The sequence below is a fragment of the Pongo pygmaeus genome, chromosome 14 (assembly GCF_028885625.2).
Source record: "Pongo pygmaeus isolate AG05252 chromosome 14, NHGRI_mPonPyg2-v2.0_pri, whole genome shotgun sequence".
Classification (NCBI taxonomy): domain Eukaryota; kingdom Metazoa; phylum Chordata; class Mammalia; order Primates; family Hominidae; genus Pongo; species Pongo pygmaeus.
In genome coordinates, this window is record NC_072387.2 from 87,277,365 (window position 1) to 87,410,428 (window position 133,064).

General features: G+C 37.8%; 1 protein-coding gene across 3 annotated transcripts; it reads right to left on the reverse strand.

Annotated features, from left to right (window-relative positions):
- Positions 1–15,038: 15,038 nt before the first annotated feature.
- On the reverse strand, positions 15,039–99,151 carry EDNRB (endothelin receptor type B). 3 transcript variants are annotated; one of them, XM_063651006.1, is made up of 8 exons: positions 98,971–99,151; positions 37,724–38,257; positions 23,012–23,124; positions 22,672–22,876; positions 20,600–20,749; positions 20,063–20,196; positions 19,405–19,513; positions 15,039–17,881 (listed from the first exon to the last, which is right to left on the reverse strand). In XM_063651006.1, exons 2-8 carry the CDS (start codon positions 38,204–38,206, stop codon positions 17,747–17,749), a joined length of 1,329 nt encoding a protein of 442 aa, XP_063507076.1. In that variant the 5' UTR covers positions 38,207–38,257; positions 98,971–99,151; the 3' UTR covers positions 15,039–17,746. The 3 variants fall into 3 exon arrangements, with proteins under 3 accessions (XP_063507076.1, XP_054302825.1, XP_054302826.1); XM_054446850.2 differs by lacking the exon at positions 98,971–99,151 and adding an exon at positions 39,031–39,214; XM_054446851.2 differs by lacking the exon at positions 98,971–99,151 and having other exon boundaries at positions 15,985–16,100; positions 19,404–19,513; positions 37,724–38,466.
- Positions 99,152–133,064: the final 33,913 nt, after the last annotated feature.

The window sequence follows — 133,064 nt, forward strand, 5'->3', positions numbered from 1 at the left end:
GTCATATGATAGAGGGAAAGTGGGTGCTTTTTTCAAGCTTCATCTTTGGTAAATGATTCCATGGTGATAACTAACTGAGAGTTGGTCATGTTTGCCCTGCTGCCCTTGGTTGTCAGTATATAGCCAAAATACTTTGGAAAGGTCGATGGTACACCTAGCCCATGTTGTTTGTGTTTCAAATGAATTTGTTTTTAATGGGAAAGCAGGTTGTTGTCATGAAATGAATTTGGGGTTGGAAGTCGGAATGCTTGGGTTATTGTGCATATTCAATCACTAATTGCAAGATCTTGACCAGGTCTGGGACTTAGTTGCCTTATCCATAGAATAAAATGGGAATGGTAAAATAATCAAATAATTTCATACTTTGTTTAGTAGAAGAAATATTTTACCTAGAACCCCAATAAAATGATCAGAAATAAGAGGATTTGCTCTGATTGAAATGGGATGGAAGCCAAGCTCCTAAGGTTTTGTTTTCTCCTGATGGTGATTTCCCTCTTTTGTGGTTAATACAGTTACACATTCCTCAGAATCTGTATTAAGGAAATCACTGACTGTATCACCTCCAAAATCCCCATTCAGCAACAGAGAATCTATCAGTAAATAGTTTTGTTCAAACTAGGAAGGTTTTCTTCTTTTTCATTGCATGGATTTTGCCATTGTTATTAAACAGTTGGCATTAGGAAAACTCAAAACAAATGAATAGTATTTTAAATAAAATTTATAAAGAACCTAAGTGCTACTAATGATCCAAGGATTTTTGTAAGCCAGAGATTATACCATAAAGAATTGAGAGTTTTTTTGTTTGTTTGTTTATTTCTTTGAGGCGGAGTCTCGCTCTGTCGCCCAGGCTGGAGTGCAATGGCCTGATCTCGAGCAAGCTCTGCCTCCTGGGTTCATGCCATTATCCTGCCTCAGCCTCCGGAGTAGCTGGGATTATAGGCACCCGCCACCACGCCCGGCTAATTTTTTGTATTTTTAGTAGAGATGGGTTTTCACCGTGTTAGCCAGGATGGTCTCGATCTCCTGACCTCGTGATCCGCCCGCCTTGGTCTTCCAAAGTGCTGGGATTACAGGCGTGAGCCACTGCGCCTGGCCAGAATTGAGTTTTTTTTTTTTTTTTTTTTTAACTCAAGATAAAAATGCCTACAGGTTTTATAATAAAATCTTTCAGGAGGAGCCATTCTTATCATATTCTCATTAGGAGTGGACTTCTTTAATATATTCACCAACCTTTGCGACATATAGTATATACGTATCACTGAACCAGATACTGTGGAGTCTGTCAAATACATATAATTTTTTTTATATATAGGGATAATTGTCTTAGAATACTCTAGTGAGATTAGTCGGGAAAAACTCAACAGATGTCAAGGTGGGATTTTTCAGAACTCTGATGATTCTCCTTTAGTTTTTGTGATGAAATGAGCTCTGTCTGTTGACAGTCAGTTACCCTGGGACATACTTTGAAGAATCTAGAGCATCTGATAATATCATGGGTAAAATAAGAATGTAAAGGTATCCATGCTTTCCCATAGGGAAATTGGTATAAATAAACAAAAAGCTGTTAGGGTTAGGATAAAAGGTGAACAAGCAGAATATGATCAAAGGATTTTATAAGTGTTGAGAAATTAGCCCAGAAATTACTTGAAGTAACTTTTGTAGTCTCAAAAGTTGAAATTTAACCTTCCTGCCTATTAGTACACTTTGATTATCTGTAGAACACCAGTTAAACTCTAAAGAATGGTAGAACGGCATTTTTACCCTAAACATACATTTCTATTTTCTTTTAAAGAAAAATGGAGAGAAGTAAATTCTAGAGAAGAGATATAATACTTTTTAACTCTTTCTTATATTTTTACTCTTATATTCCTACGATTTTGGCAGGTACCTAAAAGAAGTAGAGAATTCAAACTGCATTCAAAATGTACATTGTGTCCAATGATACATAAAAAAAGTGTGTGTCTCTGTTTCTGTCTTATGAATTTGTAATAATAAATTTTTTATACCTCACATACCTTATGAAGATGCCATTAATTCTTTGAATTACAGAAAAGATTGATTGAAGTAGAGCTTAATATTATATTAATTGTTTTTAAATGATGTTGTTTATTACTGAAACAACTTACTTCTTAGATCTGAAGTTATTCAGAGGCCCAAAATAGCAATAAAAGGATAGAGAGTTTATCCTTGAACAACTCTGGGTTAGAGGCACAGACCTCTCGCTCAGATGAAAATCCACATGTAACTTATGACTTCTCCAAAACTTAACCAATAATAGCCCACTGTTTACCAGAAGCCTTCCTGATAAACAGTTGTTGAACACATGTTTTGTATGTTGTATGTATTATATACTGTATTCTTACAATAAAGTAAGCTAGAAAAAAGAAAATGTTATTAAGAAAATCATAAGAAAGAGAAAATATATTTACTATTCAATAAGTGGAAGTGGATCATCATAAAGATCTTCATTCTCATCATCTTCATATAGAATAGGCTTAGGAGAGGAGGAAGAGGGGGCTTGGTCTTACTGTTTCTAGGATGACAGAGGACAAAAAATAATCTGCATACCAGTAGACCTATGCAGTTCAAACCCATGTTGTTCAGGGATCAATGGTTTTTGTTTTTGTTTTTGTTTTTTCAGTTGGCAGTTTTAAGTTGTTATTATGCAATGTTCAGGAAGCAGATATACTCATGTTTACTTGTTCAGTTGAAAAACATTACCAGGAAAAAATAAAATAACTTTTCCTGTTTCTGAGTCTTTGCTGTCTCATACCTTTCAAAGGGACCAGGTCGCTTATCCATATTCCAATGTCAAAATGCAAAGAAACAGGAAAATTTAGTTTCATCATTTTACATTTCTTTGATGCACTTGAAAATGCAGATTTTTTTTTCACTATGTAGTCTATTGTCTTCTTGCTTTTTGATTTAAAGAATGTAGAAGAATATGACATGCCACATGGGTATCATGTTGCAACTTTTCAGTTAAATACATTGTGAAAAAATCTGTTTATTCATCTAGGGAATTACCAGAAATAGTAGTTCCCAAGCAAGAGACAGTAGAACATACTGGAGAGAACATAGGAGAGGCATTGGAGAGACCTGTGCACTCATTCTGGCTCTGTGGCCAATCGCTCATGTAATCTTGGGTAACAACACTCAACAACTCTTGGCCTGGAACACAATAAGTACATAATAAACACTTGGTGAATGAATGGATTAACTCAGTCAATATTTATTGTGTATCTACTTTGTTCCAGGCACTGTTCTAGGTTCTAGGGTTAGAGCAGTGAACCAAAGATGCGTAGTCCCTGCCTTCATAAAGCTGAGATTCTAGCTGAAGAAGATAGACAACAAAATAAGCAAATCAATTATGTGGCAGATCTGATAAACATTGTTACAGAGAAAAATAAAACCAGGAAAGGCAGGTAGAAAATACCAAGCAGGGAGTGGTTGCTATTTCATATAGGGTAGTCTGGAAGAGTTGACTTATAAGTAGATGGTCACACTGGGAGAACTGTCTCATTTGTCATGCGAAACAGTGCTGTGTGCCCTGGTATCCACAGACAATTGTAAGACTTAGGTGATTTGAGGACACTCGGGCACTCAGCACTGTTTGGCATGCCAAATGAGACAACTCTTCCAGTGTGGCCAATAAGAACAAAAATTTTAAATCATACACCTTCAGGTTATTGTGATATTGTTTATGGGATTTGGATGCACATATGTTCTTATGCAAGTATGATTCTAAAATTTCATAGATTATCTCAAAAGGAAAGGCTTCCATTTGAATGAATGGAAAGAAGGGAAAATTTGCTACTTGCATCTTAGGGGTTTTACAGGATTTTCAGGGAGGTATTTTTATTTGAGAAAACCAGATTGAAAATCATGCTGCAACTTGTTAGATAAAGGAGGCCGCTGCTCAGAGAAAGAAAGGGGCTTTATTTTCTAATCTAGTGTTGGGCTTTAAAAACACTTCATGAAGTTTGAGGTGGGGAGTCTGTTTATAGTTGAATGCATGTGCATGTGTTGAGGTAGAGGAGGGGTGGGTTGGTAGTTAGAAGAATTTCTCTTATTGCTAAACTTATAAATACCACAATTTAAAAGGCATGATTATGTGTAGACTCTGGTTGTAAGTAGTAGTTCATAGCAACATGAGGTCAGCTTATTAATATTTGCACGTGGGACAAAAGTGACAGATTTCTTCACTTCACTTTTTCTCATCTACATTTTCACACCACATAATTATTAGAAATCTCTACATAGGCAAAAAAAACACACAATATCTGGATTTTGTTTTCTCCTGTTGATTTTATGCTACATGTGGTCTTATTGCCTTCTCCCACTTTTGGTACAGTCAATGTCTTAGGAAACACAATATTTGGAAAATGACACACTAGAAATCATTTTGACCAATTCCTCCTTTTCCTCAGTAACAGAGCTAAAGGTTGTATCTAGATAATTTTGTGGAAGTATTTTTTAAGAGATGCTACATTTTTGGGGTGAACATTAGAGATAAGAAAAGCAGGCTATTCCCCTTGCTACCCCTAAGTGGTCATTCGTATTAGAGGGAGCTTATCGTGAACACACAGTGGCTGGGTTCTCTGGACTGACACTGCCCTGATTTATTTCTTCCCATTTGCTGTTGTGTGCTGAATGGCCTATAATTTGTTATTGATATGTTGGAGTTTATCTCAATTTATTATTCTATTTGTTGCACCTTGACCTATGGACATTGGTTTATCTCTGACTGAAAACTTAAAGTTGACATTCAAAAAATAATTTCTCAAGCAATAGTCCTGGAAACAAATTATCTAATTCTATTATCTAAGATGTTTTCCTGGTTCCTACTTTTCTTGGTAATGGTAAACTTAAAACGTTTTGTTAGACAGAGTGTTTGTTATATGAGGTATCTTGTGGGTGTGTATGTATGAATTTAGGCAAGCAATTGTTTTACAGAAGACAGTTGAAAAATAAATCTCATTTTACTATAATATCCATCATCATTCTTTTCCATAAAAGAAAGGCTATTTGCTCTTGCAGGTGATTTGAATTAGTGTCATTATATTTATGGCAGGTAAAATGTGGTATTTTCCTAGAATATTCCGTACTGTGTCTAGAATAGGCTCTAGGCTTGAGGAAAGGTGAAAAAGCACAGTACTGGATTATCTCTGCTCACTGCTCTCTCATTGACTAGAGTAAATGAATAAAATAAATCAGTTCAAGCAAGTCAAGGAAGGAATACAAAGCCAAGCAATTTAGAGGGAAAAAATTTTTTTGGAAGTTTTTAAGTAGCTGAATTGTCTATACAGAACAAGAGAAGGTTTAAGGCTGAATAAACAATTGTCTTACAATTATTTCAGAGAGTAATTTTTATATGGAGTGTTTTATTCAGTCAATAATTTTTTTCGAGCACTTGTACCAAGTATGTAATGGTCAACAAGGTAGCCATGGTCCCTGCCTTTAAAATGTTTTGCCCGGGAGAACATGACCTCCATCCTCCAAATTGAGTAAGCAAACAAAGAATAAAGAAGTCACAAATTGTGGTAAGAGTTGATGAAGGAAACCTGCTAAAGGCTCAGACAGAAAAAAAAAATCTTTCAGTAGGAGGGTTTTTTCTTTGACTCTTAGCTTAAATGTCCCCTTTAGAGGAGGAGTCACCTTTAGAGGAGATGGCATTTAACCTGAGACATGAAAGTAAAAATAAACAACAGAATCTAGCCATGTGGGCAGTGGAAAGAGAGAGTGTCCTAAACATTCTGTATGTGCAAAAGCCCTGAGGCAGGAAAGTGGTTGGCTTTGAGGATCCACAAGAAGACCACTGTGCCTATATAATGGGAAGAAAAAAGGAGAGTGACTCAAGATGTTGAAGATATAGAAAAAGTCCACATCTGCAGACTTTATAGGTCATATTAAAGAATTGGGATTTTATTCCAATTACAATAAGGTTTATTAAGGGGTTTAACTGAGGATAGTGACATGATCCGAAACACATTTTAAGATGTTGCTATTTTATAAATGTGGAAATGGAGAGATCAATCAGTAGACAGTCACAATATCAAAATGATGATGGCTTTATCCACATAGGCAGGGGAGAGAAGGCAAGAAGTATATGGATTTGAGAGACATATTGGTGTAGAATTGAAAAGTAGAACTTCCTATTGCTTTGTAAGAAAAAAATGACGAAAAAGGAAGGAATCGAAGACAATATTCTAGTTTTCTATTTTGAATCCCTGAGTGGCTGGTAGGACCCCAGTGATTCAACATAGAAAACTAGAATATGCATCCTTTGCTGAATAGGGATATACTGAGAATGGTGAGGTGGAAAACAAGTTTAGTGAGAAAATCAGAGTTATATTTTAGATAGGTAGGTATAATATATCCATGAGACACCCAAGTGGAGATGCCAAATAGGCTGTTGTGAAGATGAATCTGGAGCTCCAGGAGAGGGTTGGTTTAGTGATATAATTGTGGAGGAGGTCAGCAGATAATTCAATGCTGTGGATTCAACGGAATTCAATGGAATGGATGTGACCAGCTATGAAGAGAGTGTAGGGAGAGGAAAGAACCCGCCCAGGACCAAGCCTCCATGAGGATGATAGAGGCTGTGAAAGGAAACAGAGGAGTCTACAGAGGGTTGGGCAATGAAGCAAGAGGAAAACCAGACACATGTTATGGAATCGTGATAAGAGCGTTTTAAGCAGGAGATTGTGATAAACTGTGTTGATTGCTTTTTAGAGGTCTCAAGGACAGAGTAACACCTAGTGACTTTGACAACACTGAGCTTTGGGAGATCTTGACACAGTTGTTTTAGTGAAACAGTAGGGCTGAAAGACTATTTGTATTAGGTTGAAGAATTACATGTGAAGGAAGGACATGAAGGAGAAGCTTCAGTCCTGTACTCTCAAGGCTAGACCACATATCTAATACTGACAATCTAGGAATAATTTTATGACAGCCAAAATCAATTTCCTTTTTAAATGAAAGGTAGTCTCGCTCTCTGAAAACCTTTTAAAGCTACATAGCTCCTGATGTAACTGGAATGCTGAATGGATTGCTTAGCTATCAATATTTATTATGCTATCTGGCCTAGAATTTAATATTTGTCATCAGTCACTAATTTTTAAATTTTCTTGCTTACTCAAGCCATAATAAAAAAAATCTGCATTTAAATGACCATATGCTGGAGGTCGACAACAGCTGTGCAAAATATCATGGTAAGATACCACTGAGAGTTACAAAAGAGGTAGAAGCATAATCTCAAACTTCCAGTGAATTTACAATCTAAACTCAAGCTGCCAACCAATGTGTATAGAAAGCAATTAAGTAACTTTCTTTTGTAATAATCTCAGTATAGTCCTTGTTTTTCATAATATAACTTATTATGTGTAAGAAAGCCATTCTATAAAATTAATAACTCAAATATTATTTATTTCAGTACTTCAAAATGTATTTTGGAAATATATGATTACTTGTATCAATAAATTTTTAGAAGCTGCAAGCTAGAAAATGGAGTCTAAAACCAAGATTAATCTAGGCAGTTGTTTATGTGAGGATAGAGTTATCTCTGTCTCCCCTCCTATTTAAACCCAATCTCTCCTTCTATGACTACACTCCCACTTCCTCAAATTTTGTCAGGGCTTCCTTCTCTGAAATATCTCTCAAATGTCTCCTTTCTTTTGCATGTTCAACCTCTCTTTCTGGTAGTTTATCTCCATCAGTAGGTAAACTCTCTCAAGATTCATATGTATTAAAAAAAGACAAATGTTTTGCAAGTCCCAGAAGTGTAAGATGTGCCAAGTGAAATACATGTTTTTCCCTCATCCCTGACGCACATACCTTTCACAGTAATTACAGGTTGGCTTTTCCTTGTGATTTTCCCCCTCAGTGAATAGCATCACCCATGCTAGAAATCTCGAATACATCATTGACTCTTTCCTTTGTTTTACCCCCACTTTTAATTTATCACTAGGTCCTATTGATTTACCTTCTAACATCTTATCCAGTTACATCTTTCCATGACTAGGATATTACCCTAATCTATTGCACAGTGTCTCTCACCTAAATCGCCTATGGCCTTTTAATGAATTTCTAGAACTCCTTGGAATTTGTTCTCCTCCATTGTCTCCAGTGCATGTATGGTGATCTTTCTAAATGCACATCCCTAGATTAAAAGACTTTAGTATCTCCCCATCACTACCTGGATCAAATCTGAACCTCTTACCTCAGTATATAAGACACTTTCTGACTTTGCTTATGTTGAACACACACACACACACACACACACATACACACACACACACACACACACCCCTTTCAGAAGTCATGTTCTTTCTCATCTCTGGGTTATGTGCATGCTGTCCCCTCTCCTGGGAAATATTTCTCTGTTCTTGTCCTCCCCACTGGCCAACTTACTCACTCTAGACTCCAGTTGAAATGTCACTTACCCTAAGAAGCCTTTCTTAAGTGCCACAGATTCCAGGCGACTCTGTGCTTTTCCTACCATGGTTCACCAAACTCCATGTTGTGTGAGTGATTATTTTTGATCTGCTGAAAAGAAAAAAATGAAGTGCTACTTAATCCCAGATTTGTAACTTGGTTTTCTCCACCATCTTTTAATATATACTTATATAATGAGTTTCCAAACATGACCAAAATGTCAGGTTAAGCAACTGGAATAATTAAAAATATCCTGGCCTGAAAGTGTACTAGGATGATGATGCCTAATTATTATTGATTACACTTATGTTTCACCCTTTTTGAAAAAGTAATTTTTCTAGTACCACCTGCTATGTGATGAAATGAAACTCACTTTCAATTACCCATCAGTGTTTTCTTTTTCTCTGTTTCTTTTGATTTTGCCAAAAGTTTAAACTTTCAATAATTAATTTAGTGAGACATTTAAATTTGCCTGTTTATTATATTGAAAGTAATATAGTTTTAAAATCCTTTTTGAGATTTGTTTGCACAATACGTCTTTAGTAAACACCACAACATCCTTCTATATTGGTCATTTAGTAAAATAACCTATTGATACTTTTGCCAACCCAAAAGAATCCAGACATGCAGAATATAATCAACACCATTGTGATTGATAAGCACATAAACTATCTAGCTTAAATAGCCACAGAGCTCATGATCCATGAAATGTGTCCACATACCCCACTCAACTACTATTCCATTTAAAAAAATAATTTATTTCATTTATTAAACTAATATATGTACTTTATGGACTGCAACAATGCTCATATGGAATAATAACAGCTCACTGTACCTCCCCTTTAGCTCTTGTGAATTCTAAACTCCTAAAACAATACTTTCTTCTTCTTCTTCTCCCCTAGCTTTTGCAGGCATATCTCATCACATTTCTAAATAACATGTTTTTACTGCTACTTTTTGTTTTTCAATTAGATCTTACTTATATACTTATTTTTTTATTTTCAAAATTTTGAAACATAACACATACAGAAGAGGACATAAGACATTTATACTTAAAAATAATTATAAAATTTTATTTATAAAACACGTATTATAACTGTATTACACATTAACATTACACATATAACTATATTACACATTACACAGATAACATTACACATATTATACATATATTATTACACATTACACATATTATAATTGAATTACACATTACACATATAATTGTATTACACATTAACATGTACATTTACATGAAGAATAAACTTATAAATTAATAACATCATCATCATCATAATCACTGCTCCAAGGCCAAAAGATCCCCATACATCTCTTCCAAATCACAACTGTCCTCTGTCTCTCAAGAATAGCAATTGTCCTTATTTGTATAATAAATTTCCTTGCCTTCCTTTGCTTATTTTTTAAATCAACTATGTATGCATCTCTGTAAAATAGAGCTTGGTTTTGCCAGATTTTGAACTTTATATTAATGGGCTCATACAGTAGTGCTGTAGTTCTCAATGGGAGCAGCTCTCCCCTAGGAGACATTTGACAATGTCTGGAAACATTGTGGTTGTCACACCTGGGGAGGGGGGAACAATACTGGTGTCTACTTGTTGGGGCTAGGGATGTTACTAGCATCCTACCAAATATAGGATAACCCCCATAACAAGCAGTTTTCTGGGCCAAAATGTCAATAGTGCTGAGGTCGAGAAACCTGTTGAAGAGGGTCCCATTGTATGGATATACCACAAAATTTAGTTATTTAAACTGTAGCTGATGGAGCTTGAATTGTTTTCATTTTTGGATGAAACAATGCTTCTATGAATATTTTGGTGTCTTTATCCTGGTCATACAAGTGGTTTCTCTATAAGTGGAATGTTTTTAATCATAGGATTAGCAACTTCAACTTTCCTGGATGCTCCTCAATTGTTTCCCAAAGTGAATGTTGGATTTTTACTATTGAAAATTAAGATGTGACTTTCTTAAGCCGTAACTATCAAGCACACTTTCCTTCTACTTTTTCTTTCAATTTATTCATGTCACAGTTTTGTTTAAAACAATTTTAGTGTCTATTTAGACAAGGTGAATTTGCTCATATCCAAGCTACATAGCTATGATTATATATATTTTTTCTATATAATCAAGAATTTTGGGGGAGATTAACAATTGTCTAATTTCTTCTTGTTTGCTTGCTTTTCTATGTAGCTGTCATTCATTTATCCTCGGATGTTTTCGTGGGACCACAAACTCCCATATGTTGTATGTTTCCTTGGAGATACCCTTCCTCTGCTCTTCTGCTTTTAACAAGATGGATTGACTGATTGCTTCATAGACAGGCTAGGTTTTTTTTTCCCCTCTATCATCTTGGGAATAGCTTTTGAGTATTTCCTGTGTTGGAGTCACCTGTTTCCTGGATTCCTTCATTTTCTTCCTTAGTTTTGTGGAAACACACTTTGGCAGAGTAACTTCATATTCTACTTTTCTCAACTTTGACTGTTGAAACTCTTACTGTGTTTTATTTCTCCTAGCATATTTTCAGTTTCCAAGAGCACTTTCTCGATCTCTGAATGTTCCTTTTGTTCATATATCACACTGGCTTTGCTTCTTGTTTCTTATTGCTCTGTGTTTCCTAAAAGGTCTACTGGCTTTTGCCTACTCATTCATGTTTCAAAATGTGGCACAAAGAGGCCACTGGGAAATTCTATGTACATGGGCAGAAAGGAGCAAGAACATAGCCCATTTCAGTGAGAACCCTTCTCACTCTGATGTTGATATTTGCGGGTATTTTTTTCCCTGGGGCAGGTTATTTTCTCAGAACAGAATCTCCGTTCTCTTGCCTGTGTATATAAGGCTGCTAGTCACTGCTAAAAGGGATGTGGGCTAAAGATCTCACTGTTTATGAGGCAAGTCTTTGCTAAATCTTTTTTATTGCAGACAGGGGCCACATTTCCACCTTCAGCTGTTCTTGCTGCGATGAAGTCCAAAATCCAGAGAAAATCTGGCACAACCTCTTCAGAAAATAAGCCATCTGTCTTTCAGCAATACCGATTATATAGGGAAGTTATGGACGCCAGGATCCGTTAGACTTAGAATCAATTCTTTCACTTTTGGCCTTACTTCAGTCTCTTGTCTTCCCTTCCAAGGAAGCTGCTGCCTCCCTTCCTGAGGCAGGTTTGGGTTATGAACCATGTCAGACTCCTTGCTTATTGGGTAGACATTTAGTAGAGAAAGCAAAAATCTGAATAAGTTGTCCATCTACCTGGTTTCCATCTTACACAATTTTGTTAACATTTCTAGTTGGCTGGTGTCATCTCTTTCATCTCTGTCCTTGTGGGTTTATGTATTTAATTTTTTTTTGTCATTTTAGTGGAATTTTAGAAGAAGGATGAGGAAAAACACATATATGTTTAATCCACTATCTTTAACCATTAATCTTTCTCTACTACTAAAGTTACATAATATATTATATATATGTAAAATATATATATATGTGTGTATGTGTATATATATATGAACAGGAAATAAGAAAACAGAGATATATTGTCCTCTTTCTCTCTCTCTCTCTCTCACATGCAAACACACACGCACACACACAACATGCATACACACAAACTCCTTTAGATGAGGTCTCTGATGTTTTTCAGATTGTCAGTTACAAAGATCCCTTTTCTGTTCATTTTGCTCAGATTCTCAGCCTACTCCTTTGACTTGGCATCCCCTTCCTCTAGACTTTCATGACACCAGTTTTCTTTGTTCTTTGCAGTCTTTTCTGAATTTCTCTTCTCTGCCCAGTCTTCTTGCATTTGGGACCTCTGCCAGTTTACTCTCCATCTCTTGTTTCCTTTTTTTCTACTCTTTGACTTCTCCTCTAGTATTGCTATTCACCCCCTTACTTAATTAGCATCTCGAAACCATAATAAACAAATTTGTGTCTTCAACCCAGAGATGCCTCCTAATTTTCTCTGTGAATGCTCCATGATATCTTAAGTCATTATTTTCCAAATGGAATTCATTACTTCTCCAGAACTCTTTTCTCTTTCAACTCAATTGCTGCCTCTCTTTTTCTTTAATATTGCTTATTTAAATCAGGAGTCAGAAATATTTTTCTGGAAAGGCCAGATAGTAAATATTTTAGGCCATTTGTATGTTTCTGTTAACTATTCAACTATGCTGTTATGGTGGAAGGCAAACTTAATCAATACATAAGCAAATGGGTCTGACTGCATTCCAATAGGATTTTATTTACAAAAACAGACCAGCAGGCTGGATTTGGCCCTCTGGCCATAGTTTGTTGACCCCTGGTCTAGGTTAATGGCCATTCTAACCAGAAACCTCTTAACTGAGCTTCCTCTCTCACGTCTGGCCAGTATGCCCTGCTGACTCTGCCCTTCCAGATCTGCCCTGTTTCTACAGCCTGGCCTGCACACTTTCCTCTCTCAGAGCTGCATCTTTTCACCTGTTAATTGTGGTAGCTGTTTATCTAGTCTGTCCGCTTTCTGTCTTGTAGTCCTTTAGCCCATGTTCCACGCTGTTTTCAAAGCAGTCTTAGACAAGTAGAACTTAATCCTGTGACTGTTTGTTGAAAATACTCAATGTTTTGCAAATATCTATATGGCAGCACTTCTCCAATTTTAGGTGCATAAGGGCTACTTGAAGTATTCATTAAAGTAAATATTTCTGGGTCCCATCCTGGGAGTTCTGATTATATAGTTCAGAGTTGGGAGCCAGGAATTCGCATTTTTAATAAATCATCCAAAATGACTCTGTGATATATGGTCTTCAGATACTTGAGAAACACTGGTCCATGGTAAAGAGCAAACAGCTATATGATTATAATTTATCCACCAATGTGTAAGCATAAAAAAATGTAAAAGGCATAGCTCTTGCCATCTGGGAACTCACAATCTAATAGAGAAGATAGACACATAAACAAATAAAGGGAGTTAATGTATTTTGGATATTCAAATATAGATATGTAGATGGTAAGAATCCTGGAGTTTAGGAGAACTCATCCAAGAATGTGAGTTCTTCCTGACCTGCCTGCCTCTCTCTCCAGCCCCGCCTCTCACAACCCCTCTCCAGCATGCTACGGGTCAACCCTTCACCTGAACAGGCCATGTTCCTTTACCCCTTTCACATTTCTTGGATGATAGTAATTTTTCCAGTAATGCTATTAAACCCTTGTTAGCTTAGCAAACTTCTTTTAAGGCTCAACTTGAGTACCATCTTCTTGGATGAGTTCTCCTAAACTCTGGGATTCTTACTATGCACATATCTATATTTGGGTACTTAAAATGTATTAACTGCCTTTATTTGTTTACGTGTCTGTGTTCTCTATTAGATTGTGAGTTTCCAGAGGGCAGTAGCTATGCCTTTTGCATTTTTGTATACTTACACATTGGTGGGTATATTATGTAGTACATATACTAACATGTATTGATTGGATGTAAGAATTAGTAAATATATTAATATTTATATTTTATAGATAATTAAACTGAAGCTCTGATATGATAACTGACTTGTTTGAGGTCAACTAAATTGCAGGCATAATCAAGGATATCACATTTTTTGGACTTTTGGTGTTTTTCTGGTCATACATACTTCCTTTCTAACATGATAGGGTTATTCCCTCTGCTCAAGTGAGTCTTGAATCCTGGAAGTGTTCAACAGGACTTCCAAATTTGATTATACTTATTCAATCTTTTGATTTTTAAATGTGTGTCATTTCAAAGGCTGACTAATAATGTTTGCTCGTCAGTCAGTCATGCCAGAGTCACTGCTTTCTATATAAGTTTGGCCTCTACAATTTTTGAATTTCTGGACCTCTACATCTTAGAGCTGCACATCTCTTGGTTTTCTTTGACTTATGTAAGTTACATTTTTTCTGCGTACTTTTACTATGATAAATTGTGATGGCATTATTATTATTATTGCTTAACAACTAACTGTTCAAGAAAACAAAGGCTGTTTTTGGCAACTGCTTTACGAGAGTATTTCCTATGTTATCCTTTTCTGTACTTCTCATATGGCCCTTGGGATTCAGAACACTTGTATTTTGAAGTGCCAGCTAAAATTAGGCAGCTGAAATCCAGGAAAAGTCAGGGGTAAATGATAGCAACCTCTGGAATACTAGGCTGGGTTTGACCTTACTGTCTGGGAAAAAAGCAATTGCTAATTCTGGATTATTTTTGTTGGGTGAAGAAAGAGATTACATGCTAAGAGACACAGACAGGTGAACTTCTGCAGCAATGAGTATGCAGTTATTTAGTGCTCATTTCATTTTGCCTCATATTAGAGTTTATCATCACTGTCTCTTATCAAGTAGGGACCTTGCATTTTGTGAATTTCATCCCATCTTTCACATAGAAACACTCAAAAGAAGCTTGTGAAATGCAATCAGCAATCCCTAAACCTCATTTCAACCTTTCACCTTTGCTAAGGTACAATAATGATGAAACAATGAAGTGCTCCAAAGGGAGGGAACCAAAGAAAGGAAGACCAAAGAGGCCATTGGAAACTATTACCCAGAAAATCAACCTTGGGAAGTTGAATGTCTGTATATCTGTTTCTTCACAACAATGAAACACACAGTCCAGCCCAGAGACCAGAAATGCGGCATTTTAATTGAATAACTTCATACTTGCTTGATAATTGTATATTTAACATAAATAAAGTCCACTTGTCACATTTATATTTCTTTTAAACAACCAATTAGTATTTAATGAATTAGTGCCTGTACAGTGAAAAATAAGCTAGTTGTTAAAAAAAAACAACTTAAATTTTTATTGGTTTTGCTTACATAATAAAAAATCAGTAACTATAGCCACTCTAGGCAACCAAAAAATCCTCCCAGATATATAATATTTTACATTGTTATATTACAGTTTTATAAAGTTAGCTACAGCATACCCATGTTTTGCTATAAACTGTATTCCTTTGGCCATATGTAAGCTATCAATACTAAAAGGTGTTTGAACATACATCCACATTAGCAGTGGATAATAAGGGAGAAAATAGGTTAAAACCTTTTATGAATCTTTTGAGCTGTAACATCCATGTTAACAATAATTTTGTCTGTTGCTATATTAAAGTCCTTAATACTAGGAAACATGTTTTGAAGTTGAACAATAGCACCTTTTTCTATCTTGGTTTTGAGTATGTAAAGAAATTATAATTGTTTCTTACAAAATTTTGAATCAAACATTTTTTTAAAAAGCCACTGAATGCAATTTTATTATAAATAATGCAAGTATGCTTTTTGTGTGCAGTTTCAAAATTTGGCAAGATAATTAGAGAACATGATACTGACATGGAGAAGGAAAGGGTATCAGGATGTAAAAATTCAGTACATGGTAATAAAAATAATCTAAAATTTAAATAGAAATAAAAATATATTAATAAACTGAAAATATTAATGATTCAAAGTTAATTTAAAATTGAGAGTCTAAAATGTCTTCTATGATAACAGGCCTCTGAAAAAGTGATTGGGATGAAATTAAAAAACAAGTTTGTGGGTGATTTATAAATAGAATCCATATGGTGTGTGAATTAATTATTATTGCTCTTTCTTTCTGGCCACATTGTTGGGTTTTGGTTTACTGTACCATCCCATTCAATATTGGCAGAAAACAACATTACTAGCTTATTTCCAACATGTGGCCCAGTTTATTAAAAGAAAAACAAAGTAAAAATTTGGGCATATTTTAACACCGAGTTAAAGCTCTTGGGCCCAATTTATTTCAAAAGTCACTCTGAGAACATTGCACTGTGTTTTGCTGGAACAAAATCAGGACCTTTTGCATTGATGTGACGAGGCAATGACGAACGTTAGGCTAAGAATGGGAATCTGTCCCCATGGGTTTCCTCCAACCCCACCTCATTTCCTCTCTCTTCCGTTTTCTCTTGTATGTACTTTCACACACATCTCATCCCAAGCTATCCTAAGGCACTTTGCTTAGAAGATTTAAAAATTAGGCAGGAACACACAAAGCTAAGAGGTTCTTACAGTCTCAAAAAGCAGTTTTGCCTCTAGATGAAAGAAAAGCACCACGTCAAGCAAACTTTTCTATTGGCTATTTACAAAAATAATATAAAAATTAGTAATAAGCTTTACAGGTAGCTGTTAAATGTACTAATCTGTATGATTTTGAAAAATAGTATTTTAACTATAGCATTATACATATGCTAGAAACCATTTTAACCACAGCATGGGTGGGAGAGGGTGCTACCTGCCCCTTTGTCGTGTGGACACTGCACCAGGCAGTTCACAGTCTTTATTATGAGGTCACTGGCATCTCTCCATCGTAAAGCTATGAGCACAGGGCCTGCCCTCATTTAATCATCTACATGCAGTGTATGTAGGTAAGTATTTACAGATGACAAAACCAAACAGAGTTTAAGTTACGATAGTGAAAGAAGAAGATTTTAATAATCCTGAAAAAATTGTAGATAGTATTGTCTTCACAGGGTATGTGAATGACAGATTCAAAGAAGTCTTTTGGGATAGCCTTTCAAACATTCTATTTCTCTTTGTGAGGTTTGATCTTATCTGAATGTAAAGGATGTAATAATTTTCTTTTTAAAAGTATTATATTTTAGATTCAGCTGGCACATGTGCCAGTCTGTTACATGCTGCTTGTTTGTGACTTGTTGGTTACATATTGCAGAATGCTGAGGTTTGGGCTTCTAGTGAAAGGAGTGTCATGATTTTCAAAAACAGCCTTGCTCTTTCTGTTACTCCCTCCTGATCATTTAAATGTTTCTAGTGTCCAAAAAATGCAACAACTAAACTGCTCTCTCATTTGCATCTAATTACAGTCTGATCAATAGTGTGATAATATTAATTCAAAAGTTGTTTTAAAGGATTTTAAAATTTTAAATTGAGTAATTTAAGCTTCATTTAAAAGTTCTGTTTTACAGTGACTTATTCTTCCTTTGTATCAGCGTCCCATTGATTTAAAAATAAATCTCTTTTTAGAAAGAATAGAAATTCTGAGTGAGCTCATTTTTAAGCTTAAGTGTTGTGTGAATATCCTGGAAGTTGTTAAGAGCTATGTTGAAGTGCTAACCGTAAAAAGTTAAGTGCTTTCACGATGAGGCTTTCTTAATTCCCACTGATTTTCTTTCCATGCAGTAAACAGCTCATAAAATGTCATATGTAGCTATGAGTGTTAAAATAATTACACTTAATATTTTAATAGTGTGCTGTGCAAATACATAGTTTTTTGTTTTGTTTTGGCAAACGTTTCATTTTGTTTTAATGACTTCGTTCCAATATAAAGAAAATGAAATACAGTGAATAGTTCTTCTTTCAAGATGAGCTGTATTTATTACTGGAACGGAAGTTGTCATATCCGTGATCATTAGCTTTGAACTTTAAGCACGACTGCTTTTCCTCCAAGGACTGTTTTTCTTCAAATGACTGGCACCAGCAGCATAAGCATGACTGTACAAAACAAAGTAACTCATTATATGTTAACATCAGTCACCTTTCCCAACTCTTCCTCCTCTCCAGGGTTCTGACTTTCTTTGTATGATTAGGAGTTCTTGGGTCCTTTCTTTCGGTGCTCTTTTATTTTCCCTCTTAAAAGAATATAATCACAGTAGTAGCATATGATAATTTTTAACTAAAAAATGCAGAGAAGAAAAAACCTACATAGTTAAAATTTCTCATCAAGAGAAAGCCACTTTTAATTGATATTTACTCTTGGTTATTTGATAAATAATCTTAATATTTGATAAACATATAATTCAAGACTTTTCCCCATGAAAACAGAAATATTTGCACATACATGAAATAAATAAATTATACACATGTATGTGCATGTGCTTGATAATGTGAGTATAATTATTTTAGTGAGACTGTACTGTATGTATACTCCATAACCTTGTAGATACTTTCACAAACATCTCATCCCAAGTTATTCTAAGTCACTTTGCTGAGGAGATTTAACCTGCTTTTTCTCACTTGACTGTGACATAAATATCTTTTCATGTCAATGAATTTAATACTGCTTTCCTATTTTTTCAGCCATGTATTCTCATATCTCTTTTCAATATTGTTAAACAATAAGGTTATATAGTACAAAAGCATCTCAGTTTTCTTCAATTTTTTTCTTGAAGTTTTTTTAAGTATAAAATTTTGTTCCTTCTGCTTGTCTTCTGTTCATTCTATATGTAAAAGAAAATGGGAAGTCCACTATTTTATGTTCTATAAAATGAGGGTGTTGATCCTGATGGAAGTTCTCTTCCAGCTCTAAAATTTGAGTTATGAGTGGGCGAAGAATGTTATAGGCTGCCTTAGTGTTTACACGGGAGCTACGTTCTTAGCTTTCCAGTAGTGAAATACCATGGACAAATGGATGATTTTCATATTAGGGGAGGGGATATTTTATTTCATGTTAGATTGTTGAAGGAGTGAATGAATAGGATGATAAAATGCAAGCAGCTGAAGAAGGAATTATATGTATTTCACATTGAACAGCACATCACTCTTATACAAAAAAGGAAGAAAGAGGTAAAACCTGAACTATTTTTTTGTTTACCTTGCTATTCTCATAGTCCATGTGAAAAAGGAACTAATTTAGTTATAATAATAATTGCAGCTGCGAAGTTCAGAATCTACCAAAAACAGGGAACAGGGTCTTTAATTCATGTTTAGCCCTTATTTTATTATGTGATGCCTATCAGACATCAATGCATGTGATTTTTATTACTTTTTGGTCAACAATTCCATGAGTGTAACTGATTGGCTGAGGCAGTAGGGAGTGGCTGACTAGGATTTATAGGCAAAAACAATTATAGTGATTTATAAGCAAAAGTCGTATTTAAAAAAATCATCCATGATGTAATAAAAGGGAAACTATAAAATAATTTACTAAATCTGTCTGGATAGATATATTAGCAGTTTTGAAAGCTTATATTTGAGCCATATTACAAAGAGCTTTTTATTTTGGGATAGTCTCTTACCTTAAAGCAGTTTTTGAATCTTTTGCTCACCAAATACAGAGCAATTGGGTTAATGCAGGAATTCAGTGAGGCCATGTTGATGCCAATATAGTCCAATACCAACAGAAAGCTGCAACAAAATAACGCAAAATGTGTCTGAAAAATATGCTATTCTGAACATGTATTCATTGTAGGCTTCTGTGCTTTTGTAAGGAAAAAAAATACCAATATACAATGGTTCTAAGTTTATCACTCGTCTTTGCTAATAATGATTCTCTGCCTGTCTCTGTCTCTGTCTCCCTCTAACTCTAGCATTTCTACTGACTTTCCTCCATTTCCCCTTCCCAGGCCCAATTCTTCTCTTTTAAAATAAAATCTCATTTGGAAGTACTGAAGCTGGCTGAAAAGAAGTAATTTAGAAAACGCATTGGAGAATCGGACCTGACATTTTCCACCTTGGCACTCACTCATCATCTTGACAACTCTGTCTGTCCCCAGTGTTCCTCATACCCCCCCTTCCCCGTCCCTCTCAACAGGACCTCAGATAAAAATTGGGGTCTCCATGACTTGCTAAGGGTTAGAAAAATGGTAGTCTGTCTTTCTGCCTATAAAAAAGATCGATGGAAACACTTCTGAGTGGCATTTGTTTACAAAATCATTTCTAGTTTGCCTTTCTTACCTCAAAAGTTCACATCTATTGGGATCATTCTGATTATAAAGAGTGAGCTTCAGAATCCTGCTGAGGTGAAGGGGAAGCCAGCAGAGGGCAAAGACAAGGACCAGGCAAAAGACGGTTTTGGCCACTTCCCGTCTCTGAAATAAATCCATAGTTTGACCCTTAAAAGATGGCTCATTTTATTCATAGCATTCTCTCTTCTAAAACGACATTTAATATTGTCTACAAAAAGTCAGTGGCATATGTAAAAACTCAGGGCACTGAGCTTTATATGGAATAGTTAATATGCAGTGGAACCGAAGTGACTAGAGATTCATCTTTAAAAAGTTCTGACTCTCCCTAGATCCTTTTAGATTATATAGAATATCTCCAAATAAATAATATAAAAATGTTCTTTATCTATTTAAAACTACCAGAAGCAAGAAAAAGGAAATATGCTCTGGTATATAATAATGTTAGTTTATCATCATCATCATCATAATTTTCATATTCATAATTATAAATTCAACCATGAGTTATCAAATATTTGTATTTTCTTACCTGCTTTAGGTGATCATTTAAAGCAATCTGCATGCCACTTTTCTTTCTCAACATTTCACAGGTCATCAGTGTATAAAAAAATGCAGTGATGGCCAATGGCAAGCAGAAATAGAAACTGAATAGCCACCAATCTTTTGCTGTCTTGTAAAACTATGGGGATGAGAGAATTTTTATGATTAATACTCCTCTGTAAGAAAATCTTATATAACAAATGTTAAACTTAAAAAAATTCATCAAGGAATGATTATCTTCTAAATTAGATCCAGTTTATATATACCATACAGAATCTTTCAGGCCACACTTACTGAACAAATAAATAGTCATGTTAAATAAAACAAATTTTCCCAAAAATATTTCAGTTCTCTAAGACAATGTGTTATAAGCATGCACAAAAACTTAAGTAGTTAGGCAAAATTTGAAATATTTGGTAATTCAATGCTTTGTCTTCACATAAGAAACTTATCCTTAGAGTATTCTTTGTGTGAAATATAACACCTAAATATGTAAAGATAACTTAGTGTTTAGATGAAGTTCTCACTTTTTAGCAAGTTTGTTTAATGGGAACAACACATACGAAAAGGTCTAGGTTAACCATTTAGCTCAGTAACATATAAATCTAACCTCGTAAAAAGATAAAATCTGCTTTTGACTTATGTCATATCTCTTATTCTTTTTCTTCTATATTATCTTTTTCATATTGCTTTAGATATATCTGTGTTGGAGAGGAAATTATGTAACCTCGGCAGCACTTTTTTTTTTTCCTTTTTACTAATAGGAAACAAGGAAATAGCAATTTCATTTTCAATTTCACATTATGTCCTTGATTCTTTTACTTAGCATGAGATATACAGTTCATAAAGTTTTATTTAGTCTCCTTATATATACAATAGAAAATAATCATTGGGAATAGTTAGGCCAGCCCCCTTTGCATTAATGTCTCTTAACTCATTCTGTTGGGAAGAGCCTTTTACACTTAGGATCTATCTTCTGGAAACGAGCATCATCATTCTTTTTCTATTCCCTAATCAAATGTTCTTTAATAAATGACCAGGAAGAAAGTTTCTTGCAATGGCAGCTTTCTCTTTGGCATCAAAGACAGAGAGAGGGGAGTCTTGCCATTCAGACTCCATCCATATCAGGGTGACTTCTATCTGAATATTTGCTGGACCATCCATTCCTCTGACAACTACTGGGCTATCTTGTGCAGATTACGTAGTAGTTGTCAGTCCTTATGGGGCTGTAAGATACAGTAAATTCCTCTTCAAAGAACCAATATGTCAGTGTGTTCAGCTTCCCTGTTCTTTGTTCTCCATTTTAAAGTTTAACTCCCTCATTCTTTATATCTCCTTGCCCCTAGTTTCAGTAAACAACCCCCTCCTAGCCTCTATCACCTCCTCTTTCCTTAGTTATCCTTAGTCACCTGCTCTGTCCTTAGTCATCGTTAGCCACCTGCTCTGTCCTTAGTCATCCTTAGTTACCTGCTCTGTAACTGTCCTTCCCGCTGAAACTACTCACCCCACCACTCCAGCTCGTACCCCTGCTCTCTTTAAAATAGCCAATTGGAATTAACTTAGACTGTGCGGTCCAACCCTACCCAATAGGGGAAAGATGCAGCAGTGGGAACTAGCTGCATCAGGGATAATACCCCCTTCCCCTCCCTTGTCTGGTATGCTCTCGCCATTGCTCCATTGTGAGACACAACCTTCTATAGAAGTAAATTGCCTTGCTGAGAAAACTTTTGCCTGAGTGCTATTTTCACTTTGTGGCACCAAGCATTTTACTTCTACCATGGCTTTGGGTAGAAAAGCTACAAATTCACATCAATTCTTTCATGTGGACTTGGTTTATCTGTGCCACTGAGATCAAGGGGATTCTTAGAGAAGTAGTGATCTAGCTTCTTGCAGCTTGAGTCATTGATCACCATTAACTCCACAGTCCTTGGGTCTATACTCTTAATTTATGCCAACGACAGTCATAAATCAACAGTTTCCCAAGGAGTGGGGAACAGGGGAAAAATAGCTAAGTATGTATAAGGCAAGAGCAGAAAGGAAAATAAAAAAAGTAAAATTTACCTGCATGAAAGCGGTCTTCTGAACGGGATGAAGCAAGCAGATTCGCAGATAACTTCCTTTGTAGTCCATCATAATTATATCAAAACCTATGGCTTCAGGGACAGCCAGAACCACAGAGACCACCCAAATCAAAACAATTTCTACTGCTGTCCATTTTGGAACCCCAATTCCTTTAATTCTACTCCAAGAAGCAACAGCTCGATATCTGAAGATAAAAATAGTATTGTATTTTAAGCTGGCATACCTTAGTTTTATTGAATTGCACAGTTTATTTTCTAAGTAACATGGAAAACAATAGTATATCATTCAGAATATACTTGGATTAAATAGAAGCTTCTACCTGTCAATACTCAGAGCACATAGACTCAGCACAGTGATTCCCACGGAGGCTTTCTGTATGAAAGGTACCAGCTTACACATCTCAGCTCCAAATGGCCAGTCCTCTGCCAGCAGCTGCATTGAGAAGACACGAAGCTCTGTTAGGGGGTTTCATAAGATGCCCTCTGAATTGTATCACTTAATGAAGAGTAATTAACATGCAGAGTAGGATAAATTCTGGTTGTCATTCTTTTTCTCATGGACTCCTTCTTTGAAAAGAACCATTGTTCAATATATGTATGGGACAGGAAAGTGTGTTGGGATTGATGAAAATGCAGCCAGCTTATAAGAAGTCATCATGCATATACAGTAGCTTAGAGTTCAGCTCACCTCATCAGAGCAAACTTGGGCCAGTCACTTAAGTTCCTCCTGAAAATTGAACCTGTATACTGTCATAGAGTCTGAAATGCCCAGGTCATGGCCAAAGCAAAATATAGGTTAGTTAAAATTGAATAACAAATAGTCCTTAGCTAAGGAGACCAGACTTCCCTACTGAAGTAGTACTCCATGCAGAACAGCATGTTCATTCAGGCACTTGTTCTTCATTGCAGTCAGTTTACCTAACTGAACAATCATTCAGTAGGAGTAGCTATATAGTTCTCGAACACACCAGGCACATTCCTACTTAGGGCTTTCGCTGTAGGTCCTTCCTTATCCTAGAAGGCTCTTTCCTCACAGATTCACCTGGTTAACTCTCTTATCTCCTTCAGGTCTTGCTCAAATTTCATCTTTTCAACATGACTTACCTTGATCACACTATTAGATACCATAACAGGTCAGACATCCGTATCTCCCTACTCTGTTTTCCTTTTTATCCATAGTCTATCAATTCTTGTGGCATATCACATTAACTTATTTGTTTGCTTAGTTTTTTTTCTGTCTGGATCCCTGGAGTGTAAGACAGACTATGAGCTCCACAACTGCCTAGAACAGTGCCTGACACATAGCAGATGTTTAATATTAACAGTGCTTGATTCATAGACTCTAAAATATAACAGCAACTGGCTATATAAGGAGCAATAAGACATAGTTATTGCTATTATATATATATATATACACACACACATAGTATGTAATATATATAGAGTGTGTATATATGTACATGTATATATTTCTCTTTATCTGACTGCAGACTATGCAACCATCTATTAGTAAATGTGGTTATTTTCTTTCTTAGGACAATGTGGTGTGTCCCACACTGGTAAATGAATCACTTTAGGTAAACATCTGGATCAAATGTTCATGAGGTTTTGAAAATAAAGAAAAGTATTTCAAATCCATGGGTCTTAAAAATATTTTGAAAAACAACCTTCCAAAAGTGAAAATTATTTTGAGACACCATGGAGTCTTTCCATCCTTTCACTAGCAGTGAAGACTCTACCAAGTTTGTCAAGCTGAGTTGATTGTTCTATAACTAGAATGACGTCAAAGGCTAAAATGTTTGTCTCATAATGAATTTGACTTGGAGATTCAACATACGACCAATTTCATTTCTGAGTTAGATATCAAAACTTATACAGACATGTGGGACAAAAGTTGGCAGACTTATCGTATATATGCTTAATGTAGGATCCTGAAGACCTACAGGGCCAGGCAGGTAACACAGAGAAGTGGAGGGTGCCAGGTCTCAGAAAGTCACTGGTGTCAGGAAGATGATAGGGAGTGGGGTGGGGTCTGGGGTAAACTTTGTCTGAAAGGAGCAGCTGCTGGTAGACGTCAGATACTTTTTGCTAAGGGACCCCAAATACAAAAATCTCTTGATTTTTCAAAAGAACCCAGATTGGAATTTTTATATGAATCTCACAATTTATTAAAGTCCAATTCATATATATTTTTAAAAAACTCTCATATAACATTGTATTATCAAAATACACCTGTGAGCCATCAGATCCTCTATCTTGTGACTTCTGGGTTAATCAACCGATTCATTAATTCTGCTTGTTCATTCATTCATTCAATGAATATTTATTGAGCATTCACTATGTGCCAGACAGCATTCTGAGCACTCCTGCTCTCATGGAGTTTACACTATAGTGAGGGAGGCAGACAAAAAACACATACATACTTAAAATGGTGTTAAACAGTGGCTGTGATCATATTGAGCGAGGGTGGGATTTGAGGTGTTTTCTTGATAAGCTTCTCAGTGAGGTCACCCTGAAGAGACAACATTTGAGGAGAGACTTGACTGAAATAAGACAGTAAGCCATGCGAAGAGCATTCTAGGCAGAGGCAAGAGCGTGTGCAAATGCCCTGAGGTCAAAACGAGCCTGGTGAACTGGAGGTACACCAATGAGGCTACTAGCTACTAAAGCTGGAGAAGACTGACCCAGCCCAAATGCATGGAAAATGAAGTTGTAGAGGGAAGAATTTGAATGCTTTTTTTGAGGGAATTCATTGCAAGGTTTGAAGAAGGGAAATGGCATGATCTAACATATTTTTCAAGAGATCACTGTTGCTGCCCAGTGTAGAATAGAATGTAGGGCCAAAAAAGGAAGCACTGATGAGAACTAGTGGTGAGCTGGACCCTGTGTGCCCTGAGGCTGTGGAGAGCGGGTTATAGGCTCTATATATTTTAAGGGTAGAGGTAGCTAGCAGGACTTGCTGATGGGTTGGACACATGATGTGGGAAGTCAGGACACTCACAGAGGTTTACCATGTGCATGGTGAAGCCATTTACTGAAATGGGGGAGACTCGGTGCACCACAGGTCTGAACCAGCTTTGAACCCATGTAGCTTTAAAAGAACTGCCAATTACCCTTAGAAATAAGAATAAAAATTATCCAACTGGTTTCAAGGATTGTGCTAGACCCAGCCTGGTACAACTTATTCAGACAATATTCTGCTATTGATTACTCCTCCCTTCAAAACATGAAGCCTAATTTCATTGCCTTTGAATGTGGATTGGACTTAGTGATTTGTTTTCAATGAATACAATGTGACAAAAGTGATGATGTGTGATGTCTGAGACTAGTTCCTAAAGAACTGGCTTCCTCTCTCTTGGATCACTTATTCTGGGGGAGGCCAGCTGCCATGTCATGAGGAGACTCAAGCATCTCTGTGGAGAAGCCAAATGGCAAAGAACTGAGGCCTCTTGAAAACATCAAGCACTAATTTGCCAGGTCTGTGAATAAGAGGATCCTCCAGCTTTAGACAAACCTTTGGACGACTGCATCCCCAGCCAGTATTTTAAATGTACCTTCTTGAGAGACCCTGAGCCAGGGCCAGCCAGCTAAGCCACTCCTTAATTGCCAAACCAAAGACACAGTGTGATTTAAAAAATATTTACTGTTTTAAGCCACTAAATGGTAGGGTAATTTGTTACTCTTCATTAGGAAACCAATATGCTTGCATTTGTTTGCTCACTTAAGTGAGTAATAGATCCACATTTGAACCCAGATGGTCTAGAGTCTGTGCTTACAACCACTATAATACCTGCCCGACAGTGGTTTGAAGGAGGTGATTGTACAAAAAAAAAGTTTAGAATTAAATCAAATATTTTTTTAAACCTATAGCTATGTGTCAAATAATGGTAAAATATCTAGATGCAGAGCAAAATCTTCTGCTCACCTAGTGGGATGGTTAACTTTATGTGTTAACTTGACCAGCCACTGGTTGCTCAATTAAACATTCTTTATTTCTGGGTGTGTCTGTGAGGACGTGTCTGGAAGAAATTAGTATATGAATTTGTGGATTCAGAACAGCAGTTGTCTTACCCTAGGTGGGTGGGCATTATCCAATCTCTTGAGGGCCTGAATAGAACAAAAGGCAGAGGCAGAAGGAATTTGCTCCTTTTTCTTCCTGCCTATCTGGAATGTCTCATTTCATCTCCCCTGGCCCTCAGACTAGTTTCTCAGGCCTTTGGACTTGGACTGAATTACACCACTGGCTTCCCTATATTTGCAGCTTGCAGATGGCCAATTATGGGACTTCTTAGCCTCTATAATCTCATAAACCAATTCCTCATTATCTGTTTATCTGTCTGTCTGTCTACTTACCTACCTATCTACCTATCCATCCATCTATCTATCCCACTGGTTCTGTTTCTCTGGAGAACCCTGACTAATCCCCCTAGTTATTTTATTCAAATAATGTACAAACATCTGGATATTTTAAAATATTTTATTCTGTCTTAAATTATTTCCAAATATGTTAATATTGTTATCCTGTAGGTACCGCTATCAGAAGAATCAAGATGAATGAGCGTCCAGACCTTGAAGGGAAAGAAGTCTGGCTGATGAAAATGAGCTCTGCACTGAATCCAGGCCATGTTTTGAGGTTTCCATTGTTTTTGGCTCAGCCTAGAAATTGGATTATTGCTCTTCATACCACTGCAGGCCTGCAGCCCAACCTCTGACCCAAGCTATCACAGAAAACAGGGAAACACAAACTGAAAATTGTAACAATGCTCTTCAAGCTCAACAGAGAGATAGAAACGTAATCACCACGGAGAGATTACAGTTTTCTAGTCTACACTTTTGAAGGGAAAGAGACTGCAAAAAAAAAAAAAAAAAAAAAAAGAGAGAGAGAGCGCATTAAACTTTATCAGCTTTCAGCATTTCATGCTTTCAATTTAGAACTGGATGCTATTGGCTCTGGAAGGCCACAGAAGATGTGGGAAGAGCATGCACTGTTGCTTCCATTATTTTGTAGTGAGAAGGATGGCTTTGGCAAGACTCTAAACGCTCTTCCTTTAAAAATCTTAACCTCTGTCTCACTGATCAGAAGGCTTTGTGGAGACCCAGCAAAGCCTGATTCTCTGTGACAGAAACCATGCCCACTATTGATGCTCATCTCTGTCATCTTAATGGACTCTAGCAAGAAAGTCTTTAGGCAAGCTAGTGCTTGAAACTTACCTAAAATATAAACGTATCCCTGGTGGGGAAAAACTATGGAGTTTTGCCAAAAAAAAAAAAAAAATTCACTCTCAACCAAGATGCCATCTTTAAAATTTGGTGAGAGATTGTTCTTATAGATGGGTATGATTCTTAGACATTCATTTCTTCATCATTCTTTGGGAAAAATAACAACATCTAACATCTATCATTTGAAGTCTAAGGATACAGCTTTCCCCACTGAAGAGGAAATGGATTCACTTTATTGCAAGAGGAAGCAACTCTAACTTTAAACCCAGCAATAACACATTCCTTATACCCTATTTTTAGTTTTTTCTTTGGACTTTACCCCATTAAATTAGATAACTTAAGGGCAAGGTCTGAACAGTGAAGACAATTCAAACATGTAGTCAAAAGGCAGTCTCTCTGATCGCAAAAAGGGTGTTTAGAGTTCAATATTGACACTATGTCTCTTCCACATAAATTAAAATTTTAAATCCTGTTTAAAATTAAGTTGAATATATGTTACCTAACATTGATCAAATATGAGCCAGTTGGCAATACTCACATAACTGGCACTGGTTTTCATATCATGCTGTCTCATCTAACTGAATAGCTATTGTTAGTGTTAAGTCTTGCTGGCAATATGGTATCCATTTGACAAAATGATAGCCTATGTTTGTGCTGACCCATTTTACCCTAAGGCTTATACTGCTTCTCTAGAACATTTCTTTTGGATGATAAACACAAATAAATAAACACTAGATTGAAAAAATGTGTGGCCATACTGGCTAAAAGATTTCTACTCAAGAAAGACCATGATTTTATAACTTTACCTTGGAACAGCTGCTTGAGAAAGAAACAAGGCAAGAGAATCCAAATAAATTATTCTATTACATCATAAAGTCATTTTTATATTATAGTTTAAAATTTTCTAAAAGGATAAATAGCATGAATAAGAAACAAATATTCTTTATTTATCTGAGGGTTTTGTGAAGTGAATCCTACAAAATCTCTCTAACTGGGGGATTTACATTTTTCATTTCTCTTTTTAATTAAAAATCACATACTTGAGATAATAAATGAAGAAAAAAAATCCTGTTAACACACATCCCTCGTTTCCAGAAGATAGATCCTGAGTGTAAAAGGCTCTTCCCAACAGAATGAGTTAAGAGACATTAATGCAAAGGGGGCTGGCCTAACTATTCCCAATGATTATTTTCTATTGCATATTAATATGTTAATGCCAAAAGGAGTCAAGCCCCATAAAGTCAGGAAATGCCAAAGTTAACCGTCTTATACAAGCAAATGTTCACTCACCTCATTAAACATACATAGCATTTTCTTTTTCTACTTTATTAAATTACAAATATAATTTATACTGAGCTTTAACTGTTTATTTGTTTCAGAATATTCTACAACATTTATAATGCCTAGTACAGTGATTGGCACACAGTGGTCACTCATTCAATGTTTGTTAAGGAATGATGAACGGAGAGTGGATGAATGAATTTGATCATATGGCAGAAATCATCTATGACAAAACATTTGTCATGAGCTTTTCAGTTCTCATATTCTACATATATTCTTTAGATAATTGACATGACTGTATATTTACTATTTATATTTTCTAGTGCTGATGATCAGGTCTTCTTGGCACATAGAGTCAGAAACTCTAGAATTGAGGCTTGAGAGTGGGCTGGACTCTTGTTGGAGTTCCACTCTTCCATGCAGGCTGGAAAAGGTAACGACAAAAATTCCTCTCCCGCTGTCTCTCTCCTACTCAAACTTGTCAAGGCAATGACTGATATAAAACAGAACCTACTGTTTCTCACTATGTAATGGGATTCTATGAAGAGCTTCAGCTGTGGAGAGGATTGTTAAGTTTCGTGGAAGTAGATGCAGTAAACATAGGGGCATTGTAAGAGATGATTGTTTTAGAGGATGAGTGAGTGGTGTAATTAAGAGGACAACTAAGATTACTTTGCCAGACTGCAGTCTATTCCATCCTGTGATAAGTTGTGAACGTTTCTTTAAACGACTGGCATTATATAAATATTTTCACAGTAAGAGTCAAAAAAGGAAAATAATGGAATGGCGGCACTTCCCAACTTTAGGAAAGGGTGTATTCTGTTTTTGTCTCTGTTTCCTGTAGTAGTTAAGAGTTTTTCTGTGTTTGAACTAGAGTTTTAATGAGATAGGGCACCTTCACTCAAGGACTTCCATGCCAGAACTCTTTCTGTATTCATACACAGAGAAATAGTTCAAATTAAGCTTTGAATTTGGAGTCAATATGCTGATCAAGTGCATGGAAATATTTTCTTCTTGACATACAGTGCACTGTGCCCTGAAGGACAAATATAAATTACAAGTTCTACCCTGCATCCATCAAAATGCACTTAATCAGTTAAAAGATTAGGCTATGTGAGTTAGAAATATGTGGGTCAGAAATAATGTTAGCTTATCCCCCAGGGATGCCATCTCAATGGCTTACAATATGTACAGTGCCCCCTAGAGTTGTGCAAGGCAGCGGTTCTGTCCATGGGACTCTATTTCACACACATTCACAAAACAGAGGCCTTTTCACAGCTCTGGAAAGATTCCTATAACTTGCTGAAACAGAACAATGGCTTATGAAAATGAATTAAAATTCTTGAAACAAAATCTCTAAGAGAAACATAGAGATAGAAAACAATTTTAAAAAATATTTATTAAGAGAAATTGAAGTTTACCTCAAATATATTTTCCTACCAGAAATTTATTTCTAAGTCTGTAACAGGCCAGGAAAGAAATTGATTGTACTCTTTTATTATCTGAATTTAAAAATATATCCATAGTTTGAGCTTTAAAACTATCACTGACATATCACATATTTTGAAAAGATCCAACTAAGGGAAATAACAAACCCCATTCACAAACCTGGCCTATAATTAGTTCACTTATCTGAGCTGGATCTTCTAAGATCACTGGTGATATCTGAAGACACTGAAGAATGAGAACCTGAGGGCCTCCTGGCTCAGAACGAGACTTGCAAACTACATGAATCCAACAAATCTTATTAAGTAACTTCATGGCATACCTAACCTAATTCTATCTGTGGAATATCTTATGGGAGACTAATAAGCTGTGATCAGAAAATGTCTGATTACTATGGAATCTGAAAGCTCATTAAAATAGTCTGAAAACACTGAGTGAGTGGGAAGAAGACAGCATACAGTGTAAATATTCTGAGGATAGTTTTCCTCCTTTCTGGAAACTACAATGAAACTGAAGAAGAGAGAAGTAGGGAAAAGACACAGGTCAGCAGGCATGAGTGCAGTTTTGAGCCTCAAAAGGGGAGACTTGCTTGAGAAATGCTTCAATCAATTTTGCTAATAAACTTCTGATTCAAGAATGATCCTCTTCTATCTTCTCCCTTCACGCCTTCTCCTCTCTCTCTCCCTCTCTCCCATCCACCACCACATTTTGGCCATTTTCTTCCTTTACATTTTCACCAGAGGCCCTATAGGGAAGGATAAATAACTCTCTAAAAAAGCACTGGAAATAATAAAAAGTCTAAAATTAGAGAAGTTGTTGGCTAAGGTATACCCACACACCACATTCAGCTATCTCCCAAACATAACCAACCTCTTTTTAACTGTGCAGAGTCCCGAAAGAGAATGTTTCACATCATAAATTACATCTTGAATCTTATTTCAGCACAGGCTTTATCTGTCAACACCCTTTAAAGAACTTAATCATTTATTAGCATTTGGCATGTTTCTCTAAAAATAATCAACTATAGCATATTAGCTACACAGAGATACCCTTATATGGTTTTCTTGGTGAATTGAAGAACATGGCTCCCTGGCCTGGAGACAACAGGGTCTTGGCTGCATTATCCTTTTGTACAACTATGGAAATATCTTCAATCTTGAAAGACTCATTTTAAATGAGCAAACTGAGAAATGTAAAGCTTTTGATAGATAAGCCTTACCATATTGAAAGAAAATCTTACCTTGACATTTGTAGAGGCTTGGATTTACAGAGTGACCAAGTGGCAGATGAAAGGCAAACACGAGAAATACCATCAAATTGAACCTAGGGAACCTTTCATTGCCCAAGGCCAAGTGCTTACTGACCATTTTGTCACAGAAATCTATGACCAACATGTGAAACAGTGAATTCGGAATATGAAGTCAGAGTTTCTGGTTTATTTGAATTCTGCTATCAACCTGTTATCTGATTATGACCAATACTTTAATACAGAAGGAATCAAGCTTTCTTTTTCTTTTTCATTTGGACATTGGTAAAAATATAAGTGGAAAAAGCCCACTACTCTTATGTATAACATCATTTGTCTGCAAGCATTTGTGTAGTATTGACAGTTGCAGCCACTATGCTAGATGGGTGTCGGGGTATTTGCTGTTTTGTTAACTGATTCCAGGTCATTCAAGCTAAAAGCCTGGCTCTTTATTAACACGTTTTAAAAGTTAATAGTTTAAATGCGCTTAGCTGGTGCTCCTTAAAAATTATTTTGCTTTTAAATAATACAGGTTCCACTTTTGGTTCAGAATGCTTATGCTGGTAAAATATCTTTAAATATTACTAAAATATTTCAGTTACTTGACTGGAAATGAGAACATTGTTATTAAATTGGGATAAATTAGACTCCTCTCCCAATGATACCCTCACTTCTTGTGTTGCTATATATGCATATACTTCAGCTTACTGACTGGAATATATGAATATACTTCAGTTTACTGATTGGAAAATTATAACTTCAAAAGTTGGTGGTGTTCCATCAACTTTTACTTTTAACTACAAAACTAGTTAATTATACATAAACTTGTTAAGTACCAGAAGTAGTCTAAGATAGGATAGTGCAAAAGGTAAATTTGTTCAGAAAGATAATCCTGATTGTGTCACAAGCAGAAAATGTCTGATTACCTGCCAAGGTCACTTCACTCGAAACTCATTTGTGGGTTCAGTGAAGCAATTCCGCATTTTGACATACCAGCATTTTAATGTTATATGTACCCACCCTTAACTAGTTAAACGTTAAAGATCAGCAGTTTTGCCTTTCAGAACTATGAATGCAGCCTGTTTGCCTCTAATAGTAGCCTACAGTTCTTAACTGTAAAACCATCTAGAAGCACTCCAGTGGGTCACCAGCCTAATTTTTAGCTCTCCATCACCACTGGACACCTGATTACCTTTGGATCCTTACCGAACTAGTTAATGTGGATATTGGTATTTGTCTTATCAGTTTGCAAGCAGATTTGTTTTTAAATGCAATTTCTTTACACATAAAGGAAGCTATATTTGAGAGCTAACTTCTTTAACTCAGTTATCCATGTAAATATAACACAAAGAGAGTTAATAAAATTCAGAAGTAATTTAAGAACTCATTATTTGCTCAAGAATTTTTAACTTCTCCCAACCTACAACCAAGTTTTGTTAAATATCATTGCCAAAGCAAACCAAGCCAAATCAACTAACCAAACAAACAACAATATAAACACATTGATAGCATCCACAAGTACACCCGGCTGTCTTGCTTTTTATCCAGCTTTGATATCCATGTTTCTACAACTTAGTAGTGGGACACCAGGTTCTCATATGAACAAATATCTAGATTACCCCATTTATTTTGGGATATATAGGAAGGGCACAATAAGTAGCTTGTGAATAAGGAGAAATTCATCCTAACATCAGGTGGTCAAGCACTGGCTTTTTGTTCTGATATATATGTAGACTATGTAAATATTAAGCATGGTGGCCCATATACATATTACAGATAAACATTAATATGCATTTATATCCATATTGAGATATTATATAAAATAGTGATTAAAGCCAAGAGTACAAGAATAACTTTCTAGCACAATATGGCAATATCTTTCAAAATTACAATGCACACACATTTTGATTTAATAATTTCAGTTATAAAAATTTACCCTTTAGATGTAGTCACACATGTGTGCAAAGCTGTATGTACAAACATGTCGTTTGTAGTCATGTTTGTCATGACAAAAGCTGGAAAACAAAGAATACTCAAAACGCACATATACACACATACACACATTTTAATAACATTTATCATTTCTTGCTATGTGCCACGCCCTGTGCCAAATGATAGTCATCTTTTTACTTATATATTCTTATAAAACTTAACATTTTAATGTATGTACATGTACACATGCATATATATTTAAATAAATATCTCCTTTGGATGCCTGAAGTTTTCATTGTTCTTCTGGGTGGTGTTGTGTAATGTAGGCATAGCCCTAGTGTGTGCCTATGAGAAGTGTAAGCAAGGCTTATTATTTTCTGCATGTTTACATGAGTTTGAAGTGCTTCAGCCACCTCAACTTGCTAAGTGTCCTCAGACACTTCCCTAGCCTTCAACACAGGATTTCACCCACAACACAGGAGACCTGTGAGAGTGGTATGATTCTACCTAAAAGTTTCCAGGGACCCAGCTCCTTGAGGAAGTCCAGGCAGATCAGACATGTTTCCCAATGCTTTTCAGCTTCCCACTGCAGCAACTCCAGAAAAAGTCCCACCGATTCCACAGCCTGAAGACTGTAGCTTCCAATAAGAGCTATGACATTTTGTGATTTGTCAACTTTACTGAACTCTATATTTATTAAACTCTAGATTAGTGGAATAGATTCACACTGACATTTCTGGGCCTCTGGGCCCTTAGTGTGCCAACAGATGAGTAGGAGAATTTCACAAATGCCCAGAAATTGTGTATATTGAATTCTCAAAGAGAATTATAAAACCCCACCAAAAAAATTAGAAATCACTGGTTTAGATTTAAGCCTCTCATATTAGGATATATTAAATATAGCCTTCATAACTCATTTGAATTACTTTTTTCTGAATGATCATACCTGACTACTCTGAAATTCTAAATGCATTAAAAAAAACTATGTTGCCATAATTATTTAAGAGAATAAATGGCTTTTAACTAGTCCTGGATTTGATATTTTGGTAAATTAAGCCATTAGAACAACTTCCACTGATATTTCACACTACAGACCAGTGGAAGGAGGTTTCAAGAGACAGAAATCCTGACTCAAATTAATTTCTGAAAATGTTTACCAAGTATTCTACTGTGGGATAGCATATTATTTGCCATAATTCCACCAAATGCTCCCAAATGAGATCCTAAAACGATACTCAAGGTTGGAGACGACCATACAGTGCCTGAGCATGCTTCGTGCAGTGGGATGGGGTGGACCACAGGGTCTTGGGCTGGATGATGTGGGTTTAAGCCCCAGTTTCATTACTTTGTAGTGGTATGACATTAGGCAAGTTACTTCTTCACCTCTCTGACAAGTAGTTTGCCTAGATCTAAAGCAGGAATGATAACGATACCTCCTCTACAGGGTTGTTATAGTGATTTAATGAAATAAACCAAGTGCCTAGTGCATCATTAACTGGTAGCCATTATTATGATATTGTGTCTCAAGCTAAACCTAAGGCCACAAGGTACGATTCAATAATGATGACCTTAGTGATGGGACGTAATGTGATGAATGTGTTTGTGACCAATATAGATTACTGGATGGACAGATTTGTAATGACTCATTGGCTTATTTCAGAAGTAGAAACACAGTCATGTTAAGACTGGATGGCTTCAGGGAAAAGGCTGTAACTTCCTAGGGAAATCATAAGGGAGTCTGAAATGAAAGGGAAACTGTGTGACCTCTTGGGGAGTCAGAAATTCTCTAGTTTATCACAAATACTCGTTTAACCAGACAGAGGAAATAAGATGGTTCTGGAAGAGCTGATTTATATCTGTCCTGGAGGCAACACACCAGAACTAAAAAAATGTTCTCAATCCCACCTTCTGCACAGCACTTCAGCTACTGTCTGATTTAGAAAGGTTTCTAACTGGGCTGGACATGTGGGGTTTCCTGACCCCCCTAAACAGAACTTTCATAAAATCCTGTGCCAACCTAGCAAAACTAGATTGTAATCTCCCTTTGGGAAGAGATCTTGTTAGATTTATTTTAAATTTATCACAACACCTTGTACTGAAAAGTTCTCAATTCGGTTTTGATGAATTGAATTGAAATTCCTTTGCCAAATTAGAATGGGAAGACTTAGTTTGTGGGACGTCTTAAGAAGTAAAAGGGTCACTTCTGGCCCTCATGGAGTTGTAACTGCATTTAGAGATTCAATTTCAGCTCATACCAAGTAAATCCTCACAGTTCATCAGAATCAATTGCCACACAGGATTTTAGGATTTCTTCAATCGATTCCCCCATTTCTGGGGGTGATTCCCTTTAGAGAAAAATATATCCTAATCCACTCTCACCGCTAAACCTCAGAAATGTTTGGAATTCCCCTTAAAATATAGCTATTGGGTTAGGATTTTTAGAGATTTATGAAGGGAAATTTACAGGCATGCCTTATGGTAACTACTCCTGCCAATAGGTCAAAGCGTTCCCTACACATTTCCCAACTTTACATTCCATTTTTTTCCCCTTGTACTGAAGTACTGAAGTCAGAGCTAGCTATAGGCAAATCTGCAAAGCACAATTCCATTTCCTTACACGGTGATTGTGTTTTTATGTGCAACTTTCTATTGCTGCTGCTGCTGCTGGGAAAGTTTTAAATATTTTCATATGTCTTTGAAATTTTCCAACTGTTTTATTTAGACTGCCTTTTTTTTTTTAACACCATAAAGCCTCAGTAAGTGGGCACTAGCAGCCTTATTGTGGAATTGAGGAAACTGAGGCCCAGAGGTGCTGGGATGTGTCTGGAGTTCCAAAGCAACCTGGAGCAACCTGGCTCTTTGTGTGTTTCTACTGATGCCCATGGTAATCACACAATAACGTTAACTACTGAAACCCTTACAGATTTTGAGTGCTCCTTGGTCTTGTCCATGAAATAATTGATGGGATGCCATCATATAGCTTGCACTTTGGAACCTGACAGATTTGGGTCTGAGCCCCAGCTCCACCTCTAATTCATTTACTTTGAGCATCCTACCAGTCATCTGTAAACTAATAGTAATATCTACTTGTGGGCTGCTGGAAGGAATAACGGAAGTAACACATCTCACCCAGTCCTTGGCCCACTGTAGATGTTTAATACGAAGTAGCTATAGTCCGTCACAGCAGGTGAACTGTGTTTTTCCTACTCACCAGTCTAGATCTCTTTTTTCCAGGCCATTTATTTCCTAAAAACCTACTTTGTACCTGCTACTTTCAAAGTCTTCCAAGACAGTGCTTCCCAAAGTTAGTGGGCATATCAATCACGTGAAGATCTTAAGATGCAGATTCTAACTTAGTAAGTCTGGGGTAGCCTTGCATTCCTAACAAACTCTCAGGTAATATTGATGCTGACTGTCCATGGACCACACACTTTTGACTAGAGGATGTACCCCATTAGGTGCACTTAGGGACTAGATCCTTCAGGACTAGTGGTTCTCAAACTTTACAGTTCATCATAATCACATAAAAGGCTTGTTAAAATACAAATTACTGTGCTCCACTCCAGAGTTTCTGATTCAGTAGGTCTGGGGTGAGGCCAGAAAAATCTTCATGTGCACCGAGTTCCCAAAGTGATACTAACGTTGCTAGACTGAGGACTACACTTGTCCTAAGCTTAGCAGAGGTCTACTGAAGACCTGAATGGAATTTTATTCCGATGGTTACTGACTTTTATGAGTGGACAGAACCAAATGGAATTTGGTTCCAAAGATTACCAACTTTTAGGAGGCGCAGAACCTAAAGAGGGAGGAGCTAAAGGGAAGCTCCCTCTACAAGCTTTCTCATCTCCCCGTCTCCAACCAAGCCCCCTTCCTCAAGCCCACCATGATTTCAGCAGGCGCCCTTTACCTTGTAGACATTGATAGGGATGTCAATAACGATGTGCAGCAGGTCTCCCAGAGCCAAGCTGGCGATCAAGATATTGGGACCGTTTCGCATGCACTTGTTCTTGTAGATAATTCTCAGAAGTGTGGAGTTCCCGATGATCCCCAGCACGAACACAAGGCAGGACACAACCGTGTTGATGTATTTGAAAGTCTCCTTGATCTCGATGGGTCCTTGGCACGGGGGAGGGGAGATGGTGCGTGGCGGAGATCCTGCCGTTCTGTCTCCTTTAGGCACCTCCGCAGGTGCCAATGACCGCGCCAGACTGGTGTTGGAACCCTTGGGCCGTAAGGTTTTAGTGGGTGGCGTCATTATCTCTGCGGTTTGCAAAAGCGGAGTGGCCCTGGCAGGCGGGAAGCCTCTTTCCTCTCCCCAGATCCGCGACAGGCCGCAGGCAAGAACCAGCGCAACCAGGGCGCGTCCGCACAGACTTGGCGGCGGCTGCATGCTGCTGCCTGCTCCAGAAGGCGTCCGGTGGCCGCTCCGCAGTTTCAGAGCCTAGAGACAAGCAGGGGAAGGAAGACAAGACACTTGGGTCAGCTGCCCGAGCCAAGTCTCTGCAAACGCTAATACCGCCCGCAGCCTCTTCGCCAGTATCCACGCTCAAAAGTAACTCAAGTTTGCGCGCCAGTGGGGAACTTGGCGCTCGTGACTCGCCAGCGCGGGTCGAAACACCTTCCTGATGCCCTCTCCGCTGTTTTTCTTCCCCCGCGTGGCCAGGAGGGGGTAAATAATATGCAGTGGGGCGGGGCGTTCTGGAAGGGGTGTGCCAGGGAGGGAATGATGGGGGTCCCAGGCAAAGCTCCGAACTCTTTCATGTAACGGGAGGAATACAGACACGTCTTAGTTAAGCCTGCGTGGGAACCGCGGAATTAAGGCACCTAGAGGCCAAGGGCTTGTGTCAAGCTCTGCATTTTGCCCCGCAGGGGAACCTCTATACTCCGCGATTGAACTCGGAAGACTCCTCCCGGCGGATGAAAGCCGCTACTCCCTGGCTGGCTGAGCTACAGCTACCCCAGCGCGCCCAGGAGTGCGCCGGAGATTCGGAAACCCGCAGAGGCTTCTCAAGTCAGCAGGAACTTGGAAACCGCTGTTCCCTCCAAATGGCTTCAAACACTCGCACTCCTCCCTTTACCCAACCTAATTTTAATTTGCCCTCTCTATAGGCTTTATTTTTATTTTTTTTAAATCCCAAACTAGTAAGCCAAACCGAAGCCCCAGGATAAGGTTCAATCAATGATTTTAATTAAACACCAAGCCCGAATGTTTACCTCTCAGATCTGACAAACCAGATGCAGAGAGACGAATGGAGACCACCTTCCGGGGACGCGGAACCCAGCTGGGTTCCAGCCTGCTCTGGGAGAGGAGCACGCCTCCCTTGAGCTGCAGGCGGGTCTGGCTCTGACGAAACGCTGCGAGAATGCCAGACAGTGTAGCCTCCACCGCTTGCTCGGGGTCTCTGCTGCCATCAGACAAGTACTTTTATTCATTCATCCCTTCCCCATCAATCACCGCCAGACTCCTCCCGCGCCTTCCGACCCCGCTGCAACCTTTCCCCTTGGGTGATGCCTGGACAGCATCAGTAGTAGTTGCCCGAGGGAGGGGGGCAGTCCTCGTCCAGGGACAGGTTCCAAAAGGCTATTTATTTGTGAGAGTTCTACGCTCTTCAAATGAACCCAAATCAAGGGCAAGTTATCATGCACCATGTGACACCCGGCAGCTCCAGACTAGAACAAGGCTCTGCACTGAACGTGATAATTGAACTTTTAATGCCAAGTGTGACTTTTCTTTCAGGTAAATGTCCCGCCGCTGTGATATTTAAGGTTGGTTTGTGGACGCTGCTCTCTGCTCTGCTTCATTTTGCCCTGAAGTTTCATTTCAAGCCAACATTAACCCCAACACGGAACAGCTCGATCTTTTCTTCCCAGGCCCTCTCACTGCCCTGAGAGAGGATTACAAGTACTACTCATTTTCCCTAGTACAGCTCTTCTCCTCTCTTCCTGCCACAGTATCAGTGTTAGGCAATCTCAGGGATTTTTATACTGTACCTATGACAGACTTGATGCTTATCGGAGACATGAAAATAATCAGAAAGCTGCCATGCAAATTCAACATGATATTTATTTACCAGGTAGAGCAATACAATAAGGTCTTTCTATCCATTCTTGAGCTCCATGTTTACCGCAGAGAGGAAAATAACAGCGACTGGTAGTTTTGCCCAGAGATTGTATAAAAGAGGTCAGGAAGTCAGGCTTGGAGATGCACTGGAGAGTACTGTGCCGTCCTCCAATCAGCAAAATCCCTACTGGATCTGTGAAACTTCAAACCCAGAAGCACCCATTCCATGTAGCAGTTTTGCCCAGAGATAGGAGGCTCATTTTTTGCTTCATGCTACTTAATGGCATAGATGGGACAAGAACATTGGATTTTTGGCTCTTAGGCAGTGCTTTCTGGGACAGTGGAAGTAGAAAATCAATTTCTATTTGAAAAGGTGAACTTTAAGTGTGAAATATGGTTAGGAACATGGTTATGGAGTAAGGCTAAAGGAATGAGAAATATGGTCTAGGGTTGTGAGTGCTAATTCCAAATCTGGCTATTTTGAATTGCAGTCCTTATCCTCCCTGTCTCGTAAGAACGAGGTCAACATTCAATTGCTGAGCCAAGTAACAATATACAATGTTGTCTGAATAAGGAATTATATGGAAGCTTTGGAATACGAATATTTTGCTTAGTTGACTCCACCCAGTGTTGGATCTGCCCTTCCTATACAAGCTTTCTTGGGTTCATGCCTACGGCTGTTGTGGGGTGACTTTTCTCCCTCCCCACTAGCCTTCTCATAATCTCCATCTCCATTCATATTTCCTCCACTGAGTCCTGGAAGTCTTCTCTAATCCTCACTGAAGTCTATCTCTTTACTTTTCTTGTAGCACTTTTGGACTGTTAACCACAACTTAGCAAGCACTTGATCACATAAGAGACATCTATGGGTCACTATTGATTTCATGCGACTTAATTTCTTTTACAGGACAGGGACTTGAATGAGTTATATGTTCTTTCTGCACCATCTTACTACCTGCCACAAAATGAGCTTAAGAAATATTTTTTATAAATTGATAATGATATTTTAAAGTATTTAATTATACTTTATTAACTGGTCATTGGACTCAAGAATAAGGCCAAACAATTTTAAGGTAAATATACACATTCCTCATTTGGAATTTAAAACACAGTATCAGCTGGTCCTTACAGGGTCTACCACCTGCATTAGGCACCTTTTCACAGTACCTCATTGATTCCCTGATGTCTGTCTTCCAGCTTGGTATTATTTTCTATGATGTTATAGGTAGTGACACTGAGTCTCAGTAATTCACTTAAGGTCATGTGGATAGTTAGTTGTGGGACCAGGATTTGGAGCTAGGATTTGAATGCATGTCTATCTGGTTACACAGACTAAGCTTTTTATTATTGTAATTGCAGAAAGCCTAGGCAAATTTTTTTCTTATTTTGGGGAAACAGTGTTCTAGACATCAGTAATATGCAATTGAAGTTTAACCTTAAATATTTCACCTTAAAATGTAAAGACAACCATGTGAAATGTAAAGAATTGTTCATTGATCTTCATGAATTACTGGGTGTCAGTTTCCCCTTTTGTAAAGTGGAAGAAAAGGATTAAAGTTACTTCTTGCTCCAATAAATCAGTCCGACGGACAAACTGCCTCTGTAGGAGTGTCTTAAAATGCAGAAAAGTGGAAACAGATTCTAGGCCAATATTTTTTTTTAATGTTACTTTCATTACTCATGCCTTGAGCAGTACTGCTATGGATATAGTTTTTTTTTTTAATCTTATTACTTAAAATCTGTTATTGATAAATTTTATTTATGAATTCACTAGTAGCTAACTACTATGTAAATTTCATTTCTATATATGAGCAAAAAGTTGTATCAAATTTTAAGAATTCCTACCTGCAAACTTGTGAACTAATTTTGCATTTATGAGAGGTTTTTTTTTTTTTTTTTGGCTAGGTAAATGTGGAGTCTTTTACAAAGTTGCTTTTTTTAAACGTTTATGAAGTATCTAGGAAATCTATCAAAATTCCAGACTGGCTAAGATCACTTCTCAAAGTTAGAAAGTTGATGATAGGCAATGTCCCAGTATCTCCTTTAAATGCTTTATCTAGAAGTTCCTGAAGACAGGGTTTAATGCAATTCGGAATTCATTTCTCAAAGAGGTTTGCCATGGGGAGCATTCCCAAAATAAACCTTTTCCCCTGGTGATAGAACAAAGAAAAGCCCTTTTAGCCACACAAAAAAGTTAGTACTTTCATGTAATCCTCTTGATATGAATGTGCCCTCAAAACCTACCTTGAACTCTCTAAATCATGAATGCTGAGAGACAAGATGTGTGAAAAACACAGAAAGAGTTGGTTCAATTGGTTCTCCACATATTCCTCTGGGACCAGATTCAATGATCAAATAGTGGTTGAAGTAAGAAAATAAAACAGTTTTAACGTGACTGCAAAAATCAATAGCAAACAGCATGAGAATTTCTATTTCTTGAATTTGCTTTTCTATTAAGTGACTGTAGCTATCTGAATCCATGATAAAGAATTTTTTTTTAATTAAGCATAATGTATGTACAGTTAAATGGACAGGGCTTAACTGCAGCTTGAAGAGTTTTGCCAAATGTTTGCAATCCTGTGACCCATACCTAAGGGGCTCTTTGAAAATTCATTTATTCTTTAAAAGTGGTAAAATTTGAATATTTTAGATTTGGACACTATTCCTGTTAAAACTCTCATTAAGACACTGTTTCTGCTTTATCAACTTATCTGATACATCTTATATCAGCTTCTATAACTAAAATGTCACTCATAAATTAGAGGTGTGATTAAATGAGAGAATCTGAAATTTGAAACGTTATCAATGATTGCTTGATGGTGCCAAATTACACTTCATTCCCTGATGTAATTAAAATTTGATAGGTTTAATGTAACTAGAAATGAGACTTCATTAATTCTTTTCTGTGTATAGAAAATATGAGAAACAGACAGGATACACTCTTTTTTCTGAGAAAAACAACATAGTTCAGCTATTTTAGGCTATGGTCTACTTTAATTAAAATTAGACAATAATTTGCTCTCCTGCTTATAAATTAAGTAATTTTTATATTCCTTTCTTTGACACATTTTTTTCCACCAATCTCAGTAAAACAAAAAATGAGTGTAACCTGGTCTACAAGCTTCTTAAAACTGTTCACAGAACTTTTGTAACAACTTTGAAAATATATTAGAAATTCCAGTCTAAGAAGGCAGTCTGACCTGTGCCGTCTTGGTTTGTCAATGCACACTGTATTTATTAAATTATTCTTAGGCCACTCAGTAATGGAGAAAACACTATCATTACTGTATGTCAGCACAGTCTTATCATGTGTAATGCACTCTTTGGGGAGTTGTTATTTCATATGGAATATGATTTATAATGAGTTTATGTATTTTCTGTGACTCTAATTGTTTTCTTTAATTTTTGCCTTTGCTTGTTTCCATTCTTTTGATAACTGAATGAAGTGTCCAAAGAGATGTGAAATAGTCAAAATAGGTTAGAAAGCAAAAAGAAAGAGAAACTTGGATCTTTACCTATTTACTGGTAAATAAAAGAGAGGTACTTTTTTTTTTTTTAAAGAAAGAAAAAGTTATTTGTAGTACAGAATAGAATGTCCTAGGAGAGGCCAAAAAGGAGAATTCCCACAGAAGGCTTTTTTTTTTTTTCTTCTTTTGCTTTTAACAACTGTACTTAATCAATGAGATATTTTAAATTTCATTTCTGCTAATTATTAAGCTCTGGTAATGGAAATACCTTTTAATCAAAATCTGCCAAAATCTGTAAAAAGTTTCCAATTATGCTTTGAGATTTAATTGTAGGGGAATAGAACTATTTGTATGAAAATTTAAAGGGAAACTGATTTTACTGAGTGTTTCTTTACTATACATTAGATGAACAATTTAACTTTCAGGCCAAGAGTCATGGCATACTTTTGTCAAAGTGAGGGATCACCTGGGGTTTGCAAAGCCATGCCAATTTCATAAGGCGATTTTTGCTTATCTCTCCTAGTGATGCATGTATAGGAAATTGCTTCTTCTCTTTTGGGTCCTGCTAGAGAGAACAATTATTGCTATCCATGGAGAAAGTGATTCTGAAATGGCTTTACCAGCTGTGAATTATCCAAATAAAATTACTCACAGAATCTCAAGGGAAATGCACAGGAGACTTACTTCTTATGAGGGCAGCAGATAATGCAAAGCTGGCATTTGAGGGGGACACGGCCAAGGTAACAGGTGCCAAGTACCCTGCAGAGAGGTAGGCAGAATATAGAAATGGGAAATCCAAGAAGTGGTTAATTCCTTGAGTATCTTTTAATGTGGTAAAAAACATATAATATAAAATGTAACATATTAACCATTTTTTAAGTGTACAGTTCAATAGTGTTAAATACATCTATATTGTTGTGTAACAGATCTCTGTAACTTTTTCATCTTGCAAATTTGAAATTTTCTATTAAAGAATGATATGGTTTGGTTCTGTGTCCCCACTCAAATCTCATCTCCCATAATTCCCATGTATTGTGGGAGGGACCCAGTAAGAGATGATTGAATTGTGGGGGCAGGTCTTTCATGTGCTGTTCTCGTGATAGTGAATGGGTCTCACGAGATCTGATGGTTTTAAAAACGGGAGTTGTCCTGCACAAGCTTCCTTTCACCTGCTGCCACCCACCTAAGATGTGACTTGCTCCTTCTTGCCTTCCACCATGATTGTGAGGTCTCCCCAGCTATGTGGAGCGTAAGTCCAATAAACTTCTTTCTTTTGTAAATTACCCTATCTCAGATATATGTTTATCAGCAGCCTGAAAGCAGACTAATACAAAGAACAACTCCCCATTTCTTCCTCCACCCAATCCCTAGCAACCACCATTTTAATTTGTTTCTATGAATTTGACTACTTTAGAAATCTCATACAAATGAAGTCATACTGTACTTGACTTTTTGGGACTGGCTTATTTTATTAAGCTTAATGTCCTCAAGGTTCATCAATGGTGTAGCATATGACAGGCTAAATTATATTACTTTTAAGGCTAAATAATATCCCACTGTTTGTATATGCCACATTTATCATGAGTCTGCAAATACCTCTTTTAATTCTTTTTCTCTATAGATCCAGAAGTGGGATTGCTGAATCATATGGCAGTTCTATTTTTTAATAGAGCTATTTGCAGACTCATGATCATGGCAGCACCATTCACAACAACCAATAGGTGGAAACAGCCCAAACTTTATGCATGGATGAATGCACAAATAAATGGCTGAAAGGGGCCAACATGCAGCTCAGGCTGTGGCTTCAGAGGGTGGAAGCCCTAAGCCTTGGCACCTTCCATGTGGTATTGAGCCTGCAGGTGCACAGAAGTCAAGAATTGAGGCTTGGGAATCTCTGCCTAGATTTCAGAAGATGTGTGGAAACGCCTGGATGCCCAGGCAAAAGTTTGCTGCAGGGGAAAGGCCCTCATGCAGAACCTTGGCTAGGGCAGTGTAGAAGGAAAATGTAGGGTTGGAGCCCCCATACAGAGTCCCTACTGGGGCACCGCCTAGTGGAGCTGTCAGAAGAGGGCCACCGTCCTCCAGACCCCAGAGTGGTAGATCTACTGACATCTTGCACCATGCGCTTGGAAAAGATGCAGACACTCAGTGCCGGCCCATGAAAGCAGCCAGAGGGGAGGCTGTACCCTGCAAAGCCACAGCGGCAGAGCTGCCTACAACCATGGGAACCTACCTCTTGTCTCAGCATGACCCAGAGGCGAGATATGGCATCAAAAGAGATCATTTTGGAGCTTTAAGATTTGACTGCCCTTTTGGATTTCAGACTTGCATGGGGCCAGAAGCCCCTTTGTTTTGGTCAATTTCTCCCATTTGGAATGGCTGTATTTACCCAATGCCTTTACCCACATTGTATCTGGGAAATAACTAGCTTGCTGCACACAGCATGGGGACCCTGGGACATTTTCCCCATGGTCTTCGGGATTAACATTAGGATCTTGCTACTCATGTCAATTTCTGTAGCCGGCTTGAATGTATCCTCAAAAAATGGAGGAGAAAGAAAACGGGTTTTTCTTTTCTACTGCATCGTCAGGCTGCAAATTTTCTAAACTTTTTATGCTCTGTTTCACTTTTAAAATGGAATGCTTTTAACAGCACCCAAGTCACCTTTTGAATGCTTTGCTGCTTAGAAATTTCTTCCACCAGATACCCCAAATCACCTCTCTCAAGTTCAAATTCCACATATCTCTAGGGCAGGGCAAAATGCTGCCAGTCTCTTTGCTAAAATATAACGAGAGTCACCTTTGCTCCAGTTCCCAACAAGTTCATCATCTCCATCTGAGACCACCTCAGCCTGGACCTTATTATTCATATCACTATCAGCATTTTTGTCAAAGCCATTCAACAAGTCGCTAGGAAGTTCCAAACTTTCCCACATTTTCCTGTCTTCTTCTGAGCCCTCTAAACTCTTCCACCTCTGCCTGTTATCCAGTTCCAAATTTACTTCACATTTTTGGGTATGTTTTTCAGCAATGCCCCACTCTACTGTTACCAACTTACTGTTTTAGTCTGTTTTCATGCTGCTGATAAAGACATACTGAGACTGGGAAGGAAAAGAGGTTTAATTGGACTTAAAGTTCTACATGGCTGGGGAAGCCTCAGAATCAGGGCAGGAGGTGAAAGACACTTCTTACATGGTGGCAGCAAGTGAAAATGAGGAATATGCAAAAGCAGAAACCTGTGATAAAACCGTCAGATCTTGTGAGACTTACTCAGTACCATGAGAACAGTATGGGGGAAACTGCCCCCATGATTCAAATTATTTCCTGCCAGGTATCTCCAACAGCATGTGAGAATTGTGGCAGTACAATTCAAGATGAGATTTGGGTGGGGACACAGAGGCAAACCATATCAGTATATAAGATAAATATATCTCTATCTATTTATCTTCTCTGGAGAGGTTGTTGTTAATTACCTAGTTATCTGCTTCTCATAGTAGACGCCTGAGATGCAAGCATCACTATGGGATCATTGAGCCCTCAGGTCCTAGATCTGGATGCTTGAGTAAGTTCAGAGAATCCAAAGTTGAGGTAGGTTGAGGGCTGGACTATTGAACTTTATCCTGTCTTGTTCTAGACTAACATAGTGACTGGGCTTGCCTGAAATTACATAAGAAGAGTACAAGGTGACCCATCTGGAGGTATGAGGTTGAGGAAGTCTGTGTCTAGGAACTAGAAAAAAGTTGGGTACTCATGATAAATTTAAGATCAATTTCCACTTTTTGACAATTTGGCAAGAAAGTAGACCTGATATTTAGGTGAATTTGACAATCAGGAACCTGATATAGGTGTATTCATATTTTTCCAATTCCAAATTAGTTGGAAAAGTGAGTGAATGATTATCATTACTGGGATGCTTTGCATGAAATTTGTCCAGAGCAAGAGCTGTAACATATTTAGACTGTCACAATTTCTGTTCTTCCAGTATCTTTATCCATTCATTAATCTAGATATTCACAAGGAATAATCCATAGCTTATGATAGAGTCAAATATTTGTAAGAAAAGTGTTCTTATTACTCAGGTATTGATAAGGTCTGGCTGTGTCCCCAACCAAATCTCACCATGAATTATAATAATTCCCATGTGCATGGGAGGGACCTGGTGTGAGGTAATTGAATCATGGGGGTGAGTTTTTCCCATGCTGTTCTCATGATAATGAATAAGTCTCATGAGATCTGATGGTTTTATAAATGGGAGTTCCCCTACACAAGCTCTCTTGCCTGCTGCCATGTAAGAAGTGACTTTGCTCCTCCTTTGCCTTCTGCCATGATTGTGAGGCTTCCCCAGCCATGTAGATCTGTGAATCAATTAAACCTCTTTACTTTATAAATTACCCAGTCTTGCATATGTCTTTATTAGCAGTGTGAGAACAGACTAATACAGGTATATTTGATCATTTGTATGCAAGCAAATTAGACAAGGAATTAATCTTTTATAAAAATTTGGAGGGATAAGTAAGACATCACTTTTATTATATATATGAGTGGGGGGCTTACTTCATATTTTATTATATTATCATCATATTTTAAGGCTGTACTGTTAACCACTGTCTTATATCAAGAAAAAAGTAAGCTGATATTTGGTGATTTTGACTTTCCACTAAGAGGTACACTTAGGAAATATTTCATTCTCTTGATTTATCACAGGGTGGTTTCAGTATTGTTACCAAATATTTTGTACATATTTTTTCATGATACTATTTTTTTGGTGTAAAATTAGCTAAAGAATATGATATTTTAAGGAGCCTCATTTTCAAGAGGAATGTCTTTCCTGAAAATGTTTACCACTGGAGGGATCAACAATGTGTTCAGCTTAAAATTAGCCCTAACAACACATTTAAGTTATTTAATCTAAAATATATAAATGCCAATGAATTTGCCAGAAAAATACAACTGGCCTTTTTCCTTTGGAATTCCAGACATAACACAGCTTCTCTGAAGTCAAGAGAAGATCAAGTCTGAGAACAATGCTATTCTTACCTTTACTCTAGGGAAAAGCTGAATTTGCTCTAGGGATAAGAAGCAAAGACAAAATGCTATTGTCTTAGTGACGTTTTCACCAAATCATTTAAGAAGAACTTCCCAAGTATTTCCCAAAATATGTCTAATGCTTAATTTAAAAATAACAAAAAACATCTTCCAACCTCCCACTTTTAAATTATTTTTTATAGTGATTAAATTTACTTAAGTTCTAGGCCATTAACAAAAGAAGAAATGGTGTCCAAAGTAGGCATTTTCAGTTGAGAAACTCAGTCCTGTTTAAACGTGCATCAGCTATAAGCTTTAGGTACAGACGCTGACGAAGGTCAAAAGGTTAGTGATTCATTTCCTGTACTTGTCACTCTGCTGCTTGTTATGACACATTTCTGGAAGTGACTGACAACAGAAATAATCATGCAAAGGTCTCAATTGTGTGACATGAGCAAATATATTTTAGGCTCCAAACCATGAATTGTTTTGATTATTAGAAATCATCATAGCATACAAATAAGAGGACCAAAATATACAGGGCCTTATCCTCCCAAACAGTCACCTATAGGACATAGGGAGAAGAAGGAAAGATAAATGTATAAGGTCTAGTCGTGGTAGATGCACCTTTCCATCTATACATATGTGAGAACATTCTTTGATATTTCCAATATTATGTTGGCATCAGCTTGATCTCATAATGTAACTTATGTCCTCTTTAGGTGGCCTTTATTTTCCTAAAAGAACGTTATCATAGATTTCCCCTTCTGTAACTAATAGTTGCCATTAAGATTTGGGGACTAAGATCTGTCTATGTTAGAGCAATGAAATACCAGCTCTCTTAGTTCTTCTGAAGGTTAGATGCTGGTTCATGCCCTGAAGACCCATTTGTACAAGGCGGGTGACTATTCCAACACTTCCATGCTAACAGCCTTCCACTTAAACCTCCGGCCAAGAAACAGGAAAGAATCATGCCCTTTTGCAAAGAAAGGAGTCTGGGAAAGAGGAGAGCATGGACTTCAGGAACGCTGACTCCTGGCCATTTACCTACCTGAGAAGCCTTATGCAAATCATTTTACCTCAATATATCCTCTGGGTAAAAGAAAGGATAAGAATAGTGCCTCCCTTGTGAGATTTAAATTCTATTATGTTTGCAAATCATTCAGTATAGTGCGTGTAATACAGTGACTGTCTAGGAAATGTCAGAGATCAATTTTATTAATATATGTTCTGGTTCTGGAAGGTAAATAATAAGATGAGAACACCATCAGACCTCAAGATAAACTTTCTTAGCAAAGGTGCAGGCTTCGAATGGAATTCTCGTAGTTATGGATTGATTGAAAGCTAAGTTTATGCAATTATTGGCATTGGTGGTTATGTTGGATTGCCTTTTTTTGATGATCAACTATATGAGGACCAGGAAATGGGCAGGACTGACTGCCTCAGTTGTTGATTTACTGGTCTGCAAAAACATGGTTCAGGTCTTTATGACAATTCAACAATAAGCACTTGAAAATAAACCAAGAAAACTGAAAGCAGTAAAAAATAGTTTAGTAGACAGCAGATTCTGCATCACATACAGAGCTACATAGATTCAGAAGACTTGTTTATTTCAACAAGTTCTTAAAATGTACTTACATGCATGAAGTATGTTCCCAATAAGCTACTTTCAGAGAGGGTTATATAGATAAGTGGTCTGTGATGGTATCAGTTTTAATTATTACTTCAGAACACCTCTTCTTAATTTATATTTAATATTAATAAACATTTATGATATGGAACCAAAAAATTAGCATGTCTGATTTCTTAATTCTTTGGATGTTTGTTCTCAAGAAGACAATAGTGTTGTGATGGAGAGATGGTTTCAGGTAGGAACTTCCACAACAGTAGACATAAACCATGAACATTAGAGCAGAGCTGAAACTGAAATCATGTCAGAAATGTTGAGTTTGTAACTTATTAACTTTTGAAAAGTACATACAACAAGCTATTTGTAAAACTCAGCATTTATTGATATATCTGCAATATGCCAAAATAGAACTTCTGAAAACTCTGAAATGTTCTCAGAAATAATGAGTTTTGGCTAAATGCATGCAGTGCCTGAAGTTTGATCTTTGAGGAGTTTAACACGCACAGTTGGGTCTTGTTAATGGTGCCAGTGGAATTTGTAGCACTATCTATTTTATGACACTTCCACACCTACTTTTACCTTATAAGGTAAAGACCCAAACTCTAAATGTGTATTATCCATAGGCCTATATTTAACAGCAAAATAATGATTTTTGCAAGCCAAAGAGAAACAGGAATTAAGTCTCCAGATGCTGTTTTTGAAAAGTAGCATCTAAATAGTTGCTGCCCAATGTCATGATCATGTTGTTTACTAAGATAATTTCAGCCTGTTTTACTAAAGCCATCGTGTAAGGCCAGATTTCTATTTTTTAATAATACATCTGAAATAGTTACATGTGTAGTTGAGACTAAAATAAAAATAAAGACGTTAATGGAAAGGCTCAGTTTTATTAGAGTTTTTATTTAAAGTCACATCCCCAAATCTGCCTTTCCTTGCATTGTTGAAAAATTTCACAAGTTTTCTATAAGAGGTCATGTATTTTTTAAAAAAGTTTGAATAAACCTGCTTATAAATGACACTCTTGGAAAAACTTTGGAAATAGTCTCCCAAAGACTATTTTTGTATGATATGATCCAGCCTTACTGGCTGCAGCTGATCGGTGGGGGAATTACCTGATCCAAGCTTTCCTCTCAAGGCCCTTCTCTGAGGTGGTTTTGTTGTTGTTTGTTTGTTTTCAAAGTAGATCAGAGAAACATTTTTTTATAGGAGATATCAGTGGCCTCTAACAAATGCCAGGGCTTGTCAGTGCACAATCAGAATAATGTGATCAACTAACCAACAGAGGGAGAGAAGCACTCTTGCTGACTTTGAGTTCCTTCTTCCAGGCTTTTTTGAGGCTCAGCTACAGCCCTATTTTTCCTTAGCATTGAAATAGTGTAGTAGCAAAAAAAAAACAAAAAACAAAAAACAAACAAACAAAAAACTCCTCTTTTTATCAAATTATTTTCAGTAGGGCCTTTTTCAATAGGCATAGCAATGAAAACAGTTATGATTTGTACAAAAATCATGAATAAGAACTGCACAAATTAGCTACAGCTTTCTTTAGCAAGAGATAGTAGCTCACAAGTGAGTTTTTATACAACTGTTTCCTGTAAGATTTAATTCTATTTTGTGTAATACAAAGAAAAGACATAACAATATTTGAATCTGGTTTTACAACATAGACTTAATTATGTTGGTGAATTATTAAAAAAAGAAAAAAAGTGAAGAAAGAGCCAGTTGAGACTAGGTTAGGAATAGACCCAAAAGTGGAGAAGAGAGAAGTCTTGTCTTTTAGACACTGGCTGCCTCGGAAGAGGAAGATGAAAGAGGGCACACATATGAGGGGGTGAAACCAGGAGTGGGGACCGAAGATGCTGAAAGTCTCTGGAGTAAAGTGGACATCAAAGACAGCTTTATGTCTTTTTCAATCTTTTCAGTGTCTCTCCCTGGATCAAATTTATCAGAACATATCTATGCAGGGACATGTTGAAAAGATATGAGAAATACCCATCTTTATGGCTTATTTAACACAATTTATTATTTAAAACAATAATGGTAGAAATGGCTTCCATCTATTGAGATCTCAATGATGTGTCACTCCCTTTATTTATTTATGTCTACTTTATTAAAGTTGTACAAAATCCCTGTGAAATAGGTATTATTTCTACAGTGTTAAACATGGTAATAATACTGAGGCTCAGAGAAGCCTGTGCCTATGGCTACAGCATGAGTAAAACAGACAGATCTGGGACCTTAGACCAAGTCCATTTAACTCCAGTCTCATGCTTGTAACCATATATTTTGGACATTGAAATTGCATGTGTATGTCCACTCATAGCTTCTTTGCCTGCTTTTCCTTGACATACTTTTTGAAAAGGACTATAAATAGTCAAGAACAAAAATACTAAGTGAATCTGTTCAATAGTTGGTGTTTGCCAAAGCCATTTTTCTTTCAATCCCATTTTAAACAGAGCTCAACTTTAATGTTTTAATTACACGCATTTCTAGTTCAATTCAAATCCCTCTAAGATTAAAACAAATGAATAAATCAGGAAGCATAATGACTTTTGTAGAATGTCCATTTATAATAAATCTGTTATGACCAACTAAAGAACACATAACATTAAAAAAGCAAACTTTGCTATTTTGCCAAGCATTGAAACATGCAAATTTCCCTCGTGCTGTGTTATATATGTTTAAGATATGTTGATGACATGGGCTATTTTGAAATCTCTGCAAATATCCTTTTTAGGAAATATTTGTTTCTGTAGCAGTTCTAAGATACTAGCAACTCATATGCCCATTTCAAAACATCTGTGAATATCACCTATAGGTTACACTTCAAAATTTAACTTGCGGAACTTTTATTCTGGTGAGCACAGTTTCATGCGCTCACCAGAAACTCTGGTTTGGTGGTGTGAAGAGACCACCAAACAGGCTTTGTGTGAGCAATAAAGCTTTTAATCACCTGGGTGCAGGTGGGCTGAGTCCGAAAAGAGAGTCAGCAAAGGGAGATAGGGGTGGGGCTGTTTTATAAGATTTGGGCAGGTAAAGGGAAATTACAGTCGAAGGGGGGTTGTTCTCTGGCATGCAGGAGTGGGGGTCACAAGGTGCTCAGTAGGGGAGCTTTTGAGCCAGGATGAGCCAGGAGAAGGAATTTAACAAGATAATGTCATCCGTTAAGGCAGGAACAGGCCATTTTCATTTATTTTGTGGTGGAATGTCATCAGTTAAGGCAGGAACTGGCCATCTGGATGTGTACATGCAGGTCACAGGGGATATGATGGCTTAGCTTGGGCTCAGAGGCCTGACATTCCTGTCTTCTTATATTAATAAGAAAAATATGAAATAATGGTAAAGTGTTGGGACGGCGAAAATTTTGGGGGATGGTATGGAGAGATAATGGGCGATGTTTCTCAGGGCTGCTTTGAGAGGGATTAGGGGTGGCGTGGGAACCTAGAGTGGGACAGATTAAGCTGAAGGAAGATTTTGTGGTAAGGGGTGATATTGTGGGACTGTTAGAAGAAACATTTGTCATTTAGAATTATTGGTGATGGCCTGAATATGGTTTTGTGTGAATTGAAAAACCAAACAGAATAAGAGAAGGAGAAAAACAGGTATTAAAGGTCTAAGAATTGGGAGGACCCAGGACATCTGATTAGAGAGTGCCTAAGGAGGTTCAGCATAGCCTTGCCAGCAAAGATTATTTATTTACTTCAAGAGTTAAGAGTGGCGGTTGGGGGTTAGCACCAGGAGATATCAGCTGTGATGGCTTGGAGAAACAGTGTAAACCGTCAGTGTAATCAAGAGCAGGGCACGTATGCGTAGTTGAGAACGGTGAATAGGAGTATGACTAGAGAGAAAAAGGAGCGTCCATACGGGAGCTTAAATGGGCTGTACCTTGTGGCATTCCGAGGACAGGCCTGAATTCTGAGAAGGGAAAGTGGTAAAAGTATTGTCTAGTCCTTTTTAAGTTGGCGGCTGAACCTGGTGAGGTGTGTTTTTAAAAGACCTTTAGTCCGTTCTACTTTTCCTGAAGACTGAGGACCTTAAGGGATATAAAGATTTCACTGGATACTAAGAGCCTGAAAAACTGCTTGGCTGATTTGACTAATAAAGGCCGGTCTGCTATCGAACTGTATAGAGGTGGGAAGGCCAAACCGAGGAATTATGTCTGACAGAATGGAAGAAATGACCACGGTGAACTTCTCAGACCCTGTGGGAAAGGCCTCTACCCATCCAGTGAAAGTGTCTACTCAGACTAAGAGGTATTTTAGTTTTCTGACTTGGGGTATGTTAGTAAAGTCAATTTGCCAGTCCTGGGCAGGGGCAAATCCCCGAGCTTGATGTGTAGGAAAGGGAGGGGGCCTAAATAATCCCTGAGGAGTAGCAGAATAGTAGATGGAACACTGAGAAGTTATTTCCTTGAGGATAGATTTCCACGATGGAAAGGAAATCAGAGGTTCTAAGAGGCGGGCTAGTGGCTTGTACTATAGCATAACCTGCCTTTGCTGATGTGTGGCGATTAGGCCTGGTGGAACTGCCATCAATAAATCAAGCGTGATCAGGGTGAGGAACAGGAAAGAAGGAAATATGGGGAAATGGGGTGAATGTCAGGTGGATCAGAGAGATACAGTCATGGGGGTCAGGTGTGGTATCAGGAATAATGTGGGAGGCCGGATTGAAGTCTGGGCCTGGAACAATGGTAATTGTGGGACTCAACAAAAAGTGAGTACAGCTGAAGGAGCCGGGGAGCAGAAAGTATATGTGTCAGGTGTGAGGAAGAAAACAGATTTTGGAAGTTATGAGAACTGTAGAGAGTGAGTTGAGCATAGTTTGTGATTTTAGGGACTCTAAAATTATTAGGGCAGTGGCAGCCACCACATGCAGACTTGAGGGCTAGGCAAAACAGTAAGGTCAAGTTGTTTGGATAAAAAGGCTACAGGGCGCGGTCCCAGTTCTTGTGTAAGAATTCTGATTGCACAGCCCTGCACTTTGGCTGTGGGTAACGAAAAGGGTTGGGATGAGTCAGGGAGAGCTAGGGTGGGGGCAGTCTCTAAAGCTGTCTTCAAGAAATGGAAAAGGAGTGGGGAAAGGATTTAAGATCCATAGGGTCAGCTAGGTTTGTTTTTGTGAGTTTATATAACGGTTTTTTTAGGATGGCAAAACCAGGTATCTAAAGTCAAAAGTATCTAACCATGCCTAGGAAGGAAAGGAGTTGTTTTGTAGAAGGTGTTGGGGTTTGAGAGATCACTCAGACACAATCAGCAGGGAGAGCACGTGTGTTTTTATGAGAATTACGCCAAAACAGGTAACAGATGAGGAACAAATTTGGGCTTGACTGAAGTAATGGGGGCTGTCTGTGAAGCCTTGCGGCAGTATAGCCCAGGTAATTTGCTGAGCCTGATGGGTATCAGGGTCAGTCCAGGTGAAAGCAAAGAGAGGCTGGGATGAAGGATGCAAAGGAATATTAAAGAAAGCATGTTTGAGATCCAGAACAGAATAATGGGTTGTGGAGGGAGGTATCGAGGATAGGAGAGTATATGGGTTTGGCACCATGGGGTGGATAGGCAAAACAATTTGATTGATAAGGCACAGATCCTGAACTAACTGGTAAGGCTTGTCTGGTTCTAGGACAGGTAAAATGAGGGAATTGTAAGGAGAGTTTATAGGCTTTAAAAGGCCATGCTGCAACAGGTGAGTGATAACAGGCTTTAATCCTTTTAAAGTGTGCTGTGGGATGGGATATCAGCATTGAGGGGGGTAAGAGTGATTATGTTTTAATGGGTTGGTAAGGGGTGCATGATCGGTCGCTAAGGAGGGAGTAGAGGTGTCTTATACTTGTGGGTTAAGGTGGGGAGATACAAGGGGAGGATGTGAAGGAGGCTTTGAACTGGGGGAAAAGGTGGCAATGAGGTGTGGCTGTAGCCCAGGAATAGTCAGGGAAGCAGATAATTTAGTTAAAGTGTCTTGGCCTAATAAGGGAACTAGGCAGGTGGGGATAACTAAAGAGTGCTTAAAAGAGTATTGTCTAAGTTGGCACCAGAGTTGGGGAATTTTAAGAGGTTTAGAATCCTGGCCATCAATACCCACAACAGTTATGGAGGCAAGGGAAACAGGCCCTTGAAAAGAAGGTCATGTGGAGTGGGTAGCCTCCATATTGATTAAGAAGGGGATGGACTTATCTTCCACTGTGAGAGTTACTTAGAGCATCTGTGATGGTCTTGTAGGCTTCCGAGGCAATCGGGCAGTGTCAGTCTTCAGCTGCTAAGCCGAGAAGATCTGGGAAGGAGTCAGAAAGCCTTGGGCCAGAGTTCCAGGGGCTGTGGAAGTGGCTTCCAGGTGAGTTGAACAGTCTGATTTTCAGTGGGGTCCTGCACAGGTGGGACATGGCTTAGGAGGAATCCCGGGCCGTGGGCATTCCTTGGCCCAGTGACCATATTTCTGGCACTTGAAGCAAGATCCTGATGGAGGAAGTCTTGCAGGAATGCTTGACTGCTGCAGCTTAGGCGTGTGTGGCTTAGGCATTTTGAAGTTCTTGTATGCTGGAGGTATGACTGGGTTTTGTCTCACAGCAGAGGCAAGTAATTGTAACTCAGAAATGCGTTGCCGTCTGGCTGCTTCCTCTCTATTATTGCACACCTTGAAGGTGAGGTTGATTAATTCCTGTTGTGGGGTTTGAGGGCCAGATTCTAAGTTTTGAAGTTTTTTCCTAATGTCAGGAGTGGATTGGGTGACAAAATGCATATTAAGAATAAAGCGGCCTTCTGGCCTTTCTGGGTCTAGGGCGGTATAGTGTCTAAGGGTTGCTGCTAAGTGGGCCATGAACTGGGCTTGGTTTTCATCTTAACTTGGGTAGTTTCTTCAAGCTTGTCATAATTAACAGCTTTGTAAGCTGCCTTTTTAAGCCCTCCAACTAGGCAGAAAATCATGTAATCTTGCCTAGCTATACCTGGGGAATTTGCCTGATAGTTCCATTGGGGATCCTCTCAGGGAACTGCTCTAATGCCTTCCTGGAGGTCTGGCTCATGAAGCCAGCAGTTATCAGCATGAGATTGGGCTACAGAAAAAAACTCTTCCCCATTCATCTGGGGAGAGGGTAGAAGTCAGGGTGACATTTAAGTCACTCCAGGTTAAATTGTAGGACAGAGTTAGATACTGGAATTTCTGTATATATTTAGTGGGGTCTGATGAGAAAGCCTAAACACTGACTGATCTGAGAGAGGTCTGATAGAGAAAAAGGTACCTGTACCTTGACTATGCGCTCCAGCCACCTCTCTAAGAGGAAATTGTTGGGCAGGTGGGGAAGAGCTAGCCACGGGACTAAACTGTAAGCCGGACTGAGGGTGAAGAGGGGAGGTGATAAAAGGATTATAGGGTGGAGGAGCAGAGGCTGAGGAAGAATTGGGACCTAGCTTAGCCTGGCGAGGAGGGGAGAGGTCAGATGGGTCTGTAGAAAAGGAAGATTAGAAAGACTCAGCGATGCTTGGGGTTGGGACTGAGGGGACAGGTGGGAGAAAAAGAAGGAAGATTTGGGACAAGCTGCATTGGGAACAGAGACTAGGGAGGGACTGATGTGTAAAAGAATGCCTGGACGTCAGGCACTTCAGACCATTTGCCCATTTTATGACAAGAATTATTTAGATCTTGTAGGATGGAAAAATTGAAAGTGCCATTTTCTGGCTATTTGGGACCACTGTCGAGTTTGTATTGGGGTCAAGCGGCATTGCAGAAGAAAATAAGGCATTTAGGTTTTAGGTCAGGTGTGAGTTGAAGAGGTTTTAAGTTCCTGAGAACACAGGCTAAAGGAGAAGAAGGAGGAATGGAGGGTGGAAAGTTGTCCATAGTGAAGGAGGCAAGCCCAGAGAAAAGAGAGAGTAGAGACATGGAGGGAAGGGGTCCAGGGGTTCTTACCCTCCAGAAAAGTGGGAAAGGGGTTGGGGTGCAGCGATTAGAGGTCAGGGCACAGAAATAAGGGATCGGGGCACAGAGATAAGAGTTCAGGGCATGGAAATAAGGGATTGGGGTGCAGAGATAAGAGGTCGGGGCGCAGAAATAAGGGATCAGGGCACAGAGATAAGAGGTCGGGATGTGGAAATAAGGGATCGGGGCACAGAAATAAGAGGTCGGGGCATGGAAATAAGGGATCAGGGTGCAGAGATAAGAGGTCCAGGGGCAGAAATAAGGGATTGGGGGGTTCTTGCCCCCAGAAATGCAGAGAAGGGGTAGAGAGAGAGAAGGGGTTGGGGGGTTCTTGCCCCCTAGAAAAGTGTTACTTGCCGCTAAGGGTGAAGGAGAAGGGGTTGGGGGGTTCTTACCCCCCAGAAAAGCAGTACTTGCCTCTAAGGGTGAAGGACCAAGGCAGGTGTTCCTGCATGGTCAGACACCTCTGAAACATGGGTGAATAATCAGAGAGGTGTCCCTGCAATGATTAAACACCAAGGGAAGGCTGCCTTCCTGAGTCGTGACCAGAGCCGGAGTTTTGGATCCACTGATAAAACGTGTCTCCTTTGTCTCTATCAGAAAATGAAAGGAATTGAAATTAAGAGAAGGGAGAGATTGAAGTGTGGCACCAAGACTGAAAGGAGAAAGTGGTTGAGGGATAGTGAGAGAGGTTGGAGAAGACAGTAAGAAGAGGCTGCTTACCTGATTTAAAATTGGTAAGATGTTCCCTGGGCTGGTGGGTCTGAGGACACAAGGTCATAGGTGGATCTTTTTCACAGAGCAAAGAGCAGGAGGGCAGGGGATTGATCTCCCAATGGAGGTCCCCCGATCCGAGTCACGGCACCAAATTTCATGCGTGTCCATGTGAAGAGACCACCAAACAGGCTTTGTGTGAGCAATAAAGCTTTTAATCACCTGGGTGCAGGCGGGCTGAGTCCGAAAAGAGAGTCAGTGAAGGGAGATAGGGGTGAGGCTGTTTTATAAGATTTGGGTAGGTAAAGGGAAATTACAGTCAAAGAGGGGTTGTTCTCTGGCGGGCAGGAGTAGGGGTCACAAGGTGCTCAATAGGGGAGCTTTTGAGCCAGGATGAGCCAGGAGAAGGAATTTCACAAAATAATGTCATCCGTTAAGGCAGGAACAGGCCATTTTCATTTATTTTGTGGTGGAGTGTCATCAGTTAAGGCAGGAACTGGCCATCTGGATGTGTACGTGTAGGTCACAGGGGATATAATGGCTTAGCTTGGGCTCAGAGGCCTGACGCAGAGAAATAAGTTGGAATCCTAAATTTGGCACTTTAAACTTGTTTGATCTTTAGAAAATTATCTAATTTAAGTTTTAGTGTTGTCATTTGTATGTTTGCCAAAATAATACCTTCTTCATAAATTCGTTGGGAGGATTAAATGAAGTCATGAATGAAAACTGCTTTGCATGTTGTAGGTGTTCCATGATGCCTATCTTAAAAATTGCTTGCAAATTAAATGAGATAATGATGCTAAAGGATTTGTACATTGTAAGCACTCAACAAAAATATCTTATTCTCTTTCCTAGACATTTTTTATATTATGATAGCATGCTGGACTTAAAATTCTTATGTACAGGCCAGGCGCAGTGGCTCATGCCTGTAATCCCAGCACTTTGGGAGGCTGAGGTGGGTGGATCACCAGGTGAAGAGATTGAGACCATCTTGGGCAACATGGTGAAACTCCAACTCCACTAAAAATACAAAAATTAGCTGGATGTGGTGGCGCGTGCCTGTAGTCCCAGCTACTCAGGAGACTGAGGCAGGAGAATCACTTGAACCTGGGAGGTGGAGGTTGCGGTGAGCCGAGATGGCATCATTGCACTCCAGCCTGGCAACAGAGTGAGACTCTGTCTCAAAATAAATAAAGAAATAAATGAAATAAAAATAAAAATTCTTATGTACAGACCCATGTTCTTATAAAATTCCTGCCATGTTGGTATTCGCCATTAATACAGTTATTCATTTGTTAACTTATTCATATATTTGTGCAAGCAAATAATATTAATTAACCACTGGATTCCAGGTGCTATGCTAGGCACTAGGGGTTGAATGAACAAAGAGGAATCAGATATGAGCTTCACTATAAGAGAGATTCATTGGAGGTGTGTGGTAAAGGTATGAAAAGGACAGAGGGAAGACATAAAAGAGGAAATGGTTAAATTTAACCTAGAGAAGTGTTTAAATTTTTTTTTCATAGAGAAGCTGATAATGGGGCTCAGCTGTAAAATATGAGTAGATGTTCTCCAGGTAAAAATGGAGATAGGGGATTTCAGAAAAATGGAATACCTTAATAAAATTTTGAAATACATAAAACGTTCTCATCTTCCTGGGAAATTTAATCTCAGAATGGCTGGAATGGCAACTAGAAGATAGAGTTTTAGTACAATAAGTCTGGCAAAGTAGACGGGAGAAACAGGAAGCTCTAATACACTAACTTAAGATGACTGTGGTTTACCTCTTAGGCATGAGAAGCATGTGAACTCCCACTGTGTGTTATGAACAGATTAGTTTGTCAGAAAATCTCATTCAAAGCCAAGGAAAAGATGAATTGGATGCGTGTGTGTGTGTGTGTGTGTGTGTGTGTAGGTCATGATGCACAAAGAGCAGTTGGATTAAAATTGCCACAGTCTATGAGCAAGATAAAGAGACTTTGGCTTGGAATATTTGAAGGGGAGATGGAAAGAGGTTAAGCGTATAATTTATGATTCAGAATTTGCAAGATGTGGTCTCTGTGTGCAAGTTGAAAGGGATGGGAACAGGATCCTAGATGCCATTCTGGCATGGGTCCGTGTTTTTATACTATTGATTAAGACAGGAATCCCAGAAATTTTTGGAAAACTACGATGATTTCTGTTTTGGTCTAGTTTGATTTATGATGCCTGGGAGATACGTAGGTGTGATATCTGGTTGAAAACTGGAAATGTGAGCCTGAAGCTCATAATATAGTTCTTAGACACAAATGCATATTTGGGAGTTATCCATAATTAATTTGTACAAGAAGTGAGTACAGAAACTCTCCCATAAAAAGACTGAGAAGGAAGAATCAAATAAAAAAGAGAAGAATCAGAGAAGCCAGGGAAGGGAAGAGATTCAAGAAGTAGTCCAGAGGTTCAGTATGATGAGAATTAAGAAAGTCATTGGATAATTTTTTTTAACTACCAATAGACACTCACAATTATTTCTAAAAGTCTTACTAGAAGGGAAGGGATGGTATGGTTGTCTATTCTGTGTTCCGAGGAAAATAAATGTAAATGACCAGAGTTCACAAGGAGCCACAGTTGTTTGTATTGCACTATCATCTACTCTTTAACTTACATAATGACCAGATTCTTCTAGTGATTTATCAAATAACTAACACTTTCATAAGTTCACAAGGTTCTTCTCTATTTGCTAGCTCGTTTTCCTCACAGCAGCTTCATATCTATTTTATAGATGAGGCAGTTTCTCTTAATAGGTTAAATGAGGGGGCACAGGCCATTGGAAAGGTGGAACAGAACCATGGTTTAACATTTTTTCAAAAGGATGAGGAGTGGTGTTGATTGGAAGTTTTCTAAGTTGGACAGTAGGACAGGGACAGTTGTTTTACATTTTGGAATCCATTTGGCACATAATAAATATTCAATCAACATTTGTTGAACTAATGCTTAAATAAAGCAAAAGCCTTGTCGAGAATACCGAGTTATATACAGTACTATTTTGAGTAAAGAGTTACAGGAGAAGTTTAGTATTTTTTTACCATTCATAAACATCAGTGAAGAGAGATGGAAGAATAGAAGGCTTTGTCAGTATTATGAAGCAGTCTGATAAAATTTAAACATCATTAACCACGGCAACCAGCTATGCTGACCTGCACATGTTCTGCCTGTCATGTGCTTACCTCTGATGTCAATTCTTGTGCTTTGCCTAAACAAAAATAAAATCCCAACCACCTTTTTCAGGGAACCAACTATTGAATCCTTGTGCCTTCCCTCTGCTGTCTCCCTTGCACTTGAGCACAATCCCTGAAATAAAAGCCTTGTCTGGGGAAAAAGAATTTAAACATCATTTCATAAAGTGCTTCCTTACTGTTTGGTATTATATTATGAAGAGGAAAAGGCTTGAAAAATAATATCTTACATTTATAAAGTGTTTACAAACAAGCCTTGTTTCTGGTGTTCTGTATTATCTCATTTAATCTTCACAACAACGCTGAAAGATGGTTAGTTCCAGGTGAAACATTTTAGAGGGAAAGAGGTTAAATATGTTGCCTAAGCCTGCACAGAAATGAAGCTGTGCAGAGATGAAGCCAAGAAGCCTAAATCCAGAGCCCACACATTAGCCACTAGATTATACATACTTCTCAGATATGCCAAACATACTTTTCATAATGTTTCGTCTTTTCTTAGATTGCATCACGTTGCACCCAATTAATAAGGGAGACGATTTGAATCATTTATAGCAATATTTACACCAAATAAAGGCCAATTGGCAATATGCAAACAATAATTTATTCAACCTTAGAAATAACTGTATTTACCCATATCTAACACCTAGATAAAACTACATAATTTATAATTTTTCTATTAATTAAAAATATCTATATGATTCATAAGCTGCTGATTTCAAATCAATGAAAAAAATGAAATAGAGAAAAGAAGCATTTTCAAGAACACTGTTCTTAAGCAATTATTATTTGTTTTCTAGATTATATAGGCTTTTTCTTAACAGATTCAATTATTCTTAAAGTACTTCCCTCTACTTATAGTAATGGATAATATTAGTTCAGGGAATATTATGTATTTGCAAAGATCTGCCTAATACATTATAAATTGTTTTTACTAGAATAAAAGTTCTCTTTTTGACAGAAACGTTTAGCCTGCCATTTAAGGGAACATGAGTCTAAAATAGAAATCAATTCCTGACTTAAGTAATTCTCCATATTATAGTCATTACATTCCGGTCAGAGTCTATTGTTGCCTTCTATAAAAGCTATTCTTTGATTTAACTTGTCTGAAAATGTACAAAACCCTTTCCTGTAGAGCAATATGTGCTGTGTGGATATAGTAATTGACTTACCTAAATTATCTCTGGTACACAGACAGACTTGAATCTATTAGAATTTATGTATCTCATCCCATTAAATGCTCATGTAGAGTCTCAACTCTTGTTGAAACCCATGACATTAAAGAAGTCTAAATGTTAGGGATAATCTCTATTAATGATGGTGGTTTCTCATATACTTATGCATTTCTTCTCTCTCTTTATAATCCTTAGAACTTAGCTATTGCTTTACTGAAACTGCTTTAGCCTATTAAATGTCATGTAGCCTTACAAACTGAAGTCACTTTGCCAGTTTAAGCATCCCATAAGTACTACTGCTTCTGATTTCAACTAAACTTCAAAAGATATTCCCTAGTTTTATAGTTTTAAAATCTGATCATTCAGCTAGGTATGCTCTACTCAATAACTTAATGGTTTTGTATGTTTTTTTCTCATCCTCCTTTCAGCCTTTAGCATTCTTGACTTATGAAATCTAATTGTTTTTGGTCTTTCCTCATGGAAACTTCAACTTCCTCTTCATTATCTTAATTTCTCTTCTACTGACTTTTTCACCTTCATTTTTTATTTACTGACTTCAACAATCAGAAATATATCCACACTTCAGAGTTCAGGTGCCATATTCTTTTTTTAAAATATGTAAATAGATTTTTCTAAAAAATGTTAACCTACAAAGCCAGATACCAGCACTTTGCTAAATTTCTATAGTATAGTCCTTTTCTTTCATATTGAAATAGATTTGGGAAAGATAAAGGAAATTTCCGAAAACCCAGGAAATAAAGCCTCAACACTTGAGGTAGTTATAGTCAAGCGAAATGACCACTTAACAGAATCTACACAGAGAAGTTCATGGGGGTGCTAAGTCTTGTTTCACCTTTAAACAGTCTGCAGGACAAATTGCAAAGTAAAATCATTAAAATCTCAAACTCCATGTTTTTTTCTGGATGATAAAATACAGATTTCATGGAAGCTTTACCAGGTTGTATGACCAGACATAAAGATGGCCAATAAGGCCCAGCGTAAGCAATAATGCTCTATGGGGAATATTGCTCAAAGTGCGTTAGAAGATTCTTGGTCTTGAATATTGAACCAATCTAATGTAAGGGACTGGTTATAAGTAACATTTATACCCTGAATGCATCTATCTAATATGTTGTCTTGAATGTGTGTGATTCCTATAAACTCTGAGTTTATATAATTGAATGAACTTTAGTAACTCACTGCTCCCAAAACAAACTTGATCTCCTCCCTTCATGCATTATATTTACAAGTTTTTTTTTTTTTAACCATGTATAGGTATCACGTATAAGCTACAGCCTAAAAGAAATTAGAAGTCATTTACTAGAGGAGATAAATAGGTGCACATAAATTCCAGCGGAAGGCAGAATATAGTAAATGCGTAATAGAGGCATACATAAAGAGCGGTATAGTTCAAAGATAGAAACTCTCACATAGAGTTAGGTATATTTGTGAAGTTCTTATCATTAATTGAAAAAAATGAACAGGATTTCTAAAGGCAGAATGGAGGGAGTAGTGTTTCCAGGCAGTGGAAGCTGCGTGAATAAAGCTTCCAAGGCATATTTCAGTGAACAGCAAGTTGTCCAGTTTACCTGCATGTTAGAGGATTAGTGCTTGCATGTTGAGTAGGAGCCAATCCCAGAAGCTAAGATGAATTTCACCTAACAAATAGACATGGGAGAAAAGTTTTAAAGTTAGTAGTAAAACACTTTTGTTATGGATGCCTGGGGTAAAGAAATGGAAGAGTTGGTAGGTAATTGTGTTTTGTTAGGGAAATTTCCAAGTGTGAAATCTTGGAGGGGGTGTAGCTGTTGAATGACTGTGTAACTACCTTAGAGTTACTGTGAACTCAATGCCCTTTATGTTAGAAAGGTGTTGGATTATGACAGGGGGCTGCAGTACTAGTGTCCTATGTTGACAATTTCAGTCTCAAGGATGCATGGCTTCACTGAGGTGTACATGTGTACATTTTATGTTTTGGTCCAGCTGATTTTATTTTTAGTTGTGAAAATATACAGAACTTTCTTGTTATTGCTAAAAAAAAAATCCAAGACAATAACTAAACTAAAACTCTAGGAAGATTTTGGGCAATCACTTAAGATTCTTTTTGACTGAACAAATAAGTGAACCTGTTCACTAATTCCCAAGACAGTGATGTGGACTTCTGGTGTGTGCACCAATATTTTGTAAACAGCTTGGAAGTCATCATTCCTCTTCTTACAACAAGAAAGTGTGAGACAAACTGAAAATTAAGAGCTTTTCTTGGACCCATCAGAGAACTGAGATTACAGGGAAAAATGGTCACAACAAAATCTGGAGCGAAAGGCAAATCCAGGGTCCTAGCCAATATCTGCTTACCTGGAGCAGAAGCCACATAAACTGTATTCCAGTTTCACACTGACTTATAGCTGAGAGGGCTGCAGGACTGAGAGTCGCTCTGAGGAATTGTACTTACGGAAGGCTTAAATCAACAAAGGACATAAAAATAAGGACACTAGAAAAATTGGAAGCCTCTGGCACCTACAGCTGTAGCAAATATTGAGCCCAGCTAAATTCCTAAACAGATTAATATAATATCTCACACTAAAGGTCTATTTCCTTTAGTTCCTATTATCTGATACATTATGTCCAGCTTTCGAGAAAATACTCTAAGCCATGCGAAAAACCAAAAAGAAACACAATCTGAAGAGACGAAGCAGTTATCTGAATCAGACTCAGATATGACACAGATGTGGGGATTATCACACAAAGATAGTCAGGCTTTGCCACCGTTTGGCATTGTTCAGTATTCCTTGAATAATTTACCATGCCGTGAATCCTGTCTCATGTCTGAGGCATGAATAATTACAAAATAAGATTCCCTTAAAAGTCACAAGTATCCGAACTGTGATATACGTGCAGAAACACCACAGAAAGTAAATTCAGAAGTGCAGATAAATTGCACACCTGTTTCTCTATAGAACAGTTATCTAAAGAAAAAGCCAAAAATCTCCTAGGATAAGCCACACCTATATTCTATAGTATAGAGTCCCATTGTGGGGTTTGCTGTCTTCAGCTTTTCTCTTGAATGTTAAGGGATTAGAGGAAAGGGGGGAAAAGGGTACAGAGGAGATACGGAAGAAATGGATGCATTTGGCATGGTGTAAAGCTAGCTATGTCATTACTTTCAATGGTTTAGAAGCTTGAAACAAATACAGTTATACAAGAGGGTTTATATTTAATATAGTTTCCTTTGGAAATCTCTAGTTTTGCAGCTAAGAGATGCCTTACTACCCAGTTGTTTTTCGTTCACTCTGATTTTTGGCTGAGCTCATGAATCATTTGCCTTTTCTATTATAAGAGAAGAAAAAATCGCATTTCCAGTGATTTCAACTCTATGTCGGTGGCTCCATGTGACAGGCTAGATGATAACCTCAGCCACAGGCTGCAAGTCTGAGACTAGAGAGACTGAGGCACAAAGCACAATGACAGGAATTCAAGTGAGCATGTAACAGTGTTTTTATTTCCCCAGAGATAGTTGTGGAAGACAAGGGAAATACACTGACGTTATTGGTGATGTATTTATAACAGTTTATACTCCCACCCTCACTTCCATTGTTGAACTGCCATTGTTATTTCCATAAAAATCACCCTAGACAGTTTCAAGTTTATACAAGTGATTTATTTCCATACTTGCAAGGGGCAAGGGTGAGAAATGGTTCTTTAAAGCAAGCATTTACTTGAGAAACATTTCAAACAAGTCCTATGGGTGTATAGGATTAAGAATGCAATCTATGACTGTTCTTTAAAAGCCTTAGCCTAATTAAATAAGCTTTTCTAAACAGCAAGTTACTGTTAAAGTTGACATTGCTCATAACTCGAAGTGTAACAGATTGAAGAATGTATATTTAAACTGGGGACTTATTTGAGCCTTTTATTATAATGACCACATATAAAGTAATAATGATCACTAATCATTATCACTAAAATACTAATGATCATTTTATTGACACTGTTTTTGCAATCATCTAAACAAAAAGAGGTTGGTTTTTATTAGATTTCCTATTGGATGACCACCTCAACATCTTTTTTTTTTTTTTTTTTTTTCCTATTTTTAGTAGAGACATGGTTTTGCCATGTTGGGCAGGCTGGTCTTGAACTCCTGACCCCAGGTGATCCACCTGCCTCGGCCTCCCAAAGTGCTGGGATTACAGGTGTGAGCCACCGTGCCCCAGCCTCAACATCTTAAAAGATAAATCAAATTCATTTTAGCTCTCTGAAACTTTATCTTTATTTATTTATTTATTTATTTTTAGAGATGAGTGCAGTAGCTATTTACAGGCACAATCCCAGTACCGATAAGGACGGGAGTTTTGACCTGCTCCGTTTCCAACCTGGGCTGGTTCACCTCTCCTTAGGCAATCTGGTGGTCTCCGTCTCCTGGGGGCTCACCATATTGATGCCAAACTTAGTGTAGACACCCAATGACCATAGTATGTTACAGCGCAGAGTTCCTGGGCTCAAGCAATCCTCCTGCCTCAGCCTTCTGAGCAACTGGGACTATATGTGTGTACCACCACACCCAGCTAATTAATTTTTTTTTTTTTTTGGTAGAGACAGGGTGTCAATATGTTGCTAAGGCTGGTCTCGGCCTCCTGGCCTCAAGCAATCCTCCTGCCTCAGCCTCCCAAGTAGCTGGGACTACAGGCGCCAACCACCATGCCCTGTGCTCTATGAAACTTTCTAAATAGATCTCAATCAAATATATCTGGTGAACTTTTAACTCTCTCAATAGTAATTAGAAGAGAGTGGGTAATTATTGTGAGAGAATAGTTACCTGCTTTTATTCTTAAAATATCTAAGCCTTAATTAGATTACTTAATGGTGCCTTACAAGTCATATTCAAACAATTTTGCCTTCAGAGTGACCTCTGAAGTATATTCCGTCCTATTCTCCCAAAAGTCTCCGATGTGCTAGACAAAAATCTTCTAGAAAGGTGGAAGAGAGATTTACTTTTGATTGAACTAGAATTCCTTGGGGATCAAATAGGAATTTTAAAGCTAGAGTTAATGATGTTATGGGTTAACATGCTTGAGTTCGATAGTAAAATAAAGTCAGCTTCAAATCTTTGCTCTAAAAATAGAATCTGGCTTTGGATTAACATATAATCTCCCTGAGATCCACGTCTTTATTTGAGTTGGGGAGAATTGTACAGTGCAGTGCTTGGTACTACACTTGATACCATACTGGCACGTGGTAAGGTGCTTAATATCTGATACATCTACAATTCTCCATGTTTTCATATACTAGTCATCTTTAAGATGCTTTGCAAATGGATGGTGGACATTGAGGAGATCTGAAATTCACACCTGATAGATGGCTTTAGTTTCTCAGTAAAATGGGAGCTTATCAAGGCTGTCGAATGGGATGAAGAATGAGATGCAGGTTTAGAATACCTGTTGTACTCACATGCACATGAGTTTGATATCCTTATTATAAGAATATTGATATTCTGTTTCTTTTGTTCCAACTCAAGACTTGTAGCAGTCCTTTCTCTACCATTTACTGCAAGAAATTCCACAGCTATTAGTTGGTCAGATGAAATTAATACAAAGGGAAGTCATAGTAGAAAATATACTTTCTTAATGGTTTATGGTGTTCTCACAAAGCTAAAGAAAATACCTTGGAAAGTAAAACATAAAAGATTGCTGCACTGCTTTTTCTTGTATTAACTTATTCACACATTTATTTGGAAAACACTTACTGAACATGTATCTGCAAATATGAAGATATGTAAGATAATGTCTACACATCTCAAAAATTAACAAATACTTTTAAATTTATCACTGATTTTTAAAATTTAGTTTATTTTTAAGGCACTTCAGGATGAAGAAAGATAAGTAAACAATGAGTGACAATATTATACAGTCTATGATATTACAGAATATGCAGCCACACAGGTATGTCACTTAGATTTCTCAAGAGAAAATCTACAACAAGGAGGGAATTTAGGTGACAGATTCCAGTTGCAGCAACTTCAGGATCTCTTGTAGCATTTGTGCTGATGCTACACTCTTTCTGGACAGCCCCTGTTAATGACTGAACATAGCAGAATGGATAGAGCTTGGTACTGCCCAATGCTAAGTTCTTCTATGGCAGTCTGAGATGAGGGTCCCCTGTTGTCTGGCCAAGACTTCGCACTGCAGTTTGAGACTTGTCCACCTTTACTCTAACCTCTTATAGGTTTTAGACATGCATCACAGTCTGTAGCCTCTACTTGCTTTCTCCTGCACTTTTTGCCCTTTGTCTTCCAGAAAATTTTCCCCTAGTAAATCTCTTCCACTTCAACTCAGCCTTGGACCTTAATTGACACACTGAGTTCTATGGGAACATGGAAACCAAAGTATCTATGTCCACTTGGGGTTGAAAGAAAAAAAGCTACGGAAATAATGCTTGAAGTCTTGAAGGCCAAATATGAATCTACCTGGCAGATAGGCAGGAGATGGTGTTCCAGACAATTGGACCAGCATGTTAAAGGGGCAGATACAGAGCACGGGATCTGTGAGTAATCTCACAAAGCACAGGATCTTGCAGGTGACTTAGGGTATCAGGAATTAAGAGAACCTGTGGCCTAGCAGCAGCACGTGACCCCCAAAGGAAGCAGAAGCTGGAGACAAAGAACTTTGTTAGCCATGCCTGAGAAGTTAGAATCTAATCTAGCATGTGGTGGAAGACTCAAAAAACTTCATTCTTATCTATTATTAGGCATTGGTTGTTTCCAATTTCACACAAATTTTAAATCCTGCTGTATAGAAGAATTTTATGGATAATTTACATTGTTTTTAAAAATGAAAATATGATTTAATATGAGTATAATTTGTGACAAATTTGTAAAATATGGAAAAGAATAAAGTAAAAAATGAAAATCACTCCTACCTTAGTCACTCAGCAGTAACCACTGTTAAATTTTTGGTCTATTTATCTTCATTTAAAAAATAAAGATATTTACATTCATCCATGCCATTTGAATTATTTTTTATCCAGGGGTAATAGTGCTTTTTTTATTAATTTACAAGCTTTATGTATATATTGTGAATAGCAAGAGAGGGTCTGTTTTATATATACCCGTAATTTGTCATTTACCTTTTAATTTTGTTTTTGTTTCAACTACTGAAGTCTGAACTATTACTGAATTACATCTTTCAGTAGTTTCTTTATAAAATTTAAACATTAACTCTACACTTAAGCAACTCATCCAAAAATGTAACCATTCACTAAGAAACTATAATAGTCTCATTTTCTCTTATTTTAAATTTTTAATACATTTTTCCATTGCATCTGTGGTTGATTTTAGTGATGCTAAAGAAAAGAAAATGCAACTTAATTTTCAGCCCTAACAATAATCTACCTCCACTCCCACTGAAAACCATTTGATGAATAATCTATTCCTGTTGGACCAAATTTTGAAGGAGGAAGTTAGGAGTTAGAAGAAAAATGTTAAAAAAAAAAAAGACTAGAAATGGAAAAATTATGTTCCCAGGGCAAGAACAGAGCATGGAAATTACAGTCAGTGACTACAGAGAGGGCAGAAGTAAAAGAAAGAAATAGAGAGTGGGGTTCAGAGCACAAAATGTGCTGATCTTGGAAATTTAAATAGTATATAGAAACTAAAATAACTATTCTCAGTATGTACACAGATTTGGATCCAATTTAATTTCATAATATTCACCCTCCCAGTAATGATAAAGGTAAGTTAAGGGAGATAAGTATCAAACAAGAACAAATCATATGAATCTATTAAAATAAGCTCAGGGCTTTTATATCCCAGGCAATATTTGAAAAAAGAGAACTAACAGAGGAATGGAAGCCTATGAAAGACAGAAGGGAGGAATTGCCAGATATGAGATATCAGGACCAAACGGTATCACATAAACTAGGGAGAAAGTGTCTACAATGGTAAATGAGAGTTACTGTAGGCTAGGGAAAGAAACATTTTCCATTGTACCTGGTAATATAGAGGTAATATACTTGCCAAAAACATTTTGTTTGAGTGGTAGAAAGGAGGCCACATTTCAGTGCAGGTTCCTCAGTGGATTCCTATGATATTGTCTGGCATTTCCTTCTCTCTTGTCCTTAGAATTGTCACCATTTACCATTCCTATGGCTACTGGTAACCATTTTACCCTCTTGCAAAATTGACCCTTGTCATTGTATAATGACCTTCTTTGTCTCTTCTTATGGTTTTTGTTTTGGAATCCATGTTGACTTATATAAGTATAGCTACTCTTCCTCTTTTTTGGTTTCCATTTGTATGGAATATCTTTTTCCATCTTTTTACTTTCAGTCTGTGTGCAGGTGAAGTGTGTTTCTTGTAGGCAACATATCATTGGGTCTTTTTAAAATTCATTTAGGCACTCCATCTTTCAAAGAGGTAAAAGAGAAACTTTTCATAGGTTAAAAAAAAAAAACTTTAGCTAAATTAAATTTAAAAGAGTTTAATTGAGTAATAAACAATTTGTGAATCAGGCAGCCTCCAGAGCCAGAGTATCCTCAGAGACTCCAGCACAGTGACATGGTGGAAGAACATTTATGGACAGAAAAAGGAAAGCAAAGTACAGAAACAGCTAGATTGGTTACAATTTGCTATTTGCCTTATTTGAGTATCGTTCAAACAGTTGGCTACATTTGATTAGCCAAAACTTGCTGAATTGGCACCAGCGTAGGCTACAGTCTCTTTACACTTCCACTTGTTATAGTTCACAATGTACAGAGAAACCATCAGGCAGAACTTAAAATATGTAAGGAGGCAGCTTGAGGTTAAACTTGATTTAACACTACTGTACAGCTGCCACAATAATATAGAGCCTCTTGCAGCTGAATCAACAAGTCTCTTCCCAACAAGGAGGTGGGGCATTCAGGAGACAATCAAAGTCCCTGAAGAGTAGCTTGGAGGATAGGTAAAACGGTATCTATGGGCTTGTCCATCTATCCCTTTGATCATACAGTTTCGGGGTGACAGAGACCCATTTTAATGGGTCAAAACATAGTAAGCAACCCAGAAGGAGGTTAATATTCTTACTTGCCACATCAAGGGTTACTCAAGGCTCCTCCAGAGACATGATTAGTTGTCCAATGGGAGCTGTGGTGGAAAGTCTCCGGCCCCATCACTCTTGGGCTTGTCTGGCTATTTTGGCCATCATTGGTTCAGGTGCCAATGGCTCCCTTCAGAACACTAGGTGATCACTCTTCCAATGGTCAATTTTCTTACAGAGTGCACAGTGATTTATGCCCAAGGCAGGCTGACTCAGATGCCCAGCTTTGGGCTTTCTACCTTTCAGCTTCCTTTGTTCAGGCCAAGAGCCAGGAGGGCAACCCTACGTGGGAGGTGAGCTTAAGGCTGCAGCCAAGAACTGCACCTTGTGGGAGGTCCTTCTTGCTCTTTCTGCTTCTCCTGCTTTGTCCCTGTTATTAAAAACTAAAGATGCCTTATCCAAAAGCTGTTCCATAGGAGTTTGGGGACTCATAGCTTCTTTTTGTAGTTTCTGTGGATATTGGGGCAGACTGAGTTATAAAATGTACTCCCAAAAGGGTTTGCTCTTCCCTTGAGGCAGGATCAGTGTTAGTATATTTCCTGATTGCCTCAACTAAATGCCCTTGAAACAAAATTAGATTTTCATCTTTGCCCTGAGAAACTTCCTTAACCTTCCCATAGTTAACAGGCTTTTTCAAACATTTCTCATCCCTTCCAACCAAACAGTGACCATATAATCTCTCCTCCCCAAGTCCTCACTGTCCCTTTGATAGTTCTACTCTGGATCTTGATCTGGAACTGCTATACCTCCTGCCTGATATATATCATGGTTTGGGTTGCGAGCCAATACCTCATGTGCATGGGTTCTAGTTGCCCCCAAAATGTGTTGTTTCTCTTCCACTTTACAACACAGAGACAACAAAACATGCAGATCCTGCCAAGTTAAACTATAGGTCAGAGTTAATTTCTCAAACTTACCTGTGAATTTTCCTGGGTCTTCAGAGAAATGACCAAACTCCTCTTTATATACAGCCAAATCAGACATAGAAAAGGGAACATGTACTCTCATAGTGACTTCTTCCCCATTTGTCACCTCTCTAAGTGGACAAAGATTTCCCTTTGGAGGTTGATAGGATGCTCCACTACAAGTAGTACTTGCTGGGCTGAATTCCTCAGGGAGTGGTGGGTATAATGTGGGACTAGATGGGTAAGGAGGAGGGGACAAAGGGTTTCCAATAGAACGTTCAGGTGGGCTGGAGGGAGAAAGGACCAACACATCTGGACCCTCAGAGCTGACAGAAGGAGGCTCTGCTCCACCCAAAAGTGCCCCCTAAACTGGGGCAGTGGGGGGTTGCATTAAAGAATCACCTAGTATGTCTAGCTCTTTTTCTTCTTTTCCTCTCATCAAACATGCACACACCTGCTGCAGGGTTTTATCCTGACTGAGCAGCAAAAATGCTTGAACATATGGTATTTCATCCCAGTTTCCCTCCAGCTTACAAAACAAATCAAGTTGAAGTACAGTATTAAAGACTGTAGTTCCAGTAGGAGGCTCTTACTCTTGTTTTTACAAATAATAATGAGACCAAAGAGTATTGCATAGAAACACCAGTTTTCTCATCTTAAGCCCATTCAGTTTAATCTGGTCCCTGTGTTCAAGAATACATCCTAGTGGTGAGTTCTTTGGAATTGATGCCACGGTTCCCATGAAGGAGGCAGGTGATTTTGAAAGAAAAGTTCCAAACCTGCGAGATTGTATTGCCACTGGTGAAGTTCCACTAAAAAGGATAAGAGAGGTTTTTAAGGCCAGCTACATTAATGAGGGGATCCCTGTCGAAAATCGAATTCTCTAATTCACATGACCCAAATAATATAGGTGAGCTGAGCCATGAATCTTGGATAAACCACAACATGGACTTAATGCTTAATAAGGCAAGGAAAATGAAAAGGATTTAGATGGGAATGACCAGAGCAAGCAGGTTCTGGGCAATAGCAGTAGGGTGGATTGGATAAGCAAAGCCAGTTTGCCTGAATCTAAGAAGGAAAGAAGTGTTTTTTTTGTTGTTGTTTTCTTTTGTTTTTTCAGTTTGCAAAATGAAACAAAACAGCAAGGAGAAAAGTCCCCTGATTACCACTAGTGCTTCTCAATCACACCTAGTCAGCATAGTGACAACAAAACATAACCACATCTATCTAATCTTATTGCCTGTAGTTGTTAAATATCAAATCTCAACCAGCAATTTTAGAGATGGAGCCTTCAATGCTTTTTGTTCCCAATGTTTCACAAACTAATGGACAGAAATTGGGAGAGGCACAGGAGAAGAATAAGTTCAAATACAGTTAAATAAAGTCTCCTGAAAATGACAGTGAAACAGAGACAGCAACCAAGAAATTGATTTGTGCAGCAAAGAGAACAAGGCTGATGGATACAAACAGCATAGCCTGTGGTGTCAAACCCATTCTCAGTCAAAAGGGACTTTAGTTGGTGGGGCTTCTAATCCCCTAAATTTTAGAAGTGATTCTAACTCTCTCAAGTTGGGCCTCTAACCCAAGGTCTGTCAAGTGTCCATGCCTTTTATTGAGAGGATCCTTTAACCCTCTTAGTCTTTAGGAGAGACTCTAACTCCCCTAAATTGGGCCTGTAACCCAATCCCATTCTTTACTCAAGTATGCACCCCACTTACCCAGACTCATCCAATCAGGGCTGCAGTCTATTTCCTTTGGGTTGGGGGTCTCTTCAGTATCATCCATTCGGTGGTTTGCCAGAAATATGTTACCGGACAACCCCACTTACCAAAAGTTAGCCTTTGGGTCGGGGATTTCCCCTCTACAATCCCTTCATGGTCGCCAGAAATGTTGCAGGGAAGAGATCCCGATCCAGACCCCAAGAGAGGGTTCTTGAATCTCATGCAAGAAAGAGTTCAGGGAGTGCAAAGTAAAAGCAAGTTTATTAAGAAAGTAAAGTGGTGAAAGAACAGCTACTCTACAGACAAGAGTAGGACGTTCCTGAAAGTAAGAGAAGGAATGCATCCACCCTGGCTACAGTGCTTGTATATGTGGGGGAGATGTGCTCTGCTGCAAGGGTTTGTGATAAAGGATTAAGTTTCTTCATTACTGTATTTTGCAAAAAATCAGTGTTATTATCTTTAAAGCAAATTTAGGAATGTTTCTGTTCTCCAGATATTGGGATATGTGGACACTCCCAAGTCTGAGTCTGTTTAATAAACATTATTAGTTTGTTCCCTTAACTGCAAACATCTGGAGGCCAGGAATGCCTAACTTTCTAAGAATGCAGCTCAGCAAGTCCCAGCCTCATTTTCCTAGCCCTTATTCAAAATAGAGTCGCTCTGGTTTGAACGCCTCTGACATATATTAAAAAAAGCTAATTTAACCCAAGAAAAATTAAAGTACTACAACATTTAGGGTTTTTAAAGTAAAAATACTGTGGGTGAAGAAAAAATTTAATGGGAACAGAGACCCTCTATTAGATAATGTGAATATGTTTTTAAGTAGAAATCAATTTTACCCTGAATCTCATGATGCCCTGGACCTAAGATGTTGTTTATCCTATCAAGGGGCCCTTGTATTGCTCTGTAGATTGATATTGTATACCCCCATCACATTGCTGATTTTCATGGATGTGCTGTGGAGGCCTTGACCCCAGGCAAACTGCATTCCTTTGAGGTTAACACAAGCGGGGCTTTATGGAAAGCATTGTACAAGGGACAATGACTGCAGAGTAAATGCTGAGGGAGCCAGCCAGCTCACCACTTTCTAGGCAGCTTTAGTCTGCAGTAAGCAAATGCATCTCAAGACACTGGATTCCAAACTGTGAGAGAAGAAAGAAGAACAACCATCTTATATTTTCCAATGTCTTTATCTTTTAGTTGTATATCCTTAGAAATGCTTTGAAACAACCAAAAATCAAACCACTACCCCAAACAACACCTCAGAAAAGTAGCATTTACCAAACTTGGTTTAGATTTAATGCCAAAAACTAGTTTTGAGACGACAAAGAGCTGTCCTTTCATTATGAATATTCAAATGACAAGTTCCTGAGTAACTGGCATTATTAAGTAGGTCCAATTAAATAAATACCATAGAGTTACTAAGGTGGAAGATATATATTACATATGTATACTGTATTTGTATTTTTAAAGATTAAAATATAAATATATATATATATACTTTATTTTCCATTTATTTTAAATTGAAAAATAAAACAATCATTCAGGGAAATGAATCAGTCTTAAAAGACTGGTAGAATTGGAATGCATGAAGAGAGAAGGATTAGCCGCCTACAACCAGAATGAACATGGCATTTTTTAGACGAATAAAGAGATTGGGCTTTCTGCTATCTGTTGGGTTAGAGGGGAGTGAAATAAATAGTCTGGACTAAAGGATGGAAAACCTTAAACGTAGAGCCAATCAATTTGCATACAGAATACCCTTGAATAGCATATGTGTGTTTGAATGGAATAATAAAAGCTAGAGTGACTGTGGTAGAGAGATGGATTAGGGGAGATGTTGAATGAAGTAAAGGGCATTAGGTAGGAGTTGATTGTAGGAACCCAGGGACCATATAATGAATATCTGAACTCGGATGGCTGTGACAGGGAAAATAAAATGGAGAGGACAGATAGAAGTATCAATTCATAGGGAAAAATTAGTTGTTTCCAACTGTCCTTTAAATTTGGCATCAAGTAAAAAATATATGGCCAATCTTTCCAACCTGTAGTATTTTTTAAAACTTCACTTTTTGGAGAATTTTATATGTACACAAAAGCAGATACAATATTATAAGGAACCCCAATCACTCAACTCCAACCTGCAGGCAATGCTGCCCTATCTATATCCTTATCTACCTCCCTCTTCTTTTGATTTATAATTTGCAATTCCAATATTGTATCCCTTTTTTCTTTTGTTTCTTGTGTTGACATTTAACATGAGCTCTACTCTCTTAAAAAAATGTTTAAGTACATAAGACCTTTTGTTAGTCATAGGTACTGTGTTTTACAGAAAATCTCTGAAACGCATTTATTTCCTATATCTGTAAATTTATACAAGATTTATAAAAACTCCTTATATGCCCCTTCTCCCATTCTCTGGTAACACCATTCTATTGTCTACTTCTATACCATTGGCTATTTTAGAAGTATCTTATGTGTAAGAAAAATCATGTGGTATTTGTCCTTGTGTGATTGACCTATCTCACTTGGGATAATGTCTTCCAGATTCATCCAAGTTGTCACAAAAGGCAGGATTTTCTTTTTTAAAAATGTATTTATTAATTAATTTATTTATTTTTGAGATGGAGTCTCACTCTGTCACCCAGGCTGGAGTGTAGTGGCACGATCTCGGCTCACTGCAATCTTCACCTCCCGGGATCAAGCGATTCTCCTGCCTCAATCTGTAGCTGGGACTACATGCGTGTGCCAAGATGCATGGCTAATTTTTGTATTTTTAGTAGAGATGGGTTTTCGCCATGTTGGCCAGGCTGGGCTCGAACTCCTGACCTCAGGTAGTCCACCTGCCTTGGCCTCCCAAAGTGCTGGGATTACAGGTGTGAGCCAACACGCCCAGCCAGGATTTTCTTGTTTTTAAGGTTCTATTTTAGGTATATAGCAAATTTCTGTATCCTTCATTTGTAATGGACATTTGTGTCGTTTCCATATCTTGGCTATTGTAAACAATGCTGCAACGAACATAAAAATGTAGCTATCTCCCTAAAATCTTGATTCCAATTCTTTTAGATACATACTCAGAAGTGAAATTGCTGAATCATATGGCAGTTCTATTTTTAATTTTTTGAGACACCTCCATACTGTTTTCTACAGGAACTGCACCATTTTACATTCCCACCTACGATGTACAGAGATTCCAATTTCTCCATCTCCTTTCTAACACTCGTTATCTTTTATTTGTTGTTTGATAATAGCCATTTTAACAGATATATGATGATATCTCATTGTGGTTTTGATTTGCATTTCCCTAATGATTAGTGAGTTTGAGAATCTTTTCATATACCTGTTGACATTTGTATGTCTTTGGAGAAATGTCTATTCAGTTCCTTGCCTTTTTAAAAATTAAAATGTTCGTGTTCTTGCTATTGAGTCTTGGGAGTTTCTTATATACTTTGGATAGTAATCCCTTATCAGATATATGATTTGCAAATATTTTCTTCCATTCTGTTGGTTCCCATTTTATTTTTTAATTGTTTCCTTTGCCATGCAAAATTATTTAGTTTGATGTAATCCCACTTGTCTATTTTTGCTTTTGTTGCTTATGCTTTTGGTGTCATATTCAAGAAATCATTGCCAAGTCAATTGTCCATCATCAAGAATATTTTTCCCTATGTTTTCTTATAAGAGTTTTATGGCTTCAGGTTTTACATTTAAGTCTTAAACCTGATTTGAATTTTGTGTACCGTGTAAGATAACGGTTCAATTTCATTCTTTTGCTTGTAAATAACCAGTTTTTCCAATACTGTTTATTAAAGAGACTACCCTTTCCCTATTGTACATTCTTGACATCCTTGTTAAATATTAGTTAAGTTTAGGTGTGTGGAATTACTTTTGGGCTCTCTATTCTGTTCCACTGGGGTGTGTGTATGTGTGTGTGCATCTATCTATCTATCTATCTGTCTATCTATCTATCTATCTATCTATTTTTATGCCAGTACCATACTGTTTTAATCACAGTAGTTTTTAATGTATTTTAAAATCAAGAGTGTGTTATCTCCAGCTTTGTTCTTCTTGTTCAGATTGTTTTGTCTATTTGGGGTCTTTTGTGGCTCAAAATGAATTTCAAGATTCTTTCTATTTCTGTAAAGAATACCATTGGGATTTTGACAGAGATTGGATCAAATCTGAAGATTGCTTTGCATAGTATGGACATTTTAACAATATTAATTCTTCTCATCCATAAACCTGAGATGTCTTTCCATTTATTTGTGTGTGCTTTAACTTCTTTTATCAGTGTCTTACACTTTTCAGTGAATATGTTCACCTCCTTGGTTAGATTTATTCCTAACTTTTTTTTCTGATGTTACTGTAAATGGGATTGTTTTCTGAGTTTCATTTTCAGATGTGTCATTGTTAGTGTACAAAAACTGAACTGATTTTTTATGTTAATGTAGTATCTTGTAAATGTACTGAAATTTATGCATCCTGTCACTTTTTTTGTAGATTCTTTGGAGCTTTGTACATACAAGATCATGTCATCCCCAAACACAGATAATTATACTTCTCCCTTTCCAATTTGGATGTTTTTTCTTGCCTAATTTGGAGTTCCAATACTTTACTGAACATAAGTGGTAAAAGTGGGCATCCTTGCCTTGTATTAGCTTTTTATTACTGCTGTAACAAATCACCATTAATTTTGTGGCTAAAAATAGCACAAATTTATTATTGTACAGTAGGTCAGAACTCTGACGCAGGTCTTGTTGGGCTAAAATCAAGGCTGTGTTCCTTTCTGGAGGCTATAAGAGAAAATTAGTTGCTTGCCTTTAGCAGCTTCTAGAGGCCACTCACATTCCTTGGCTCATGGCCTCTTTCTCTGTCTTCAAAATCTACAGAAGTGGGTTGAAGCCTTTCCAAGCCACATCACTATGACATTGTCTTCTGCCTATCTTCTTCTACTCTTAAGGACTTAAGTAATTAGATGGGGCCTATCCAGATAATTCAGTATAATCTGCCTTCTAAAAGTCCTTATAAAGTCCCTTTAGCCATGTAAGAAAACATATTCATTGGGACTGGAGACTAGGACATGGGCATTTTGGGGGAGCCCATTATTCTACCTGCCACAGTATCTTTGTGATTTGTGTGAATAATCTTTTTCTGGTCCATATGGATTCAGTTGTAATAATATAATATTGACAAATCATTGAACAATAAATTCTGTCACTGCAGAATAAATTTGTGTGTATTTGTTTAAACATGAATCTACTCTTCTGTAGAAATTGAGTCACTGTCTGTTTTCTTAGAACTCCATTTTAAGTATTATCCACCAGTTGCACTAACAGAACCAAAAAAGTTAATATATTTTGGGAGGCAAAGTTCACACCATGGGGTTTTAGGCTTGGAAGGCAATGCATTTATGTGATAGCGTTAACAGACTTTCATTTAATATATTCATTAGAATGCAAGCAGGCAAATCTTGGTATTTACAGGCATAAAGGTCATAATTTTGACTACTTTTATGTTATCGTGAAAGTCACTATGATATAGTAATTTGTAATTTTACTTAGGCATCACAGTTCTATGAAGCTGATAAGCAAAAGCATCACTTAAGCTTCCTAATTTTTATTTTCCCAGTCTGTCATTTGGGAATAACAATAATACCTATCCTAGAAGGCAGTCATGAGAATTAAATTTTATAATGCTTACAAGGTTGTCACAAAACTTTAAACATATAATAATTGTTGAATAAATATCAGCTTTTATTTTTGTTTCCTAGTGAGTAATCCTGGATGAACTGGCTGCACGTACACTTTCATGTGGTTTTGTTCTTGTCCACTCATATCCTATTATATATTTTGTGAAGGAAACCATATATATTAAACAGTATTCACGACTTTGGGTAATTTTGAAAACTTCAGACCAGGGCATAGTGATTACGAATATCTATTTGCAGAGAGTAAAATGTTGGCCACTCAAAAGAAATCACATAAAAGGATTATAAATTGATTTACTCCAAGGCCACATTTTTGTTTTTGGTATAGGTTAGGGTCTGTGACAAATTCTTTTTAAAATGTTGAGTGATTAATTTTTGCAAAAAACTAAACACCATGTGGAAGTTATTCCATTGACTAGAGCTGGGCTTCCTATTTTGGACCAATGAGGAAGTGTGAATGTGGAGTAATGAGACTCAACCCATTACTCTATATTAGAATCACTTGCAAAGTATTGGAAACTACAATTGTATAGGGAGTTCATATGTCAGAGATTCATATTCAGCTATCTGGAGATAGAGAACAGGCATGTAGATCATTAAAAACACCCACAGGTGATTCTGATGGATAGCCCGGAATAAGAACCATGGCTTTAGTACAATTAAAGCAGAATCTTCAGGCTGTAATATTGGCATCAGTAATTTCAAATTTTCCCAGGTTATTTTGTTTATTTATTTATTTATTTAGAGACAGAGTCTTGCTGTCTCCCAGGCTGGAGGGCAGTGGTGCAATATCGGCTCACTGCAAGCTCCACCTCCTGGGTTCACGCCATTCTCCTGCCACAGCCTCCAGAGTAGCTGGGACTACGGGCACCCACCACCATGCCTGGCCAATTTTTTGTATTTTTTTAGTAGAGACAGGGTTTCACCGTGTTAGCCAGGATGGTCTCGATCTCCTGACCTTGGAACCCACCTGCCTCGGCCTCCCAAAGTGCTGGGATACAGGCGTGAGCCACTGCCCCCGGCCCCCAGGTTATTTTAATGTGCAGCCAGCATTGAGAAACTTTGCTTCATATTAATGAGACTAAACAAGATCTAAAGATGTTCTGCTAACATTTTGAGGAATGACTCAGCCTCAGGCGGCTGCTGTTAAGGAAGAAATTCATGTAAATGTGAAGGCTTATGTTCAAGTGTGTTTACTAAGATACCACTGTCTTCTTACTTCATTCTATCTGATCTGAGCACCTTGAGTGGAACGTGGTATAGAATATGTATTTACAAGATGGTTGTCTGTTGCCTGCAATGGAAGCACAATATCCACAATGGCATGGTGGTGTTGTTGGGAGAGAAGGGATTGTGGAGATGACAAGGAGTGAATGATCTTTCATAAGGGTACTTGAATTATTGAGAGATTATAGGCGATTAAAATAGAACATTAATATTACAGTTTCTCCTATACTCAAATATCTTTTCTGCAATCCTTCATCATTACTTGAACCTCTGCAGACTTAAATGTCCCTGTCTGACAGCTTTGAAGAGAGTAGTGGTTCTCCCAGCACGGAGTTTGAGGTCTGAGAATGGACAGACTGCCTCCTCAAGCAGGTCCCTGATCCCCGAATAACATAATGGGGAGGCATCCCTCAGTAGGGGCAGACTGACACCTCATGTGGCCGGGTTCCCCTCTGAGACAAAGCTTCTAGAGGAACAATCAGGCAGCAACATTTGCTGTTCAGCAATATTCGCGGTTCTGCAGCCTCCACTGCTGATACCCAGGCAAACAGGGTCGGGAGTGGACCTCCAGCAAACTCTAACAGACCTGCAGCTGAGGGTCCTGACTGTTAGAAGGAAAACTAACAAACAGAAAGGACATCCACACCAAAACCCCATCTGTACATCACCATCATCAAAGACCAAAGGTAGATAAAACCACAAAGATGGGGGAAAAACAGAGCAGAAAAGCTGAAAATTCTAAAAATCAGAATGCCTCTCACCCTCTAAAGAAATGCAGCTCCTTGCCAGCAATAGAACAAAGCTGGATGGAGAAGAATAACTTTGACGAGTTGAGAGAAGAAGGCTTCAGATGATCAAACTTCTCCGAGCTAAAGGAGGAAGTTCAAATCCATCGCAAGGAAGCTAAAAACCTTGAAAAAAGATTAGACAAATGGCTAACTAGAATAACCAGTGTAGAGAAGTCCTTAAATGACCTGTTGGAGCTAAAAACCATCGCACAAGAACTACGTGATGAGTGCACAAGCTTCAGTAGCTGATTGCATCAACTGGAAGATAGGGTATCAGTGATTGAAGATCAAATGAATGAAATGAAGTGAGAAGAGAAGTTTAGAGAAAAAAGAGTAAAAAGAAATGAACAAAGTCTCCAAGAAATATAGGACTGTGTGAAAAGACCAAATTTACTTCTGATTGGTGTATCTGAAAGTGACGGGGAGAAAGGAACCAAGTTGGAAAACACTCTGCAGAATATTATCCAGGAGAACTTCCCCAACCTAGCAAGGCAGGCCAACATTCAAATTCAGGAAATACGAGAATGCCACAAAGATACTCCTTGAGAAGAGCAATCCCAAGACACATAATTGTCAGATTCACCAAAGTTGAAATGAAGGAAAAAATGTTAAGGGCAGCCAGAGAGAAAGGTCAGGTTACCCAGAAAGGAAAGCCCATCAGACTAACAGCAGACGTCTCAGCAGAAACTCTAAGCCAGAAGAGAGTGGGGGCCAATATTCAACATTATTAAAGAAAATAATTTTCAACCCCAGAATTTCATATCCAGCCAAACTAAGCTTCATAAGTGAAGGAGAAATAAAATCCTTTACAGACAAGCAAATTCTGAGAGATTTTGTCACACCAGGCCTGCCCTACAAGAGTTCCTCAAGGAAGCACTAAACATAGAAGGGAACAGCCAGCACCAGCCACTGCAAAAACATGCCAAATTGTAAAGACCATCGATGCTAGGAAGAAACTGCATCAACTAATGAGCAAAATAACCAGCTAACATCATAATGGCAGGATCAAATTCACACATAACAATATTAACCTTCAATGTAAATGGGCTAAATTCTCCAGTTAAAAGACACAGACTGGCAAATTCGATAAAGAGTCAAGACCCATCAGTGTGCTGTATTCAGGAAACCCATTTCATGTGCAGAGACACACACAGGCTCAAAATAAAGGGATGGAGGAAGATCTACCAAGCAAATGGAAAAAAAAAAAAAAGGCAGGGGTTGCAATCCTAGTCTCTGATAAAACAGACTTTAAACCAACAAAGATCAAAAGAGACAAGGCCATTACATAATGGTAAAGAGATAAATTCAACAAGAAGAGTTAACCATCCTAAATATATATGCACACAGTACAGGAGCACCCAGATACATAAAGCAAGTCCTTAGAGACCTACAAAGAGACTTAGATTCCCACACAATAATAATGGGAGGTTTTAACACCCCACTGTCAACATGAGACAGATCAATGAGACAGAAAGTTAACAAAGATACCCAGGAATTGAACTCAGCTCTGCACCAAGCAGACCTAATAGACCTCTATAGAACTCTCCACCCCAAATCAACAGAATATACTTTCTTCTCAGTACCACGTTGCACTTATTCAAAAATTGACCACATAGTTGGAAGTAAAGCACTCCTCGGCAAATGTAAAAGAACAGAAATTATAACAAACTGTCTCTCAGACCACAGTGCAATCAAACTAGAACTCAGGATTAAGAAACTCACTCAAAACCGCTCAACTACATGAAACTGAACAACCCGCTCCTGAATGACTACTGGGTACGTAACAAAATGAAGGCAGAAATAAAGATGTTCTTTGAAACCAATGAGAACAAAGACACAACATACCAGAATCTCTGGGAAACATTTAAAGCAGTGTGTAGAGGGAAATTTATAGCACTAAATGCCCACAAGAGAAAGCAGGAAAGATCTAAAATTGATACCCTAACATCACAGTTAAAAGAACTGGAGAAGCAAGAGCAAACACATTCAAAAGCTAGCAGAAGGCAAGAAATAACTAAGATCAGTGCAAAACTGAAGGAGACAGAGACATGAAAAACCCTTCAAAAAATCAATGAATCCAGGAGCTGGTTTTTTCAAAAGGTCAACAAAATTGAAAGACTGCTAGCAAGACTAATAAAGAAGAAAAGAGAGAAGAATCAAATGGATGCACTAAAAAATGATAAAGGGGATATCACCACCAATCCCACAGAAATACAAACTACCATCAGAGAATACTATAAACACCTCTATGCAAATAAACTAGAAAATCTAGAAGAAATGGATAAATTCATGAACACATAAACCCTCTTAAGACTAAACCAGGAAGAAGTTGAATCCCTGAATAGACCAATAACAGGCTCTGAAGTTGAGGCAATAATTAATAGCCTACCAACCAAAAAAAGTCCAGGACCAAATGGATTAACAGCCGAATTCTACCAGAGATACAAGGAGGAGCTGGTACCATTCCTTCTGAAACTATTCCAATCAATAGAAAAAGAAGGAATCCCCGTAACTCATTTTATGAGGTCAGCATCATCCTGATACCAAAGGCTGGCAGAGACACAACAAAAAAAAGAGTATTGTAGACCAATATCCCTGATGAACATTGATGCAAAAATCCTCAATAAAATACTGGCAAACAGAATCCAGCAGCACATCAAAAAGCTTATCCACCATGATCAAGTGGGCTTCATCCTGCTGGTTCAACACACACACACATCAATAAATGTAATCCAGCATATAAACAGAACTAAAGACAAAAACCACATGATTATCTCAATAGATGCAGAAAAGGCCTTTGACAAAATTCAACAGCCCTTCATGCTAAAAACTCTCAGTAAATTAGGTATTGGTGGGATGTATCTCAAAATAATAAGAGCTATTTATGACAAACCCACAGCCAGTATCATACTGAATGGGCAAAAACTGGAAGCATTCCCTTTGAAAACTGGCACAAGACAGGGATGCCCTCTCTCACCACTCCTATTCAACATAGTGTTGGAAGTTCTGGCCAGGGCAATCAGGCAGCAGAAAGAAATAAAGAGTATTCAATTAGGAAAAGAGGAAGTCAAATTGTCCCGGTTTGCTGATGACATGATTGTATATTTAGAAAACCCCATTGTCTCAACCCAAAAGCTCCTTAAGCTGATAAACAACTTCAGCAAAGTCTCAGGATACAAAATCAATGTGCAAAAATCACAAGCATTCCTCTACACCAATAACAGACAAACAGAGAGCCAAATCATGAGTGAACTCCCATTCACAATTGCTTCAAAGAGAATAAAATACCTAGGAATCCAACTTACAAGGGATGTGAAGGACCTCTTCAAGGAGAACTACAAACCACTGCTCAATGAAATAAAAGAGGACACAAACAAATGGAAGAACATTCCATGCTCATGGATAGGAAGAATCAATATCATGAAAATGGCCATACTGCCCAAGGTAATTTATAGATTCAATGCCATCCCCATCAACTTAGCAATGATTTTCTTCACAGAATTGGAAAAAACTACTTTAAAGTTCATATGGAACCAAAAAAGAGCTCACATTGCCAAGTCAGTCCTAAGCCAAAAGAACAAAGCTGGAGGCATTATGCTACCTGACTTCAAACTATACTACAAGGCTACAGTAACCAAAACAGCATGGTACTGGTACCAAAACAGAGATATAGACCAGTGGAACAGAACAGAGCCCTCAGAAATAATACCACATATCTACAACCATCTGATCTTTGACAAACCTGACAAAAACAAGAAATGGGGAAAGGATTCCCTATTTAGTAAATGGTGCTGGGAAAACTGGCTAACCATATGTAGAAAGCTGAAACTGGCTAGCCATATACAGAAAGCTGAAACTGGATCCCTTCCTTACACCTTATACGAAAATTAATTCAAGATGGATTAAAGACTTAAATGTTAGACCTAAAACCATAAAAACTCTAGAAGAAAACCTAGGCAATACCATTCAGGACATAGGGATGGGCAAGGATTTCATGTCTAAAACACCAAAAGCAATGGCAACAAAGGCCAAAACTGACAAATGGGATCTAATTAAACTAAACAGCTTCTGCACAGCAAAAGAAACTACCATCAGAGTGAACAGGCAACCTACAGAATGGGAGAAAATTTTTGCAATCTACCCATCTGACAAAGGGCTGATATCCAGAATCTACAAAGAACTCAAATTTACAAGAAAAAAACAACCCCATCAAAAAGTGGGTGAAGGATATGAACAGACACTTCTCAAAAGAAGACATTTATGCAGCCAACAGACACATGAAAAAATGCTCATCATCACTGGCCATCAGAGAAATGCAAATCAAAACCACAATGAGATACCATCTCACGCCAGTTAGAATGGCGATCATTAAAAAGTCAGGAAACAACAGATGCTGGAGAGGATGTGGAGAAATAGGAACACTTTTACACTGTTGGTGGGACTGTAAATTAGTTCAACCATTGTGGAAGACAGTGTGGTGATTCCTCAAGGATATAGCACTAGAAATACCATTTGACCCAGCCATCCCATTACTGGGTATATACCCAAAGGATTATAAATCATGCTGCTATAAAGACACATGCTATAAAGACACATATGTTTATTGTGGCACTATTCACAATAGCAAACACTTGGAACCAACCCAGATGTCCATCAATGATAGACTGGATTAAGAAAATGTGGCACATATACACCATGGAATATTATGCAGCCATAAAAAAGGATGAGTTCATGTCCTTTGTAGAGACATGGATGAAGCTGGAAACCATCATTCTCAGCAAACTATTGCAAGGACAAAAAACCAAACACCACATGTTCTCACTCATAGGTGGGAATTGAATAATGAGAACACTGGGACACAGGAAGGGGAACATCATACACCGGGGCCTGTCATGGGGTGGGGAGAAGGGGGAGGGATAGCATTAGGAGATATACCTAATGTAAATGATGAGTTAATGGGTGCAGTACACCAACATGGCACATGTATACATATGTAACAAACTTGCACGTTGTGCATATGTACCCTAGAACTTAAAGTATAATAAAAGAAAAAAAAGAATAAAGTAGAAAACTATAAAAAAAAAAAGAAAGTCAACAGATTTGCTAATCCTCTCTGCCTGGGGATTTCCTAAATTTTTGGCTCCTGCATTTGCTCTCATGAATAGTAGAAGAGAAAGGACTAAAATTTGTGAGGAAAAATAAGCATTGAGAGAAAAAGGAGCACTTGATGAGAGATGGATCCAAATCATTACCATATACATAAGTAAGTACCATTAGTTATGTAAGCATCATTTATACTGGTCAAATATTCTTATCATTTCTTTCCTCCTGTCTTAGCCCTCTTCTGATAATCTGGTAAAAGCTATGAACCTGTGCTAGAAATGCACATGTTCACATTTGCAGAAAGGTTTGCATATATATATTTTTAAAGTCCTCATTGAATTATCAATAAACAACTCAGTATTACACAAACCCAAATCATTGCCTACTTCTCATTCTTACTCTACTATTAGCTGTAGCTGTGCAATGTATCAAGAGTCAAGAAAATTTTGATGTTACATTTTGTGAGAGCTAAGTATTAGGGATAAGTGTGAACATTAGATTAAAAAAACTCTTTTCATGCTTCATTTGAATCAATTATTACTTGAGAAGTTTAAGAAAGGCCCAAGAATTCTGCCATTTCAGTATAGGCAGAGTGATCAAATCTTAGAACAAGAAGAGAAAACAGTAAAGTGTGGAGAGCAGAAAGATATGGGAATTATTGAAGAATGGAATGGAGGATTAGTAAATGTAATTCTGTTATTGTTCAAAACTCTGAGATTCTCTGATAATTTTAATTGGTCTTGGAGGTTCCAGAAACTTAAGTAACAATCAGAAGAGCAAAGAGGAATTAAAATTTTCCTTCCCAAACATCTTACGTTTCTTCAGATCCTTTTGTAAAATGCAAGAGCAATAAGGAGTGGTCAGATTATTTATTCCATGTGTTGAAAATACTGTGCCTGAAATCAGTACACAAGTAAAGAAAATGCTAGAGGGGGGAAATAGGAAGCTCTGGATATTGAAAAGGGGTTCTTAAAATGTAAGTAAGGCAGCCTATAGTAGAGAAAGCAATGGGTTTCTTAATTATAATTTTTATTTTATTTACTTATTTATATATTTTATTGTTTTTTAGAGACAGAGTCTGGCTCTGTCACCCAGGCTGGAGTGCAGTGTTGTGATCACGGCTCACTGCAACATCAACCTTTTGGTCTCAAGCAATCCTTCCTCCTCAGCCCCCAGGTAGCTAAGACTGCAGGGATGTGTTACCATGCCCAGCTAATTTTTATTTTGATTTTTTTATTTTTTGAAGAGATAGAGTCTTGCTATGTTCCCCAGGCTGGTCTTGAATTCATGGGCTCAAGTGCTCGTCATACCTTGGCCTCCCAAAGTGCTGGGATTACAGGGGTGAGCCACAGCACCCAGCCCCAGTTAGAATTATCTTTCTAAGAATCAGTAATAATCCACCCTTCGGGAAGCAAGGGTCATACATTTTTCCACAGGAATTCCTTGGCTTACTCCTTTGGGTGGTGTTGAAGTGGTACTGCTCACCTGTGCCCCCACAAAAGCATTCTATTTCTTCTTATATGTGGCACAAACTATACTGTCCTAACAACAAATGCATGTCTTCCTCCCCCACTACTTCTTTGTATTCCCTCCTACTCTCTGTCTACAATAGTTTTTAACATACAGTAAATCCTAAATAAATGTGTCTGTTGAATAAATTTGAATTGATCAGAATTAGACTTTAATGACAAAACATGATTAATTCTTACAGGCATTTCTCAAAATGATGTTCAGAATGCACAAAATAGTTAAACTCTTAAGCAATGAAATACCAATTTTAAATAAAAATGTGGGAGAAATATCCCATGGATGTCTTTTTGGATGCTTTTTCACAGTCTCCTAAAAATAAAATTTGGAACTTCTTTTGCACAGTTACTCTTTCAACATAGATAAGCACAGATCTGGCTGGGGTTTTGCAGAAGTAAAATTTTTTTTATCTCTTATATTTATGATTTCTTCTGAGACTATCTATGTGAAATGATGACATTTGTGCAGTTTATTAACAGTCAGCTACAAATGTATTGGAGTAGTGTTATGTAACACTAAATAGTTTGAATCCCTAAAGGGACAGCAAATATTTTTTTCGGCTGACATGTCTTCTTAGTCAAAACCCTTAGGAAATCCTCTAAATAACCCATTCACTAAAAAAAGTGGCTTAAAAATCCTAGTTTAGTTGTTTCCAAAGAAGTACTGAAAGTTTTAACATATAAAATACAAAGTAACCTAAGTGGAAATCAATCATCATGACATTTGCTAAAGTCCCTATTAATTAAGAGAAGACTGAATAACAATATTTCTTTTTCAGGATCTGTTAGTACAATTTTGGAGTTTAACACACAAGCAAAAATACATGCACTAAGAGAAAAAAGAAATGTGGAAGATACTGTAGGTTGATTTGTTCAACCCTACATCCCCAACCTATTTTTGTCTTCTTTAATCTCTTCTATAGAGGCTAAATAAACATCTTTTGCAGCCAGGAGTGCCACATGACTCAATGTTGGCCAATGAGATGTGAGCCAAACCCTACAGTGAACTTTCTCTAGCACGATCATCCTTCTTTCTTTAAACCCTGAATTTCCCGAAGAAGTATTTGTCTTATAATAGTGAATAAAAGGCCAAGAGAATCACACAGATAGCAGCCTGGTTATTTTGAGCAACTACATTATTGTCTACAGTCAATTACCACTAGACTTCTTGTCTCAATAGTATTTCCTTATTGCAAAGCCGCTGCAAATTGTGTTCTCTGTTTCTTGAAGGGTAACTCACTCTTAACTGATGTATCTATTTCAATAGTGCAACCTACATTGGTAGAGAATTATGGTTACAATATAATGGATAATGTTCTTTTTTTTAAATGTGTATTTTAAATTATCTTCTAAAAGCCTAGTTTTTTAGTATTATCAGTTGACACACTTTGTTTTGCTGTCCTCACTCAGGTTTCCATTATGCCTTGATATTTACTCCTCCTAAGAGCTATGTAGATGTTTATTTGATACTGCAGTTTGAACCACGTCTTCCTTTAAGTGAGCTGCTATGCCTTAAGGCATCCTGCATCTCTGCCTTGCCTCTAATGCTTCTTCTCAGCCTTGCTTGGGTCTTCTCCTTGAGATTCTCCAACAACAAAGGCATCCAAATGCATTGTTCATATAAATGTGAACTGGAAAGACTGTGTGCCATGAACAGTTCAAGTTTATTCCCTAAGTTCATGAAGAATTATGACTGAACTCAGACAAAAGATTTCCTTATCAGTAATATTACACCATATGAAATCAATTTTTTATCAATGAAAATCATGAAATATAAATAGAATTTTCTCCCATATATTTACATACTATAATGAATTTTTTTTTTTTAATGTGAAGGTTAGTTCATAGGTTAGAAACCTGTGTTTGACAACTCTGTTATCTTAAGCAACATTGAGAATATTTGTTCCTTGGTTGTAGAGGAAGAGATGCTGTTTTCTCTGGAATTAGAATCCTTTTATATTAAGTAAATAATAACAGTTCACTTTAACTGTATGTTTACTTCATAAAATAAGCATATGATCTCATTCAATATTTAAAAATATTGTGAAGTAGATTCTCTTTTCTAGGCCCTAGTGCTTACATAAAATATAAATTTAGCAAATGTCTGTTGAATGAATAAATGAATGCATGAATCTTTGAGCTCATTTTTTTCAACTGTGAATTGGAAGAAATACTAAGTTGAAGAAGACAGACACGTTTTCTGCCTTCATATATATTTGAGTTGATGAGTGAGTAAATAAACATGAAAATAAAAATAATTATAAGTTTTATTAAGGGCTATGAAGGAAACAAAGAGAACGTGTGCTAGGGATGAGGGGTAGGTAACAACATGTTCTTAAATAAGGCAATTAGCTGAGGACTTTAGTCACAGAGTCAGCTGATCATTGGTGAATCAAATCATACTCACGTCTTCTGCCTCCTGAGCTGGTTCTGTGTCAACTACTTTATTCTGATACACAGGCAGAATTGTGTACTGCTCCTTAAAAATACGTTAGGCCGTTTGAGAAATAACATCAATTTTTTTCAGGTCCCAGATTGTTCTTGAAGTTGGACAAATGCTCAGGAGTAATGAGAGACTAACTTTTGTCACCCTTCCACAATTTAGGAGATACTTAGAGTTACTTCAGCATTTGGTATTGTAAAATGACATCCATTGGTCTTAAAGTAGGAGAGTTTTAAAACAGTTTTCTAAGAAGCACTGAAAAATGGCTTCTTAAAAAGCACTGAGTTTCGTTTAAGCCTGTGGCACCAGAGTTCCTATTAGTTGTACAGCAACAACATAATTGGATATTTTGTGTCATTGCCTCTATTTTTTAAACATTAAATTTTATTAAGCATTTTTCATAAACAGTAATATTTTCAGGTGAGAATACAAAACAAATTGTTCATTTTAAAAGTTAATTTTGTAACCAGGTCTATGGTTGAACTGTAAAATTAGAAATTAATTTACACACTCAGGATTGCTGTTTGCAAAGACCATTTGTTTTTTTCCAATAGAGTAAGGAAAGCAGCTGAGCAAAATGGAATTCCAGTTTTTCTAAAGGGTTGTTATAATGACAGGAGTTTGGTACAATTATGTCTATTTACTTGTCCTGACACTTGGTTATCTCCCTCATGACCCTGCAGAGCCTGAGGTAATGCATTCTGCATGGTAGTTTGGGTCTGAGAAGGTTCTAAGAACTTAATGACAGTTATGCATTGTGCTTCATTATTTATCACACTGGGGTAACGTGAATCTCTCTGATGTCCACTGCAGGCTGATCTGAGGCCCCTGTTCACAAGGAAAGTCATGAGGAACTCTTATCCTACTTTCAAAACATTCCCCGCCTCCACCATTTTCATTTTATTCAGTAGGGATAATGTGCTTATGACTGGGAACAGACATTCTGTATTCTAGCTTGACTCTGCTTTAAACTAGTAGTTGTGCTGTACATGACGTACCTTGTGTTACTAGAAATTAGGATATTTGCTCTGGAAAATTTTAACAACTTCAAAGTGTAAATGAGCAGCCAGAAATGTTTCTACAAGGTCAGCTGCATTCCACCAACACTGGAAGCCTGCACGTATCTGATTTTGTAAATAAACAAGAGACATGATGTTTGAAAAAACTTGGTTTTCCTTGACCTGTGCAAAATTGGTTGGAATGTTTCTTTAACATTCCCACTTGTCTTTCAAGCTGCAGATTAATGTAAAATTCCAAGATTTTTTAGGAACCAACGTCTCCATTTTCTACTTGATGAAGAAGCCTTGGAAAGAACAATTGCTTCATTTAATACTTTTCTAAAATCAATACTGAACAAAATTGTATTTATACCCATACTTATTCAGCTTGGGTATTTTCAACTTAGAGAGCTTAAATTCTAGACCCAGTATAAAATAAGGAATGTCAAATGTAAGAAACAAAGATTCTAGAATATTCCAATCCCCTGGTGGTATTTTCTGAGTCAAAGGGAAGCTATAGAATGTGTAGCAGGATGAGCCACAGACAAAACTCCTCAGACACCGAGTTAAAGAAGGAAGAGGTTTATTCAGCTGGGAGCATCAGCAAGACTCCTGTCTCAAGAGCCAAGCTCTCTGAGTGAGCAATTCCTGTCCCTTTTAAGGGCTCACAGCTCTGAGGTGGTCTGCATGAGAGGGTTGTGCTCAATTGAGCAAGCAGGGGGTATGTGACTGGGGGCTGCGTGCACTGGTAATCAGATCGGAACAGAACAGGACAGGAATTTTCACAGTGCTTTTCCATACAATGCCTGGAATCTATAGATAACATAACCGGTTAGGTCAGGGGTCGATCTTTAACCAGGCCCAGGGCGTGGCACCGGGCTGCCTGTGGATTTCATTTCTGCCTTTTAGTTTTTACTTCTTCTTTCTTTGGAGGCAGAAACTGGGCATAAGACAATATGAGAGGTGGTCTCCTCCCTTATTCCCCCCACTTTGAGACTCTCACTCATTTTATTAGTGGGAGTTCTCACTTTCATCTTCACTATCTATGTCTTCTTGCATGACAGATCAATAGTGATTTATGTAGTACACTTGTGCTGAAGCATTCTGGTGAACTAGAGTAGCGATGAAACATTTTACCATTTCAGTGAGTACAGGTAGTAAATAAGGCATCAGTAAGCAGCTTCCTATTACTATTATAATTTTTATTATAAGAGTTTTAAATCTTTCTAGTACTGGGAACCATTTTTAAACATGGCATCAGGGTCAAATCCGTGCCATACTTGTACAGGCACATGTGCCAGTTTCGTCATGTCTTTAACTATATCTTCAACTACTTGCCCCTGATCATCTATGTACAGGCAACAATTGGTAAGATTAAATTTTCTACAGACTTCTCTTTTAGCTGCTAGCAAGTAGTTGAGAGTCAATCTATTTCAATAGATAGCATTTCTCATCTGAGTTTCTTGCCAGGCCAGAATAGTCAAGGCTCTGCCAGTCTTATTAGTGATTATTTCTAAGATAGTTTGTAACTGTGTGATTTGGTTGAGCATGTAAATGGGGGTCTGGTATCCTTATGAGCCATCTTGTGCCTAAGTAGCAGGCCTATAATATTGTATAAGTCTCTCAGGGGACTATTTATTATCTTTTTTATTATTATTAATTTTGGCTAACACTTTACTTGTATTGTTTATGAGCCCTCACCAGTCTTCAGTTCTTAATTTTGTTTTAAAAACTGTGGTCATGGGAGGCTCAGATGGGTCATAACATACATCAGGTTGGTCATTTCCTGGGCTACATACCTTATATAGAATAACATTATACAAACAATTTTTTTGTTTGTATACTTCCAGTATACAAACTTATAAGTGTTCCAGTACACTTATAATAACTATAAAATAATAAGACCGTGGCAACTTTTTGTCCTACCTCAGTGACTTGATGTATACACTGGGAACAGCCCTCAGTCTGAGGAAGGTCAGTTGAAGTCCTTACTGTACAAGTCCAAATTTTAAGGAAAATGAGTCTTGTGATGGGTTTCTTCATGCTTTGGCTGTGTGTGGGCCAGTCAGCTTCCAAGTGTGACTGGAGCAGGGTTTGTTGTCTTCTTCAGAGTCACTTTGCAAAGCTGCTCCCATCCACGTACAGCTCTCAGTCTACTGATGTTTAAGGATGGTCTCAGAGGTTGGGCCCACTAGAATAAACTGAGTCCAATACCTCTACACAGTTATGTTTAACTGGGCTCTCTGATACCAGGAGCAAGGTGGTGGGGTTTAGAGTGTTGTAAAATTCAATGGTTATGCGGGGATTTTCACAGAGCAAGCTTTGGTTATCTGGTTAGTCTAGCATTCGTTAACTAATGACGTCCTTCGGTATTTATTAAAGTCACCACAGCATGGGAGGACTTTATGTTTAGGTTTTGCCCAAGAGTTAGCTTATCTGCTTCTTGTGCTAACAGGGCCGTTGCTGCCAGGGCCCTTAGACATGGGGGCCAGCCTTTGGAAACTCCATCTAGTTGTTTTGAGAGATAGGCCACTGGCCTTGGCCAGGGCCCTAAAGACTGGGTTAAAACTCCAACTGCCATTTTTTTTTTTCTTTCTGACACATAGGGTGTAAAGGGTTTTGTCAGGTCAGGTAGCCCCAGGGCTGGGGCCAACATGAGTTTTTTTTTGTTTGTTTTTTTTTGTTTTTTTTTTAACTCATGAAAAGCTTGTTACTGTTGATTGTAATAGGTGTAGTTTATCTAATCTACATTTTTATTAACTGTCACCCACTAAAATATTGACTTAAATCCTATAGCTATTTGATTTCAAGCTTTAAATTGATCTGGTATTCCTTGCGGGGCTCCAATTGCATCTAAATAGATGTGAGAGTTGAAAGACCCATAAGGGACTTCTCTCGCTTTACGATGTCTTATTTTTTCTCCCTCTGGTTGATGAGATGCCATGGTGAAAGGGATAGCCAAATGGACTAAAGCCCAAGTGTCACTCTAGTTATTTGGCAGAGTGCCCAGTAAAGGTCCACCACAATACCACCACACATCTGCTTGGGGATGAACAAGGGCTGACTGATTGATAAGCTCTTGAAAATTCTTAAGCTCATCGCATCCCTTCAGGTCTTCAAGGGATGCTAAGTTTCCTCCCTGTCAGGAGAGACATGAAGTGAACTTAGTGTTGGGAGGCGGAAGCTGGATGGCCCTTGGGGGCTGACCCACAGGGTGCTGGACTTTGGGATATAGCAGAGAGAACTTGGCATGACTTATTACTCCAGGCTGTAGAATCCTGGAAAACAGCTACCATGCAGCCTATGCCTGGTCAACTGGAGGACCACCTTAGTGGAAAGGGGACAATCTGGGCCTCTGGCCTACCATGTGCACAAGCATAACAATTGCTTTTGTTTAACGTGCAGACAGAATATTTGATCCATTTTAACCAGGCATTTGCATCTTGGTATCCTGTCTTAATTGCTAAAGTTCATTTTAAGTCTTTAACTTCTATGATCCTCTAGTAAAATGAATGTATGATTTTAGGAAATTATAAAAACCAGTTGGGGCAGTCCATCCTTGCTCTTTAGTGGTCCACAGAATGTTGGACCAACTACGGCATAAAAGCTCTACATTGGGGGGCAAGACTTCTGGTTGGCACTGGGGTCTTTATCGAAATCTCCCCCAATTAAAAGGTCCTAGTTTACTAATGCCCAGTCTAAGGAGAGTCAGGAGGGATAGAAGTACTTTTCTGAAGTAGAAAGCTGTCTTTGACTGGGAAGTCTCCACAGGGTATAACAAGGCAAGCATTAAATGCAATAGTTTGAGGTGAAATTGACTTGGTTATGTTAATAACTAGATGGTCAGCAATAGAACAAGGAAAGAAGAAAGAGTAATAGAATAGATTAAAAGAGTTAAATTTTTCTTAGCTTTAGTTTGGTAGCATTTTCCCCTGGGACTATGGCCCATGACTCTGGAGGGGGTCGTGCTTTCTTGACTCAGGTGTGATGAGTCCATCCTTTTTTGCTGTATGAACAGCAGCCTTGGTGGTTAACAGCACAAGGTAGGGTCCTTCCCACGCTGGCTCGAGTTTTTCTTCTTTCCACCTTTTGATGAGAACGTGATCTTTAGGCTGGTACTGATTTACTGGAAATTCTAGGGGTGGTACGTGTACTAAAAGACTTTTAAGTGGAAGATAAACCAAGTATATAATTTTTAAGAAACTGACCTTTTATTTTAAATGTGGGCACCTTGGCAGTGGGCTTTATAGTCCTTAGTTCCTTGTTACTGAGAAATTTCCTTTAGCACCTATTTTTATTAGTTTTTAAACCAAAGAAAGCCAAATACCATTTTACATTTAACAATGCTTCCTGTATGATTTTTATACCAGATAAGTTAAATTTTACCTGTATATTAGTGTGTTATTAATGTTAAACCTAATTTTAATAAATCCTTGTAGACATATTTATCTAATTTTTAATATTTGACTACAAGGTAAGATTTTATAGACTCTTTTTAACCTTTTATAATTTTTGCTAAAGAGCAGGTTGGTACTTCAAGAAAAACCTGTTATGCTTTTATTTTAATGTCCAGTTTACAGAAAAACTGGATGATACCTCTTTAATTTTAGCCAATGTTTACACATAGAATTTTTTTTTTCAATTAACATTTTAAAACTTGATTAAACCTTTAAAACAAAACACATATATTTTTAACCTTTTAATGTATGTAAACTTTACATTCTTATGCCTCCTTATAATTCTTCTATTAAAATTATATTTTACGTTTTTAATATACCTTGCACATAAACTGTTTCTTTAATAGTTTTACATTTAGGAGGCCTAATTACTTTTAAACTATACAACATTTCTTGCATGAATTTCCTTTATAACCTTTTTTTTTTCATGACTTTTGCAGGCAATTCTTCAACATGCTTCAACTTTCTGACTTATTACAAATATTTCTTTCTTTAAACAACCAGCTAATTTATTTCAGGACAAGAATTTGCCATATAATACTCTTTTTACATAAATTCTGCCCCCCCTTTTTTCCTTTTCTTTTTCTTTTTTTTTTTTTTTTTGAAGATGATAACCATTCTTTTCCAAAGCGAACTTCTTTTATGTCTGTGGACTAGACTGTCTAAGGCCACAAGAATAGAAGTTAGTATAAAACATGTTACACTGTTAACTTTTAGCAAACTTTACTTTTGTTGAAAACCTTGTAAGTTTGGGATTTTAATTATCTTTTGCTATTAATAAGACCTTGTTTTGTCCAAATTAACTTAGAATTGGTATGGATGGCTTTTTTTTTTCTAACAGAATAGCCCCGTGCTTTAATATTTTTGAGTTAGTAAGCTACTTTTTTGCTTTTTTGATTTAGGATATTTCTGAACTGAACTAGTGAGGTGTGCTCACAATGAGGTTTCCTCTAAAAGTCTTTTTTTTTTTTTCCTTTTTTCTGTTAGCAAAGTAGTTGCTGCTACAGATTGAATGCATTTGGGCCATCCATGGGTTACTGGTTAAGGATTTTTGATAGGAAGGCCTCAGTGCTTTCGGGATACGCCCTTGTTCATACTGACAACAAAGTAGTATTGGAGCATTATAGGATTATGGAGAATACCTTCAATTATCAATTATAGGTTTCAAATTTACCTTGGCTTTTAAAGGAATAGGGTACACTTTTTTCTTAACTACTTGTCTATCTCATTCTTTCTCTTCTCTGTCTCTCTGTCTCTCCTCTCTGCTTCTCTCTCTTCTCTGTCTCTCTCTCTGTCCTCTCTCTCTCTCTGCCTCTGCCAGCCGCTTATGCTGCAGTTCTCTCAACCACTGTGGAGGGATCTAAAACCAGTGGTAACCAAGCATCTATGTACAGGAACTGGTCTGGGTGCCCTGGCTTTATAGGTTACATTGTGCAATACCTTTGAAACAAGGGACCTTTCCAGGCTTCCTTCTGATGGCCAACCTACCTCTAATGCTGGCCAGTCTATTTTACATAAAGTTCTAAGTTTTCCTGGTGTCATAGTCTCCCTTAAATCCCTTTTTGAAATTTTTCAATATAGTTCCTAGTAAGGTGGGCTTATTTGTGCCTGACCCATGCTTCTTTGAGACAAAACACCACGCTCACGCCACATGCACACCACAAAACAAAGAACTGGTAAAAAGGGCACACACACACTTTTACAGTTTACACCAAACAACAATCAAAGCCAAAATCAGAGTATCCAGAAATTCAAGCCAAGTCAAAACCAAAACCAAAGTATCAAGCAATCCAAGTCAAATAAAAAACAGAAACCAAACTGCTGGTACAGGCACACACCATCAGTGATCAGGCCATGCTTCCACTCAAACGGAGTAGGCAAGTTCCCAAGACCAGTCCTGTCAAGCAATTCAAACCAAGTCAAAACCAAAACCAAAACCAAAGTGCCGATAAAGGCACACCATGGGTGATCAAGCCACGCTTCTACTTAAATGGAGTGGGCAAGTTCCAAAGGCTAGTCTTACCAAGTTTCAGATGTCCAGACTCCAAGTACCAGTTCCTTCCCAGTGTTCAGCCACTGCATTGATCCTCCACGGGGGCCTGCCACACGCTGCTCTGGTGAGGTGTCCCACCGGGACAAATGCCTACCCGGGAGTGCTCTCAGGATCCACGTTGCTCGGGCTGGTCAGAATCCCCCACAGGGATGTTCCACAGGGCAGGCTTAAGTCACCTAAGGAGCTGCCTTGACCATCCACTAATCACCTCACTTCCCAGTCAGTGAACCAAGAAATGTAGCAGGACAAGCTGCAGACAAAACTCCTCAGACACCGAGTTAAAGAAAGAAGAGGTTTATTCAGCCAGAAGCATCAGCAAGACTCCTGTCTCAAGAGCTGAGCCCTCTGAGTGAGCAATTCCTGTCCCTTTTAAGGGCTCACAACTCTAAGGGGGTCTGCGTGAAAGGGTTGTGATTGATTGAGCAAGCAGCAGGTACGTAACTGGGGGCTGCATGCACCGGTAATCAGATCAGAACAGAACAGGACAGGAATTTTCACAGTGCTTTTCCATACAATGTCTGGAATCTATAGATAACATAACCGGTTAGGTCAGGGGTCGATCTTTAACTACCAGGCCCAGGGTGTGGCACTGGACTGTCTGCCTGTGGATTTCATTTCTGCCTTTTAGTTTTTACTTCTTCTTTCTTTGGAGGCAGAAATTGGGCATAAGACAATATGAGGGGTGGTCTTCTCCCTTAAATGGACTCCAATAAATGTAAGTCAGCTGTGGTGTATGGATTGCTCTCCATTAGCAGGGAGCAGCTTAGGTTAATGCAGCAGAAAGGTGGCAGAGTCTTAGGTTTGAGTTAGGCAAGATAGATGAGGAAAAGGCAGAGAGTGAAGTGCTAAGACAGAATGTTCATGCCATATCCGAGAAATGTCCAAGTCTGCATAACCAGGAGAGACAGAGGATGTCCTGAGATGTCTCCCTACACTCTTGCTACATCTACAGTCAATTCTCCACACCCCAGCCAGCAAGACCAAATGCAAGTCTAAGTCAATTCAAGTCGTTCCCCTGCTTAAGACTTTCCAATGTCTCCCAGTGGCTGAATAAAGTTCATACATATTTCCAAATATAATTTGGAAGATAAACACCAAATACATTTCTAACTCATTGCCATTGCCTACAAGGCCCTAAATGATCCATTCCGGTAAGCTCTCCAACTTCCTTTCTTACCCTGCCCCTACTCATGCCCAACTATACCAGCCTCTTTGCAGATCCTGAAACATGCCATGCTGAACCTTTTCTTGGGGACTTCCTCTTGCTGAACTTCTTCCCCCATTCCCACCTCTCCCAGACTGAAATGATCTATCCTAGTTGTCTGCCTGTATGGATCTCTCACTTTATTAGGGTCCTCACTTCCTTCTCAAGTCTTCTCCTTGGAGAAGTCTTCCCTAGTACACTCTCTAAAATAGTTTCTCCACCCATCATGAGGCCAAATTATTTGTTTACAGTAATATCACTTTCCTCCTCAGCTTTATTGAGGTACAGCTAGTATACAAAAAAACTGCATGTAATTAATGTTCACAGTTTGGTGGGTTTGGACAAATGTATACACTCACTTTACTACATTACTACAAGCCGGGTAATAAACATATCCATTACCTCCAAATTTTCCTTGTGTCCCTTTGTTTTGTTTTTGTGATAACAATGCTTCACATGAGATCCACTCTCTTTCCTTTTTTAAGTTCACAAAATCTTGTTGTTAACTATAGGCACTGGGTTGTTCAGCAGATTTCTGGAACTCACTCATGTTGTATAACTGTAAATTTATACACATTGAACAACAACTTCCTATTTCCCCCTCCCACCAATCCCTTGGTAACTATCATTCTATTGTCTACTTCAGTACCTTTGATTATTTTAGGTATCTCTTATATATAAGAGGAATATGCAGTATTTGTCCTTCTGTGACTTACTTATCCCACTTACCATAATGTATTACAGATCCACCCATGTTATCATAAATGGTAAGATCTCTTTCATTTTATTTTATTTTTTAATGTAATTTTATTTTTTGAGATGGAGTTTCACTCTTGTCACCCAGGCTGGAGTGCAATGGCATGATCTCAGCTCACTGCAACCTCTGGCTCCCAGGTTCAAGGGATTCTCCTGCCTCAGCCTCCCAAATAGCTGGGATTACAGGCACCCACCACCACGTCTGGCTAATTTTTGTATTTTTAGTGGAGATGGAGTTTCACCATGTTGGTCAGGCTGGTCTCGAACTCCTGACCTCAGGTGATCTGCCTGCCTCAGCCTCCGAAAGGGATCTCCTTCTTTTTAAAGGCTAAATGATATTCTACTCTCTCTCTCTCTCTCTCTCTCTATATATATATATATAGAGAGAGAGAGAGTCCATCTGTGATGGACATTTGGGTTGTTTCCATATCTTGGTTATTGTGAATAATGCTGCAGTGAACACGACAGTGCAGATGTGTCTTCAAGATCCTGATTTCAGTTGATACATACACACACACACACACAACATATATATCTCTATCTATCTATCTATCTATCTATCTATCTATCTATCTATCTATCTATCTATCTCTCCAGAAGTTGGACTGCTGGATCATATGGTAATTCTGTTTTTAGTTTTTTGAGAAACTGCCCTACTGTTTTCAATAGCAGCAGTACAATTTTACAACCTATTAACAGTATATGAGGATTCTAATTTCTCCACAACCTCACCAACACTTGTTATCTTTTGTTTTCTGGACAATAGCCATTCTAACCAATGTGAGTTGATACCTGTTTGTGGTTTCAATTTGCATTTCCCTGGTGATTAATGATATTGAGCATGTTTTTATATTATCTGTATGTATATTGGCATTTGTATGTCCTTTTGGGGGACGTGTCTACTTGATTCCTTTTCCAATGTTCTAACCAAATTACTTATTTTTTGCTCTCGAGGTGCAGAAATCCTTTATATAGTTTGGATATTAACCCTTTATCAGATATATGGTTTGCAAATATCTTTTCCTATTCCATAGTTTGCCTTTTCACTCTGTTGATTATTTTCTTTGCTGTGCAGAAGTTTTAAAAAATTTGTTATAGTCCCACTACTATTTTTGCTATTGTTGCCTGTTCTTTTGGTGTCCTATCAAAGAAACAATTTTTGTCAAAACTCATGTTGAGAAGTTTTTCCCTTACATTTTCTTCTAGGTATTTTATGGTGCCAAATTTTACATCAAATCTTTAATCAATTTTGGTTAATTTTTGTGTTTGGTGAAAGATAAGCATCCCATTTCATTCTTCTGCAGATGGATATCCAGTTTTGCCAACCCTATTTATTGAAAGACTACCCTTTCCCCCTTGTATATTCTTGGCACTCTGTAGAAAATCAGTTGACTTCACGTCCTTTGTAGGGACATAGATGAAATTGGAAATCATCATTCTCAGTAAACTATCGCAAGGACAAAAAACCAAACACCGCATGTTCTCACTCATAGATGGGAATTGAACAATGAGAACACATGGACACAGGAAGGGGAACATCACACTCTGGAGACTGTTGTGGGGTGGGGGGGAGGGGGGAGGGATAGCATTAGGAGATATACCTAATGCTAAATGACGAGTTAATGGGTGAAGCACACCAGCAAGGCACATGTATACATATGTAACTAACCTGCACATTGTGCACCTGTACCCTAAAACTTAAAGTATAATAATAATAATAATAATAATAAAAGAAAATCAGTTGACTATACATATGTGGGCTTATTTCTGGGGTCTCTATTTTGTTTCATTGTTCTGTGCTTTTATGCCAGTGCCATACTGTTTTGGTTACAGTAGCTTTGTAATACATATTGAAATCAGGAAGTGTGATGCCTCCAGCTTTGTTCTTTTTGCTCAAGATTTCTTTGGATGTTTGGGGTCTTTCGGAGTTCCATATGAATTTTAGACCTTTTTTTTTCTACTTCTGTAATAAACATCTTTGAGATTTTAACAGGGGTTTCATTGAATCTGTAGATTATTTTGAGTCATATGGATGTTTTAACAATATTGATTCATCCAATCCATGAACACAGGATGTCTTTCTATTTATTTGTGCCTACTTTAACTTCTTTAATCAATGTTTTATAGTTTTCAGTGTACAAATCTTCCACCTCCATGGTTAGATGTATTCCAAAGTATTTTACTATGTTTGATGATATTGTAAATGGGATTGTCTTAATTTCCTTTTCATATAGGTCATTGTTGGTAGTTACATTACTTTTTGGTATTGTGTTATGTATTTATTAGTGCAACTTCTTATTAATTGTCTTGTTAATATCTGTAGCCCAGCACTTAAAACAATGTCTGGTACATGATAGGCTCTTGATAAATAGTTGATGATTCATTAAGAAAATGAATACCTGCTGATATAAGTTATAAGGGGAAGAAATATGGTAATTTAATCCATGACCTTTATAGCAAAGAAAGTCATGAAAAATGAGATAGGTAATGAGGTTTAAGTATAGGAAAAGTGGTTCAAGAGGCTGAATTTTGGAACTATGAGTTGAAATGTATTTTAGAATGAGTTAGAAGTAAAAGACCTGTAGATTAGAGTCCTTGATTGTCAAGAGTAAAGGGATCACATTCAAGGCTTGTTAAGGCTTGGTCCAGCTACATTTTCTTTTCTTGAAACATTGAAATTTATTTTTTTCCATATGAAAATCCATTATTTTCTGTACCTCCTGAGGCACAAATAAAAAGGTGTATCTTTTATAACTTTGTTGAAATTTGAAAATACTATGTTTGGGGTTTTCTAATTTCTTCTGCAATTGTTTTTCCAAAAGTTAAGTGGGAAAAAGAGATTTAAGGAGGGAGGGAGGGAGAGAGAGAAGGAGGGAGGGAGAGAAGGAGAGATGGATTTTGCTTTGCTTCTTTGATCAGCAGAAAAAAATGTGACTGCTAGCAACAGCTTTTGGAGAGGGGAACAGGAAGCTAGATGTGCAGAAGCCAGGAGGGGATATGTGGAAATAAATATCTTTCCTGCGAGTGTGGCAGAAAGGTGGGTATGATTGTTGTCCAAAAAATACTAGTAAGCAAGTGGCAGAGAAGCTGATAAACTGACTCAGCACACTCTGAGGTTTGGAATTGTTCTTTTAGAGAACTGATAATGGGAGGTGTTATAAGAGCAGAGAAGAGGAAAAAAATGACCTGTGTATATATTTTTTACTCTCCAAGAATTTTGGTTATGTTTCTTTCTTTAATTATATTTATTTCATAGTAAAATAAAGTTATTTTATCATAAGATAATGTACACCTAGAAATGGATGTAAATGCCAATTAGAACTGTTGATAAGGAATGAAAATATATTAAAGGCTTTGACATGAACACTTTTTAGGTTTAATTATTTTTAAATTAATAAATAGAAAATCCGTGGACATGAGGGCCCTTCCTCTGGCTTGTGCCACACTTCAGAAACATGTCTCACTTGATTTCATCATGGGGAAAAAATCGGTTAGATTAAAAAAAAAATTAGATGAAAGAATAAATACTTGGGAGATTTAAATGAAAAGTTATGAGTTAAAAGTAAGAAGTGAAAATCCATGTACTGCGTCTTGCCATAATTAGAATCTGGGTGCATTTGATGAACTGAAGATTAAATAGTTTCTGGGAACTTTTAAAGCCAGGGGCTTTTCCATATTCCTAGCATGACTCAGCATGGGAAACCTCCAGTCAGTGTAAGCATGCAGGGCATTTTGTGAGCAGAAAAGCCCTGCCAGCTTTTAAGCTTCATGGGAGAAAACAATAAATATGGAAGCCACCAACTCTCTGAATTAAAGAGAACAAAAAATGTTCTGAAAAGAAAAGGAAGGGGTAGCTCAATAAAGAGAATCTTATTACTGGGAGCTATTTAGTCATGGCAAAAGTTCTAGATCTTTAAGACAAGAGTTGTTGGTATCAATTATGTGAAACGATTAGATACAGATATCTAAAACTATCTGATATAATTGGAATATGAAACCATTTAAACAATGTAATGAGAAGTCAAGAGATTTGGAGCCTCAAAGCCTGAGTTTGAGTACCAGATCTATCACTTGCTTGTTGTTATTGAAGTATAATATACACACAAAAAGCTGCATAAGTGATGGTGCTGTGGCTTTTCACAAAAGACACATATGCATGTAACCAGCATTCACTGAAATTGAGAATCAGGATATTAGCAACATCTCAGAAAGCCCCTATTCACTCCCTTTTTGTTACTGACTCCCAAGGGTAACCAGTCTCCTGATTCCTGATTTCTAACACAGCAGATTCATTTTGGCTGATTCATCATAACTTTATATGAATAGAATCATTCAAGACGTACTCATCTGTACTTAGTTCTTTGGCTCAACATTATGTTTGTGATTTATTCCTGTTGCTGTGTCTAGCTGTAATCTGTTAGTTTTCATTGCCAAATTACATTGTTTGGAATAAATAAACATAATTTATACAAATTACACTTGATGGACATCTGGACTGTTTTTAGGCTTTGGTTATTCTCAGAATAACCAAATACAAGAATGTCACTAAGAACATTCTGTACATTTCTTTTTGTGAACATCTTAATGCACTTCTGATAGTCTACTAGGGCTGACATAATAAAGTTGCAAAGACTATGTAGTTTAAACAACAGAAATGTTTTTTTCACTGTTCTAGAGACTGGATGTCCAAGGTTAAGAGGTCAGCAAATTTGGTTTATCCAGAAGCCTCTCTCCTTAGTTGCAGATGCCAGCTTCCCATGGTGTCCTCACACCATCTTGCCTCTGTGTTCTGGTGTCTCTTTCTCTTCTTATAATCACATCATTCCTATTGAATTAGGGCTCCATCCTTTTTACTTCATTTAATCCTGATGACCTTCTTGAGGCCCCTGCCACCAAATAAATACAGTCATATTAGTGGTTAGGATTTCTTTTATTTTACATTATTTTATTTTATCTTTATTATACTTTAAGTTTTAGGGTACATGTGCACAATGTGCAGGTTAGTTACATATGTATACATGTGCCATGCTGGTGTGCTGCACCCATTAACTCATCATTTAGCATTAGGTATGTCTCCTAATGCTATCCCTCCCCACTCCCCCCACCCCACAACAGTCCCCAGAGGGTGATGTTCCCCTTCCATGTGTTCTCATTGTTCAATTCCCACCTATGAGTGACAGCATGCGGTGTTTGGTTTTTTGTCCTTGCGATAGTTTACTGAGAATGATGATTTCCAATTTCATCCATGTCCCTACAAAGGACATGAGCTCATCATTTTTTATGGCTGCATAGTATTCCATGGTGTATACGTGCCACATTTTCTTTCTTTTTTTTTTTTTTCTTGTGTGTTTTCTTTTATTGCTGCTGTGCTCAACTGTTATCAGAAAAAGTTAAGTAACAAAGCCAGCTGAGATCAAGGGCTCATTTTAAAAACAACAACCAGGACAAGCAGTGATCAGGAGATTTATGTATTTATATATGTATTTACAGCCTGCCTTGTTCCAAAAAGGATTTAAGGGGCTGGGTCTAGGCTTTTAGGAGATTGTAGAAACAGTCCAGCCACCCATACTGCACCCACCAGGGTATTATTCAGGGGTCATTTGGCTTCCAAAAGAGGTCACCTGAGACCTAGCATGTACCCTAATTAGCAGAGAAAGTTTGAATCCTTCAACTTGAGTAAGAGTAATTTAGGATGCTTTCATAAGCAAAGATTGAAAGAAATTGTGGTTTTATAAGCAAAGATTGAAAGAAATTTTGGGAAGAACACGGGTTTCAGAGTCAAGAAACCTGGGTTTCTAGTCTTGGGTCTGTCTACTGTCTAACCCTGGGCAAGTCACTTTATCACTCTGATCATTAGTCTTCCCATCTGTAGTGCAGGAGGTCAGATTAAATATTCTTTTTTTTTTTTTTTTTTTTTACCCAAATGGATTTTTAATTATAGCATTAACAAAGATAAAGCAAAATCACGGAAGTACAAAATAATTACATGAGAGTCTAACAAAATAAACATCATTTGTTCTTAGATTCTATGTACTTCCTCTAAACCTGCTGTTTTCCCAAATATTGGACCTTTTCCTCTTTACTAGTTTTCTTTTTTTTTTTTATTAAGTACTTATTGATGATTCTTGGGTGTTTCTCGGAGAGGGGGATATGGCAGGGTCATAGGATAATAGTGGAGAGAAGGTCAGGAGATAAACACATGAACAAAGGTCTCTGGTTTTCCTAGGCAGAGGTCCCTGCAGCCTTCTGCAGTGTTTGTGCCCCTGGGTACTTGAGATTAGGGAGTGGTGATGACTCTTAAAGAGCATGCTGCCTTCAAGCATCTGTTTAACAAAGCACATCTTGCACCGCCCTTAATCCATTTAACCCTGAGTTGACACAGCACGTTTCAGAGAGCAGGGGGCTGGGGAAAGGCCATAGATGAACAGCATCCCAAGGCAGAAGAATTTCTCCTAGTCAGAACAAACTGGAGTCTCCTATGCCCACCTCTTTCTACACAGACACAGCAACAATCTGATCTCTCCTTTCTTTTTCCCACACATCCCCCACTTCTTTTCAACAACACCGCCATCGTCCTCATGGCCCGCTCCGATGGTCGCTGTCTCTTCGGAGCTCTTGGGTACACCTCCCAGACAGGGCGGCTGGGCAGAGGCGCTCCTCACCTCCCAGACAGGGCGGCCGGGCAGAGGCACTCCTCACTTCCCAGATGGGGCGGCCAGGCAGAGGCGCTTCTCACTTCCTCCCAGACGTGGTGGCAGCCAGGCAGAGGCGCTCCTCACCTCCCAGACAGGGCGGCCAGGCAGAGGCGCTCCTCACATCCCAGACGATGGGCGGCCAGGTAGAGGCGCTCCTCACCTCCCAGACCGGGCTGCCCGGCAGAGGCGCTCCTCACTTCCCAGATGGGGCGGCAGGGCAGAGGTGCTCCTCATCTCCCAGAAGGGGCGGCAGGGCAGAGGTGCTCCTCATCTCCCAGAAGGGGCGGCAGGGCAGAGGTGCTCCTCATCTCCCAGAAGGGGGGGCCAGGCAGAGGCGCTCCTCACTTTCCAGATGGGGCGGCCAGGTAGAGGCGTTCCTCACTTCCCAGACGGGGCGGCCGGGCAGAGGCGCTCCTCACTTCCTCCCAGACGGGGTGGCGCCGGGCAGAGGCGCTCCTCACCGCCCAGACGGAGCGACCTGGCAGAGGCGCTCCTCACTTCCCAGACGGGGTGGCTGGGCAGAGGAGCTCCTCACATCCCAGATGACGGGCAGCCGGGCAGAGATGCTCCTCACTTCCTATACGGGATGGCAGCGGGGCAGAGGTGCTCCTCACTTCCCAGACGGGGCGGCCAGGCAGAGACGCTCTTCACTTCCTAGACGGGGTGGTGGAGGGGCAGAGGCTGTAATCTTAGCACTTTAGGAGACCAAGGCAGGCGGTTGGGAGGTGGAGGTTGTAGCCAGCCGAGATCATGCCACTGCACTCCAGCCTGAGCAACATTGAGCACTGAGTGAGCGAGACCCCGTCTGCAATCCCAGCACCTCGGGAGGCTGAGGCGGGCAGATCACTGGAGGCCAGGAGCTGGAGACCAGCCTGGTTAACAGGGCGAAACCCCGTCTCCACCAAAAACACAAAAACCAGTCAGGCATGGCGGTGGGCGCCTGCAATCCCAGGCACTAGGCAGGCCGAGGCAGGAGAATCACAGGAGCCTGAGACAGGGAGGTTGCAGCGAGCCGAGATCACCGCAGTACAGTCCAGCTTCGGCAACAGAGGGAGACCGAAAAAAGAAGGAGAGGGAGACCGAAGAAAGGAGAGGGAGAGGGAGAGGGAGACCGAAAAAAGAAGGAGAGGGAGACCGAAGAAAGGAGAGGGAGAGGGAGTGGGAGACCGAAGAAGGGAGGGGAGAGGGAGAGGGAGAGCTGCCACATTTTCTTAATCCAGTCTATCATTGTTGGACATTTGGGTTGGTTACAAGTCTTTGCTATTGTGAATAATGCTGCAATAAACATACGTGTGCATGTGTCTTTATTGCAGCATGATTTATAGTCCTTTGGGTATATACCCAGTAATGGGATGGCTGGGTCAAATGGTATTTCTAGTTCTAGATCCCTGAGGAATCGCCACACTGACTTCCACAATGGTTGAACTAGTTTACAGTCCCACCAACAGTGTAAAAGTGTTCCTATTTCTCCACATCCTCTCCAGCACCTGTTGTTTCCTGACTTTTTAATGATTGCCATTCTAACTGGTGTGAGATGGTATCTCATTGTGGTTTTGATTTGCATTTCTCTGATAGCCAGTGATAGTGAGCATTTTTTCATGTGTTTTTTGGCTGCATAAATGTCTTCTTTTGAGAAGTGTCTGTTCATGTCCTTCGCCCACTTTTTGATGGGGCTGTTTGTTTTTTTCTTGTAAATTTGTTTGAGTTCATTGTAGATTCTGGATATTAGCCCTTTGTCAGATGAGTAGGTTGTGAAAATTTTCTCGCATTTTGTAGGTTTCCTATTCACTCTGATGGTAGTTTCTTTTGCTGTGCAGAAGCTCTTTAGTTTAATTAGATCCCATTTGTCAATTTTGGCTTTTGTTGCCATTGCTTTTGGTGTTTTAGACATGAAGTCCTTGCCCCTGCCTATGTCCTGAATGGTATTGCCTAGGTTTTCTTCTAGGGTTTTTATGGTTTTAGGTCTAACACGTAAGTCTTTAATCCATCTTGAATTAATTTTTGTATAAGGTGTAAGGAAGGGATCCAGTTTCAGCTTTCTACATATGGCTAGCCAGTTTTCCCAGCGCCACTTATTAAATAGGGAATCCTTTCCTCATTGCTTGTTTTTCTCAGGTTTGTCAAAGATCAGATAGTTGTAGATATGTGGCGTTATTTCTGAGGGCTCCGTTCTGTTCCATTGATCTATATCTCTGTTTTGGTACCAGTACCATGCTGTTTTGCTTACTGTAGCCTTGTAGTATAGTTTGAAGTCAGGTAGCATGATGCCTCCAGCTTTGTTCTTTTGGCTTAGGATTGACTTGGCGATGCAGGCTCTTTTTTGTTCCATATGAACTTTAAAGTAGTTTTTTCCAATTCTGTGAAGAAAGTCATTGGTAGCTTGATGGGGATGGCATTGAATCTATAAATTACCTTAGGCAGTATGGCCATTTTCACAATATTGATTCTTCCTACTCATGAGCATGGAATGCTCTTCCATTTCTTTGTATCCTCTTTTATTTCCTTGAGCAGTGGTTTGTAGTTCTCCTTGCAGAGGTCCTTCGCGTCCCTTGTAAGTTGGATTCCTAGGTATTTTATTCTCTTTGAAGCAATTGTGAATGGGAGTTCACTCATGATTTGGCTCTCTGTTTGTCTGTTATTGGTGTATAAGAATGCTTGTGATTTTTGTACATTGATTTTGTATCCTGAGACTTTGCTGAAGTTGCTTATCAGCTTAAGGAGATTTTGGGCTGAGACAATGGGGTTTTCTAGATATACAATCATGTCATCTGCAAACAGGGACAATTTGACTTCCTCTTTTCCTAATTGAATACCCTTTATTTCCTTCTCCTGCCTAATTGCCCTGGCTAGAACTTCCAACACTATGTTGAATAGGAGTGGTGAGAGAGGGCATCCCTGTCTTGTGCCACTTTTTAAAGGGAATGCTTCCAGTTTTTGCCCATTCAGTATGATATTGGCTGTGGATTTGCCATAGATAGCCCTTATTATTTTGAGATACATCCCATCAATACCTAATTTACTGAGAGTTTTTAGCATGAAGGGCTGTTGAATTTTGTCAAAGGCCTTTTCTGCATCTATTGAGATAATCATGTGGTTTTTACTATGAATTTTGGTAGAACACAATTCAGTCTATAATGACATTTATGTGGGTTACATTCTTAAGTAACAAATGCTAAGTCATTGCATTTGAGTACAGTCAGGTTTAATAGACACTGAGAGTTTTCCAGATTGGTTGAACTGATTTGCATTGTTGTTGGAAATGCAAATCAGTTCAACCAATCTGGAAAACTGTCATTGTCTAGGGTTCCAGTTACTTCATAATATTGGTAAATATGGCATTGTCTTTCTCATTTTAGCCATTCTGGTGTGCATGTACATGACATATCACTATGATTTAATTAGCATTTCCCTGATGATTACTGAAACTGAATATATTTCATATATTTATTAGTCACTTGGATATCCTCATTTGTAAAATGTCTGTTCAAAATTTTGGCTACTTAAAAAATTTAATTGTCTGCCATTTTCTGATTGATTTGTGGAAGTCTCATAATCCTGGAAATAAAATATTCTTTGTTGAATAGATACCTAGCAAATATCTTCTGCTAGTTGATGTATTTCCTTTTCAGTCCTTAGTCATGTTCTGATTAATATAAGTGATTTTAACAGGGATGTTTAATTTATAACTTTTTCTTTTATGGCTGGTACATTTTTAACCTTATTTAAGTAATCTTTGCTTGGCTTTAAGTTACGAAGATTTTTTATCTTTTAACAACAGCTTTATTATTTTACTGTTACATTTAGAGCTCCCGTACATCTACAACTGAGTTTTGTGTATTGTGTGAGGCTTGGGAAGGGGTCATGATTCACTTTTTCCATGTACAATTCAGCTGACCCCAAATCATTTATGTAAAAAGCCCATCCTTCCTTGCTGCACTGCAGTGTCACCTTTGTCATAAATCAGGTGACAGTTCTAATAATGGGTCAGTTTCTGAGTGTGCTCTTCTTTTTTGCTGGTCTATATTTTTATCCTTGAGTCTATAGCAAACTTTCTTAAATATAATAGCTTTATATGTGACTGGCTTGACTTCTTGTATTAACAGTAATCTTTGTCCAGGGCTATTCTTGGCCTTTTGCATTTTCAAACATGTTTTAAAATTAGCTTATTAATTTCCATAGAAACACCTTCTGGAATTTTGGTTGGGAGGATTATATCAAATTTATAAGTGAGTTTAGGAAGAACTGATATTTTTAAAATATTGAACCTTCCAGTTCTTGAACATGGTATATCTCATTATTTAAATCTTTCTCAATTTCTGTCAGTACATTTTGTAGTTTTCTATGTAGTTGTCTCATACATCTTTCACTAGATTTATTCCTACATATTTTATGATTTTTAAAGTTATTGTAATTTAGCCAAGTGATTTAATTTATTGCCTTCCATACCTCTAAGTATGAGTAGTTTTTGAATTCTGAATAATATTGATCCAAAGATAATCTAGCCAAATCATAATGATCAAGCAGTGTCTTCACCCATTCCTTCGTGCATTTCTTTATTGACTAATCATTTATTGCATTCCTCTTGTATGCTGGGTACAGTGCTAGATGCTACACACACAAAATAAGGCACAAAATAATCATTTATTGCATGCCTCTTGTATGCTGGCTGAACACAGTGCTAGATGCTAGGTGCACAAAATAAGGCGGTCTTTATTCTAAAGGAGGTAACAGTTCGTGGTTAAACAAACAATAACAATACAGGATGACAAATTGAAGAGTTATGACTAATTGGGAAACCCAGAATGATGCTGAATAATAATCAGAATAATTACAGAAGTCATATTAAGGAGTAGCAACAGAAATAGCACAATCACTTCACAAGGGACAATAATAATAAACTGGAACACGAGCAAAATGAAGGATAGTGTGAAGGAAAATAATTTGTTAATATTCTGTTTAAACTTGTAGCACACAATGAGAAACTATAAAAACTTCTCACAGAATCATATCACACCGAATTGGTGCTAAATTAAACTCAAGCAAGAAGGTAGGAGCCTTGGAATACAGTGTGATCTGTGTTGTCTTGATTTAATGGGTTTTTGAGGAGTAGGAGCCATAAACATAAATGCAACAAGTGATCTTCTCCAGGCTGGGGCCACAGAAGAAAGGGCCTGTTTAGGTCACCAGGAGGAGGAATTTATCTGGAAGCAGTGGGATGGGAACTGAGACAAAACCAGCTCCATTATTTATTTACAAGGCTGCTTTAGGAAGTATGGATCCTTTTGTTTTCTAGAAGAACTATAAACAAACTTCTCTGTTTATTTGTATAAAGGATACCACTGCATTTTTGTAAACAAAGTAGACTGTTAGGAATAAAGGATAGTTTGATTTAGGATATGTGTCCATAACATATATTATCTAAGGAGAGTTATGCTGCCTATTGACAGTGGCAAATTCATGATATTAAAGCAAACGTAAGAATGATGAAAATACAGCAGTGAAAGTGCAAGGAATTGAGAAGTGAGGATTTTGAACTTCCACTAGTTCTGAAAAGCATGTCTAATTTAAATTAGAAGTAAATGGATGTAGTAGAAATATCTTTCAACTAGGAAAGAGTCTCAGTTTTTACACATATTTTTAAGCTATTTAGCCTCTCTGGTTTTCAGTTTCTCATATAGAATATATTGCTTTCCTTCCATAGCAACTCACCTAATAATTTCACTCAATAAATATGAGATAAATGAATGAATATATAGGAGATAATGAGTGGGAGAGGGTCTTTATTGGGTCTTCTTAGTTTTAATACTCTCTATATTTTCTTTAAACAATCATATATTCTCCTATGGGTTACATTTTATTTCTGCTATTGACTCCTAAATTATAAATCCATCTCAGATCATTCCTTGAACTCTAGGTATGCATATCTATTTTCTTTTAACTGGACATCTGCAATTGGATACTCCAGCTAAAAATTGACATACCTAATATGAACTCATTGATTTTTGTCTTCTTCCCAACTTGCTCTCCTCCTGTGCCCCTAGTTTAGTTAACGGCATTCAGCAACGGACCTCTTTGCCCAATATACCGTTGATCACAATTTCCCAAAGGGGCTATGTCCTAAATAGCCTGGGAAGCAACCACTTCTCTCTCTATTCATACTCCCACAATCCTTTAAGTCATCGCAAAAATGGCCTGCACAACTCTAGCAGCCTTTCAAACAGGTCTCTGACTTTAGAATATTCTCTTTGAATTGATTGCATTATTTCAGACAGTGATCTTCCTAAAATATAACTCAAATCCCATCACTCTCTGCCTAAAATCATTCAGTGACTCCACATTGCCCCAAGGATAAAGTGCCAACTCCCTAAAGTGGCTTACCATCCTTGTTATACACTCCTGCTTTCCTTTCCAATCTCATTTCTTGAATAAATTCTATCTTCGGCCAGACTGTGCTGCTTTCCTCACCTGTGCTTTATGCTCCACTTTCCTGACCCTGAACATGATGTTCTGCTTGCCTAACTGCTTCCTCCTTCCACCCAGCTCTCACCTCCAGCCTCCACATCTTAGCCTCCTCACCTGACAATATTCTCGCCATCTGTATTATTTCAATGTAGAAATCATCTTTGTAAAGATGTCTTTTCCCTGTGGTTGCTACTATTCCTTTCCTAGCACATTTGTGTGCTGTATTATCTGTTAAATGTCTGAGTCCCCCACTAGATGAAAAATCTTTGTGAGTATGTGAATGTTTACCTGTCTGATTCACTTTCATTGTGTTGTCTAATTGTCTGGTTCAGCATAGATTATTAATAACTATTTATAAAATAAAATCACTCTGTTGCAATATTAAAATACTATAATAGAATGTTAAATAAAATTATAAGGCTGAGACAACAGTTTAAATTTGACTGGCGTGGGTTGGGGTATAAAGAAAATGAGAGCCTGGGGCACTTCAGAGGCACTTTATGACATCAGAACAAAAAAGTTGTGCTTTTCGTTTGGGATTTTGGGAATGAACCAGAGTATAATCCTTTCACTGCTGCTGCTATAATATAAGCTCTAGGGACATTAAAGAACATTGTGACCTGAAAAAATAGACTTTGGGAAAAGCTCTTAAAATTTGGGGTGTTACACAAGAGGATATGACACGTCTTGCCTAGTGAATAAGGCTCTTCAGAAAACTTCTAAAAAGAGGCTCCATCTGCTTTAGTTGCTTAGAGGAATGCATATTCTCTGAGCACTGTTTTCTCCAAAACATTTTGAGAAATGGGCCTCAGTTTTCTTACTTGTAAAGTGGGTACAGTAGAAAATGTACCTCATCATCTTGTACATGAGGATTCAATAAACCAAAGTAAATAAGCTTTTACAATGGCCTGGCACCTAGTAAATACCAGTTAAGTGTTTGCTTCCTTTATTACCATTGTTATCAATTTGACTCTGAGATAAGAGCTAACACATAAAGTGAGAGGCATTGTTGTGGTACATCTGCAGATGTCATTTGTGTTCTCCAAGTCCTTCCAGAGTTCCTCTGGGGACTGTGCGTAAGAGTCCTGGGGTTGAGTTCCTGCAGTCTGGCCTCAAAATCTGTGGCTCCTGGATGAGTTTCAGCTAACAGTATATCTGAGTCTTCCTGTCAATCAAGGATATCTTATATGGGACTGAGCAATTTAGATTTGAAATGCTAAATGTGGAACAAATGTTACCACATCAGATAGGAATGGAAACTGTTCTTTGTGGAGAGATATCAGGATCTCTCTTCCTTGGGAAGATGAGCTGAGAGAGGAATGCAGAGATGTCGCTCTGTGCAGCCACTAGCACTGGCCCCAGTGCCACATTAGTTCTTCAGGGTGAGCTGTAATTGTTGTCCAGTTTCATGAGTTTCAGTCTGTATGCTATTGTGAGAAAATTGTGCTAAAAGCCACTGAGAGACCACACAATGACAGCTGGCACACTGATACACTGTGGGGGTTACTGCTAGAGTTCAAGGCTCTCAGGGATGCTCCAGGGCACAAACCCTCAGCCTGGGGTATTCATCCAGGGAGGTTTGGATCTAATTCGCATAAATCCCAGTGTGGTAGCAAGGAATTTCCTGCCTCCTACTGCTTCAGGACACCTGCTCAACCCATTTTTAGAAGGCTTTCACGGCCCTTTTGGGGCATTCCCAGGGCAGGTGGGTAGGAGGTGGTGGCCGTGGGGGCTGGGCATCCATCAGACCTGGGATGGAGTGGTGCCTCACCTGGATCTGTGCATCTCAAAGTGGTACCCAAGGCTGGGCCAAAAGGAAATGAGTGTATGTGGCTTGTACTTTGACCAGTGTCCTGCTCCTTGCCTTCCTACCCCTGCACACGGTGTGAAAAGGAGTGGCGTTCTCCCAGACACAGACCAACTTTGGAAATTGGGATTGTGGTACTTTCTGAAAGTGTGCAGCATTTTAACCTCGAGTGTGTAAGTCTAAGTATTGTAAAACATGTTTTTATATTTTAAAAGCTCTTAAAGGTAATTTTATTTTATTGAACATCAGAAACTATCTACATATTCATAAAGAAAGCTTGATTAAAAGATAGTATGTCCAGAGCGCCGGAAATTTTAGTGTAGTTACACTCATTTGGAATCAGCCTATTAGATATCTCTTTGACACTAACAGTAACACTTACCATATTCATAATTACTAAGAAATTCTAAGGAAAGTGTATGTATGCACATACACATCATATACATATTCAGAATATACGTGTATATAGATTATATACCATAAATATATATGTCTGTTACCTGTCTTTTTTTCTATAAAAAAGTATTTTATTCATGCCTAGTATTAACTCCCAGGCAAAGCATGTATTTAAGGATTAGGCTAATGTTTAAAGGTTTTTGAGAAGGCTACAACCCTGAAATATCTGATTAGAAAATAAAATTGGTGGTTCTGCAGTTAGCCTTTGGCTTTATTTCAGTATTGGTTAGTGTTCTAATGCTTGCTGAGTTTGAAAACTTACCTGAAAGTACATCCCTTATTGATCAGTAAATTTATTTGTATGTTATTGTTGCAGCTGTTAAATGAGAAATTTAATTTTCTCTCCTTAATTCAGTTTGGCTTTCTGACATGTTGCTCTTCTCTCCTTGAAGCAAGTGCTGTTTGCCCATTTTCCTTACTCCAGTGCCTGTCACATAAAAGGGCTTAGTACATATTTCCTGAAGTAATGACTTATCAGATGCATGGTCAGTGCCCCTAAATCTTGCTTCTCAGTGTTAGTTTGGAGCCTGAGAAAGAATGGCAGCTTTGGAAAAGTAAATTTAAAAGTCAGAAATCATTAAAATGCACAAAAATATCCCAAAGTAAGGTTTTCATGTGATTCTACCACAGGGCTTATTGATCTTTTCTCATCTTTAGGCTTTGTTTCTAGGTGCCCAACAGAAGCTACCAAAACTTTAATGGTTGCTAACTCCCACTTTTTCATTATACTCTTACTAAGTTGAAAAGTCCCCTCCTCTTAGAAACAGAAATGACTGTGCTATATATTGGAATTTCCAAAAGCCACCAGACACCAATGATACACCACAGATGGGTGTCCATGAGAGTAGAATTAGAACTACTCCCCTCAATGTGGCTGCTGTGTAATTACTAGTGTACTGCAACCCCTGCCAAGGCAGGACAGGGGGACGATGAGTGCCAGCTGGATTCCAGTCCACTCCCCAGACTGAATGATAAGGCTCTACCACCGGGAATGGATCATGTCTGTTCAAGGCCACAGTGGACACTGTCCTCTTCTGTCATTGTAGCTACAGCATCCAAACTCCCCAGATCCCTAAGAAACTCAAAAGAACATGAGCAGAACATCACAACAATGGGTGCACACAACTCTGATAAAACATGTACATTTAAGGGTCTCTATTCTCTCTAATAGGTTAATTCAGGTGGCATGATAACAAAACTGCCATCTACAGTTTGGGACAGGTAGGGATGAAAGAGGATGGTGGAATGGGATCTTTTCTGCGTCTATTGAGATAATCATGTGGTTTTTGTCTTTGGTTCTGTTTATATGCTGGATTACATTTATTGATTTGCGTATATTGAACCAGCCTTGCATCCCAGGGATGAAGCCCACTTGATCATGGTGGATAAGCTTTTTGATGTGCTGCTGGATTTGGTTTGCCAGTATTTTATTGAGGATTCATCAATGTTCATCAAGGATATTGGTCTAAAATTCTCTTTTTTGGTTGTGTCTCTGCCCAGCTTTGGTATCAGGATGATGCTGGCCTCATAAAATGAGTTAGGGAGGATTCCCTCTTTTTCTATTGATTGGAATAGTTTCAGAAGGAATGGTACCAGTTCCTCTTTGTACCTCTGGTAGAATTCGGCTGTGAATCCATCTGGTCCTGGACTCTTTTTGGTTGGTAAGCTATTGATTATTGCCACAATTTCAGATCCTGTTATTGGTCTATTCAGAGGTTCAACTTCTTCCTGGTTTAGTCTTGGGAGAGTGTATGTGTCGAGGAATTTATCCATTTCTTCTAGATTTTCTAGTTTATTTGCGTAGAGGTGTTTGTAGTATTCTCTGATGGTAGTTTGTATTTCTTTGGGATCGGTGGTGATATCCCCTTTATCATTTTTTATTGCGTCTATTTGATTCTTCTCTCTTTTTTTCTTTATTAGTCTTGCTAGCGGTCTATCAATTTTGTTGATCCTTTCAAAAAACCAGCTCCTGGATTCATTAATTTTTTTGAAGGGTTTTTTGTCTCTATTTCCTTCAGTTCTGCTCTGATTTTAGTTATTTCTTGCCTTCTGCTAGCTTTTGAATGTGTTTGCTCTTGCTTTTCTAGTTCTTTTAATTGTGATGTTAGGGTGTCAATTTTTGATCTTTCCTCCTTTCTCTTGTGGGCATTTAGTGCTATAAATTTCCCTCTACACACTGCTTTGAATGTGTCCCAGAGATTCTGGTATGTTGTGTCTTTGTTCTCGTTGGTTTCAAAGAACATCTTTATTTCTGCCTTCATTTTGTTACGTACACAGTAGTCATTCAGGAGCGGGTTGTTCAGTTTCCATGTAGCTGAGCGGTTTTGAGTGAGTTTCTTAATCCTGAGTTCTAGTTTGATTGCACTGTGGTCTGAGAGACAGTTTGTTATAATTTCTGTTCTTTCACATTTGCTGAGGAGGGCTTTACTTCCAACTATGTGGTCAATTTTGGAATAGGTGTGGTGTGGTGCTGAAAATAATGTATATTCTGTTGATTTGGGGTGGAGAGTTCTGTAGATGTCTATTAGGTCCGCTTAGTGCAGAGCTGAGTTCAATTCCTGGGTATCCTTGTTAACTTTCTGTCTCGTTGATCTGTCTAATGTTGACAGTGGGGTGTTAAAGTCCCCCATTATTATTGTGTGGGAGTCTAAGTCTCTTTGTAGGTCACTCAGGACTTGCTTTATGAATCTGGGTGCTCCTGTACTGGGTGCATATATATTTAGGATAGTTAGCTCTTCTTGTTGAATTGATCCCTTTACCATTATGTAATGGCCTTCTTTGTCTCTTTTGATCTTTGTTGGTTTAAAGTCTGTTTTATCAGAGACTAGGATTGCAACCCCTGCCTTTTTTTTTTTTCCATTTGCTTGGTAGATCTTCCTCCATCCCTTTATTTTGAGCCTGTGTGTGTCTCTGCACATGAAATGGGTTTCCTGAATACAGCACACTGATGGGTCTTGACTCTTTATCCAATTTGCCAGTCTATGTCTTTTAATTGGAGCATTTAGTCCATTTACATTTAAAGTTAATATTGTTATGTGTGAATTTGATCCTGCCATTATGATGTTAGCTGGTTATTTTGCTCGTTAGTTGATGCAGTTTCTTCCTAGTCTCGATGGTCTTTACATTTTGGCATGATTTTGCAGCAGCTGGTACCAGTTGTGCCTTTCCATGTTTCGTGCTTCCTTCAGGATCTTTTCAAATTTATCCAGTGGGGTAAATGGAGGATCATTTGTTTCATGGTAGCTACATAAAGTAACTATAGAAGATTATTTTCAGAGAAAAACAAAACAAAACAAAAGCCACTACTAGTCATGCCTATTACGCCTGAAATGTCATTGTCTATTTATATACTTGCAAAGGCTATTATCTGCTGAATTTAAACTGTAAAAACATCAGAAAAACTAGATAATGGTCTATGTATTGGAAATATTTGTAACAGTTTCTTACATTCATAACATCAGAGCACAAACATATTCCCCTCTCCTTTTCTTTTTCTCTTTTGAATTTTCAGTAGAAGGGAATGACAATAATAGGTATAACTTTTATTGGATTATGCTTTAATTTAGATCACTGAATTATGTATACCTATAGCACCCAAAATGCTACTAAAGTCAAGTCTCTACATTTAAATAATAAATAAGTAATCTGGTTTTACTCACATCCATCTTCCATGATGGTCCAACTAGACACTCCCGCATTGTGACTGTTGATAGAAAATTCTTCCATGTTTGGAGAAACCACAGTTACTAATTAGTTTTAGCTGTAAGAACTCTTTCCTCCTTCTCATCAAGCCTAGGCAAGTTTCCACAAACAATATTTTTTCCCGTTTGTCTCCACTCAGAAGTTCTTAATCTCTTCAGGTAACAGGGAAAATGCAGGAGTCTCCTTTGTACATCACTTGAAATAAATAAAAAAATTATCCAAAACTCATATCAGTACAGGAGTGACTGTTATAAAGAGAAAGAAGCAAATTATGGTGACTAGAAATGAGAACTTGGATTTTTCTTATTTTTCAGTGTGAAATTCTGAGCTTACAACCTGCAAAATCCTGTTATAAAAGTAAGATAACTGCCATATAAAAACTGAAAATCATGCAAATATTTATGTGTGATCCCACTAGTTCACTCCATAATTTTTTTGGAGTGTAAAAAACATTTATGATTTTAAAAATCACATCCAATAAAAAAAACAGAGTCATAAAATAAAAGAAGAGGAACACAGGCTCTGCACTGCACTGAAACATTTTGAAAAATAAAATGAAGAACCATTGCTTTACAGCAAAAATATGATCTCATTAACAAGGTAGGAAAATGAGCAATTGCCTTTTAAAAGGCCGTAGATATACTAGCACAGTGGTTGTGAGAATAGATGTTGAGCCTAACTGTTTGGTTTCAAAATCTGACTTTTCCACAGAGTTCTTCATGTAATATTGGTCAGGTTGCTTCATTTTCCTTATCTGTTAAATGGTGATACTCATGGTACCTACTTTATCTTGTTATTATGACACTTTGAGGAGTTAATAATGGGAAGTACATAGAAAAGAGCATAGAATAATGATGTTTGGTAAGATTAAGTTATTGTTTCTATTCTTCAATTTCGAATATTTCAGAAGAAATACTGACCTGCACTGAAGAATAATTGACTTCCTCATTCTTCAAAGCTTCATTAAATATGACAAATAGTTGATTCCTTTTTCAGTTGGGAAACCAAATTCAGTCAGTCTCTTAGAATATTACTATAAATTGTTTCTGAATTAAAACTCATCCCAAACAAATAAGGAGATACTTTTCTGTGATTTATGCTATAATTTGGAAGAGGGGTACTGTTGTGCCAGGAGTTGAAAACCGTACTGAGAAAGTCTATTCATGCTGACGGCAAATATTACCAGTGGGAGGAAAATCGAGTGTGTCCAATTTCATCACTGATAAATCTAGAATGATAACAGATCTGCATTGAGGGCAAGGTCTAGGAATGCTTTTCTTATACGCAGAATGTTTTTGCTTAATTTCATGCTCTACAGTTTGAAGGTCATTTCTTGTAAAATTATAATAACTGATGAGGCAGCCAGTGTCCCGCCCTAGAGATTTCTATCTTATTGTATAAGATAAAACTAAGGTTTCCTTTCAAGTTAAATAAGGATTATAATCTTCTTTGTGCAAGGGAAAAAAAAAAGAGTATTCTTACTAGATCACCTTGGTAAGATTTGTGATTGTTTATCCTACAAAATATTTAAGTTTTGAAATTATTTCCTTTTTCCTCCAGGAGAGTATAAAGTTTTCCCTTGTGATTATTTGTTTTTCTTCAAATCATATTACCCCATATTTATCACAGCCATGGTCTCTATGTCAACGAGAGAAGATGCCATGTATCTCTTAATTTAGCAGGACTTTTTGTTCGGGTTTCCAGATAAAGCACAATACAAGTTTTAAGTATAAAGAGAACAGGCTGTTTCCCACAAAGCACACTGATGTTCATAGGATGAGAAACTGGGCCCCCGTGGTGTTTGATAAGAAAGGAGTTCCTAGCATAAAGATATTTTTAGCACAACTAATAAAACATCAGTTCCATCTGCATTTCCTTAACATGTTGTGCTAAATTCTCCCTCCAACATTCCAGGATTAGTTTATTACCCAAAGTGACAGGGAAAATCACTTTAGATTTTTCTGTCACCATAGGAAAAAATGAAAAGCTGTTATTATTATATTAACATATGTTTCTCTTTCTTTATCAAATACACAACAGCATTTGGGTCTCTACTAAAAATTATCACACACTTTAAATGATGAACTGAGCCTCTTGAAATTTTTTGTTTATTTTGGGACTATAACATCAATATGTTTAAATCAAATATTTATTTCTATCTCTGTTTCAGACATGACTCCTAATAACTGAAAAAATAGAAGTTTATGTTTACTTCTCTACATCTCTTTGCCTAAACACTTAACTAACAATTAGCTGTTGACTTCTTCATTCACTGAGATCTTAGTTAAAAGAGTATATATGTGTGTGTGTATGTATGTATGTATACACATACACACATATATATACTATTATTATATACTATATATAATAGTGTATATATATACACACACACACACACACATACATGCACAGAGAGAGAACATTAAAACATAATGAAAAGTGATATTTCAAAAGATCTGTTAAGCGAAATCTTGGTCAAAATATAAGCTAGTTGCCAATATATAGAAAGGTTTATTATACTATAATTAGTTTTGAACATGATTTGTAATATCTCTCCCTCTTCCATGCATGTAATTTTGATTTAATACCAGGTTGATAATTGCCTGGCCAAAATTAGATTTCTTATTCATATAAAGGTAGAGATCAAATTTACATATCAGTAATGCAAATGGGAAAAAATTATTTGGGGTAATTTATTTTGATTGGAACTATTTGTATCACTGCTCAATAAATCTATTATTTGATTTTATTTCTAAGGCATTATTAAAGAGATTTGTCAAAAAATACATTTATATATGTGTTTATATATGTATACACATATACACACTACATAATAAAATAGAAGTTGGAGATATATATGCACGTGTATATGAGTGTGTGTGTGGTGGTATATAGGACTACATAACAGAATGTTTTTCTAAAGTTAGGAATTTAAAGAGTGAATATCATACTAGGCCACATCTTTTGAACTGTAAAAAAAAATCACTGAATTTTACAGATTTAAGGTTTTAAGCTTAAAATTTTAGTTGCATTTTTAAAAACTTGAAAGCAGTTGACAAACTGGTTTCAAAAAGAAAAGTTAATATTGCAAAAGTAAAATTACTCATAAAGCTAAATCTAGACAAGATAGAAATAAATTTTTAAACATTTAAAATCCAAGTTTATTTTTAAAACACGTATGTTTTACATTAGAAGGTGTAGCCGTACCAATCATCTTTTCCTCTAAAATATTCAGAGTACATTTTTAGAACATTGTAGCAACACTTAAATGCCAGTGGTTCATTATTTTAAAAGTGTTGCCCCTTTTAACAAATGCATGATTAATATTGAAGTATAGCTTTTATTCTGTTTTTAAGGCTTCAGACATAAAGTCTGTTTTATGGTTTATAAACTAATAGGAGACATAGTGACTTCTTTCATTGCTAGGAAGATTTTAAATGTTCTTTTTGGGAGGCATAGGGATTAATTTTTTTTTTTTCCTGCTTGAGAAATGTTACCTTCTGAGAAAAAAGCAAGGCACTTTTTCTACTGTTGTGATTCCTTAAAATAGTTTTCTTCCCTTTTGTTTTGTTTATAATACCCTTCCCAGCTCCCTTGGTCATCTGAGCATGGCTGATCACTTCACGTCTCTTTTTTTGATTCATGAATACAGAATTGTAACTTTATATTAAAATGAAGAACATATTTAGTTCTCAAGAATAAGCTCATCCTGGGAACATATTGACATGTTGGCAGATGTATTAAACCAGAAAAAGAACATAGGAGGGACGTGGCCCTCCTTGTGAACAACACTCTCGTGGTTGAGTCCTTACCGAGGGTTAGGAAAACATCCTGGTATATACATTTGAAGCTTATTGGTTTCCTGAGCTAAGATTAGGGATTAGGACAAGAGGTGTGGCTGGAATCTCTTCCTGAAGATTGTGATTCTGGGACTCAGAGGAGTCAAGACCAAGGTTCCCACAGCAGAGCCAGAAAAATAAATAAATAATAATTAGGCCTACACCTCTGACATTTGACCACCCCCTTGGGTATTGTATTTTGGTCCTAATATATTTTGTTTTCCTAGTTTAGGCTGGAACTGTGTAGAGGATTGAGCAAACACTTTGTTCTTACCAAATACATATATATTTTTGGACTGTACAAATACTAAATAAGAATAACCATATACTTTTTTTTTTTTGAGATGGAGTTTCACTCTTGTTGCCCAGGCTGGAGTGCAACGGCACGATCTTGGCTCACCGCAACCTCCACCTCCCAAGTTCAAGCGATTCTCCTGCCTCAGCCTCCCGAGTAGGTGGGATTACAGGCATGCGCCACCATGCCTAGCTAATTTTGTATCTTTAGCAGAGACGGAGTTTCTCCCTGTTGGTCAGGCTGGTCTCAAACTCCCGACCTCAGGACATCTGCCTGCCTCGGCTTCCCAAGGTGTTGGGATTACAGGAGTGAGCCAGCACACCTGGCATGTAGTCCACCAAGGAGGTTTTGAGCCTCTCTCTTGTTAGACAACCTATCAGGCAATATTTTCTTATAAATTACTTCAATAATGATTACTCTTGAATCATTAACTTTGTACATTTTTTCCAGACGAGGATTTGTGCTAAAGCTTCATTTAACTATTTTGGGGAGCTTGTTATCACAAAAGAGTCAGGACAGGCTTAAAATCAGCCAGAAGTTTATCTATTCAATTCAACAAAACAAAAGAGGTACCTATGGTATGCTAGGCTGGATAGCAGCTGCTGGAAGGTTTAGAAATGTATTGCAGTCTCTTATTTCTTTCTGTCCTGAATTTCGACTTATTTCAAAAACAAAAATAGCCACACTGTTGAAGACAATATGACGGAGACTTTGGAATCAGGCAGATCTGTCCCAAGTCCGTGACTACCAGTCATGCAACCTCAGACCATCATCCAGTCAGAGCCTGGGCTCCTGTAAATGAGTGTGGTCACCACTCACTCACATGCTGCAGGGTTGTGACACATGCCAACACACAGTAGGGGACATGGGCTAAACATCTGAAAAATGGAAAATGCTCTTATTGTAAAGGCCAGACCAATGTCTACATTCCAAAATAGTAGCATTTTAACCTATCTATACATTTTGAATTGTGAAAGAATTCATTGCTTCTTAAAAATATAGTTGACATTCTAAGCAGAGCTGAGTGTTGACTAAAATAAACTGGGCTAGTAGTTATCATAGAAATGTTGATAAGATTACCTGGTATTCATTATGCTTAAAAGCAAGACTGGTCCTACCTAGGTAGAAGTGACAAGCTACTTCAGTCTGTTTTTCCCACCTTCATACCTCCCATTCATCTTCCTTTCATCATTCACACACTTACTGCCCAGAAGCTTCTTTCTCTGCCTTGACATTGTTAGGTGGCCTATTTCAGTAAAAAGCAGTCTCTCTGAAGTGTTGGCTGGTACTATTTAAAACTCTGTTAGCTCACTTGATGCTCTGCATTTTAATAGGAGTCTCTTGAACACACGGGAGTTTTATGTATTTTTGTTTTTTTCTGTTTTTTTTTTTTTTTTTTTTTTTTTTTTGAGACAGAGTCTCACTCTGTCACCCAGGCTGGAGTGCAGTGGTGCACTCTCGGCTCACTGCGACCTCTGACTCCTGGGTTCAAGCAATTCTCTTGCCTTAGCCTCCCAAGTAGCTGGGATTACAGGCATCTGCCACCATGCCTGGCTAATTTTGTATTCTGGGTAGAGACGGGGTTTTCACCATGTTGGCCAGGCTGGTCTTGAACTCCTGAACTCAGGTGATCCGCCCACCTTGGCCTCCCAAAGTGCTGGGATTACAAGCATGAGCCAACATGCCCAGCCCACACAGAGTTTTAAACCCAGGAGAATTGTGCTGTCTTGTGAGGCAGACTGTCTTCTCTGTAGCTACTCTCTCTGTCTCAGAAAGCTCATCGATTCTTATGACATTAACTTTTATTTTTATTGTTATTATCCTTAAAAATATAGGTCAAAGCTGTCTGTCTCTTTCTCCCAAGTTTTGGTACTGCAATTTCTTAATGGACATTTCAGCTCAACAGATATTTGTGAGGCATCTCTTATTACATGTGAGACGAGGATCAATACTTTACATGTATTTAAAATAGACACCAAGTTTATGTACCTGCCAAGAAATCTTTTTGTTTTCTTCTCCATAATCAATTTGTACTATGATTTGTCACCAAGTCCTATCAATTCTTCTTTTAAAGAATTGCCATCACCTTACACTTAGAAGATACATTAACTAGTTATCTTAAAAACAAGGATTATAAATCATTCTACTATAAAGACACATGCACACACACATCTTTATTGCAGCACTATTCACTATAGCAAAGACATGGAACCAACCCAAATGCTCATCAATGATAGACTGGATAAACAAAATGTGGCACATATACACCATGGAATACTATGCAGCCATAAAAAAGAATGAGTTCATGTCTTTTGCAGGGACATGGATGAAGCTGGAAACCGTCATTCTCAGAAAACTAACACAGGAGCAGAAAACCAATCGCCACATGTTCTCACTCATAAGTGGCAGTTGAACAATAAGAACCCTTGGACCCAGGGATGGGAACATCACACACTGGGGCCTGTCAGGGGCTGGGGAACAAGGGGAGGGAGAGCACTAGGACAAATACCTAATGCATGAGCAGCTTAAAACCTAGATGATGGGTTGATAGGTGCAGCAAACCACCATGGCACATGTGTCCCAGAAAAAGTATAATAAATAAAAACAAACAAAAATACAAGAATCTTCCAGCTCCCATGTGATCCCTATGGCAAGTGCAAACTGATCCCCTTCCCTTCACCTCCTCATTTCACCTCAGTGGCACTGAGCTCTGCCACTATATAGCTCTGTGACTTTGAACAATGCATCGGTTTATTTATCCACAAAATATAACGAACAATACCTGCCCTGCCTTCCTTGCAGGATTATTGTAATGATTAGTCAAAATGGTGCATAGGAAATCATTTTACATAGTAAATATTTATAATATACTGTTAGGAATAGTATTCTTGTTTTGTACCTCATCTTGATGTGAATGAGACATAGTTCAAATCTTGAATCCTCCATGTATTAGTCATGTGAACATTAGGTTACTTATTTAAACTCTCAGAACCGCTACATTCTCATTTGTGAAATGGAGATGTGAACCTCCATGCAGCCTGGTGTAAGGACTAGATGGAGAAAACATTGATGGAAGTACGAAGGACTGTGCCTAATGCCAACTTGCATGCCATAATGTTAGTTTTTTCTTTGTGTTCTAATTGGTTCAATGTTTTTTGTCTTTACCAGTCTTTCTTAATCTTACCTGTAGTATTTTATTTCTATTTTTTTTGGACAAACTTTGTATTTTCTAGGCAGATTGATGAGTGTGTGCATTTTCTGTGGCTGCTATAACAAATTACCACAAACTTAATGGCTTAAAACAATGCAAATGTATTTTCTTACAGTTTTGAAAGTCTGAAGTTCAAAATCAGTCTCACTGGGCTAACATCAAGGTGTCTGTTTCTTCTGGAGGCTCAGGGGAAGCCCATTTCCTTGCCTTTTCTAGCTTCTAGGGGCTGCCTGCATTCCTCAGCTAGTGGCCCCTTCCTCACCATACTCCAATCTTAAGCTTTTGTCATCACATCTACTACTCACTCTGATCTCCTGTTCCCTTTTAAAGGATTCTTGTGATTACATTATTAGGATCATCTGGATAACCCAGGATACTCTACCCATCTCATGATCCTTAAGCACATCTATAAAGTCTATTTTGCTATATAAAGTAAAATTCACAGGTTGTGGAATTAGGATATGGGCATCTTTTGGGGACTGTTATTCAGTATACCACAGTCAGTTACCTGAAATTCCCACAGACTTCTTATGGTCATGGTTATCTTTTACCCTTTACCCATTTACATTTTCCTTCCTCAAATTTTTCCTTTTTTTTGGTCTAAATTCTACTCAATCTCTTTGAGACATACCATTAAGTCTGTAGATCTCCATCTGTTGAAGTTGGAATATAGATCAATGCTTAATTATGTGATTTTTTCCCAATGTTTACTATTTCTTACTAAATTTCAGCTTCTCTCATTCAGCAACATATCTTTTTGTTTATTTTTAAGTCACACAACATACTTTCATTTATACATTCATTCACCAACGTGTTCTCAAGCATCTAATAAAAGCCAGGCCTTATATTCAGTGCAGGAGATACAAAGCTGAGTGAGCATAGCACAGTCCTCATCTTTTGAGAACTCATCAAGTGGTGGAAGTGTGGTAGAGACAGTAAAGCTCATATTCCCCCAAAGTTCCCAACTTCCTTACCAGTAGGGAGGCTAATATGATATGATATGGTCATGAAATGTGGGCAATATTGATATTGTGCCTTCTCTGGGATGAAGCAGTGAAACACTTACATGTAGTTCTTTGGTTGCTCTTTGCCACTGGGAGCAGCTGCAAGATGGTGGAACTTCCAACAGCCTGAGGTTCTGAGAGACCACGTGCAACAAAGCCTCCTGCAAATTCACATGGGACATGGAATGTGAAAGAAGAAAAGCTTTGCTGTGGCAAGTCACATGAAATTTAGGAGTTATTTATTACCCCCCGGTCAATCCTACCCAATACCAAAAAAGAAATCTGTGATCCTGTATCATAGGCATAGCATGATACCATATACTAATATTTGGAAGTAGAAAACTGTTCCAAATGAGAACAGAGGGAGTACTTGAGTTGATTCTTAAAGGACAACAAGAAGGTTTGAGATGGATGAGGTGTGAGAACAAGCATTTTCCCAAAGAGCAAATAGCACATACAAAGACTTGGAAGCCTAGACGGAATTCAGATGGCAGGGAAGGGGTACAATTTCTGTGGGGTAGGGGGGAGACTGAGGCCAGAGCTAGAGGTGAGAGGGCATTGGATGCCATTCTAAGACATTTTATTTTCATTCTGTAAGCTAGAGTTTCTTAAAAAAATTTTTTTTAAATTTCGTTCATTTATTTATGTTTAAAATAGTAATACAAGTATATTATGTAAAGTTGGAAAGACATAGGAAAGCAAATGAAGAAAATAAAATCATCACTAATACTATCACATTGAGAAATAACCGTTAATGCTGCTTTCATATTTTCTTCTAGATGTTGCTCTGTGCATGTACAGATTTGTTTCTCCTTAAAATTGGGATTATGTTGTATGAGAATTATTTTGTTTGTTTAACCTTTCCAATTAAAAGTCTTCAAAAATAATTCTCAGTTTGGGCTGATAAAATTTCAGTGACTAAGAGATAAATCATAATTCATTTAGCTATTTGGCATTTAGGAAATATCCATTGTTATGGAGATTATCCGTGTAAGCAGACTTTAAAATAATCAGTTTAGTTGTGGAATAATGTATATACAAGAAATGTTATCTATTTTAAGTGTAAATTTGAGGGGTTTTGACAAATGTGCTGTCATGTAACTACCACCATCATCCAGATTAGAGCATTTCTATCACCACAAAAAAGCGTCCTTGTATCCCTCTGCAGTCAATTCCTTTTAGCCCTTCCCAGCCTCTGGAAAACCCTGACATGCATTCAGTTGGTAGAGCACTTATTGGCTTCAATTTCAGATAAATGAGTTTGTGTCTGGGCTTTTTCACTTAGCATAATATTTTGGAAATTCATCCTTGTTGTTTATCTATTAATTATTTGAAGAAAGATCAACTTGCCTCTAGTTTTTGGCTAATAAAAATGTTATGAACATTCAGGTACAAGTTTTTGTGTGGCTGTATCTTTACATTTATCTTGTGTACCTAGGCAGGTTGATTCCTCAGTGTTTTAAGTGTATCTATAACTCCATATGAAACGACCAGACTGTTCCCACCAACAGTGTGTGAGACTTCCTCATGTTTTATATCCTCACCAAATCTTGTTATTCATGATCTTTTTAATTTTGACGATTTTTGATTATGTTGTTTCTTCTCATTGACATGTTAAAGGTTTTTGTATATTAGATACAAATACTTTATTATGTATATGTTTATACATAATTATTTTATATATGTTTACAATTATTTTATATTTTTAATATATTTAATTTATATTCATAATTATTTTATATATGTGCTTACATATATATAATATCATACATATATAAAAATTATTATATATATATTTTATATATTACTAAATCCAAGAACAAGGAGTGCTGATGTCCTATATAATTATATATAAACATATACATAATAAAGCAGTACAGAATACTTGTTACATACATAGAATAATATATTTATATAAACATATATATATTGCTCTGTGCATGTGCAGATTTGATTGTTTTTCCTTAAAATTGGGGTTATGTTGTATGAGAATTACTCAACTGCTTAGGAAAACCATTAACAAGCATAAATTCTAACTACTCGTCACCTAAAGCATACAACTCACATCACCTATCTGAGAGCAGCTCATTGTCAAGTAAAATGTCACGAGTTAATATGATTTCTATTTCTTGACTTGTATGTGATCCACTATCTGCTGTCTCTTCCCAATGCAAATTAATTTTTGTGACATATCTTCCCCAGTTTGCAATTGTGTGGGCCTCTTGTACCTTCCTCTATTGCAAGTGTTCTGGGGAATGAATGCCTAACTCATGACATGCTTAATATGACACCTATACATTTAGTTTTGTAAGTGCCATGTAATACATACTTTTGAATTTGATTAAACTCTGTCAAGCCATTTTTGTATACTGGAGTAATAGATAACTACAAAGAGAAAAATCACTATTTTATTCACATAAATCTTCTTTTCTTCCTGTTTCCAAACTTGTTGATAATTATCTTCCCCTACTTTGCCTTACTATCCCTTTTTTTCTTTTGTGACTTCTTGCGTTAAATACTTATTAACTTCTTTTCAGTTTTAATCATGAAAATATATAAAATTATACATGTAATTAGTTTTTAGTTTTATTTTGCATTGTGGTGAAAGAAGACATCATATTTTCTTGTTTTTAACGTTAAAGTAGCAGTTTCTCACTGCATCAACAAATGTGCATAATAACCAGCTATCATCATGATGACAGGATCAAATTCACACATAACAATAGCAACCTTAAATGTAAACAGGCTAAATGCCTCAATTAAAAGACACAGAATGGCAAATTGGATAAAGTCAAGACCCATCAGTGTGCTGTATTCAGGAGACCCACATCACGTGCAAAGACACACAAAGGCTCAAAATAAAGGGATGGAGGAATATTTACCAAGCAAATGAAAAGCAAAAAAAAAAAAAAAAAAAAAAAATGCAGGGGTTGCAATCCTACTCTTTGATAAAACAGACTTTAAACCAACAAAGATCAAAAAAGACAAAGTAGGAGATTATGTAATGGTAAAGGGATCAATGCAATGAGAAGAGCTAACTATCCTAAATTTAAATGCAATCAATACACGAGCACCCAGATTCATAAAACAAGTTCTTAGAGACCTACAAAGAGACTTTGACCCCCACACAATAATAGTGGGAGACTTTAACACCCCACTGTCAATATTAGATCAAGCAGACAGAAAATTAACAAGGACATTCAGGACTTGAACTCAGCTCTGGACCAAGCAGACCTGATAGATATCTACAGAACTCTCCACCCCAAATCAACACAATATTTATTATTCTCAGCACCACATAGCACTTATTCTAAAATTGACCACATAATTCGAAGTAAAACACTTCCGAGCAAATGCAAAAGAATGGAAATCATAACAGTCTCCCAGACCACAGTGCAATCAAATTAGAACTCAGGATTAAGAAACTCACTCAAAACTGCACGAATACATGGAAACTGAACAACCTGCTCCTGAATGACTAATGGGTAAATAACGAAACAAGACAGAAAGAAATAAGTTCTTTGAAAACCAATGAGAACAAGGAGAAAATGTACCAGAATCTGTGGGACACAGTTAAAGCAATGTTAAGTGGGAAATTTATAGCACTAGATGTTCACATCACAAAATGAGAAAGACCTGAAATTGACACCCTAACATCACAATTAAAAGAAATAGAGAAGCAAGAGCAAACAAATTCAAAAGCTAGCAGAAGACAAGAAATAACTAAGATCAGAGCAGAACTGAAGGAGATAGAGACACGAAAAATGCTTCAAAAGTTCAATGAATCCAGGGGCTGGTTTTTTGAAAAGATTAACAAAATAGATAGACTGCTAGCTAGACTAATAAAGAAGAAGAGAGAGAAGAATCAAAACGACACAAAAAAATGATAATTGATAAAGGGGAGATTACCACTGATCCCACAGAAATACAAATTGCCATCAAAGAATAATATAAACACCTCTATGCAAATCAACTGGAAAATCTAGAAGAAATGGATACATTCCTGGACACATAAACCCTTCCAAGACTAAACCAGGAAGAAGTCGAATACCCGAATAGACCAATAACAAGGTCTGAAATTGAGGCAGTAATCAACAGCCTACCAACCAAAAAAATGCCCAGGACCAGACAATTCACACCTGAACAACGAGGAGCTGCTACCATTCCTTCTGAAACTATTCCAAACAATAGAAAAAGAAGGACTCCTCCCTAACTCATTTTATGAGGCCAGCATCACCCTGATTCCAAAACCTGGCAGAGACACAACAAAAAAAGAAAATTTCAGTCCAATACCCCTTAAGAACATCGATGTGAAAATCCTCAATAAAATACTGGCAAACTGAACTTTTTGAAGCAGCACATCAAAAACTTTATCCACCATGGTCAAGTCAGTTTCATCCCTGGGATGCAAGGCTGGTTCTACATACACAAATCAATAAATGTAATCCATCACATAAACAGAACCAATAACAAAAACTACATGATTATCTCAGTAGACGCAGAAAAATTCAACACCCCTTCATGATAAAAACTCTCAATAAACTAGGTATTGATGGAACATATCTCCAAATAATAAGAGCTATTTATGACAAACCCATAGCCAATATCACTGAATGCGCAAAAGCTGGAAGCA

What these genes read in the sequence shown, in the direction of transcription:
- EDNRB (XM_063651006.1), bottom strand. Translation starts at nt 38,206, where the DNA reads ATGCAGCCGCCGCCAAGTCTGTGCGGACGCGCCCTGGTTGCGCTGGTT. An exon ending in AGAAGACCGCTTTCATGCAG is followed by an intron (nt 20,750 to 22,671) that starts GTAAATTTTACT and finishes TCATCCCCATAG; the next exon opens with TTTTACAAGACAGCAAAAGA. An exon ending in TAAATGATCACCTAAAGCAG is followed by an intron (nt 20,197 to 20,599) that starts GTAAGAAAATAC and finishes GATTTATTTCAG; the next exon opens with AGACGGGAAGTGGCCAAAAC.